Here is a 112,712-nt window from a genome sequence, read left to right as displayed (position 1 = left end):
AGTGTACTCCAGCTGCCCTGTGTTTTTGCTTCAAAGACAGTACTACATTTTATACAGTATAGTGTAACCATGGGGTCAGCAATTCAAGCTATATAGATAGGACACACAATTACTTAGCAGAAATTAGATAAACTGGGTAGAATACAATGGTTTTACACACTTGTGGTTGTAGATTATACCAACAGATTACTTTATGGGAATGATTTTAAATATACTTTTATATGACAGTTAGGGGCACATTTACTAACTCACGAACGGGCCGAATGCGTCCGATTGCGTTTTTTTCGTAATGATCGGTATTTTGCGATTTTTTTCGGAAATTATCGCGACTTTTTCGTTACCAATACGATTTGGGCGAAAAAACGCGAGTTTTTCGTAGCCATTCCGAAAGTTGCGCAAAATCTGGCGATTCGCCAGATTTTGCGCGACTTTCGGAATGGCTACGAAAAACTCGCGTTTTTTCGCGCAAGCCGTAATGGCTACGAAAAACTCGCGTTTTTTCGCGCAAATCGTATTGGTAACGAAAAAGTCGCGATAATTTCAGAAAAGTCGTAAAGGCGCCGAAAAAATCGCAAAAAATACGAAAAAGTCGCAAAATGTTCGTTTTCCAATCGGAATTTTTCCAATTCGAATTCGTGTCTTAGTAAATCAGCCCCTTAGTCTCTATGTTTGGGTAAGCTATTTTTGGTGATTTTTATTGCATACAGGAAAACTAATGCCTGCTATGTATTTTCACTTCCCCAGGAAAATAATGAAAGAACTATGAAACAGTTTTAGTTTTTGTATTAGGTGAGTGTATTATGCCTAGCAACAGTCTGTTATGTGTGCTATGTTATCAGAGGGGCCTTTGGGTTTGTATTACTTTTATTTTCATTTATGTCAAAAATAATGCATGTTTAGCTAAGTGGATCTGTGCTCAGGAGAAAAACATGTTTTACATTAATGCTTGACTATACTTTAATAGACATGGTCTGAGTGGTGATTTTCAACCAATATACCTAGTATGGTAATGGCTATGCAAAAAGTGACGGTGACAAAAAAATCACAAAAGATACGAAAAAGTCGCAAAATGTTCGTTTCCAATCCGATTTTTTCCCATTTGGGATTCGGATTCGTGGATTAGTAAATCGGCCCCCTAGTGTGTTGGTTCCTTTGGTGACAGTTGTGTGGAGAAAAAACTTTTCTCCTAATTCAGTTTTCATGTGATCAACAATAAAAAAGTTTTTCTGAATTTAATTCAACCTTGAATTGAATTTCGTCCATAAGATTTCACATGATAATCCTTTTTCTCACTAAACTGCATCTGGCCCACCTATGAAGATCAAATTTTATAGGTGTTGCATGGTGGATCGCATTAAATCTGACCCTCATGGAGTTTAGCCTTTATATTGCTTTCTGAGACTAAGAATATGGACCAGACCATTTCTTACTACCAGGGTCAGATTGGGCCGCCTGGACATCGGGAAAAAACCCTGTTGTCGCTCCCCTGGGCGCTGTTGTCCCTCCCCTGACGCATTTCACATATGCACGCTCAGTGGGCCATGCACCCTCAGTCTGACCCTGTTTATCACCCTTAACTCCACCAAAAAAGGCTGATTTACCTGTACAGAATCATGCATGGCTTCTGTTGCGGTGTTTTCAAGAACAAACGGACAATCAAACGGACAATCAAATGGACAATCAAATGCTGCTGTTGCTTGCAAATACATATATAAATACATTTCAAACCATTTACTTAATGTGAAGTGGAAAGTTGCTTCGACTGATAGTTTCTTTTATTATGCAAAGTTATAAAAATTTGTTAAACAAGGTTTTTTGCTGCAATACCTCTCTAATGCCAGAAAAGTGGCATTATTGCCACATATAAATTGCATGTGTTCTAACTTGCAAAATTGCAAGTTTAATTGGTTCATTTGAATGACTTGAACAAAATCCTACCAAATCTTGCAAGATTCCCCAGTAAATCTTACAATATACCGCTATGTTTATTAATAATTGTTGGGGTATGTGACATTGATCAAGAAGCTATACTTTTCTTTTTAAGGTAAGAGAAAATTGTACTAAGGTTTTATTCCTAGGTTGCTTTGCTAAGTTTTAATTACTTGCTTTTTTTAAGCAATTTTATCACTGTTATGATGTTATTGATGTGAGGCTAACAGGTCTGTAGTTACTATGATCCTCCCTGCTGCACTTACTGGCACTAAGGCAATGTTGGCAATATTCCATGACTCATTTCCGATTCTCAGATTCTGCTCTAATATTCTGCAAGTGTCACTGTATCAAATGTTTCCACCCACATCCTATTTTAGTAAATCTCAGTATCACATGGTTAATGCGACTTCCCCTTCCATTCTAGGGTATTGGCTAAAAAAGGTTACAGAAAAAAATACAATAGGGTGAAGATTACAGCAAATTATCTTTCTCATGTTTCCCTATGCCATCAACTACTTTATTGATTACAGGACCTGTAAGTTTGCTATAATTATGTATAGGACTAATAATAATAATCACCATATGTAGTAAAAGTCACAAAGGTTGCTCAGGTGCAGTAACCCCTGGAAACTAATAAAATGTTCGCTTTTAAACAGGTTACCAGTAAATGCTACCTGCTGATTGTGTGATTTATTTAACATTTTTTAAAACCTAACCCTCATAGAGATGGATGTATAATTTAGAGAGAGATGGAGAGATGGATGTATAATTTTATTCCTAGTTTCTATAAAGAAAAGAGCATGCAAGGAAATAGTTAATAATTGTAGCTGGCTTTAATACATTTTACTGTTATTTGTGCAGCCATTCATGCAGGTAATATATTTCTGCTACTTTTCTCCTTGAGGCCAGGGAATGGCATACACATAAAAGTACAGTCCGAAATAGCAGTGTATACTATCTTCCTATTTAATTGCTGATGGGTACATGATACCTACCACCAGGGTTATTGCAGAAGTTGTAATATAACTGTACTGGGCTCAGGCCTGCTGCTCCATCTCTCCTGTGCCAGCGACATAGCAGGATGACTGAGGGCACCACCCTATACAGGCAGGCTTCTGAATGGAAATGGTTCCTAATTTGGAAAATGCAGCTGTTGTTATAAAAAAAATAGGCTTCATATTACTTATCCCTTAAAAATTATGTCATTTGTTCTCAAATTGCTTTGTAACTTGTTAAACTTATTTTTATTTCAGTTGCCATGCTAATTAATACTATTAAAGACTAGAAAGTAGAGGAAGCCCATTTAAGTTGTAAAAATATGGCATAGTTAGATAGATATACATGTAAGGTAACTGATATATCGTCAGAGGGGAGGAGATAGGGATAGTTTGAAAGAGTGCTTGAATATATGTTATAAATATTAATGTATGTTAAAGGTATTGGCTTAATCGAGGCAGATTACATATGACAATAAACAAAGATCCGGCTTCAATTTCGTTACTGCTGTACACCTGGTATTTACTACCTCTATTCCAATGAACCTACAGAATTTCATTTGGTGCCTTTAGCTAATAAAAAATAACTTTTAATTTCAACAGTTTAAAATAGGAGATAGTCACTCCTTCATAAAATAGGATCCATAATTACTAGGAAAAATCAATGATTCATTAAAAACAATTCATTATGAGTGCGGAATTTATATTCATATTATTCTCGTTAGAAAATTGTCCCAATATTCCCAACAAATTGTCTCATACTCTGGCCAATTTTCTATTAATTTCAACAATTTTAAATAGGTTCATTCCACCACTCAAGGATGCCTGTATTTAATTTATAAGTTTGTGGCTGCTCACAATGTAGGGGAAAACCAATTCTTTTAGGTCAATAAGCGCAATCAACAGTAAGTCACAGGTTGGGGGTCGGTCAGGTGTTAAGGAAGTTAGTAGTTATTCAAAATTAAAGGTATCAGAATTACCTACACAGCCTGGTCCCTATCCCCCAATTCGCTGCCCTATAGCTTTCTCCCACCCCCAGGCTGTGTACCCAACTCAGATTGGTATTAACGATTTAAGGCACAATTCCTTGCTGCTGGGTAATGGCGATGCTAGTTCTATTCCGAACAAACTCGCATCAACGTGGCATCTCAATCACGCCACAACCGTTATAGTGTGCACAACAGTCAATCCCTTAATCGGCATTTGCTAGCCGCATTGCTGTGATAGCCACATATCACAGCAGAATGAGAAGAGACTGAACAACAGAAACTGAAGGATTCTGGAAAGTACATAGTGGGCACACAGAGGAAGAACACAGCTACTCAAGGTCAAGATCAAACTAGAAAAAATGCTAAAAATGGACAGAACAGGCAGAAATTATTGGTCTAGTGGATGCTGGGAAAGAACAGAATGGGCAGAAGTCAGAGGAGGTTGCAAGAAAAGATAGAATGAACAGAGATCAGAAGAGATTGCTGAGAAGAGGGAGAGATCAGAGAGAGATGCAGAGAAGAATTTCAGAATCTAAGAGAGAGCTAGGAGTCAGAATACTTAATACTCATAGACCTTTTGACAGGTAAGGAAAAAAAAAAGTTTTCCTAGGAAAGGTATCAAAAAAGCAGTCCTTAATGCCAATAATTATGGATTTGCTGCTCTAGTGCTAAGTCTTATCCTGAGTGGTGTGCAAGTTCGTTATTCATGAGCTGGTACCCAAACGTACACCTGCCAAGCTACAATTCTATAGTAATACACTCTAACAGTTACAGTGTTTGGAAATGGAAATATCAGGTAAACATTGTCAGTTGTATCCTAAGCAGTTAATGGATTACTTTTGTGTTAAGATATAGAAGCTTTTATGGACCCTCATTCTTCTACGTCTCCAGTATTTATGACCTATAACTGTGAGTGGTTAAGGTTCAATAACTGCCGGTTAAACACTGGTTTCTCTCTGTTCTAACTTTTTATTTTTTGCATATTGATTGGGTCAATTAACAATGAAATGTTATGTTTTATACAGTGGCGTAGCTAGGCAGACATAGGGGCTCATCTATGGAACATTGTATTCTGATTTCTGATAAGGGGGCATGGGGTCATAGCAATAAAAACAAAATTATGATACAAATGAAACCTAATGCTAATAACTCCTAATGGTTCCATTAGCAAAATTACAAAACAAATTTGCCTGTGGCTCTGCAAAAAATGATATTAATTATTGTTTACATTGTGTTGCTTTGCTGCCCCCAATGCAGCCAGACCAGGACTACAGGCTCCTGAAGGTTTATAGTGCTCAGTGCACATACACACTAATAACCTGCACACACTGCACATGTGGTTTGCATAGCACCTGTGGTACGCAGATGGGAGTTTCAACTATAAGGGGAATGGTGGAAAGATTACAATTTTAATAGAGTATTCCTTTAATTTAATGTAGATAAGTAAATGATATTATGTATATGCATACATACATGTGTACTGCTTAGAGTCACCTACTATGAGCTTGAGAGAAAGCCTGAAGCTGCAATTGCAGTTAAGGGAATTTTATTTTTATTTTCAGCCTACTGCTTACTGTTATATCTTTCTTTTTTTAATATAACTGCAGCTTTTTCTAAAATTAAACCCCAAGCATAAAAAAGATATATAAGAGGATTCAGTACAATGCTTGAATTATATGGGATAATGTACCCCCTACTGAAAATAATTAAGGGTAATAGTAGTCACTTCAGAGTTCCAAGAGTGTGCATGTCTTTGTCTTTACAAAGTGCTATATGATTTATAATATGCTTAGAAATTACTTTTGAAGAGTGAATTATCTGCTGTGTAATGCTGACACTTTAATGATATATGTGCACTCCCACCAATATGAGTAAAAGGTATTATTAGCAAAGGCATACTTCATGAACAGAAATGACAGCACTGATATGAACAATGTATATGGAATCAGATATACAGGAACTGAAACTACAGTCACGCTAATACGTATAACACAGAGGTCATAACTAAAAGACTTCCCATTTCCTTGCTATTCCTTGCAGAAACAATGTTCATTGGTCAATTCTGTTAGCATCATGATTAAAAAATAAAATGTACTGCTTTCTAAACATAAATATCATTTAAAGGGTCCATTTTTTACAAAAACTTTGCAAACCAAGGGTCCAGGGTTTGACCCCTTGTACCAAATATGTGGATGCTTACACTAAAACTGATTTCATTGTTGTATTTGTAGCCCCATTCATTTGTGTAGGACAATATAGACCTCACTGAATATTAATCAGAGGAGTTATGTACTAGAGAGAAGGATAGGATTCACTCTAATTCATATATTACAGTTTCCCTCAGACAAACACACATACGTTTAGTGGATAGAGTTAGGGGAATGTCTCAATTTCTCTATCTACAGCAAATACTAGTTTGGGCACACAGAGGCAATGATTATTGCCAGTTGTTTTACTTAATTGGATAATTAAGTAAAATTGGGGGGGGGGGGGGCGCAGACAGACGTCAAAGAGACTAGCACCTCAACTGACACAAAGGACAAATGCTCCCTGGATGCCATTGTCCATTGGTCATCATGAAGAACAGAATCTGTTTTTGTATTGTGTGTAGTCAATGATCTGCCCATGGGTACGCAATTTTCCTCTCCCCTTGGGGAAGGACACCTAAATTCAAATACAGTGTATCTATTTTTATCTAGAAAAAGAATGGCAAAGGTGGAGCTGCTTAGTTAAATTGAGCCAATTATGAAATTGCAATGCGCTATATTGTTACATAGTTAATGCACTTAATAGATGTGTTGGCTGTGAGCTTCACTGCAGGGTCAGAACATGTTATTGTAGATCTTGCTCAATGTGTTTTGTCATGTGTTGTGTAAGAGGTTGTCTCTAAGAACTTCTCTTTTCTTCATAAAAAAGGAACAGTTCAGCATGATTTTCCACTTTGCAGGAAGCAATGAGTATCTGCGCACAGACAGAACAATCAGTAAACCGCACATGATGCATTCCACATGCATTAACCTGCAGTAATCCAAATATAAGGTAAGGATTATATTTCTTTATTCTTAATTCTCTGAAAATAATACATCTAAACATAAATCTAAAATAATAATAATAAGTCTAAGCTTACATATAAACTGCCTCCAATCTTCTGACTACTTGCATAAAGTATAAACTGGGGTTCAATTGTGTCTGCTCTTGGATTCACGTTACATTTTTCTTATTTTACTCAACTAAAGAAACCTCTCTCGTATAGAATGGTCATTAGATAGGTGCAAACAGGGGTGAGTGCTTAGGGGCCCCACACTCTCTTGTCGCTGCACATGTATTTAAAGGGAAAGCAAGGAATCTTTGGGCTCTCCTGCCCCTAGCTGTTACTGAATTAAACCTGCAGAATTTAGCTGAAGCCCTTAAGCAAAATAAACGTCACTCACAGGTATTAGCATAAAAAAGAAGGTACTTTTTATTCAGTCACATAAAGTGACCTTTCTCAGGTGTTACTAATTTCATTTTTTTTAAAGCTAAAACCTGTGAGTGTAGTATAATTTGTTGATTTTTGTTAACATTTTCTAACCAACACCATGTTACATATTAGATTAGATGCTAGAATATTATTATTCTAGCTAGAAGATTATTATATATAACAAAATATGTCTCACATAATCTGACAAGTTGCATTGTGTTACTGTAGTATGGTCAACATTTATGCATTATTGGTGCATTCCTGCCTTTTTTCTCATATCAATTTTATCAAGAAAGGTGGTCTCATAATAAGACAGAACTTCTGAAGGCAGAATTACTTGGTTTAAAATGTGACTCCTAAGTATGGTATGTTTGTGAGTCCAACGAAGCAAAGAATGGGGAACATCAGTTCCTATTTAAGAAAGAGCAACAAAAGTTAGAATACTAGAGCACATGATATTTGGGGAAGTAAAGATTTCATAGCTGGGACTCTTTGTAAAAGGTAGGCATTGAGTAATTCAGGAGACTTGCTACACTCGTAATCACAGAATATTATATTCAGTTACTGATCTGGTCCATGGCTTTTTCCCAAAATAGGTAAACTAACTCTGATTTATAGTCTATAATGCAGCCTACAGGCCAGAGTGAATATTATTTGTACAGTACATGACATTAGACAGCTATACAGCTATACACAGTGCTGGGCCAAGCTCTAAGGTCTAGTGTCCACTATCCTGCCCTCACACTGCTGCTGGCTCAAAAGCCACCCTCCTCATGGCCTAATGGACCACCACAACTGCTGATTGCTTGCAACTCCACACTTTCACACTAACTGCCCAACCATGCCCTGTTCCAATGTTTAGCTTGCTACCTCCTCCAAGCTGTGCCCCCAGCCGTTTCCATCCCAGGCATCCGCCTACTCTGCCTCAACCCCTAGTTCTGTCCCTGGCTATACAAAAGGGATTTTGCCACTAGGGTATTGACTGTAACATATGTATCTTACAGCCCTTATAATTTAATTTTGAAAGTTTAAATTTTAGAAAGTAAGACTTTGGAGCATATTCATGGAATAGCTTACTAACACCACCTTCAAACACATGTTGCTTGTACTTATGGAAGTAGAGAATTATTGTTGAAATACTTCACACTGTATCTAAATCATATTTATCTTGACAGAGAGCAAAATATTCTGCCATCAGAATGTTGGCCGAAGCCTTTATCAGTACAATTATGTATCAAGAAGCAAAAAAAGGACATGAATATAATAGGTCGCTGGTGGGTCACTTTGAAAATTCGTATGGGAGTCTATCAAAAAGAAGAACTTCAAAAGTGCCAAAGGCAAGTAGAGAGGTGCTGAACTTTGTACAAGACAATCATAATTTTAGGTCTGCTGAACAGCTCTCCCCACAGCTATATGGTGATCTTACTGGTGATGCTTCACAATCAATGAGTATTCCGGGGTCTGATCAGAGAAGTTCAAACCATCTGGACTTATATACCTCATGGTCAAGCATGTATGGAAGCATTTATAAAAACTACCCTGATCTGCACATTGGAGGAGACCATTTCCTCAACAAAATGGATTCAGGTTGTATTTTGGACCTTGACACTGAATATTCAGATGGTCCTGTTTTACTTTCTAAAGATATTGCCTCTGGCTCTACAACATCCCTTGAGATTTTAAAAAAGAAGTCTATAATAAGCACAGTGCAAAATGAAGAAAGTAAAGAAAAGAGCATCACTCTACAAAGCGCTCCATTTTCTAACTCTCTCCTTAATGGCTACATGGAGAGCAAGATACAGGAGGTCTACAAACAGTTCCTTGAAGAAAATCCAATGGTTGATAGTTCTCTATATACTGTGATGTTTTCTGGATTTTTAATAAACAATGTAAATCAAATCAGTAAGCAGATTTCACAGGAACAAAACCTGGACCATGCTAAGGCAAGAGAAGCTCTTCTACATTGTTTGCGAAGTTCCTCTAGTAAGATCAGTTCAGAGTTTGCCACTCCTGTTCTACATATCTCCACTTTAGATGGCAAAAAGAACAGATACATTGCCAAAGACAACATCTAATTACTGGAAATGTCGATAAATACAATAACAGAAGAAAAGAACATGGGAAATAAAGTGTAAAGTCTAAATTGGAAATCATATTCATCAAGCAATCCTGAAGGATAAACTGGCAAATAATGTTACATTACAATCTGTAATTATATAAGGAGAGTAAAAAATCAGAATGTATTTGCAGCATTAGATGAAATTGTACTATAAAATGTTCTCTGTATTTTAAGTTTGTAATATAGAACTTTCAAAATTAGACATTAGGTCATTAGGTTTATTATATCTATATTATACAAAAAAATATTGTGTCTAGTGTTCTCTATAAACACTAGATTTTATTTAGTGTTTAATTCATGTAGGTATTTTTTATTTATATAGCACTACTGGTGTACTACTGTACAGTAGAACAATAACTTAAAAGAACAAGCAGGGGTCATTACAATATTAAATTCAAACTAGAAAGGGAAGTTTGAGAACAAACTTCATGTTGGGTTGAAAAACGTGAAATCTGATCTGTTGTTGGCTTCACCAACTTTTTCTAACCTTTGACCACAGTTATACAGTAAAAACCACTGTGAAAAGTTTGGGGACCCTGGTTTTAATAATGTCTGAATAGCAGCAATTTAAATTTCCCCACTAAAGTCAATGAGTGACATCTGATTGGCGGTCGGTGGCTCAGGCTTTGGGAACCCTGACATAAATAGTGTGAGAAAGGATGCAATTTAAATTTAAACCAAAAAAATTCAATAGGTGAAGTCTGAGAGAAGTCTGTGAGAAGGTTGAATTTCCCCATTGAAAATCAATAGTTAAAATCTGATTGGCTGTTGGTGGCTCCACCCACTTTTTCTACCACTGAACCGCAGTTACCTGGTGACTAGCTCTGCAAAGTTTGGGAACCTTAGTATTAATATTTAAAGAATGGCAGCAATTTAAATTTAAACATAAGAAGTCTATAGGTGAAATCTGATTGGCTGTTGTTGGCCCTGCCCACTTTTCTAAACTTGAAACATAGTCACCCAGTGACAAACTGTGCAAAGTTTTGGGACCCTGACATTAAACATGTGAGAATGGCAGCAGTTAAAATTTCCCCACTGAAAACAATGAAAGAAATATGATTGGTTTTTGGCGGCCCCGCCCACTTTTTCTAACCTTGATATGTAGTCACCCAGTGACTGACCGTGCAAAGTACGTGCAGGGTAACCCTGGCATCAAACCAATAAAATTCAATAAGTAAAATCTGATTGGCTGTTGGTGGCTCCGCCCACTTTTTCAAAACTAAAACTGCAGTCCCCTTGTGACCAACTGTGAAAAGTTTGTGGACCCTGGGGTCAATACTGTGAGAATGGCAGCAAGTTGAATTTCCCCATTGAAAGTCATTATGTAAAAACTGATTGGCTGTTAGTGGCTCCGCCCACTTTTTCTAACCTTGAACCGCAGTTACCTGGTGCCTAACTGTGCAAAGTTGGGGGACCCCGGCATTATTACTGTGAGAATGGCAGCAGGTTGGATTTCCGTTAAGTCAATAGGTAAAATCTGATTGGCTGTTCACAGCTCCGCCCACTTTTGGGCATCCAACATTCATCATATTTTCATTCAGGCTGTCCCCATGACTATGTGATTCAAGTTTGGGGAGTGTAGCCTCAAAGCTGTAAGTTTGGCAGCAGTTTCAATTTCCCCATTAAAGTCAATGGATGAAATTTGATTGGCTGTTGTTGGCCACTCCTACTTTGGGTCCATCCAACAAATGTTGCTGTTTCATTCGGGGTGACCCAATTGTTATGTTACTCAAGTTTGGGTGGTGTAGCTTCAAAGCTGTAAGTGCGGCAGCAGTTTGAAATTCTCCCTGTCAAAGTCAATGGGAAAATTGGGGTGTTCGGAGCGGCGCCACAAAAAGACGGGGGGTCGGATCGCTTAGAAAAGCGCAAGCAACCTGCTCTGCTATAGGGCGAAGAAGTGTGAGGAGTTTGCGTGTTGTACCCCTAAAACTGTAGGAGGAGTAGCTTTTAGAAAATGGGGGGCGCTAAGAATAAGAATAAGCCAAAGTGGAAGAACAGTATGTTGGGGTTTTCAACCCAACACAATAAATACAAAGTACAGTTACACTAAACATTGTGTTAAAAAGACACCCACTATGTTCTAAGTGGGTGGGTAACTTACAGACACAAAAATAAATATTTTAAGTGCTGCAGTCTATAGTGGTTGTCGTTACAGTGCCAGAACTGGGTCAGGTATTATGCTAGTGCTCCAAGAGGTATTTTAATTTATTTTCTAAGAGGATGAGGGAAGACTCTCTCTGCAGAAAGTCAAGGAGCAGCAAAACCATTCCAAAACATAGGAGCTGGCCAGGAATGTATGGAGACTCACGAGAAGAGGATGTAATGAGGTGCAGAGTAATGAAGGACTTTGAAGGTTATGAGAAGGTGTTTAAAAGTTACTCTTTGAGTTATAGGAGCAAGTTGCAGTAGTCTGAGTGGAATAGGATGAGAGCATGCATGAGCATCTTAGCAAAAGAAAAGTTGCTAGCAAAATAAAGAGACAAATTTTGGCAACATTGCCAAGAGACAGGTTTCCCCATTAGTGTTAATATGATCAGAGAATGAGGATTTAAAGACTACCCCGAGACAAGATGCTGAGTTGATAATGGGCCATCAGTAGCAATGTTAAAGGAGGGAGAAGAACCAGGTTTAGGTGGAAAGTTGATCAGCTCAGTTTTTTTTGAAGTTGAGTTTGAGATGGCTTTAATTCATCCAGGTGAAAAGGCCTGCTGTGGCCATCTTCTTTTTTTGCACACAATCCTCATAAACATATAAACAGTTTGCAACTATTATATCATTACCCCAAAACCCAGCCATTTGACAAAGATCAAGTGTAATAGCGTTACTTACTGTACACCTCTAGGGTGCCCTAACTCATGGGGTTGCACACTTTTATTGTGTGGTTTAAAACTCAATGGGCTTCAGAACTCATTCTGCCATTGCTTCCTCTTCCTGAGTCTCTCAAAAACGACACAGTCACTCAAAACCGCCTTTGAACATACTTCCTAACTTATCTATTGACTTCCCTCACTCTTCCCCTCAGAAAAAGGATTCTGTTTTATCCCTTTGTCTGATCATCTTTCTTGGCTGTAAGTGTGAAGAAGTAGATAAGGTATGGACAGGAAACACAGTAGACAGTGGAGCTCCAATACTGAGAGGGGTTAGGTTCAGCAGGCAGAATGGCACCAGTGTCTCTAAGGGCTATAACAAGGTTACTATTTAAATTACAGAATATTTTAAAATGATATATCCTGTAACACATGTAAATTTGATTTTTATCTAATCAATAAAACTCCCATACCTTAAAAAAGATTTTGTTTTTTTTCCTATTGGAGTGAGGCCTTTAGCCAGCCCATATGAAACACCTGGAAGGTTAAATAACACCTCAAAGCTCCAATCAACACCTCACTTTCATGCAATCCCTGATCCTATGCTGGTTATGATAAACAGATTATGCTGATTGGAGCAACATTCCAGGGTATTTACTCCAGGAAGATCTTTGTACAAGTTATTCTGAATTGAGAAACCAGTTGGATGACTGGTGAAACGTCTTCAAGAAAAACACAGCAAGTCCAGTTGATTTGACTTATTACTACAGTTATACAGTAGCCTTAAGCCATGTTGGAGTGTCAGGCTTGGTAAGAATCTCTAGGCCAGGGACAACTTTGGGGGACTTTTGGCCCTAAACATTCTAAACAATACTGACACATTCCTATGGATTTTCATAGGAACATGTCAGTATCACTTTAAAAAGGCAAGTAAATTACTAAAAAGCACTAAGTAGTTTTAATTTTGTCTGTACAAATGTTATTGTTTTTTTGTGTCATTTTTGAGGTTTCATAGTCCCATACTGTGTATCAACGGGTTGTATAGTATCTACCTATTTTTAGAAAACTGTCTCTAAGAAATAATAAATACACAACAATAATTACACCTCCTAACACTTTGACCAGGCTTAGGTTGCCTGAGCACAGAGAACCAGCTCTTCCACTGCCTCTTTAACAACAGTGGAGGTATATTCTTATGTTCCTCTGGTTCCTTAGTTGTTTCAACAAGTTATTTTCTGTGTCAGCAGGTATTTCTTCCAGGCTCTCAAAAGTTTAACAGCTGTAGGGACTGTCACACCCCAGTTTTCAGCTTCTTCACTTCTTTTTTGCTAGGTGGAAGATTAATGTAAGGGTCACTGAGGTTATTAATCACCAAGCTATGGCTGCAACATTAACTTAAGTTGGTTAATTGAGGTGTAAAAAAGATGCACCATTTGAGCCATTTACATTGGAGAGGCTTAGATTTAGCCTGATCCATCTCTAACTCCACCAGAGGTTTTATACTGCAGCCTAGAAGTACCAGAAGACCTGGACTTTCCCTCTCATCCAGGCATTCCTAATGAAAGAGCAACACCCCGGCCCAAGGTGATATGTGAGTCACTGTCCCTTCCTGAGTAAGTTCATCAGTTACTGCAAAGGCTTCCATTCCTCTAATGCAGGGGTACTGCTGCCATGAGTTGAGAAACTCGCTCCCAAAGTTACCAGGGGTGGCAAAAAGACACTCCTGGTAACTTAAAGAACTAAACTTATGTTTTTTAAAGTGGAAATTTGGCTCTGCTAGTGCAGAGAGCACTAGACAAGGTAAATGCTGGGATGCAAGGGGGTGTGGCATGGCAGAAGCTGCCTCAGGGCAGAAACGCCCCAACTCCAGAGCAAGAAACACCCCTGCTTTAGTGAATACATTCAGACACAGCACATTAGCACACTAACATAGGTATAGCAAGGAAATTGGGATTCTCTTGGGCCCATAATGGAGGTATGGCAGCCCCTTCTATCTCCTTTTTCTATCATACAGTGGGAGTCCCTTTAGATTATGGGAGAGTGCATACACATTCTGGTGAGATTTACTTGGATTATAATAGATGTTGTAGTCAAATGGTCCTAGTATGATGGAATTTAGATAAGCCAAGGTAGTATTATCAATAAATATCTAAATGTTTTTAGTTACTGCCCCCACTATGGGCAGTCAGAAGTGTTTCTGGCTCAGGAGCTGCCCTGAGGTGGCCCTTGCAATCCTGCCAACCCTCGCCCTTAGTGCTTACCTTTACTTGTGCCAGAGGGGCTACAGGGGGGGCTGCATTGCTACTGCAATAGCTGAGACAAATATTAGGTTTAAAAACAGAAATTCGGCTCCTAAAGGTAATTTTGGGGGTGCTGCTGCCTGAGGCGAGTCTCTCAACTCATCTCATAGCATCAGCGCCCCTGTGGGCAATAGTTCTAGTTTCAATGAGATAAAGTTCCCAGAGTTCTGTTCCATGGGGCACAGTCTGTAGCTAGAACATGCTACCAGCATGCTAGTACTTTTGGTACTTTTAACAATGAATGACACTCAGGCCCTTCAAGTTACTGTTGGTTTATAGGCAAAACAGCAGGATCTTGTATTGCACTTTTGGGTCCATGTCTAAGGTACCATGTATAATTTTGATGCGGTCTTGGAATTGCTTCCCACCAGGAGACTGAAATTCAAGCAGTTTTTTTACATACTATAACCAGGAAAAAAACAAGGTAATTGTTGTAAAAAAAAACAATTTTATTTACGGTGGAAGTCTTTTTTGCAAGCAATCAGACAATTGTATGAATTGAGTATAGGGTATCTGTAAAATTATCTGATTTTCTTCAACTAAACTGTAAATCTGTGATTAGAGGTGCTTGCCAGGCTCATTTATAAACACTGGGCAAATTGCACCTGGGCAGTAACTATGGCAAACAAGCAAGTTTTTAATTCATTGTTCAACCTGCAGCTGGCTTAAAGAAGTCAGTCACTGATTGGTTGCTATGGGTTACTGAGTATGTGCAAATTTGTCCATTTATGCTTTGGACAAAGCCCTGTATCAAGTGTCATGATCAAGGGCATTGCAAGGAACCTGTTGTGTCTCCACTGCTCAGTAGAGTTTATGCATACATATCTGTATTTTGGGCAATTCTAACTGAAGTTCAGCACAAAGCACTTACAGGAACAATTTTGGTACATCTATTAATTGCATACAATCCATTTAATAATTTACTTGGACCTTAGAGATGCAAAGCCACATGGGCAGAGATGATCAGCACAGCTAATATTTCTCTGCATTCCAGGCCACTCTCAATATATTAAAGAGAGGCCGTAACACAGCATTAAACCTCTCACTTGAGATACTCAGTATCCACACAGCTATATTTTTGATGAGTTGCACATGTAAAAGAAGTATTCTTCCTCTTCTCATTTAATTATGATAGATCTTTTCTCAATAAAGTAATACAAAGTAACCCTTACATTTCTTACATAAGGATAATTAATTATTTTTATTAGGCTGATTATTTTGGCTTATTCTGCTTTATAAAATTTCTTGAAAGAAATGCACTTAGAAAAAAGAAGCTATAGAATTAATGTATCACTTGACTATATTTCTAAGTGCAAAAGGACTTTCTGGGTAAAACTTCTGCTTTGGTGCATATTATTTTAACACTGATATCCATGTCTATAATACATTATATTGTGTTTGGTAATTTTACTGAATGTATAGTAAAAATGTCTAATACAGCAATAGTTGGCTCTTCAAAGATGCTGAACCTTGGAGCTGCTATAGTAAACTAGAGTGACAAGTTATTTTTTAAAGAAAAAGCACCAGATCAGTGAAAAATCAAAATGCATATGTATTGTTACATTATAAATGTATAATTATTACTTTCTGGCATCAGCTTTGAGTGTTTCAAAGCATCTGGCTATTGTATGTCTAAATATGTAGACAGTGTATCAGAGACTACAGCAGCCTCAGACACAATGAAGCTGTCAGGCATTGAATGGCTTTTAATAAAATCTAAATTAACATATAGATAGTGTACAAACTTGCTTAGCGTTAACTGATTATACTTTAAATGCCGTATCTTTATTTAAAAAGTGATATGAAGATAAAAATAACAGGGTCACATCGTGGGAGCATCTGGCCACAAGCTTTAATAGAGCACTTTATTCCTATATTGGCGGTTTTACAGTATTTCTTTAGGCAGAGGCTTGGCGCCACCTACTGGTGCCATCAGTAATATGAATATCCGAAATCATACATGTAATAAGTTAAATGCTCAAAGAGAAATAATATTTTAATTATCAGGATAATGATTTATATTATCATTACCGCCATCTTTAACCACTAAGCTGACACACAAGTCAATTAAATTAAACACGACTGCTAAATGAGACATAAAAAAATCTAAAATAGATTATGTTATTATATGTAATGTTTAGTGCGAGTGTAATTGACCTTAAGAGTGTTTCACATTCTTAATGAGCCTATAATGGATGTTTGCTGAATTGCTAAGTAGATTTCTTGACCATTGCAGCATTACATTAGCCTTGTTTCTTCAACTTAACACTTCCTCCATATTCCAAATTCCAGTAATTATCCCAGAGGAGATAACTGAGCTTCTCTGTCTCTTCATAACAGAAAGCTTGATATCTCAGCATAGCCCAGACCTCACCCTAGCACTGCAGCAGCAACATGAAGATGGTACCATACCTGTGGATTCTGGGCATTTACTACTTGCAACTTCAATGCATCTGTGCATCCTTTGTCACAGGAAATCAAAAACAAGTCCAAATTCCTAAAAACATCAGTATATTAATCCCAAATGACTTTGGGTTGGAGCTGGCCTCTGGAGATCAGCGTGAAAGCAATGTATCATCTAGGCTGAAAATATTCTCAATGGGTTATTATCATGTCAGAATTCCATTTGAAATCACATTGTGGATAATGCTAGCTTCATTAGCTAAAATAGGTAAGCGGCTGTAGTAAAATATTCTTTTTTTCTGGTTTTCTAGGGGTTAAAATGAGTAAAATAATAGAGGGCTTTTATTAAAATTAATAGTAGTTAATGGTTTAGCCATTTGAAAATGTAATTTTTCTAGCACAGTTTATTTATAATCAGTTGTTTTTATGGTTTATAACCATTTTGTCATGGTTTGCTAATACTATTGGGCCGAATATTGGTTAAATAGACTAGGAGTGAACATGGAATAATTTACAGAAAATGGCATATGTACTGGTAAACTTTATTGTATTTTTATTGTATAGGATCTGTTATCTGGAATGATTGGAACCTGGATAAGGGATTATTTCTGTAATTTAGATCTCCTAATTACAAAAATCAAAAATCAAAAGTACTGTTTTATTATTACAGTAAGGAAGAAAATAAATTGTAACAATTTAAATGATATGGTTATTGACTCTAAAGAAGGGAAGGCAGCTTTTGTGCAATTATTCTGCATTCAAACAAATATAGCCAAGTGTTGCAGAGTCCAAGTGGCACTGATAGGCAAAACATCATTAAAGGAACAATAACAAATAAAAGTGTTTTAAAGTAATGAAAATATAATGCAGTGTTGCCCTGCACTGGTAGAACTGGTCTGTTTCCTTCAGGAACACTACTATTGTTTATATAAATAAGCTGGTGTTTAGCTATGGGAGCAGCAATTCAAAGGAGAAAAGGCTCTGTAGAATATAATGGTGTTATCTGTTATCCTCTATTTAACATGTGCCATTTAGCCCTTGCGATTTCAATTGCCTCCGTGTCTACACAGTGGCTTGTTTATATAAACTACAAGTATAGGATCCATTATTCGGAAACCTCTTATCCAGAAAATGTCGAATTACGAGAAGGCCATCTCCCGTAGAAGCCATTTTAATCAAAAAAATTCTAAATTTTAAAAATAATTTCCCTGTAATAATAAAACAGTACCTTGTACATGATCTTAACTGAGATACAATAAATCCTTATTAGAAGAAAAATAATCCTTTTGGGTTTAATTAATATTATACATTTTTCAAGTAGACTTAAAGTATAGAGATTGAAATTATGGAAAAAGACCCTTATCTGGAAAACCCCAGGTCCCAAACATTATGGATAACAGGTCCCATACAGTAGTCCCATACAGTAGTACAGTAGTCCCATAGTAGTGTTTCTGAATCAAACATATTGGTTTTACCAGTACAGGGCAACAGTATAGTATATTAAAATTACTTTAAAACACTATTATTTTTTTTGGTGTTACTGTTCCTTTAATGAATAATATTTTTTTCAAAAGTTGGTTATAAAAATAAAATCTTTACAATTACGGTTAGAATGCATGGGTTAAGCAAAGGGAAAGTTGAAAGAACTACAAATAAGATTATTAGAAGCACCAATTTACAGTTCCTTAAAAAAAGAGGTAATATAAATAAATAAATATGGTAACAATCACAGCCGCTAAAAAATGTGTTGTTTTCAGCAGGGAGACAGATTTGGGCAGCTTAAAGTTCCTGATACAATAATGAATGCTATGTACACTTGCCATCACACAATGTACTTTGTCATGAATTATTGATTATACAATAGAAACACATTGGAAACTTGCTTTTCTGTTTTTCATTAGATATAAGTGCATATCTCAAAAAGAGAAGAATTTAATATCAGTATAAATAATTCATAACACAGACATGAACAAGAGAATTACAACATCGCCCAGCAATAAAAACAAAATATTGATTGGATTAAGTACTGCAATATACAGCTCTCTCCTGATGGAGATCAGGACACAGGTCCCAGATGAATTTGCCTCTCGTGATTATGACAGCACCACGCTAGATAGATGTGGGCTTCCACAGGGGTTTCATGTTGTTCTTACCATTTATATATTTATTTTCCCATTGTGTTTGTCTAATGGAAATATTAAGAAGTGAATTAATCATAATTTCCTTCTTGCTTTTTCCCAAAGCTACTCTGAGGGTTTTACTGGCTCATCTTGCAGTTTTAGCTTTGTCATCTCCCATAGCCCTAATATATTGCTGGAATCTACTAACATGGGGCCAAACAAGCCATTGTAGCAGCTCCAAGCAAACAGGGGGGATAGTTAGCCAAACAGGGCTGTAAAATAATCTATCCATAGCAGGGCCAACTTCCTAGGTTTTCATAATCAGAAAAGAAGGTTGAGGGTACAGTGGCTCTTAAAGAATGGAATGGCACATAAATCCACCTCTAGGTTATGTAAGCAAACTCAACTGGCTCTTAGAAGACTAGGGAATATGGAGTCTTTACTAAAATATATTAAAAACAAGCAACAGTGTCCACTGCCTGATGCGGTCAGTCACATCCTGCTATAGGCACATTCCAAAGCGGCATAAACCTTTATGAATCAGTGCAAGCTTTTGATTCGATGAGATCAGGTGTAGTACTGGACTGAGGATAGCCTTCTTATTTCTCTTTGGCTATGCTGAGATTCTATACATATAACATGTTGACCATATTACATATGTATACGAGGGAAAATGGGCAACTATTGCTCATAATTTTTCTGCACATATGCATAGTTATAAAACCAAAAATGTGGTTATAAAGAACTATTGTCAAAATAATCTCTTTTCCCCAACTAGGCTTTCATCTCTCCTACAAGTTACCATCAGTGATACCGGAGAGTTGTATCTTGATAATTGTGGGACTCATCATGGGGGCAATTATTTATGGTGTGAAGGATAAATATGTTCCAGTGATGAACAGTGATATTTTTTTCCTCTATTTACTGCCCCCAATTGTTCTTGATGCAGGATATTTTATGCCAAGTAGGCCATTTTTTGAGAATATTGGTCCTATTCTCTGGTATGCCATAGTAGGTACCCTATGGAATGTATTGGGAATTGGTATCTCTCTTTATGGCATTTGTCAGGTGAATGTTTTTGGACTTCAGAATATTTCACTTCTTCACAACCTTTGGTTTGGAAGTCTAATTGCAGCTGTGGACCCAGTGGCAGTTTTATCAGTGTTTGAAGAAATCCATGTAAATGAAAGGCTTTATATCCTGGTGTTTGGAGAATCCCTTTTAAATGATGCTGTTACTGTGGTAAGGCCAATAATATTTTTGTTCAGAAATGTTTCTATCATTATTTTATTAGGTTTATTTGTCTATGTTTTATTAATTCATGATTAATTTTAATAACCTTGAAAGGCACTATTCCGCTCTCTCCTCTGTCTCAGCTTAGAGACACATTTCATTAAGCATGCTAATACAGACTTTAATTTACAGTGCAGAACCTGTATCGAACCTGAGTTTAATTGCAATGCCAATTGAATTAACATTAGGAGTGGAAGGTCAATACAGAGTCCCAGGGGCGGGCCGATGCGACCGGGCGCCCTAGGCAACTTGTTTGGCTACCTCGCCCCTGCACCGCTACATTGGAACCCCCCCCCGTGTGTTTTAACACACATGTGCAGTTCGAGCACAGGGGGGGCGCTGCGAGGTGTGTGATGCACGATACGAAGCGGCGCAACGCAAACTGTACTAGGGGTAGGCAGGAGAGGCTGCTACCTGGCGCCCCCCAATCGTTGCGCCCTAGGCAGCGGCCTCTTCTGCCTACCCCTAGTTCCGGCCCTGCAGAGTCCTTTAGTTTTACATCTTAAAGTTCAGCATAATAAGAGTGAACAGCACTGATGGGAGTTGTGCAGAGAGGAGCCTGATGGCAGGATTGTGTATACACTTTCTCTTTCTATTTTCATGCATACAGGCTTTTATTGATTAGGCCTATATGAATTATTAATTATGTTTTCAACATATTCTATCCATAATATCCATAAATATGCTATTGTTAAATGAATTTCCAATACCATTTCAATAGGGGGGTCATTTATGACTGCAAGCACAGTTGTACTCCTGCAAATTTTATACATTATACCCCCTGTCATCTGCAATTGCACCTTGCAATTTGAGGTTGTAAATGAGCCTAATGACCCTAATGTATGATAGATGATAGAAATTAAACAAGCAAGATAGATTAAAGAAGTTTAAAAGCAGCTGAGGTATGTAGTTAAGCAAATGAATATATAAAAATGTAATCAGAATTGTTTCATAGCTTCTACAGATTGCCCCGCAAAGTGTAGCACCTTTCATTAAAACAACAAATATATATGTGTATCTCTGGGGGCAGTAGATATGCATTTGGAAGATCTTAGCACTACAATGCAAGACAAATGGTAAAATAAAATGAGCATAGTGTGAGCAGAAACAGAATAAAGTTGTGTCAGTAATTGTTAATTCTGTAATTGTCTATACTGCTAGAACTAAAATATATATTTTTAGACATTATAGCATTTATATAACCAATGCCATTCTGAAAGCATTTAGAGCGTGGCTACAGTACAGATTTCTGTGTCCAGCCATAATCCCAGCCATTGATTGAGAGGCTCATTGAGATCTCTTTAAACAAATCTCTTCTTTGATTTGTGAACTGTTTGGCAGCATAACACTAGTATTTATATATTACCTTATATAAGGGAGTTCCCAAATTGTGAAAAACAGATACATATATACCCAGTTGCTATGTGTTATGGAATGTTACTGCTCAGAAGTGATTAACCTTCCACACAATGGACTGCACTCAACAAAATTTCAGAGGCACTATCCCCAAATCACATTCATCAATATTTTCCAATGCATATTAGTCCAATGTATTTCACCAATCCTATGTTTCCCATATATCCCCTAAAACTATCAATAGTGACTTTCTGTGATAAACACCCTACCCAAGGTGTCAAGGTGGCACTAAGGTGTACCTAATCCCCACCTTAGGCAGGGGTGATATGCTGCTAAATGCAAGCATTAACCTATAAGATAAGGGGCCAAAGAGTGTTTTGCCCCACCCTTTTTTTTGCACTTTACACCTTACCACTTTGTTTAGGAAATTAACCTTTTTGTAAATCAAAGTGTAGAGCAGCTTTGGACAAGGTTGCCTTGGCACATCTAATGCTATAAAAAACCTCATGTGCTGGTTAAGTGCTTTATAATGGTTAGATCATTTATTGACTGAATTCAGTGAAATATACCTCTGTACACTGCTAGATTCCCTTCAGGCTTGATTGGATGAATGCTTATCAGTAGTGATGAGTGAATCTGTCCCATTTTAGCTTGCTGTAAAATTCTCAAAACGGCAAAAAATCTGCGGAACGTGTTTGTCGTGTGACTTTTTTGTCGCCTGCATGGTTTTTTATTGTTTGACGTGACCATGGGTATTTTGACGCGGGCACGCCTATTTTGATGCGATTGCGGCCAATTTGACGCAACCGCGACTTTTTTTGATGCGTGACAAATTTTTCCATGGTGAATTTTTGCAGAAGTCTCTCAAAAAAACTCGCCAATGCCAAAATGTCAGCAAAGCTTCTATGTAAAAAACAGTACAGTTTATAATGTCACAGAAAGATAGGGATAAATACAGACAAGGCCCAGAAAAAGTTAGAAACATCCCCTGTTAGGGGGCATTTATCAACTTGCTCTTGGGCAGTAACCCATGGCAACAATCAAATTTTTGCATCCATTATTTTACCTGCAGCTAGCTTAAAAAAGTCAATCACTCATTGGTTGCTATGGGTTACTGCCTACCTCCTAATTTGCCCAGTCTTCATAAATGAGCCCTGAGTAGCAAGTGTAACGGCACTATTTATCATTAATCTGCCTTTATTTGGAACTTGTAATATGAAGGATTATTATTATCTTGCAATATACATATAGTGTTACAGAGGACAGGCAACAGTCTGTTAAAGTGTTCCACCAAGACTAATAAGAGGGCGCACACAATAATTTGCAAATTCTCAAGGAACCGGTTGAATTCTAATATAGGAAAATGGCTTATATTTAAAGTAACCAGGCGAACCAGGCAGAACTTATTTTGTGTAATAAAATGGCCTTGCATGTGAAACTTTCATTAAGGTTAATATTCAGAACGAGCACTTTGTCAAAGTTAATATGATACTGATTTACTGGACGATATAATGTATTTTTGTATGTACAATTTGATTTTTATAGAGCAAATAGCAAGTGCAGTAAATGTTGTGCCATCTCATGTACCAAAATGATGAGCTGTAAAAGGTCACTGAGCAGCTGAATGTATTCTAAGCAAATGCTCTTTCCTTCAGGTGTTGTATAAGCTCTTTGAAGCCTTTGATAAAATGGCAGAGATTCAGCTTATGGACATCCTTGTTGGTATTGGGGCTTTTTTCATAGTTGGCATTGGAGGAGTGCTGTTTGGTCTGGCATTTGGATTTGTGGCTGCCTTAACCACAAGATTTACAGAGAATATCCGCGTCATTGAGCCACTGTTTGTTTTCTTATACAGTTACCTCTGCTATCTTACTGCGGAGATGTTCCATTTGTCCGGTATTGTGGCGTAAGTATTTTAAGAAGGACATGCCAAGACATACTTTTCATTTCCTGGTAAAAAAATAATATAAAGTGAAAAGAAAAAGTCATAATACCATTTCCATTGTTAAGAAAAATAGAAATTAAGAAGAACTGCTGCTGAGTGTGTCAAGCACCAACCAAAACAGGAATAGCTCTACAGAAAGCTAGTGCATTTTTTGGAGGCTTTTATTTGCCTTTCCCAAAAGTGTAAAGGTTAAAGCTGGAGCCAAATCTATGGATTTCTTGGCTTTCATTGGGAATATTAGTTTGTAGCTTCAGACAGAGAAACCAATAATTACCAAAGTGTTTCAGTTCTTTCACATTGAAACTACTCACCTATCTTGTGTAAAGCACTTCACCCTTAAAAGCGTATGCATTACACAATTAGGCAGAAGTAGAAAGACTCTATAAACAGATTGGATGTCACGTTATTTATCCATAATCTACAAATCTCAATTCCTGAATCTTGTGAACTACTAACTTAATATTTGGGAACACTATGCCAAACAAAAAAACAGCTGTTATTGTGTTTTTTGGAATATAAGCATCAACCCATTTCAGCCCTTTAATGTAGTAATTAACATCACATTAGAGGGAGGAACTAATAAATATCAGTTGTGATGCATTTATAACCCCCATTTACAGTGGGGCTCCTGGCAAGCTAGTCTTACCCCATTGCATGAAAATGGCTCTAACCATACACATAAAACCATATTATTGAATAAATCATTTTAAAATAGTTTGGTGTCTAAAAAGCCTTTAATTTGCCCACTATGCCAAAGTATTAACCATGGTGACCCTCTTATCTTAAAATCAAAGTGCCCTCACAAAGAGATAGGTAATATTATATAATGTATAATGGAAACATTGGAGTAATAGGTATACATAAGCCATAACTTTGATGCTTGTTCCCACAACCAGTCTAAAACAGATAATACATTTTCCAGCCTTGCAATGCAACTTGCCATTTTTGTATTATTGTATTATTATCCCAGGTCATATATTTTGGTTTGTGAAGTAATGTGCACATCGGAGGTGGATGCATGCATTCAGTCATCTCTTTTTTGATGTGTTTGATACGTAACTGAAATAGACAGACAGAGTTATACAGAGCAATACAGATGGTAGTTGTAGAAACAGGACTTTTCTAGATATTGTTCAATTAACTACATTTTAAAGAAAATTGTGCTATTGTCATGTAATCCAATTTTTTTATTTCTTACTTAAAGTTATTAACTCTATTTTATTAACAGCTGTGACCGTTTTAATTTTCAGCATTATAGCATGTTCTATGAGCATGAAACGCTATGTAGAATCCAATATCTCCCAGAAGTCCTATACTACTGTTAAATACTTCATGAAGATGTGGAGCAGCGTAAGTGAAACTCTGATCTTCATTTTCCTTGGAGTGTCCACTATAGGAGACAACCATGAATGGAATTGGCCTTTCATTTCCCTAACTCTAGTCTTCTGTATATCGTGGAGAGCTTTTGGTAATTATACTCATTTTATTCTGTCTCAGTGCCCCTACATCTTTTTACTGTCATGACTTTTCCTGTTGCAAATTCTAGAAATAAAATAAATTTTTGAACTTTTTAAAAAATCACTGAATAGTAGCATAAAAGAGTGCCAACAACTGTCTAGGGGTGTGCAACGTCATTAACTATGGCAAGTGTCCATTGGTAATATATTTATCATAAATGATTTTTCAATAAAAAGTCTCACTGTATCTGATGAGAAGTTCATACTCTGTTTGAGAAAGAAAAGTTATAATTAAAATAGAAACCTTGCTCATCCCTTAAAACAGCTAATCAGAGTGAAACATGTATATTATAGTATCTAGAAGTGCAACAAGTTTCTACAATGTCTATAGACATGGGCATAGACAAACAGGCATTTAGATGGAAAGATAGGTGCCAATGAATATATATAAACTTATTTCATGTGCTTTCGGAGTTTCAGTAAGTGTTTTACATACTCGGTTGAAGTTAAAAAATCATAACTCAGTTCACAGGGAGCATTTCATGAAAAAAATGATCTGATTAATAAATTGTATTTGAATCAAGCACTGCATAATACATTCCACTAAGTGCATTATTTTCTAGTGGATTTGTCTTCAGAAAATGATAGTGATTGCAGGAAACATGCCCCCTGCGGCCAGTGTTACAATTAAGGAACCGTTTTTTTTATTAATAAATGATAACATATTTCATTTACAATTTATAAATGCTAAAATAATGATCTGATATAAATTTAGAGGGCTTAATAATAAGTTTTGAAAGCGGGTAAACTGTAAAATCAAGCTTGTCTATAATTTAAACGATGAAAAGAATCAGTGTCATGTTGTGTCGTACACTTGTAAAAAGTGGCGTTCCCTGCTGAAACAGGGCCGGGTGCATTTTAATAAGAGCTCTGCTTGCTGGATTCACAGAAGTATTAAGGTTTATAAATATTCACAAACAGACTTCATGTGGAGTAAAAAGAATGAATGAAATACATATTATGGTGACACATATTAACTGATTATTACAGTGCCTGTTCACCTTTGTCTGCACAAATATTTGCGTGAATTAAGAGGGTAGTGATGCCTTAAGTAGCTTTTACTGTTTTGCTTAGAGGAAAGTATGAGCTCTGGCAAGGTCAGACCGGACCACCGGGACACCGGGAAAATACCAACGGCCCAGACCCGACCCTGTTGCAGCTCCCCCAGCCACTGGTGTCCTACCCGGACGCATTTCACTTACTGTACATGTGCTCAGGGGAGGACATTGGGCTGGGGCCCCTGCGGGGCTTTAGGGGTGCGCAGCGGGGGTTGCAGCCGGTGGGGGCACCTTGAGGGTGTGGGGCCCCTGGAGCGGCAGCCCCGGTGGGCCCTGAACCCCCAGTCCCACCCTGAGCTCTGGTCTACAAAACCCTGGTACAAGAATAGGGGGGACCAAGTAAGCTTGGTCCAGTTTGGAATTGTATGTATCTACCCAGTGGCCAATTTACCCCCCAGTTTATATGATATGATGGCTAGTGACATTACCTAATGAACAGCTGATTACATTAACTACATCATTTGGCTCATAACCTGCCACTGGACATGCACGAACCATTGTATTCCTGTGCAATGATTAAACATTTCCCTTTAACTTAATCCATAAGAGTCGTTCTGTGGTCAAACCTGCCCAAAGATTCTGCAGAGCCAAGTACCATAACGCTTAGATCTATCTATGAGTGAATCTCATCCTTATTATAAGTATTAGTATTTTCAAAAATACTAATACATAATATTACTAATATATAAATGTAGTATAAGTAAATAATATTAGTAAATTAAAATTGTATTCAAGTATTTGAGTTCTCTTTTAACTTTGACAGCCACTGTAATATAAGCTGTCTTTTTAGGGGTCATCGTCCTGACATTTGTTTTAAACAAGTTCTGCTTAAACTCTATCACCAAAAAGGACCAGTTCATTATTGCCTACGGAGGTCTTAGAGGTGCTATATGCTTCTCCCTTGTGTTTTTACTTCCTGAATTTCCCAAAAAGCAACTCTTTATCACAGCAACTACAGTTGTGATCCTCTTTACAGTGTTTGTCCAGGTCAGTAGATTTTATTGTATTGCTACACATGGTGTTTTTTAACTAGAAAAACAGTTATCTATTATTTATTGAGTTTTTGGTTTGGCCTGTTGCTTGCATTGTTACTCACAAATGGGGTAAGTGACAAGTGGGGGAAACACTTATTGCCTCTGGATCTCCCTCAGAGTAGGTGCCCGTTTATCACCAAGGGGCATAATTATTATAGTGCAATGTGTAGTAAGCTGGGAGAAGTACCTGCTCTTTAAGAAGAATGACTTTGAATCTGGAAAGAAGAACTAGCTGGACTGTGTTATTTCTATCAGATAATGATAGAGATGCACAAAATTCAGAATTTCATTCACTGTTCAGTACTTTTTGCAGGATTTCAGTTTAGAAAGTTGCGTGGCATAAAAAAGACTTCAAATTTTGGGGGGGGGGGGTCCTCATTTAAAATAAGAGTTTGTATTCAGTTATTGGATTGGGTTGTTATTCAAGCAAATCTTTTGTGGGTATTCTGCTGAGTAAAACATTATATAAATCCCTAGTCCATGAGAACACATTACAAATAAGTGCACACATTGTACAGATCATTTAAAGGAGAACAGTTTCAGCAGTACATGGAACTTTAGCATTTAGAAAATTACATGGTCTAATCCACATGTATATTTTCAGGGTAATGGGTATGATTCTAAGTTCAAGACAATAATTGAGCAAATACTGCATCTTTGGCTGAGTCAGAGAGGCTTTTGGGCACTGGAAAGGTTTCAGACTGGCATGTTTTAAGATGCAAATATAGTGTGGAATTGAAAAGACCAGTCCACATGGCAGGTGTGGTCATGCTGAGCCAGAATACTTTCAACAAAAGTTTCTGTGAGCGAGTGGCTGCCTTCTGTTTCAGCTTCATAAAGGGCATTTTTAGGAATAAAGCAGGCTTTTTGTGCAGCTCCACATCTAAATGGTGAGGTAATTCACAATCTACATGTACTGCGTCAAGGGAAAAATCCTGTGGGCATGTATCTTAACCAACCATTTGCATTGGGACATTTCAATAAAACAATTGCACTGAAAGGGAGTTTGTTGGAAATATACAATTAAGTGTTTGAATTTAGTTTCTAACTAGAAAAATCTTCTTTAAGCTAAGGTAATCGAATGTTTTCTGCCCATCATTTTTTTATTCAACAAATTTAAAAAAATGAATTTATTTGGTCTAAGATTCTATGTCTGTCTGTCTGTCTATCTATCTATCTATCTATCTATCTATCTATCTATCTATCTATCTATCTATCTATCTATCTATATATCTATCATCTATCTATCATCTATCTATAATCTATCTATCTACCTATCTATAATCTATCTATCTATCTATCTATCTATCTATCTATCTATCTATCTATCTATCTATCTATCAATCTATCTACCTATCTATCTACCTATCTATCTATCTATCTATCTATCTATCTATCTGTCTGTCTGTCTGTCTGTCTGTCTGTCTCTCTCTATCTATCTATCTATCTATCTTTTTTTCTGTTTATCTATCTCTCTCTCTCTTTCTGTCTGCTTCTCTTTTACACTTTAAACTCGCAAGCTTTTAGATGCCAAAGTTTTATATTTGAGTTTTTGGGGTTTTTTGCACTTAATAATGGGCATATTTATCAATTTTCTAGTTTGTGAATTTGAAATTGGTTTTATAATTCGAAAAAACCTGCACTTCAAATGCTTGATTATTTATTAATAAGGAAAACTTGTTTGAATAAAAAAATCGAATATATCAAATTTGAACGTTTACAAACTTGACTTTGCTTAGGACAACTTTTATTGGCTTCTGCATGAACTCTCAAGCTTTTAGAGCCGATGTTTTACATTTGAGTTTTCCGATGTTTTACCTTAATAAAGAAATTCGAGTTTTTAGACCATAATCCAAATTGTGAGAGTTGTAGCACTAAAAAAATCTCAAATAAAAAAGCCCCCCAAATTTGAACATTGATAAATCACCCCCTAAATATCAGACATTCAAGTTTTTAAACCATAATTCAAATTTTCAGAGTTTTAATGCTAAAAAACCTGAATTGAGAAAAAAATCTCGAACGTTTATAAAGCTCTCCCTATATGTAGCAGCCTGTAAAGTTTTCTTAAGTGGATGTAAGCAAAATCAATCAATTTGCATTAATTAGCATTATGCCATAATGATACAAGAACAAAAGTAGAACATCATGCAAAAACATAGCCATTACTGCTTCAGTTAGATATGCAGTAATCCTTGAGCTGAAAAAGGCAAAATGTCACTTATATACATATATATCTTGCTAATGTTTTTATATAAAAGTCGCACTTTGTATCCTACACATGTTAACTGCAATTTTGTTTAAAAAAATAGTCATTTTATTTTGACATAATATATGTTTTTATCTTTCTTATCCTTTTTTTCTAGTTTCATTCTATTTTTGTAGCTTTTTCTTTTATAACAATACATTTCAGAATGGTGAACACAGTATTGTATAAGCAGAAGTTTTCTATATAGAGAATTCTCTCCTATAAAAAGAGTAATTAACATTTATTGAATGTAAGTTCTACATTTCCATGAAAACCACTTTTTCAAACAATAAAGATGATGTCTAAAAGTAAATCTCCTACCCTCATACTGGGCTAGTTTTCCTTTGTTTGCTCAGGGAATGACAATACGCCCATTGGTAGAATTACTGGATGTAAAGAAGAGCAACAGAAATATCTCTACTGTGAGTGAGCAGGTTCACATAAGGGTAAGTTGCAATGAAATGTATTGCATGTGAGTGTGTGAGCTACATTTTCATTTTGATCAGATCTACAGCACATCACTATAAGATCTCCCTGCCACCTATTAGGGTATATTTCATTCTGTGGCAATGACATGGGTATGGTTGCTACACCTCACAAAGCAGAAATACTCCCTTCCTATGTTGCAGCTGTGCATGGTTCCATGTCTGATAAATAAAAAAGGCAAATTTTTCAGGTGTGAAATTCCAGCCATTAAACTACTGACCCACGGCTTGTGTCTAATTGGAATAGTTCATTTATTATATTTCACACTTTCAAGCTTGTCATGTCCAGTAATCTGAAAAGATTAGAAAGGTTTATACACATGTGTACAACATTGAATGAATTCATATGTATGTTTGTGGGTGGTGTAGAGTATTATGAACAGGACATAAAAAGTGCTTTGGGGTGTACATATATTCAAGGACAAAACTGGCAATTGGGGTTAAAAAGAATAAAATGACTCCAAAGAGCTTAAGCACATAGACATGCTATTTAACATAACTTCAACTGACCAACTGCCCTTGTGAGACCCTTCTGTTCATGTGATAGTGGCTGTGTAAGCCATTCATTCTGACAAAACTATGAGTGACAGGAGCTTTTGAAAGCAATCTGATGCTGTTTAGAGGCCATAAACATGGGCTGAATCAGATTATAAACAGTGGTAACTTGAACATGTCTGTTTAGGGTACATTGGAAATAACCTAAGAACATTTTATACATTCAGTGACCACTGGATTCCCAGTATAACACCTCGTTCAACTCATGAGTTCAGTTAATAGGACTTAGGATGACCATACATTTTTCCTTGAGCTAAATGGGAACTACTTTACGTTTCCAACTTTCTTTGGTTCTTATATTGTAAAATATAAGGATAATGCATGGAGGGGGTGCATTATTTATGTATTTATTACAATACACAATTTTCAGTGAGTCATGTGACAAAAATTACATCACAAAGCACTGATTATAACTGATGACATCACTTTATAAGGGTATCATTTATTATTTATTCATAACTCTTGAGTATTATAGGTATATACTGCACCTTTTAATGAATTAAGAAACCCTTTAAGTGGTTCTCCCTACACGTAAACTGTGCTTAAAAATAAACAAAAGCAAAATGATAAAAGACAAACAATTTAAAGAAAATTCTGATATACTTCTTGGAACTACAACCACCATTCCTCAGCTATATACTCACAGTTTACTTTCCTATTGGTGAAAGAAGAATTTAGATTTTTTTTAAGTAAATCTGTTGAGGTTGAGGATCAGTGATATGTGTAATGTTGGTAGAGGGTCTACAAATTATCTGGGCAAATGAATTAACAAATAAATAAATATACACAAAAATATTCTGCAGTATTTGGATAGTGAGTAAATTATACATAGTAAATAATTCTAAAGAACCTACTTATAGCCAATTGAAAGTATATTTTCCACAAGCCTAAACTGACATTTCCTGATATGAATTCTGCTGTTTGTCATCTTGTAGAAAGCTTAGTTAGGATTAAATTTGATGGGCTTGGGTCTTTTTTTCAAATACATGCACTTCCTGACATTGTTTGGATTGTTATAATTAGCAGCAGAACAAGAGCTTTGGAACCTCCAGTTTCTTACCCTTTTACATGACCGCTAATGTCCCTTAATATCGTTTAAAAGAGGAGTATACCCCCATTTCAACATGAATTCACTGAGTACAGCTTGCTGAACATCCCCTTTTCCTATTGCTTTAAACACAAAAAATCTTAAGTTGTTGTTTTTTCTTAAGTTAAACAGGGCAAACAGGGAAACTAAAGCTACTTCATGTTTGTAAAAGAGGGGTATACAGCCCCTTTAAGTGTAGCTGTACATTTGTAGTTAGCAACCAGGATGTTGCCATATTAAACAGGTAAGAAGGGTTTAATATTTTATTTTAATATTTGGTTATTAATTGTTTAATCACTAGATGGCAGTATAAGGCAGGGGATCCCCTTTTAGTACAAGGTTATGGAAAAAGATGGTCCCTCAGTGTCAATCAGGAGGAAGGTCCATTCGGATTGGAAGTTTATATAAGGCATTGTGTAGTGCACTCTAGTCTTTTTGGCTGATAAAACGGCAATTGGGGATGCCTAAGGACCATTACCTCAGCCTACAGTTATGTTGGATAGGCCATTTAGTGGTAGCGCAGCTTCTGTTAAGTAGCTGAGGCTCCGCTAAGGAGGAAGAAAGGGGGTTAATACCCCAGTAGCACTTGCCAGTGGGCCCCCTGAGTGAAGGAGAGACCCAGAAAGGTGGACATATGATAAAGTTAGACATGCAGGGATTTTGTGGTGCTGTTTCATTTATGTTACTGACTACTCAAGAATTGGGGTGAAGCTGCACACGTGACTATGACTTGCATAATTGACTATGAAACTTGTTTCTGAGTTTATCGACAGGACCTTTGTGGACCTGCAGTTTATTCATTATTAAGATGTCAAGTCAAAGAGTCACCCTGTAATTGTGGTATAAGCTAAAGGGTTAATTTTCCCATATTGCAGTAAAATTTTCACAACCTCACTTGGCGCCCTGTTACATGTCTTTAACAGCTGCACCATTAATAGCAGACTGAACCATTTAAACAAAACAAAATTTCTCAGAACTGTATTATTCTCTGAGAAATGTACTAGCGTTCATTAAGCCCATCACTCATCCCTTTGTTGCAGTTTTTGGATCATCTTGTGACTGGTATAGAAGATGTTTGTGGTCACTGGGGGCAGTATTACTGGAAAGATAAGTATGTTTTTTCTTTCTGAAAATATATAAAAGACCCATGAGTCATCTCAGTGCTGGAACAGTGCCCTTTAAGTAGCACCAGCTGTTTCAAGGGGCTATGTGGCTTTAACTGGAGAGCAAAATCATTTTTGATCCTTGAAAAAATGATATCTTTGCCTTACCAATTATTTATTAAGCTCCAACATCACAATAAAGATAGGATATTGCAAACAGTACATGCAATGCAAAATAAATGACAGGTTTGACTTAAAATAGTAAAAGAATACAATCTACATTCTAGAAGAATAAAAAGAAAACATTTTGGGCACAATGAGCAATCTAGGAAGTGAGACACTGTATGTATAATTAAGCAGTTGGTTTCTGAGGTTTACAGAAGCTTTTGCTAAGTGGGGCACACCCATGTACCACTCTATCCCAATATTTTGCATTGCGGTTCACTGGGACCATACCGACGGTATTGCAGCATTACATGGTGCTGATAACTTTAACGAAGGTCACCAGAGTTTGTGTTCCCCCCGTAGTTATAGATAGCAATGCACAATGGAAGATCCAATATACACAGTAGTTGAGGTAAAACACACCAATATGATTGGGGGTCTGCGTGCACAAGCCCCAGGTCTACAGCTTAGGGGAGGTAGCAGACATGAATTGTTAAAGAATATTCAGCCTATTGGATCTCCAAAGAAATTCAGCTGGCCATTCATGCTAAGATTTACTTTTTAGGTTCTTATTTGGCCACTGACGTGGAGGGCCAAATGGGCTAAACCAATCATTTGGTTGTGGGACCAACTTACAGAACACATAGCAGCCCTATAAAAACTTGCTGGCAGAGAACAGCAACATTAGAATTATCTACATTTCCTGGCTAATTTGTTTTGAAGTGACCAGGGCAGCAGACAGTGTAGACCCATGGATGTCCAGGAGCAGAAAGAACAAAAAAAAAACAAAACCCAGAAAATGTACAGCCATGCAGGTGAGGATGTGGATGTGGATGAGGATGTGTGCGACAGAGCACTCTTTTTTTAATTACCATCTTCCACCATATTGTCAAACAATGAAAGTTTATGTTCTTATACTAAATCATCACAAAAACGTACTTGCCAAGTTAATTTCAAATTACTAAATAGATTCCCAGGGAGTTTTCATGTGAATTTTCATTTTTTTCAAAAAATGGAAATTAGGGTTATAGTTTTATTGTGTTATTATTATTACATATTTATATAGCACCACCGATCTGTAATCCAATCACTGTACTATTATCCTTTTGATATTCCCTTCACTGCCCACTCACTCTATGAGCTTTTCTGTTCTATTTCCCCAACTGGGTATTTTTCTTTTCTTCCTTTTTTGTTATATGGTCTATACGGAAGAGCACTAAAAATAAAAAAAAAATAAAAAAATAAAATCTGTTGAATTATGAATTTCAAAAGTCGAAATTATGATTTTTAATCTCATAATTATGATGTTAAAAAGTAGAAATTATGACTTTTATTCTCATAATTATGACTTTTAAATTTATAATTAAGACTTTTAAAAGTCATTATTCAACAGATTTTTTTTTTTTGGTGGCCCCAGTGGCTATCCGTAGGTCTATGGGCTCATTTTTGTGTTTTTTGTTGAAAAATGAAAATATGGCTTGACTTTGCCTAGGGCGACTTCTATAGAAACTCGCAAGCTTTTAGATTGCAAAGTTTTACATTCCAGTTTTCTGATTTTTTGCACTTAAATACCAAGCATTTGAGTTTTTGAACCATAAATTTGAGTTTTTTAGTGCAATTGTGAAAAAAAATCGAACTCGAATGCTGATAAATTACCCCCTTTGCTGAAAATTGTATTGCTTTTTACTGATAACGCTAGAGTAAAGCAACTTAATTGATTACCAGAAATAATATGTGGCACCCAGGAATATTACACCGAATGCAATCAGTCTCACTTCTACAGCTATTGAGTGGTTTTCCCTCTTTACATTTATAGTAATTTATTGTAATTTATCTCTAAATGGAGATATACTGTATTATCATTATATTTACCATACTGAATAGCATTCCCCGTTAGAGGGAGGTTTATAAAATATCTGTAAGTAATTTTTTGCTTTCCCCTCTCCAGGTTTGAGTACTTCAACAATAAATACCTGAGAAAGATTCTGCTTCGAGACAATCAAACAAAATCCAGCATTGTGCTCCTCTATGAAAAGCTGGAGAAAAAGCATGCCATTGAGCTAGCAGAGGCCGGGCAGCTATCGGATATCTCCCAAATCTCTGCTAAAGGGTAAGTAACACAAAATACAAAACTATATACTGTATATCTAACTGGAAAGTACAGAAAATACTAGATAATATAAAAGCTATTGGTGATCTGTATAACTCTGTTAAATTCCTGCAGTGTGACCTGACACCACACAGAAGCAAGAATAGCATTTGCACTGTGCCATTTTTTATTTGCTTACTGGTGATATTTATTGTGATTAAGAAATTGTTGCCCCAGTACTAATGAGTCAGACTTGCAACCACGTTTTTCTAAAAAATTAAGGTTAATATGATAAGTAAAAAAATGTATCCGGAAATCACATTACAATTCCGACAATTACAAAAACAATTAACAACTCCTGTTTTTACGATAAGTAAATTTCACTTTAAATATAATTCTCTTGATATGAGATTGTATTTAGTAAAGGTATTACATTAGACTGGGAAGGGATCCTTATACTTATAAATATCAGTGACTGTTTGACACTTATTTATCAACCCAATGTCACATCATGTAATTAATCTGAATGAAATAAAATACGCAAATGAATTGTACAGGTATGGAATCCCTTATCGAGGAACACATTATCCATAAAGCTCTGAGCTACAGGAAGGCCATATCCCATAGAGTCCATTAAAAGCAAATAATTTTTAAGAACAATTTCTCTATAATAATAAAACAGTACTTATATTTAATGGTAACTAAGCTGCATGAATCCACATTGGTGACAAAACAATCCTATTGGGTTTATTTAATGTGTAAATCATTTTTAGCAGACCTGAGGTACGGAGATCCAAATTATAGAAAGATCCCTTCTCCGGGAAACCCCAGATCCACGGATAATGGATCCCATGCCTATACTAAATGAAAAATGAATATAGCAGTGGGTTATTATTTATGAAACAAAACATATATAGAAATTATTCTTTAATTTGGATATTTCTGATATAGATTTAGTAACAGCAGGGAGATTCCAGAGCATATTACTCTTACTTCAGCAGAGGGAAGATTAAAAGTAAAGAACTTGTTAGTGGAAAACAAGCTAATTATTTGTTTTGTTCCATTCACAGCAGTAAACGCTATAAGTGTGCTACTGCCAAGAAACAGATTCCTGCACACCAGCTGGATGATATACAGAACATTTTAGAAAGGAATCTGTACAGCATAAGGAAGGCGGTAAGAACTGAATCTTGCTTGCCAATGGATTTATATATTGTTTCCTGTCACTATGGCAAGTATGAGACATATCAGCATATCAACATTTCATGGCCTAAAATTAACTTTTTTTTTTTTTTACAAGGGGAAAAGCGAGCTTGGGAGCTCTATGTACAGTAATCCGAAAGGGGTATAAATGTTAAATGCACACAAAGGGGCACATTTACTAATCCACGAATGTCCAAATGCGTTTTTTTCGTAATGATCGGTATTTTTGCGACTTTTTCGTTGCTGTTATGACTTTATTGTATATTTTCCGCAACTTTTTCGTCGACGAATACGATAAAGTCGCAACGGCGCCAAAAAAGTCACGACAAATACGAAACAATCGCAACGGCAACGAAAAAAATCGCAAAATTTTCGTTTCCAATCCGTTTTTTTCCCATTTGGGATTCGGATTCGAGAATTAGTAAATGTGCCTCAAAGTTTTCACTGAGAAATTCATTAATGTTTGTTAATATGTGAAGCATTAAAAAAAAAAAAGAAACCTAAAATAGAGTTTGGATAGAGCTCATTTTCTTAAGTCGTAAAGCGCAGCACTTATGTTTTGTGCCCATTGGCACACATTCCTTGTGTCTCCTGAGCAAGGTACAGCTACACTTCCAAAGGACCAGGCACAGTATTGAGAAAAGTAGTCTTTTGTGCCTGTATTTTGCAGTTTGTACCTTGCCCTCACATCCTTAAAGGTGTGCCTAATTAATTCCCAAACAGCAGAACAGCATATTAGCTTTATGTATATATATGTTGGAATTCAAGTACCAAAGCTTATCCCCCAAGACAAAAAAAATCAGAGCAAAAGTTATGACATTCTGCTTAGTGTATTAAATACAGAACACTCGATAATGTTTGGCAATATATAATCCAATCCATGTAGTATCAGTATGACAGTTACATCTTTAACACTTTTGTCTGGGAAAGTTTGGTCCTCACAGAGGTTATGATCTGAGACTTTATAAGCTGATAAAAAATAAGAAAAACTCTGACACAAAGCAAAATGCCTACTCTGTTAAAAAAATAGACATATTATCAACAGACATATTTATCAAAAGATGGCCTTTGGAGAAGTTAATAAGCTGAACTCTGTATCAATAAACCTAGGATTCTGGGATATAGCATAGTCATAGGTGACCTGAGATTTGGCACGTACTTTTTATAGATAAATGTTTCTGTTGAATAATGGTGTAGACAATCAATAACAATGTTTTACTTGCAGGGAGTATTTTGGCAGCAGAGTGAAAAGAAAACTCCCAAACAGTAAAATCATTTTTACAGATATTTTTCTGTGATACATTTCTATTTGACTTGGTCATTTCACCAACTATTGCTGTGTGAACAGCACAGAACGTGATATTGGGCTGCAACAATAGTTTTAACAAGGCCGGTATGAATAGGAAAAGGGGCACTTCCACAGACTGCACCAGTACAAGGGGGGGGCACCATACATTCTTTAAACTGTAATGACTTTTAAATGCAGCATATGCCCAAAATGACAGATCCCTTCATTTTAATCACTAGAATGACCTCTACAACACTATCCTTGCTTTTCTATATTTTAGATTTCTTTTTATATTATAGTGCAGTCTATCCTGGCAGGGTCACAACCACCACATGGCACAAACTATAAACAGGAAGCCTTTATTGAACTGCCCTCTGCCTTATTCCCCCTGAGTGCACCATGCTTGCAGGCCACATAGGGCTAAAGTATTCTCAGAAATGCACACACATGCATACACGTGTATTTTAAGAAACTATTACTGAGTAATAAAATATATACTTTAATAAAAGACCTTTGGATGTTCAGTTTGGTCTCATTATTATTGATAAAATCTGGATTTCCTAGAAGACAGGCCGTATACATGCTTATTCTACTGTAGCATTACAAATATGTGGGTTTATTAAGCAGGGATATGCCACTCACATTATTGGGGACTGCAGAAAGGAACCCACTAATGGGATCTGCCCTGGGCCCACCAATGATTACAGGGGCTCTAACGCTGTGTTATGTTTTGTTCAGACGCCAGCATACAGTAGGCACACTTTATCTGGAGATACTGGTGCAGAACAGGCCAAAGAAATTCTCATTAGGAGACATCAGAGCCTTCGTGTTAATCTGAACAAGCCGGAGGGCCCTAATGGAAACCGGGTATTTATAGTTTTCATTTTTTTCTGCCTTGACTAATGCAAACAGCTGCTCTTTACATATAACAGAAGAAATACATATATTTCAGTATATAAAATCATGTTTCTTTATTAAATGTATACAATAAAGTTAACATTATTAACTGTCAGTGTGTTTATTTGAACATCAACACTTTTACAGATAATTTGATGCCAATGAAGTCGCTGACCCACTGGAAAAGTTAAAGAAACATTGTTTTAGGCACTAGATGGCAGCACAGCAACACACTTGTCAGCTCAAAGAAAGGCAAATATCAATGATTTATACACGTTTTGTCCTATTTAAAACAGGAGAGAAAAGTCCCGGCACAATGTGTTTAGTGGGAATATATAAACTGCAGCTGAGTCCCTGGCTGGCTATTCCTGTCTTATTCAATAACTCTACAGCAGTAACAGGTCACCTCTGGCATTCCAGCTGTGTAGGACTGCAACTCCCAGCATCTTTCCAAAGCTAAACTGTCCCAAAACTTTATTGCTGCTGGGTGCATTTTTTTATCATGTTTGTATATAAAACCAAAAGTGTTTTTCTCACAATAGGGGGTTGTCTCAGTTTCATTATACAGTGGATTGCAGAGGAGGCCGAAACTGCTCCGTTCACTGACCGGTAAGTTATAACAGTATATCTGCATGTTCATTATTGCAGTGAGATTGTGCAGGTCATAAGAGACATTTGAACATACAGCACATTTATCAAATTGTAAGTTTAAAGCTTAGTACATAAAAACTCACCCACATTCTATTTATTCCTATGGGATTTTTAGAAGCATATTTATCAAATGGTGAGTTTTAACTTTTATCCATTGATAAATATGCTTCTAAAAAAGTGTTTTTTCCCCATATTATTTTATCTCTTCTTTCGTTAATTCTTTTTTTTGGGCGGGGGGGAAGGAAGAATGATTGGAGGTGTGAGGCAAGTGCCACTGTTTAACATGCACATTATCTGCCTCGCACACCAGCACTTGTTGCATTGATTTGTCAACATATTTGTACTAATGGAAAACAATTATAAAAATACCATGACACAAAAACATGCAGTGCATTATCAGTTATGAAAAGTGCCTTTATCCATCTCATACGGAGAATACTATCTTGCCCACATCTAAAGTGCTGGAATCCTTATAGAGACTGCATATTACTCAGTGGAATAAAGTCAATATTAAAGTAGTGATCTAACAATACTGTAGCCCCTTCAAATTGAGAAATGGAAGTTTGATTAGTTTGCTCATTTAATTGTAATAATCTTTCATCTTAATAATGTGCATTGAAGTTATACTATAGCTCACTAAAAGATCTACCGTACCCCTAAGAGAGAAATACACTTTACAGACATTCACAGACATGCACGGTACATGGGCAGCTGTTAGTAGAAACACTGTTCCCTGAAATATCTATTTTTTTCAATTTGCTGCAATGTCAGTCATCAGACTGCCCAGAAAGGTACTTTATTACGGGCATTGTTTCACTTTGACACATCAGTGTTTTTATGAGTCAGTGTATATAACATCTTATAAAGTCAGAGACTTAAACAGTGTGCAGGAGTTCAACACTGTCACAGCAAATTACATAGAGATAATAATGATGTTTGTAAAGGAATGTTAAAAAAGGGTGCAGATTTGGATTATGGTAAAAGCACAAGATGCTGTGGCATATGAATTCTGCCAAATAAAATGTTAAGTTTGAGCAGGATTCTGGTTTAACTAATAAATAACAAATGACAATAACCCTTACTATTGCCCACTGACCACTTATGCCCTTTCCTACTGTAATTGCTTAGTCCTTGCACCATCTCCCTACGTGATTCTTACTTTTCCAGCATCTTATGCTATTTCTCAACATTTGGAATGGATGCTATCATCAAAATATGCGTGGATTAGGATTTCCCGTAAGGCTTGAGGCTGTATGACCTTGTTCTGAGTCAAGTTATGTTTTAAAGATGAATATCCCACTGGTAATCACTACAACCTAATAACTGATTTGTAAAATAAAGCAAGGAAAGGAAGAGAAAACCAAACCGCAGACGTTTTCAAATGTATAATTTATGAAAACAGGATAACAAGGAAGTTCCCCCAAAATAGTTTGTGTGGCTTAGGAAGGCAAAACAAGGACGGACACCCCTAACCATTGTCCAGATTAATGCTGGGTTTTGCAGATTTGTATTGGAGTTTGTTTTCTGATTAGGAGGCTGATTTATTATTACAAAATAACATTTTACAGATTTTTTAGAAATGTAAAAAGAATCAAGAACTCTCACATCTGGGCACACAGAAGCAAGTGCATTATTATTTTATTTGCATTATTTATATATCAGAGGCTAGATATTGCAAAGCTTTGTTTCAAAGTTTGTGTAATGATCAATTGGTATTGCTAAGCTGCTGTGTTGGTGCAATGAATTAGTTGTATTACATTTTGTATAGAACAGGCCAGAGCAGTTATGTTGCTGGTTATGGCTTCCAGATCATTACTGTATGTCTTTTTCTTTGAAACTGCAGCTGACTGTCCTGAAACACCAGAAAAATATAAGAGAGAGAAGACCTTGAGCTCAGGCCCAGCTCTGCAACAGCGTAACAGCACCGATCTGACAATTGAAGAAGAAGATCTCATACCACATCTCAGGGATGTCTAGACATTTAGTAGATATGGGGAATTTCAACTTTTACAATCTATTATTATTATTTATGATACTGTATTATGTTTTATCTAACATATACATTGTTTGTTAATTGCAATTCATTTTCAGTTTAGCAAAAAAAAAATATATATAACAATATAGTATGCGCTGTCATGATAAGGATTATTTATTGGCTTTTACAGGCTTAGAAACTTGCAGCACTGTTATAGCCTACTTTGCCTTCCTTTGGTTATGTAATGCCTCTCAAGGATTGTAAGCAGGGGTAGTAGCCCAAATGGCCTCATAATGGTTGGTCATTAGCAAACCATTCAGTATAGCAGCTGTAGGGTAAAAGAATGGATAAAACCTCAGTCTTATACCACAGATATACTTCTTTTTGGGTGGCAGAAGAGCAGCAATTATAGTAGTGAGGAGCATAGGGATGTTTAAACTGTTGCCCTTTTGTCCCTGGTTGGTATTATACAGTAGCTCGTCATGTACTGTTAATCTTTTCTGTATCTAGCAGAGAACCCCATGGACATGGGGTCTTGTCAGAGGAGCAAAAGCTCAGTCAGGAATAAGCTTAAAGTAACCAGATTTCCAAAGTGAAATCCAAGAACAGGAATGGGCCTGTAGCGCAAACAGCATGCTGCCCAATTTTTATGCCATGCCCACCTTTTGGCCACTCCCCTGTTGCTGTATACCTGCTCATCACAGCTACATATTTTAATTTTAATATATTTTCTTAGAAAAGCTGAAAAATTATTTTATACAAAATCCTTCCTTTGGCAACAGAATAGCTGGTGCGGGAAGTTTCATGGGCGTAGAAAGAGGGAAGGGGGTCAGGTGACAAGATCTCTCATTTGTTGCAATGGAGACAGCCAGAAGCAGCTTTCAGGGATGGAGATGCTGGCTGGGGTTAGTTTTCTATGGAGACAGGGAATCTGAAATGGGGTCAGACCCCTTGAAATGGGGGGGCTGGACAAAATAAATTCCATGCCAAATGTTTCTCTCTTTTGTGGTCAGTCAACTGTGGCTGTGTGGTTTCACTGTTAATATTGGGAACCATGGGAATAAAACAATAATCCTACAGTTTAGTTGGAAATTACTTAAACAGCAGGGCCATTTCCAATATATTTAAGGATCAAATATACAGGATACTGGAAGCATTAATATATAGAATTTTAAGAGAAGAGCCATTGGTAAAAGGAGTAGTGTTTGTATAGAGCAGGAAAGTACAACAGCAGGTGTAATATTCCTTTGGTAAGAAAGTATAAACAGACAAATGTCCCAAGACATCTTAATTGTCAACTTTGAAATAATTTCACAGGTTAATTGTTCAAACAGGCATCTTTTCCCATTAGCCAAAGAATGTCAAATAACGTCATATTTAACAGATTATACTGCATAGCTGATACTGTCATATCGAAATACCAATTTCCTCCAAATTTTATTCTGTAATGACAAGTTGAATGATTTTCAAAACAGATTGTATTGGAAAAAACATTTACATTCCAAGCATTGTGGAACAAGAAATGGATTTTCCATTGAAGAGAACTTTCAAGCCATTTACAAAATCGGATTTTGATTTTATGATTGCTGTCTTGCCGACAACAGCTTCATGAAGCTTTACCAAAAATAGACTACTTCTGACATGCTGCATCGGAGAAACCCTACTTGGTTCCGTTGGATTGTTAGAGGTGAACGACTCACTGGGGGGAAATATTTTAAAAAAATGCACAATTCGCATTCAGAAGTGTTGTTAAAATTGGATCATCATGTTGCCTCGTATGTTCTTGCTAATGGTAACATATTTTTTTGTTGGCAGCAATGAAACAAAAGAGGAAACTAATCAATTCAGGGCATAAAGAATGCTTTATCTTTGACTTTTGAATGGAAAACATTTAAATCCTGCGTTCCACTGGTCACTGGGGAATGTACTCTACTAATGAAGTACATGTGAATAATAGGAAATAGTAAGGGGAAATATGGACCCTGTCTACCATTACCCACCCAGGTTGTGTGTAATTTTTAGCATTGCATCTTTTTTCAAATTTTTAAACAAATCTATTTCAAAGCAGCTTTCAGATAAGAACCAAGTCAAATATTATGGTGTGCACATGCAAAAGTATGAATTCAGCTTTGATTGTTAAATGAGACCTGTCACCCACACATAAAAAAACTGTATAATAATAGTCCTTTTCAAATTAAAATGAAACTTTTTTTATTAAAACATCCATACCTGTTATAACTGTATTTAAAAATATGAGCTGTCAATCATATGTTGCCTGTTCAGCCTCAGTCATAGAGGTGGGGCAGTCATTCTTTTTACTTTCCATTCAGCCCTTTCTAGATATCACTGCCCTCCTTCCTTCCCCCACATTTCCTCTACATCCTTACCACCTATAACTGAATAGCCAATGCATAGACATGGGCATTAGGTCCCCCATTCTCATTCATAAACAAGATTTTGGGATGATGCAAAGCTTGCCTTAAAGAAGAAGGAAAAGTAAAAACTAAGTAAGCTTTATCAGAAAGGTCTATGTAAATACAGCCGTAGGCACTCACAGAAATGCTCCACTGAGTTCTCTATCAAAAGAAACACAGGATTTCTTGTCTCCTTTTTTGTAAACATGTTCTTAGGGTTTCTGACTTCCTCTCCCAAGACTGAAGGAAACAAAACTTAAACAATTTAAATAGTGAAAGTAAGGTTTATTTTGGACTACTCACATCAAAGAAAAGGGTTTTAAATTATTACTTAAGGTGACAGGTCCCTTTAAGTTATACTATTTGTTATAACTATACGCAAATGTATTCTGTACCAGCCACAAATATTTATAAAAAAAACAAAAAACCTTCTGCTTTTATAGATGCTCAAAATTGATTTGTTGTTTTTAGTCAGTCTTCTTAAGTTGTAACTTTGAGTTTTTAAGTTGCTTTTTATGTATATATGATTTTAATAATTGAAAATAGTAATTGCCTGTGTTGTTTTGTATTTTTTCTTTTAGTTGGAGACCACAGGCAACTTCCCGTCCAAAAAGTGAAAAGAATAAAGATAATAAAAAATATAAAATACAATTTAAAATAGCAACGTGGCTTTATGAAGCTATAATGTGTACATGTGTGTGTATTACAAAACTGAAATTGCTTGTAGTTTTAGCTCCTTTCAAGTCATTAAGCTCTGACACTGAACTCTACGATGGGGGATTCTTCAGCCAGCAAGGTTAATCAGTATTAGGAATCAAGGGAAAAAAGCTCTCTAACAGAGATTAAAAAGCAGGTAGATATAGGCTGGGGATGGGGAAATGATCACATATTTGGTTAGAAGGTGGATATTTTGCATAAAAAGCTAGTTACTTTGCTACAAGAGAAACATTCTCCCTCTGAATATTGATTTAGCCTCCTGTGATATAACTGTGCTCAGATAAGTTGTAAGTGATGACAGAAGCTCCTCTTTAGTATGACTTTCACCCTGATACATCTGTATATTTGAATTTTATTTTTATATTCAGATCACTTTCTTACCTTCAAGGTGGTGTTAGCTCCAGGGTTCCCTTGCATTACTAGGTGCATGATTTACAAGAGAAAACAAGATGGAGCAAGTAGCACCAAGTGCAAATTTGTGGAAGTGCAAGGGGTGGCTTTAGACTAGAGTAACTTTAACGAGTGCCACATATTTGCTATATTAGTTTTATAAATGACTATAAAAGAGGTATTATAGAGGAGATGCTAATGCATTTGTTTTTTTATTCCCTGAGAAAATAAAGTCTTTCAATTGTGTTTATTAACCTTGTACCCATGTAGACAGTAAAGAAAAAAGGTCTGTTCTATATTCATCTAATGCCTATTGCTCTGGACCTCTTGCTCATAATAATGCATTAAGATTTGATTGAAACATGATGCTATTGTTGGCAATCATACCCAATGAACAGTCACATGTTGCAAACCAGCACAAAAAAAGTCAAGATGTACAAGATGTATTATATGTATATAATATACAGTTTAGTTCCGTATGGGACCAAACTGTTAATTATTTCCTTATAAAAGATGCTTAGTGATGTCATCAGATATAATTGTAACTTAGTGATGTAATTTCTGTCACATGATTCACTAAAACTATTATAACAAATAATGTACCCCCTGTTGTAAAAAATTAGGATATTAGAAGTCACCTGGTGTTCCATGACCTGTATAATATGGTCATGGAACTCCTTGGTGACTTATAATATCCCTATATTTTACAACAGGGGTACATTATTCAATGTATAATTGTACAGAAGCCAGTACCTGTGTAGATATCAGTGTAGATCTTAACAACAGAGAAAATTGGCTCAGCCAAAAGGCCAGTATGTATTACTCAATGTGTAAAATGTTCTGTAATTGATATTTCCCCTCTAGGAATTTTCTTTTAATTTGAACACAATTGTTATATTTATATTAGGATATTAAGCTACTGTATGTGTCCTTAGCTCAAAATGTGGCAGAATTACAAAAGCTGAAATCCTACATAAATTGTGCTAGAAATGGTGGAGCATGGCAACATCTTGTGTAAGGCCCTTTTCTGGATTAAGAACTTCCCAAGCAGTTTGCTGGTTTAAACTTTCATTATTCTATGCACTAGTCCTGTCTGACAAATTCTCTGCAACCACTTTCCTAAATCAGATCAAGGCACCTTGGCTGTTTTGTTGCACTTTGCTGCCATGTGGACCTGTTCTGGACATTCTGTTTGCATTAAGGGGAACAGATAGGGCCACATCTGTGGCAGCATAATACGTAAGAGGACAATATCTGGAAAACTTAAAAGCAGATTTTCGGTCATTCATATTCTCTTGGTGCTATTGCTATTGCTATGCTGTGCATTCCAGAATTTCCTGTCATGCATTTACCTGTAGCTCAGCAACAGCTGGAGAGGATTATGTTATTTATCACTGATTTAGGGTTTTATTGTGACAGCAAGACTTCAGGAACAGGCACTGAAACAGACCTGTACAGTGTATGGGGCAACTGCATTCTGGGAAAGCATCTATGATCTTCTGTAGTAAGAACAACAGTAAAAAGAGAAGAACTTGGTGCAATGGTATTTCTGATACCCAAACATTTGTAATATAACATCAGAAAACTAAGCAATGTGCTTAGAAAGTAAATTCGAAGACAAGTAGCTCATTATCTTCCCTGAAAGCTCTCCTCTCAATGTCTGATAATCCTGGAAGGCAATGAAAAGTAAGGAGAATAAACATGCACTAATCATAATGCAGGAAAGCCCAGGGCTGGGTCAGTAACAACTGACACGACACCAAGTCCTTAAAAGACAGAATCCCCTTGTAGTTTGGTCACAGCATGTACAAAATGGATACAACTATACCATACTGTATGCATTCTTCTGCACTAGCCCAAAATATAAAAATATATTTTGGTACAGTTACATTTAGCAATTGCTAAAACTAAAACAATATAGGCAAATCAGCCCAAAAAAGGCACACACATTATTGACTATAAATGGTGCAAGCAGGCTGCTCTTTCACACACACACACACACACACGCGCGCGCGCGCGTATAATATATACTATATATATATATTTAAGAACTTAGTACAACACAGAAAAAGGCTTTGCACTTTCCATTACTCCAAAATATGCCACGCGATTCAAAGCACAAATATATCTGCTTTTATTGTTTGGATAATTATAGCTTCAAACATAGCCAGTCGGCAGTGGTTTCACTTTATAATTGTATATTACAGTTCTGTGGATAAAAGATGCACTCTATTTAAAGGATTCGAAGATTACTTAAACAGTTTCCAGTTCAGAATCAATTTTAGATGATGTGCTTTTCTGTAACGTTTTATAAATAAACACAAATACTACAGAACTAAATATATTCCCAGCAAATTACTCATGGATTTACAAATATGAGTGGAATATTTCCTAATCCACTATAGTCACAAAAAGATAATTAGAAGAGATTTTGGGGGCTGGAATGAAGGAATTAATAAATGGAATGGTAGCACATAGACAAGAAACCCCTGTCTATGTCATATTGAATATATATAAGAATTATACCCTATGAGAAGATTTTTTTCTTATTCTGTGATTTCATATTCATAGCTTTTATTACATTTTCCCATTTGGGGATAATTTACTAAGGCGCTTAATGTGCAAACAACTATGATTCCCTGTTTCCCCAGTTTGTTTCTAGTTTTTCTCACCTTTTTGTGTGTATATGTCAGATTGAAAATATTCTGCATCTGTGTCCTGATTCATCTGCACAGTGCGTAGACATCAGAGAGAAAATTCTATTGATGGATCAAAGCTGAACCCTGCCTTAGAGAGCAAAGTGCAAGAACAAAAGAATGCAAAACACTGTTAGATCCATTTACGTAGCACCTGGCTAGCCACAACCTTACATTTCACAACCTATACCCTTCCTGTTGGGTTCTAAGCAGGGTGTAAAAGCAAGTATCCGATTGGCTGCTATGGATATTCCCCTATACCATGTACAATTCTGAAAGGAAAATTTACTGGGCCTATTTATAAAACCATGTAAATGATCTATGCGAAAAAAGTGTAAAAAAAAGGCGTATTTTTAAAAGTGTAAATTTTTTATGTGTGATTTTAAGTTGTAAGTCTCAATCTCTCATATCATCTATTAAAACAAAAACTAGTTGTAGTATTTATTTATTTTACGCCATCTCAACACCATGAATACAACTTTATTTTACTCTAAAAGACCTGGTATAACCTATTGAAATCCATGGAATAAATTCAAAGTAAAAGAAAATTCCAGATATCGGAAAAGTGTTGATGGCAAACACCATTTTTATTTTAAAATAAAATAAATTCTAGGGTACACCTAGAATGAATACACAGATTCTGGAGTCCACGTACAAAGAGAAGTGTATTTATTTGCTGTTTTTTAGCCTAGCTTTATAAATGAGCCCCTAAGTGTATATTGCCCTTTATGCAATAGCTATATCTGAATATCTGAAAGAAATATGTTTGGTATTAAAGTATGTGCTAGGTTTTCATCGCAATTTATTTCAATCATACTAACTAAACAAGCACATTTACAGGTATTGAATCCCTTATCTGGAAACCTGTTATCCAGAAAGCTTGGAAAGATGTCCATCTCCCATGCAAATAATACTAAGGTAAAAAATTATTTCTTTTTAATTCATTTACTATTGCAAGTGTTGGCATGTCAAAATGCATGCAAAAAGCTGCACATATTGACGCCATTCTTTAAAGTTACTTGTGTCCTATGTGAGCCCTTGTGTAGTAAGCACCATTGTGTCCATCCAGTCTGCTCTAATGAACCATGCGCAAGTGTGCCCAATGACACTGGCGAACCCTGGAGCTACCACCACCCTGAATTGTGGTAATTCAAATGGTTCGAACAGCGGTTTGTGTGCAACAGACCTTGCCAAAAGAATTACACAGTAATAGCATTTTAATGGGGAACTCTGGCTTCTGAACCAAAATTTGTTAAAGAGACCCACACAACACAGAAACCCTTAATATTCATATCACTGTAATCTGTTCCTTCAAAAAGTAGAATAAATACCATTTTTTATATGCTAAAATCCAGCTGCAAAACAGTTCTCTTCCTGCATCATTTAAAAACTTGGCGGGGAGGAGGGACTAAAACATTACAAATTGTAATAACTTCTCCACAGCTTACAGACAGCGTGCAGGAACTTCATAACCCACAATGCATGGCACTGTAATGTTCCTTTCCTTATTGACATCACATGTGCAGGGAATTGTGGGATTTGGAGTTTGTAGGCTGAGGGCAGGCTGAGGACTGTAGACTGTTGTTACATTTTTTAAAAATATAGGTTTCCTGCTGAACTCAAATCTAAGTAAAGGCAGCTCTCAGTAGTTTAGAATCTTCAGCTTCATACACACCAACCAGGAAGTGCTTAAATAGAAAATGAAAGAGCACACAAGGGAAAACTCCCATAGTGTATCACCTATGCTATAATTACAAGGTTTTGAAATTACAATTAGCCAATTAGCAAGAGATGTGAGCAAAATGTATCAGGTAAGGGTCCCCCACAGTGCTCCCCCTTCAGGCTATATACTCACAAACACAATGTTGAGGATTGCTTTTCAAAAGACAACTTGATCTCTCCACATTTCAGCAATGGCAATCCATTCAATCAACATGTGAAAAGACAATAGAAGATACCATCGTGCATTAAAATTTTCATTGATGTATAAATAATTAAGACAGGTATCTACTCCCAAAGTTGATAAAAGTGCAAGAGGTAAAAATATCAAAAGAGGAGATGCTGACTGCTCCTGGCTTTCAACGTATTTTATGAGGTTCCACCCCACTTCATCAGGGAATGAGGTTGCATTATATTCGAGCCAGATCAACAGGAGAACAGGGTCCAGGCTTAGGTTCCAAATCACATTATTACATTAAAAATTGGGAAAAGGCTGCATATTTTTTAATTTGATGTATATTGCAAAGTTGATTGCAATGATGTTTACTTTTTCAAAAAGCTCAAGTTGTGTTTGGGTGGAGTTCCCCTTTAACATCTTACACTAAAAGTGACTCAATCCTTTGCTGCAACTTGTGTCCGATTTGCAAAAATGCAAAGGTGCCTCAAAGTTTGTTTTAAAGCATAGGGCCCAGATCAGCATAGAGCTGCAGTGTCAATTTGCATCTGAAAATTGTCCTGCAATTATAAATGCCCCTTATTTGTATTGTTGTTTTTGTCCATACAGTAATTATCAGAGCCTTGGCTTGTTTACTACAGGTATAAGTAACGCAGTAGCCTCACTCTACTGATACATATCCACAGATTTAAATACCTTTATGTGCATAGGGCACTGACTATATCTAAGTCAATAGTATTTTTGGCAAGACTTATAGGTTTAACATTTCTGCAGTATAAACTGTATGCTGTTTTTACTATTAGCTATCATCTAAAATGTTGTTTTTTGCTGAAGGAATGCACTAAAATGTTAATGAGATGCCTTTGTACTCAGGCCATCATTTAAAAATAACATCTTGTGAATCTAATGTTACATGCAAATAGCTATAATACCTATTCACTATTACAGGCAAAGCCCTTCTGCCATAGCAATCCAGATCACTTTTGTACAGAAGTGCAGAATGTGGAGAAACGCTGCTCTGCCATGCAAAACATGTGGTTCTGTTCTCATATGGATAGGTTACTCTTATTTTTGTAAATATTCATTGTGGATCTGTTATCCAGAAACCTTTTATTCAGGTACAGGTATGGGATCCCTAATCTGGGGACCCATTAGCCAAAAAGCTCCATATTGCAGGAAAGCCATCTCCCATTGACTCAATTTTAAGCAAATCATTTACCTTTTACTTGATAGTAACTAAGCTGCATGAATCTATATTGGAGGCAAAATAATCCTATTAGGGTTATTTCATGTTTAAATTATTTTTAGCAGACTTTACATATGGAACCCCAAACTACGTAAAATGCCACGTGCCAAGCATTTTGGATAACTGATCCCATACCTGTACTATTCTTATGTTTTTGCATATATAATGCACAATGATGTATTTATGTTCCTCACTTTCTCTTCTCAAGTACAATTTTTCACTTCTTGCCCTTTTTTTCCTATAAAACAAGTTCTGTTAAACAGTGCTATGGAAAAGAAGACAGTGCAAAGCCCAAACTGTGAGTGAATTTTATGAGAACATTATTCATTGCAAGTTAAGGAATACTAACGGAATACACCAGGGTGCCAATTAATGATTAGCAACGCTCCCTTGTTTAATGCAGAGGCCCTTTCAGCCGTACAATAATATTATTTGTTATTTTCTTTTATAGGCTTCTTTATTTAGAGACCTCAAGGGCACTGGGAAGACTAACAAAAAGGAAAAATAAAAAATGATATTATCAAGGTAATAAAAGAAACAATAAAGTAGGCAATAAAACACTGGAATTAGGAACCACACACAGTGCAATGTATAGAAAACCATGTATGGATGAATACCTTACTGTAAAATGATATTGCCTTGACACATAAACATAATTTATTTCATTTTGGCATACCCAAATATATTTTACCACAATTCACATTTTCCAACATTTTTTCACAACCCCAAAAAATAATTTTTTGCCTAATAAAAGAAAACATAATTCCAAGCAACTTTACAATGTGAATGTCAAAGTTATTTGTAAATATAATTGCTATATAATTGCTATTGAAAGCAGCATTTGCTGAGCTCCTGGTTGTTACTTTTTAAACATTGTTGCAAAAGCCAGCCTCCTCCAGCAAGACAGGTCTGTCAGTCTGCTGGCTTGTGTTACATTGTTTCAAATGTAATTATATATACAATTAAGTCAAAAACCATTACACATTTGAAATTAATGTATATTGCAAAGTTGCTTAGAATTATTTTCTCTTTTATTAGGCAAAACATATTTTGGGTTGACTTGTCCTTCAATGGGTGTGGTTTCCGGTCATGTTTTCCTACATTGTACTCCACCTTTATGCTGAATATTACTATCAGGAAACATTCTAATTCCCCAATTTGAGTAAAATTGGGGTTCTGCTGTAAATGATATACATTTAGGGGCTGATTTACTAAGACACGAATTCCGACCAAATTGGAAAAATTCCGATTGGAAAACGAACATTTTGCGACTTTTTCGTATTTTTTTCGATTTTTTCGGCGCCTTTACGACTTTTCGGAAATTATCGCGACTTTTTCATTACCAATACGAGTTTTTCGTAGCCATTCCGAAAGTTGCGATTTTTTCGTAGTGTTAAAACTTAAAAGGCGCGACGTTTTGCGCAAGTTTTAACACCACGAAAAAATCGCAACTTTTTGCTCAAGTTTTAACGCTACGAAAAAATCGCAACTTTCGGAATGGCTACTAAAAACTTGCGTTTTTCCGCAAAAATCGTATTGGTAACGAAAGAGTCGTGATAATTTTCCGAAAAAATCGCAAAATACCGATCATTACGAAAAAAACGCAATGGGCCGCATTCGGCCCGTTCGTGAGTAAGTAAATGGGCCCCTTAGTATTTTTAAAAAAAATACAGAACTATAACATACCCAAGGTGGTTTGAAATATAGAAGTACTAAATGAATTCTAGGTGCATTCTATTAAGCACAATGACAACAACTGAACTCATTTAGTAAGTGGGAAGGAATGGTGCCATTTTTTGTGTAGTTTTCTAGTTAAGTTGTATGGTACAAATCTGTATTGCTGTGGATCTCTATGCTGCTTTACAGAACACAGAGACCTGCAAACACCCCCATGAGTATTCATAACAGAATAACAGGCTGAGGCATGTAGACCTATTCCTTCCAGCTCCCTTTCATGAAGTGTAAAGCACAGCCAGACCCTTACAGAGGTGCTCCCCAAACAATATTATTTAACAAAATAGCCTATATCCTGTCCAGCATTTGGTGCACTACAGCTAACAAATATACTATTATTCACTTTTTTTTGCTGTTAAAGGTAAAAAACAGGATTAAACAATCCTACAGGAAATATTAGTGTTATGTAGTATATATACGATTTATTTTGCATAAACCAGCAGAATCTGCTGGTTTTGCAGAAATCCAGCAATCTATTGCCCTTTACATAGCAAAAAGCTATGCCCCATACCAAAACAAATGAGTTCATATTGTTTAGATGATATTTTAGTAGTTTTAAGGCTTGGTACTCCCACTTACAAAAATATCCCTTATCCAAAAATCTCCAGATATTAGATCCTATACTGTAATATAGTCATGTATTTTAACTTATACTAAGTATGGATTTGTGGGGTATAGTATTTGGCTGAATCCTAGCACTTTTTGCAGAACTGAGATTAGATTGAAACCTTAGCATTTAGCCTAACCAAACCTGAACCCTAAAGTCATGTAACCTTTAAGCTCTAAATAATTTATAGTAAACAAATTTAAATGGATTGTGCTCTAATTTGAATACATGAATTTGGCTTCAGTATTCAGCTGATTCTTTTGTTGAGGATTTGGTGACTAATAACAACCATTCTGTTGTTTGCTTATTGGTCCATACGATTAATGTACTGTGGCAAACTTTTGCACATGTTATTGAATTACTGACCACTTGCATTGCTCTGACTGTGTGTTGCTCTGACAGCTGTTTGGAAATCTCCAAGCAAACATACACTGATATAGACAAATACTTGTGGCTTATACCAAGGGTAGTGCTGCTAATTATCCACTATTTCATATAGCTGGGACAAGGTTTGTTATAAAACAAACAAACAAACAAACAAAAACAATGTCATGCAAATAAGTCACATCCTGGTCACACCCGAGCCAAATTCTTGGAGGGACATATTCAGAAAGTGTGGCTTTTGTTAGACAACCCTGACATAGGGAGTTATTATCGTCATTATTATTATTATTATTGATCTCTTAACATATAATATGAACTAAGCAAAAGAGAACGTATACAAGGGGGATTTTGTTCATTTCTGCTGCCTTCTGTTCAGTTTTACACTACAATAAATAAGGCATCAGAACTTTCTAAGCTCATGCAGGAAAACAGGCAGATTAGCACAACCATGGCTTTCTAATACATTCCATATCTGTATCACTAGAAAAGGGCCATCATGGCCAGACCTACAAAGTAGTTTTGCACCAACACAATTGGTAAGATTTAATTTACGTGACTAATGCCTTCTCGTGCACAGTAATTGTCTCAGATATTTGATTGGAAATAGACAGAGAAGCAAAGTCTCAGAAATGGAGGAAATTCCAGAAGCAGAAAATCATGTTATCTACATATATTCATGGAGCCCAGCAGACCAGGGCTGTAATCATCCACACAATCCATAATAATCTGCATATGTTTACTTTGCATTTGCCTCACAAGTTGTGGTGATTTTTTTTTTCATACCACAACTGTTCAGAGGCAGAAGGTCATCTGCTTTTTATAGTTCTCTTCCAGCACTCCTCCGAGAATCCTACACCAGCTATTAAAGCTCTCTCCCAAAATAGCACCCTTCCTTCCATTTACCAAGCCCTGCCACTCTGTTTTTGTCTTTTTCTTTCTGAACAGAGCCTACCAAGATGAAAGTTGGAATCGCTGCTTTGGCTGCAGGTATTATTGGTGGGATTGGAGTCCTCTTATTCCTCATTGCATTTGGAACAGACTACTGGCTGTTGGCAACAGAAAACTGTACTGTTTCCAGTGAACTCTCTCCTGCTGCCGAGGTAATCAAATGATCACAAGCACTGCTGGCATGTGTGTGATGGAATTTGATCAAAATTGAGGCTGGACAATATGGTTTCCTCCTAGTGATTTCCATATTCCATGTACTGAGGACATTTGTTGACTTTTAATATAGACTAGTGATAATCAGTCTTCACTTGTGTGCTTTCTGTCAATGCCTGCCAGATGGTATATGTTATAGATGCAACCCAATACTGAGGCATGTTGTTTTGTCATATAATTAAGTCACTTATAAAAAATAGTTTTATTTTCGAAATGTCTAATACTGTAAAGTAATGACTTATTAAATTATGCAATTTAGTAGCTAGTAACTAACTTAGTTAACTGTAGTTATTGTACATGATAGCCAACATATACACCCTGAAAAGTGCCATGCTTTGTGATTAGTAGGATTTTAGAAGGTTACAAATCTTCTTTTTCTTTAACTTTAGAATACAACTGATTCTCCAAAAACCACCTTGTTTTTTCACCACGAGGGTTTCTTTTGGAGGTGCTGGTTTAATGGGGATACATTCCAAGAGACGATTTGGAACTTCTGGTTTAGTGAGTATCATTAACTGACTGGCACATATTCTGTGTTTTATATATATATACCATAATGTCAGCCTTAAACCTGTTTAAAGTATTTACTATATTTTGCATGTTTTATATACTGTATTTACATGCACATTCAATCAGATGCAAATCTTGGTATGCTGTTGCTCCTTCCAATAGAAACAGTCAAAATTCCAGTTAAAAATTGAAATGTTTGGCTCTTATGGTTTAAACTCCAGGAGAAACTTTAATAAGTAGCATCCAGCAAATGAATATAGAAAAATATAGGTTTTTTCGATATTAAGGACCCTAACTAGTATTGCACATGGATATAGATATTTGCAGTATGCCCATTGAGAATAAAATCACCTCACCAAACTAATTTACTTGTCAGTACAGTGCTAGTTTTATTCTGCACTTTCCATAAAATGCATGTTTTATGTACGTTATATAAAGTTTTATGTTAGGTTTAAAAAACATTATTACAGATACAAAAAAGACAGCGTGAAAAAAACAACCATTTTAAAAGTTACAATAAACATAATTCTAAGGTCATTTTCACTTCTTTGGTAAAATATATTATATATTTTATTTTCTTTTATGATGCACACCAGCTTTGTCACCATAAGATAATATCTAGTAAGATGGACAAAATAATGCCATACAGGGCAGACTTAATTTACAAATAGGTTTTACCTTTAATAACTCTATTAAATAAATTAATTGCTGTTACCCTCTTCTGATCCATATTCCCCCCCAAAGTATTATTGCAATAATGTTAATAGTATTTTTATGGCTAAGTTTCTCTGACTTATTTATGACTGTTTAGTCCAGCTCTACATAGAAGCCCACTGCAGACTGTATGTGAAAAATGGCAGTTGCAAAGGAAATCATATATTTTATCATGCATGATGTAACACCGTCTGATCTCTCCTTAAACTAGATACATTTGATGAGTTGATAATCTGTTTAATCTGTTCCTCATTGGTTTTTGTTCTTACTCTGCTCTGATATAGGGCCTTGGTCACTGTATGTTTCCTGTCTGCAGTCTAGCCTCTTATATTTGTAGTCCAGTATGTTTCTCTGGTTCCTAGGAATTCATGCCTGGGTTCTAAGGCAGAAGGTTTATCGGCTGCTTACAAAATGACGCGTCTCTTGCATAGGCTCCTATTGCAAAAGCAACACCTGTTGGCCTGGTTTTACACAGAAATTGGCCTAATGCTTATTCTTAATTTTAAGTCTTTTACCCTGATTTCCATGCCAGAGATCCTTGGTCCTTACCCAGGGTCAGAAATCATGGCTACTAAACTGTCTCTGAGGCCAGATATTTTTGTTCATGAAGCATTTAATGGATGCTTTGACCTTTTGACTTGTTTGAGCTTTCTAGCAGCAGCTTCTGGCGGGTGAAAGTTTTTTTAATGGGCCTCATAAAGATATTTCCATTCATATAATGTTTAAATTACTTTTAGACCTTTAGGACTAATTTGAACATCTGTTGTGGTGGTTGTGTAATGTGTTTGGGCAATACTCATGCTTTACACTGCAACACCCCAATATTTGCCTTTTATGTATATTAAATGATGTGAATGACAACCTCTGCATATTAATATACTGAATTGTGTTGCTGCACCTGAAGGTATGCTGTGGGATGGAAAAAATGCCAAAAATGCAATTGTGAGCTTTCCTTTTTCTAAACACATTTAATCTGTCCCATGTATGCTCCTGCATACACCTGATGAATGATTTTTTTCGGCAGGTATGGCTTTGTAGTGAATTTCCGCATTTGCCATTGGTGAAGTGTTTGCGAATCTTCCACAAAAATTGGCTGCATAAAAATTCATTGCATGGCAAAAAAAGTCACTGTCATGTCAAATTGGGCATGGTCGCGGCAAAATGGGCACGGATGTGGCAAAAATATGCTCTCTTTGATTCCTAACTTATTGCAACTGTACCTTGTATTTATTTTTATTTATTGCTATACTTTGTATTTATCTATTTTTATTTTAGTAACCCCCTGTTGTATTAATCTATTCTACTGTACAGCGCTGTGTACATAAGTAGCACTTTATATAACCAGATTGAAAATGATTCTCTTTTTGAAGTGGAGAATTATGTTATAGAATATAGAAAGTAAGATAAGGTAACACATTTTCCCTAAACAGTAGGTAGATAAAAGACACGTTTTTGCTCATACTCAACATTTTCAAATAAATTATAAATTTAAATGAATTGAAAATGAATTCATATTCTCAACTGGCAATCAAGTAAAATATTTGGATGGAACAAAGGGGTGTACATTAATAATGAGCAATATTTTTTTCATCACAGTACTATTATGCCTTATAGGACCATATGTCCAAGAGAAGTTCTTAATAATAAAAGGAACATTGGTTATCTGATGTGTCATGCATTGCCTGTGCTTTTATGCTACAGATGCTGTGGACAGTTGTTAACATTATTATTTACTATACTTACTCTTTTATTATTTTTTAGCTAGCCAAGCACATCCCAAGCACTGCATCCATGGGTATCTGTTTCCCATGCCCATTGCTCTAGGACCTGTCCCTCATCCATCTTATGATCCCACTGCAGGTATGGCATATTTACTTTGTAATGCCCTTAAGGCACTGTACATCATTTGCACTTTATTAACCTTGTTGTACATGATGGAATTAAACATATAACCATGTTCTGTAATTATGCTTTTACTTTAGTTCTGTATGTTCTGTAAGTTCTTGAATAAAGATAACAGAGACAAAAGCAGTTCTACAATTGCCTTTGTAAACTAAAAGATATGTAGGTATAATTCCATAGTACTAATCATTAAGAACCATCACTTGCATTGTTCAGTGGCACATACTGTACATGTTCACAAACATGCACATTGCAATACAGAAATACACAGATGTCTTTATAAGAAGCTTTTTTTTAGACTGCTCGATCATAATCTTCCCTGTGAGAGCTGGAGAATAAGTCTTTTCTACATTGCAACAAAGTCTGCTCTCTTGCTGACTTGTTCATAAAATCCAGAAGTTTAATAAATAAGGAGCTTGTTGAAAATTCCCCCTGGTAGTAGAACTGAAAGCATGGTCTTTTAGGGTATTCAATTTAAGTATTCAATTAGAGAATTTACTTACCAGGGTCCCAGTGGTTACCATGTCCTTACCCTTTTATTTCATAATTATGAACAAACCCTGCATATGCAGGAAAATAACTGAATGTACACTGCATGTTTTGTGTAATACATTGAATACACAGATGTGCAGACATTAATGGGCTTATCAGTTTCAGAGTTTGTCAATTGGAGAGTTTTATTTCTAATTCTAATTTTAGAATAACTCACATTAAAAACTCTGGAAAACTCATTTGAATTAAAAAAAGCTAGAATGTTTGTGAACTTACAAACCAAAAAAAAAACTTGAAAATATGGCTTGACATGGCTTAGGACAACTCCCATTGACTTTGCCTAGGACAACACCTATTGACTTCTTCATAAACTTGCAAGCTTTTAGATGTCAAAGTTTTAGATTTGAGTTTTCGAGGTTTTTGCAGTTAATAAATATAAATGAACATTTAAGTTTTTAAACCACAATTTGAATTTTGGGAGTTTTAGTGCAAAAAAACTTGAATTGTTGAAAAAAATTTAATTTGAAAATTGCTAAATCGCCCTCAAAAGGTGTATCTTATTTATTAAAATTTACCATTGTTCCTGTATTTACTATTTAATTAATTATAGTGGTTAGAATGCCGAAAAGCACAATATATTGAAATGTATCAAGTTGCTAATATACAACAAGTTTTTCTTTTTGTCCTGGTAAAATGACTCAGCAATTCAGTTTGTTGAGATTGGGTTCAGGGTGTTTTCCACCCAAGTGTAACAGTTAATAAGGGAAATTCTCATGTTAATATTTAATTATTTGCTGCGCTGAAAAGTTGTAGCAGGTGTACAAGAAGAAAAAAATATCAAGTATGTTACTAATATACCAGTACACACTAGGGCCCATTTATGATGTGCAGGGCAGGGTGCAAAGTGCAAAAAAGGCAAAAGGCACACCACCATGTTTTTTGCACCCTGCACAGCACTTTGCACTAAGGGTGAAGGCAAACCCAGAGTGGGATTCAAAAAAGGCATTCAAGTGCAGGGACACTCAAACAGTCCCCACCCCCATAGGGAATGACCCCTCAGACTGCAAGTTCTGGGACCCAATGACCCATAATGCAGCAAAGGGAAGCAGGGCTTGACTGGGCTAGAAGAGGCTGTGATTGGCTGGCTTGAATTTCCCAGGCTTGGCTGGGAGGGACAGAGCTAAGCAGCACAACGTGCACTTACCTTCCAGTCTGTGCAGGACATCGGGAGGAGCAGCATCTTGCAGCATCCCCCTAGGAGACGGGGGGTGTTTGTTGAACACAGTTGGTGGAGGGTACCTTTACATGGAGCCCCAGGGGAAGTTAACATGGGGTATTTGACAAGGAGTAGAAGTAGTTTGGCAGGCCTGCAGTACTGATGGGAAGGGCAGACTGGTTTAAGGTTGGGGAGAAAGGAGGCAGGAACCAGGCTTTATGGTAGGGAGCAGGACAGCCCTTGGGCCGAGTAAGGCAAGGTTGCCAGTTTGTTATACAAACGGTTTGGTTACAAGTTGACAGTGTTATACATGTTAATTTATGTTTACTTTTATGACATAAATAAACAACTGTGGCCATCTCTTTCCAACCAAGGTGTCTGAAATGTATTAGGGATAGGAGGTACAGGGTTGGGTCAAATAGAGAGGGGTGCAGTCTCGACGCTGCACCTGTTAAGGCCCGGGTGGAGGCCCTTGCACTCCAGAATGCATGCATGTCATGAATACAGGAATGCCTGTGTTTGGCATCATTATATTCATGAGGTACATAAGCATTTTCTTTTCCTTATTGCCTTCCATAGATGATAATAAAGGTTATAATAATAGGGCTGGCTTGCACCTTCTGGCACTGTGATGTGTTCTTTTTTCTGGATTTTTAATGTGCAGGTATGCAAGTACTTTCAGAATAAACACTTCTATGTCCCTTAGTGCTCTAGAACCTGTGTCCTGTGCACATGTAAATAAGGCCAACTCTCTGTTACTAAGCACTAAGCTCATACCAATATAACAATGATATATTTTAAATGTAATAGGTACTTCTGAGACCTCATTTTCTGATGGAAATTGCTATTTTTATCATGTGTTTACGTCAAATAGAAACTATATAACAGTAAGCAATATTTAGGTATATATAAAGCTGTTTCATTTTTTTATGTTGCTGCCCCCCTTAAGCCTAGGTTAATCTTTTTGTAAATACCTATCCAGATTTATTAACCCCTTAGTTTTAGGCAGGCTTGCTACTGATCTCGCTTGCTTTTGTTGCATTTTGAAATATCTGCTCGCTGGGGATAAAGGACTATTCTTATCCAGCGCTCACATAGAGAACATGTACCATCTGCCTCCGTACATCAATCTTTGGTATGTGACAGATCTCTCTGCCTGTCAGGACTTCTTCCAATACTGACGACACTGAGCTTTTATTCAAAGGCTTCTTTTTTCTTTCTTGAAGAAACATTATCTTTATGGGTAACAAAATAATGATAAAAGGCTTTGTGGTTTGACATATAATTAAATACAATTACACAAATCTTCAACGTTTTTGGTTTTTTATCAAGTACAGGATGGTGCTACCTCTGTTTTGCATTAGTCATAAGTTGTTCTTATCTCCGAAACATGCACAAAAGCCTCTCATAGATTTAAACCTGATAGAGTATTGTCACAATTTTGACATTATATTAATAAGCATATTGCACCAGTTATCAAAGAGCTTTAAAAAAAGCCTTCCCCCGACCTGGCTTGTTTTGCAAAGATACCATGTAGATGACATAAACAGAAGATACTTGCTGAAGGACTATTTGATTTACTTTGTGTAACTGCCATGCTTGGAAATATTTAAGCAAGAAAAGGCTCCTCAGCAGACATTGCATAATAAGTAACACAATTTGCTGAAGGAATGAATACATGATCTTATCAGGGAAAGATCTAAAACCAACCCTTTATTTCCTGTTTGGTGCCATTTTTTAAGTGGATTTTTGTATAGCCCCTTTTCTGGCATATTGACCACATTCACATATTTGCCTATACCTTCATACAAATTTGCTTTGTCCGTATGTAAATCTCTGCCTCATCTGTGTATCCTTTTTTCTGGATATTACGCCATCTGCTCCTATTCCTTCTGTGGCTCCGCTCTGACCTTGGGTTAACCCTGTTTGCTACACAGACTGGCCCTTTTATTTACCCGCTGGGAATATCTGGTTGTATATTGCCAGCTTGTTTTATAATTGAACTGTTAAGTGTACTACTTTGCTGTGGGGATATTTTTTGCTGGCGATCATGTATGCAAAAAAAGAGTCCAAACACCATGAAAATATTCTAAACAAACACTGAGATGTTTTTATTCATGGACCCAGGCCAACAAATATATTTAGCTTAAACTTCTATCGGTGAATAGTTATGAGAAGTATTCAGTGAGTTGTGGTTAGATGAGAAAATAACTTGGAAAATGTTTATAACATGTTTAGATATAAATAATACTTTTGTAATAACCCTGCAGGTAGGGATGGATTAACCCTTTATGCCACCAGGCCTCATCTGTTTTGATGGTGCTCCCTCTGACACAATCTACTTACTCTGACACAATGTTTAAGCTTGCCATAAACAGGCCAATAAAAGCTTCTGACTCCAGAATGAGCTGGCAGTTTTTGTGAGCCTGTAGATTGGAAATTCTGGAAAAACTTCTGAATCAATATTGGCAAAAATCAGACAGAGATGATATAGCTTTGAAAATTAAGTTTGAAAATTGGGACATATAAGCCCGTAGTTGCTGTTCTTTCCAAAGAGGTCTTTGTGGGTCTCAATTAACTGGTCACTGGCCCTCGGACCAACTGATTGGAAAAGAGCCACTCATTTCAGGCCCTTACCAAATAAGTGGATCTTACCATTTATGCCCAGGTTTATACAATGATCTCTCATGAACACACTTTTTTCTTACATAGTCTGCAGCCATGTGCTTTAAATGTTACAACTTAAGGGCAGCCATTCTCTCCATTAAACTTTTGTTACCCTTGGTCTGGGCCTTTGCACAGACTAGTCCCTAACTTTGTTACATTTGGCCTTACTTGTGTTTAAGGTTTATCAGAAGATGTGGGCCTCACAATACAGGTATGCGATCCTAATCCGGATACCCATTATCTAGAGAGCTCCAAATTACAGAATGGCCATCTCCCGTAGACCCCATTATAAGCAAATAATTCTAGTACCTATTTGTAGCAAAACAATCCTATTGGGTTTATTTAAGTTTAAAAGTTTTTTTTGCAGACGTAGGTTATGGAGATCCAAATTGTGCAAAGATCCCTTATCTGGAAAACCCCACACCCTGAGCAATCTGGATAACAGATTCTACACCTGTATAATATGTCAAATGTGGAAGTTGTTTGCAGTGGTGTATTAATGAGATGTGAGGCCCCTAGGCTACATATTTCACAGCACAGTCAGCAGGTAAGGCAAGCGTAGAAAGCAGGCAAGGCATATGTCACTTGTGTGCCTAGGGGTTGAGGGTGATCAGGGGCCCATTTGACTTTTTTTTTCAATTATTATTTCTATTTTATCTTTACAGATCTTTTAATATTTATTTTAATTTGAGGTGGATCCGGTTAGGAGCACCTGGGAGAAGAAGATAGGCAAAGCTTGCAGATCCAGGCATGCATGCTCTCTACGCTGGGTTGGGTTAAGGGTGCGCCAGTGATGCCAGTACTGGGACTCATTTATAAACAATGGGCAAATTTGCACCAGGACAGTTACCCATAGCAATCAATCAATGATAAGCATCTGACCCAGTGAGTATTTGTCACTGCAACTTGTACCACACACTGTTAAGGTTATTAGTCCAAAATGTGTGGCTATTATGCAATAATGGTGGTATGCAGATCCTCAGCAGCAAAGTACAAGTTGTTTCAATAGCTTAAGCTATATAATATAAGGTGCTTAGCATTGATTTCAAAGGGAAATCTACTCTCTAATAGCCCTAAAACTAGGTTTACTAGCTATAATCTGCTGCTGGCCAGTGTCATGTTGCTGTGCTCCTTTTATTATATCATATATGTTCTGTCTCAACCTGCTCACAGCACCAGTTTGGCCAATGCTGGGACAGGTAGTATAAAGGTGGAAGTCTACATACTCATTTTTACTTAAGTTGACCATACTCGTAATTCAGATGAAATAATAAGGTTTCCCACTTATAAATCATTTGGAACCACTGTTCCCTCTAAGCTGTGTGCTCGTGCACGTGTACACATATTTTTAGACCAGCCCACACAATAAATTGTGCGTGCAAAGAATTTTGTGTGAAAACACTTAGTAACACTAAGTTTTTTGAAAGTATGTCCCCAATTTTAACAAAAATAGATTTTTATTGGTCATATTTAATATTGTAGCTTACTAATTGAACATATATTCCAGTCAATCATGCTCCCAGCCCTATCATTTACCTTAAATGCTATATGGTCAGATATGTGATTTTTGCCCAATTTGGACACCATGGGATTAAACAAAATGTATAGATGATCTAATTTGTTGATGTTTAAATTAAGGAAGGATCCAAATAGTGTTTACCACAGACAGACAGCACACCCTACTTATTCATTTACCAGAGGACCATTTATCAAAGCTTCTACATTAACTACAAATGGCATTTTTCCCAAAGATTTTTTGAAGGTTGATTTTTTTTTTAATGAAATGTCATGTTTAATGGTTTTTTTTCCCAACAAAAGTTTTTTTTAAAAAAAAAACAATTCTGATGTTTCATTTTGTCATTGGTTTCCTTACCAAAATATTTCTTTAGGTCTAAGGTGGTGACACCATTACAGCCTATTAGGGATGCACCAAATTCACTTTTTTTCAGATTCGGCAGAACCCCAGATCCTTCGTTAAAGATTCAGCCGAATACTGAACTGAATCCTAATTAGCATATACTAATTAGGTTACAGAGGGGTTAGGGGTCAGTTGAGAAAACCAAAGGGCATGTAAAAGACTGCAGCTGGTGCTTCATATTCTTGCTGTGGACACCTATGAGAAATTCAGACTTAACCTGCAAAAAAACATGAAAACATGAAACATATGGGAAAACATTGTTACATTTTCTTGGTGATAAAAAGTCAATATGCTTTATGTTTTTTTATATATAAATCTGAATGAAAACAAACAGGAGGGTCATTTAATGAAATTGCTTGTTGACGGTGCTCTGGTCTTGAGACTGGACTAAGCACCAGCTGAGGATTTACTGTTCATGTTCTGGGCACTCCTGGCATAAAACAGAACCAGCTGGGATGTTGTTGGGATGTGTCAGCTGACATTTTATTGTCTTCCAAAGATATTATAGTCTTGCAATCCATCATTTCCACTTGTAAGCCTGTATGCTAGATAGGCCTACGTGGATTTCAGTAAATGGGTGGGAGATGTAAGACTGGTTAGCAGCGCAAACAAAACCACCGTGCATTTAAAATAACAAGTATGAAAAAGAGATATCCTTTATATAAAAAAAATCAACAACACAGTTCTAAGCATTCCAAAAACCATAATGGCAATAGGAGGAAACATAATGCTGTAATGACATGTCTCTTTATCAGAAAACCAAACCCAACTCTTAACGCTTGAATTAAAAGCAAATAGCATTTTAAAGATATGTAACATAAGATATGAGAGTTTTAAGTGTTTGACAGCAAAAGTCTAACTCGAGAAGATACATCTCAAGTAAACATCAGCCTGTGCAAGCACAGATTTGCTCTGCTCAAACAACTCGTCAATATATTTCTATTTTAATTGCCAGTGTACAGAGGATTCTGGACTGCGTTCATCATACTAGCTGTTGCTGCCAGTCTTGTGGGAGGATTGCTGTTGGTGTGTGCTGTTCCCTTTGTGGCTGCTCGGCTCTATAAAGTAGGAGGCGGATTCCTGATCACTGCTGGTAAGATGCCAAGACTCAGTAATTAGATACACTGATGCTCTGAATGCCATGTCTTGTGTGAGTATCTGAAGGGGAAGAACAAATCTGATTTATGAAAATCACTTCAGCATACTCTGTAAAGCAAAGAGTTATTTATGTATATGTGTCTGTTTATTTATGCTTATTTTTGTTTCACTATCAGGTTGTACATAATACAGAAGTTGTTTATACTAGAACCATTAAAACCAACTACTAACATAATGTAAATAATTGCCCATCCTTTCAATCAACCTGGTACAGTCACTGAATTGAGGATTTCTTTTTTTTTTTTTTACAACAATAACAAATAAAAACACATATTTAATAATAATTTAGACCTGCTGTAGAACCTATAGGGTCAATATAAAATGACTATTGTGCAGACACTGTAAACTCCATGGTTCTGGGAGGCCTTTTGATCTATCGCATGTTTACTAGCAAAAAATAGCATAGCAAGATGAAAATGTTCCAACAGCTCATATATATGCGTGCAGATAAACCCAGAGATGGAGCTCCCATACATGTGCACAATGAGACAATGCCGCAGCTCTCTTGTTATGTCAATGCGCACCCCCCCCAAACCTATGTCATATACTCATAATGTGCAAGCTCTTTTAGCCTGCAGCTGGTGGAAAGGCCTTTTAAAAACAAGTAAATTTGTCTAAACCCTATTCACTGAACTCATGTGGAAAAGTGGTGTGTACTGCCTCTTTAAACATAGGTAAAAAGAAAACAGGATTTATTAATCAATAGGCACAGAATGGAGGGAGCAGATATCACTCGCGCACTGAATATAGGAAATGTTGCCAGGCAGCCTTCCACACCACTGCATCCTATTTGTAATAAAATGTGCACACAGTTGCATTAATTTTGGCAAATTAGACACAATTGCATCAGACAAATTGCCCTTTTGCCACCACAATGATGCTGGAATAAAGGGGAAAAACACTGCATAATGGGAAAAAACATGGTGATTGCACTCAAAATTTTACCTTGCAACATAAATGAACCATATGAACCAAATGTAAATTTACCATTCCATTCCATTTATAATAGAAGTTACCTACTTAATTGATCTGGCCAATGTATTTAGGCCAAATTAATAAAGTAAGCAGGGCACTTGCCTTCCATCTGGAAAAAAATCCAGTGGATCTCCAGCAGCTGTTTATTAAAGGGGAACAGTCAGGTTTTATTTCATGCATAACAAATGAATGTTATAGACTAATACCTCTTGTGATGCTTTATAAAGCAATGAGGTATTTTTTTGCAATCTTCATTCACTGTATATTTACACAAAATGAACATAAAAATAAGGCAATGATCAATTTTGTGGCTGGCAAACTGCAAAGCAAATTTGTACCCAGTGCATGGCAATGTACAAAGTAATCTTCCCTCAGTTTGTATTCTGTTTGATCTGCCCGGTATAGAAATGGCCAGTTCATTTGTGCAACAGATAAACAGGAAAAGCCCCAGAGGAGCCTGGAACATGTTCTTGAAGTAAAATCTTGGCAGTATAGTCATTAACCCATTCTTGGTTGAATTCAAATGCAGAGAATCCTACTGCATTAAAAGCCCCTTAACACAGAAGGACATTATTTCATTTGGCAGTGTCCTGCTGGATTTAGGCCAAGCTTGATCACTGGCTAATTTTCCGCTCAGCAGACAATGCATTTATTAAAAGAAGATAGATGCACATACTCTGTGTAGCCCATCTAGTTAAAAGGAAATAGTGCAATGCCATCATGGCTGGAAGAATTTAGGCACTAATAATTAAGTACCAACATTGGCATACATTATTTTGAACTGTAAAATTAACCATAACATAAAAGATCCAGCAAGAATGCTTGGGACCATACCTTAAGTCTGCTAAAAATATAAAATATTAAGGAATCCCAATAGGATTGTTTCACCACCAATATGAATTAATGCAGCTTAATTAGGATCAAGAACAAGGTACTGTTTTATTTTTAGGGAAATCATTAAAACCATTTTTTTGTTAAAATGGACTCTGTGGGAATCCATTTCACAGCTTTCTGGATAATGTGTTTCCGGTTAATAAATCCCGTGTATTATGCAAATGTACTATGAAGTTACATTTTCTATCAAATATCAGTCTTCAAACAGATTGAAATTGATTTCAATCAGATATCAGTTTGGTCCTCAATTAACCCTTTTCATACCATGCAACTTAGCATCTGAATTACTGACATGAAAGTAACAGTGCAGGACTGCCATAGAGTCTACTTTTTTGTTTTCTCTTTAATCTATGCCAGATCAGGCAGAGCTGGCACAGGAATGGTTAATCTAGTACATCCAGAATTCTCTGTGCAAAATAGCAAGACCTTGCTCAAAGTTTCCTTACTGCCACATGTGCACTTAGGCCACAAGAACGTTCTAAATTACAGAGCACAGTGATGCTGAAATAGAGCAATTCCATCATCCCATTTAGTCATCCTATTTGACGAAACAAAAACAAGGAAGATGAATTAAATGTGTCTCAAAAATAGTCCCCAGCGTTAGCATTATAAACAATGGGCTGCTATTGTCCTCTCTCTCTCTCTCTCTGGTCCTGCTGACAGATGAATGTTATTTCATGTTACAGGTTATGTCGTACCACATTCTGTAAATGTATTCTCTGACAATAACTTTCTGCTGTATGTAAAGTATAGGAATGTTTGCTGTAAACTAAACTACATATGACTTTGTTGTTTCCAGGAGTGTTACTTTCATTGCTGATTGTGCTCTTCGTTATGTGGAAGGAGTTCGCTGCCGACCTTCAGAGGTACATTCTTCTTGAAAGGAGCCAGGCATGTTTGCCCGATACACACATTCATGTCTTTTATGGATGGTCATTTATGTTTGCTGCTGCTGGTACACCCCTTGTCCTACTCTCTGGTCTACTGTTCCTTTGTATTGGAAGAAGCCTTGGTGTAGCAGAGAAATAAATGATAAAGAACTGCAGTCATATTAAAGACTATTCCTTATTGTAGATGTGGGCACAAAGCAATCAAGTTAAAGAACTTTTTATGTTTATATTCTAAGCAACCAAATGCGAAGTTTCTAACTACAATATTAAGTAAACTCTTGCTATTAATGAACAATATAGCAAAATCAAATAAATATTCTATAAGATGGTTGAAAAATTGTAGAGATATATGCAGTTTGTTCCGCATTCATAGTGTATAAATATTTTACATGTATGGGGCCTTCAAAACGTACTTTTCTTTTGCGAACCAGATAGGAAATTTCACATCTGCAAGCTGAGACTTCAGGTAACATTGAATTACAAAATCCAGAATTCTTTGGCCTAGAGGGATTGCGCTTTCTCAACAACCATCATTTTTCTGCAAAAATATTTTAAGGGCTCCCAAGAAGAGCAAAATGGTAATTTAAGTAGTGCCTAGAGTAGAGTTCTTGTAAGAAATTTCTGTATGGTGCCACCAAATTGCTAATGTACTAAATTGAGGTGCCACTACAGATTAGGTTATGATTTTACACTATTATCACATTTTGTTACATTTGTGTTACATTTGTGTTTATGAATAGATAAGGTGCTGCTACTCAATATATAAACATACTGTATATAGGGAAAATAACAGAGAGAGAGGCCTTTACTCTGACACATCATAATTGTTTAATTTACCCCTAAATCATTATGAGAAACCCAACAAATAAAGAAGTGGAAGTATTGAAATAATACCTTTCCCCTGTGGGATTGCTTATCACTGACTTTCCATGGTTATCAATGGGATTTAAATCATGGTCTTGACGGTGAAGCCCAGTATAAGAAGTATATTTTGTACTCTCTAGATTGGCTGATCCTCCTAAATGCGCACACAATATCCTATATAGCATTGTTTGTTCCAATGGGTACTTTTAGATACTTTTAAAAGGATTGAGTATATTTAATGTTCACACAAGTAGCAGAGAGCTTTTTCACAGAAAAATATGTCTTGGGGGATAATACTCAATTATAAGAATTTATATTATTTTAGGAAAATTACAGACCCATGCATACTCACAGCATTTTTGCTGGTATAAGCAATAGATAAACAACACTAATACATCAGGAGTGGCTTCTTGGTTAAAACATGCATGCCTTACAGATTGTATTTTTTGCATACAGGTAAATAAAGTTGGAATCTTGATTAAGGAAAAGTCATTTGTTTTTAAGCAACAAAAACAAACCAAAAATAAAGATACAAAAAAGCTATGGTGCATGCTTAAAAAATACTTTCTAGTGATATGATTGGATGAACTGTTTTAGCCAATGAGGTAAGGCAGAAATGTCCCTGATTCACTAAGGTATCACATTGTTCCTTTCCATGACACACATGCATGCATAGCAAAATTATTATTAACCATTAGTAACAATTCTAAGATCTACACTGTAAGGACTTTAAATCTGATCACTGCTCTTGGTTTCCCACATTATGTTCTTCTTTTAAAATGTATGTTTTAAATGTACTTAATCGTTAACCAGACATGCTGGGGTGAGGGGCACATTGTTCCACATGCAAAAAAGTATAAATTAAACTCTGCATCCTGTAGAGCCCTAAATATTATAGTGTTAAAAGTCGGTCAATACCTTCACCTCCCAGAAAGCTGAGAACTTTACACTTTCCTACGCTGGAAAAATGTTCAGCTTTGCTAAGGAAAGAGTTTTGTCAATTAAGCTTTACAACATCAGCATATCGCTGGTTTAAAATAGTTTACAAATGATGAGTTATTTGCGCTGTTCTTTGGCTCTTTCTTTTACATACTGTATAAATATGGCCAATGTAATTTTATGGTTAAAAAATACATAATAATGGAATCATTCATCTTTTCTATATTAGCTGATGGATACCTTCAGGAAAATGGCACAGTGAGCAACTTTAAGTGCTGGCCAAAATGTCCACTACCCATTATATTTATTGGCATGATTGTGAAGCATTGTGTGTCATATGGTATGGATGATATTGTCCAAAAATGTAGGTGCACATTTTTAGCTGGTAATTACCTGTGCAGGGTTACCCAGAGTGCTTCCCATTCATGTCAACTGGAAAGCGGCATTGTGTTTGCTCCTAGGGGTAGTGAAGTGCTCCTAGGGCAAAATGTTTAAATAGGATGTTCACTAAATTTTACATATTAGTGGCAAAACAACCCTGTTGGGTTTATCTAATGTTTAAATGATTTTAGCAGACTTAAGGTGTGGAGATGTAAATTATGGAAAGATCCCTTATCCAGAAAAACCCAGTCTCAAGTATTCTGGATAATATATCCTATACCTGTGTAATTATAGATGAAATGGTGTACTGACTAGATTATTATTTCCAAGTGCATAAAAAAGAAAATGAAGTAATATGTATTGCCAGCTGCAAAGAATACGTCAAGTTCTAGATCAAATATATCACATAATAATAGCTAATTAAAGCAGATATTTCTCCTATCAAATTACATACATTTTTTATAAAACTTTGTCACAACTTAGTGCTTCAAATAACCCAGCGATAAAATATTATGACTTAAAACTCACTCTTTGTTCAATAAATACATCATATATAAGAACTGATGAAAAAAACATGATGATACATTTTATTCTAGCCAGACCTAGAAAAATATATAAGAAGGAAACATATAATTTCATGCTGGGGAGACTTGCTTTTATTGATATTCAGCAAGATAATCAATTATAAAACAATTGCAAAGCTCATAGGGGGCATAGCCATTAAAATGATAAACAATGAATAACTGGTCCATGCCATTTACTACCTAAAATGGATGCATATTATCTAAAGTTTTATACTGTTATATATGAAGCTCAACAAAAACAATGGGAGTAGTGATTTGTTAACTGTCAAATTTAATAATATAAGGTTTTCATTTACCATAACTTTTACAATTGTTTATTTTATTTGAATGCATTATTTTATTTATACCCTTGTTATCCTTTTGACTGTTGTGGGACATTAGTTGTTAACAAGCTATATGGGGCAATATATTCAAAAGTTTGTTTTCAAATAGCAGACTAGTAGATGCTACTTGCTAATCGGTTGCTATGGGTTACAAGACAAGCAGTAAACTTAAGACCATGTATTACATTACCCCTAATATGTATAAAGAATTTGGTGTATCCAGGTTTCCACCCATTGAAACACAGAGAAACTGCTGCCTGATGGTTTTGCTTACAGGAGGAACAGAAGATGGTTTTTGTAAAGGGCATCATTCATGGTATTTGTAATGTATTATTTTAGTTACCACAAACAGGTGGTTAATCTTCAACACTAGGAGCACTGTTTAAAAGTGCATTAGCATTTGCTGAAACTGAATAAAGGTTTTTTATTCTTTATAGAAGAGGAAAAATAGTGGATACAAATTTAAAGAAATGTGGAAATTTTCTGCTAATAACAAGTGATTACTTGGGACGTTTTTTTCTGGGAAGTGTCTTGGGACATCTGCTTTTCTTTGCTGCTCAAAAGCTCTCCAGTCCCAAACTGTTGCTATATTTCAGATACAGAGTAAATCTCACTATAAAAGGGGTAATTAATATTTTTTTTGTGTAAAAAATAAAATATCATCAGGAAGGAGGAGCGATCAGAAGAGATGCACAAGTGACCCATGCAACACTATTTAGGTGCCAGAAGGATGTGCCTGGAAAACCAAATACACTGTGGTCTTTACATTGTGTTTTTTGAGGTAACATAACATTGGATAGTTGGATATGGAAAGCATAACATAAAATAATCGATCACAAGAATATTAAAGAGGTGTGGGTAATTGAGAAATGTGCCCATAAATTATGGAGTTATGTAATAAAAGATGCAAAGTTTGCTACAGGTCTAGTCACCTATCGTAACCAATCTTTACAGAGTATTTACTGGTTACCTGTTCAAAGCTAAACATCTAATTGGTTGCTATGGGTTACTGAAACTGGGCACACATTGTTCTAAAAAGTTCTTATACTCTTATAATCTTTGACTTATCTGAGCCACCACATTTGCAGAGTTTCATTGATCTAGTACTATATTTACAATTTATTAATACACCTGAATGCTAAGAGCGACTGGCGACTGGCCTTGCCATAATGTGGCCATTTCTTCTCTGCTCTCCTTTGACTTTTACATGTGTTGCAGGATACTTGCAATTAAATGACCTAGCTATGAAAAGCTGAACTAATGAGTCATGGAATTTCTAAATGTTGTAGTGCTTCATCAAAGTCATTGTAAGTATCGATGGATATAATGGATTTGTATAAATCTGAGGAATTTGATTTCTTGGGCTGAGATCAGTCTAATTGTCTTAATTATATTTTAAAAGATTTATCCAAAGTCTTTTTCTTGTAATAGTCAAAGAATGTTTCTGTCACTATATAGTGAGCCTTTTCGGCTCTCCATTTAAGACTGAAGTGAGACATTATAAGACTTGATATCCCTACATTCCTAAGTAAGACGTTGAAAAAGTAACATATAAGTGAATTAGTAGTTTAAATAACATTTGGTTCACCAATCATTCAAGTACACATGTAATTGTACAGCTGTTTAATCTATAAACTTATACACAAGTAACCTGCTCTAGGTATATATTCAATTTGATTTTATTGCTCATGTCTTGGGGTCACTATTGCACTATAACACTTTTATAGTGGTTGCTGAGGCAAGCTCCTAGCAACCACTTGCACTTTCATGCACTTATGCACCTTTATTAATGCAGCTATATATATCTAGTGGATGTCAGGGTCAATTCATGGTAACTGTTCATGCTTTAAAGACACTGTACACGCTGACACTCCCATTCCCTGATGAAGTGGGATGGAGCATCACGAAAGCCATGAGCAGTCAGTGTCTTAATATTTTTATTAATTTGGTGAGTAGAGTTTTAACTATTTATATATTCTTAAAAACTTTATTTGCACAATGGTATTTTTTATTGTTTTTCCACACAACGATTGAATGGAGTGCCACTGCTGAAATGCTAAGGGATCAAGTTGTCTTTTGTAAAATCCTGCTTCATCTAAATAAACCATTTTCATAAAAATATACTTTTTTAATAGTATGTGCCATTTGGTACTCCTAAATAGAAAATTTCCATTTTAAGAATTAAGAGCCAACTCCTGGGATCATAGGATTCACAGTGCACACAAACAAGCCAAGGCACACATACATGCTAGGCCCCATCAGCCAATTAATGGACAGAGTTCTGCCTTTTGCTCCCACACTTCCTCCTGTTACAGTTAGGGTTGCATTATATCTGGTCATGTGATCTCTGGGGAAGCACTCAGCCCCATCACTAAATGGTGGGGCTCACGGGAAAGGATGGGAAAGGATGTAAAAGGGCAATATTTACTGATATAGATATTCCAGTTTGGCGAGATTCTTTAATAGGTCACTTAACATACTATAAACTGTTGGTTAAGTATTCATTCTGGGGTTATAGTTTTCCTTTAACATTGTGTTTGTGAGTATATACAGTAGGTGGGAGGGGGAGCACTGTGGTGGACCCTTCCCTGATACATTTTACTCACATCCCCTGCTAATTGATGACAGGATTTTGAAACCTTGTAATAAGATAAGATCTGCCTTTATATGATTAGGCCTCTGTTTTTGTGCTTCTGTTTATTTTTAATATTTTTCTTTTCAATATTTTGATTTTCTTTTTACATTTTTTTATTGATCTATGTCTGATATATATGATTGCTGTTTTGTTGGACTGTTAAATCTGATTTATGAATGGTCTGCTTATACCTTTCTGACATCACAGCATGAGAAATATATATGGATATAACTATTCCAGTAGATATTTGACATTGCTGCTGGCGCACTAGTTTGTTATTAACATACCTGCATATCTAAGATGTTCTGCCCATTTTGCATACACCCATGCATAGTGAGAAGTAGTTGTGGTCATGAAGCATGTTTCTCACAGTGATCACTCTGGGGTTAAATAGCTTGGAATCCATGCTCCAACTGCATCATTCTCCATCCTCTGTTAGGCACTGGTCCTGCAGCTAATGTGCAGTACATATGATAAGAAGGCAATATGCGGAGAATGCCATCGTAGCTACCTAAAAGCGAATGAAAGTAGCATAAATAATTGTGGTGTAGAAAGGCTTTCTGTTGCACCTTGCCTATCACTGACAATTTACATATCTTAAGGAAACCTTTGTCAGCTTCTGTCATTTCTGCACTATTATGTGCCTTTCTGGATAATTACCAGTTAATGTGCAAAAGCAGATGGAAAAAAAAACCTTGAAATTTCTGATAGAGAATCCTCAAACCTCTCCCCTTATCTGTGCACAGCAGCTTCCAGATTTCAAAAGAAGTTTCAAAACCTTTGTTAAAAATGTCCCTGATTCCCAGTTTGAATGAACCAAATGACATTCAGCTGGAATTATTCAGCTTTTTTCACAATTAAATTCTATTATCGTGAACTGTCAAAGTAAAATGGTAGGTCTCTTAACTAATGGGCCTGATGTTTGCTAGCATTTTTCGCCAAGCAGGTTGTACAAAGCAGGGTGCAGTCTAAGTACGAGCAACGACTAGAATTTTGCAATGGCGCTTTGACAGCTTGGGATATAATGAGTGTATTTTGGTATTTCCTGAAACAATAGCGATTAGCTGATGGTTTTACAAAAGTTATACACGTTACTGAATGAAATCCGTTCTGCTCCTAAAGAGAATTCATATGAACGCCCTACGATGCATTCTAATACATGCAGGACTCATTGTGAAGCAGTATGCCTGAGGAATAAGGGAAGTATTTATCAACATTTGTAAACACAGGACAGGAAGTAGAGTTTCTTACTTGGACAGTACTATTCCTTTTGTTTAATTTATTAATAAAATAATGCATTGGGTGGATTCCTTTTTTTTCACTATGCTGCCTTTTTGTGAAGTTTAGGAAATTATTAAAGAATTAGGAAATGTTTTTCTCAATTGTGGTGACTGCAGTAGTGTTATAACCCATTGATTTTATTGTATGGTTAGCACAAGTGTCAAAGTGCACAAAGTTGTGCAATCTGAATGACTTAGAAAGGTCATATAAAGTGAGTGCGCTTCTCTGAACATTCTAGGGGTCATTTACAAAGGTAAGGGCAGTGTGCAAAGTGCAAAGATTTGCCAAGTTTATACCCGTAATGCAGGTATAGGACCTGTTATCCAGAATGCTCGGGACCAAGGGTATTCTGGATAAGGGGTCTTTCCGTAATTTGGAATTTTGCATACCTTAAGTCTACTAAGAAATCAATAAAATATTAATTAAACCCAATAGGATTATTTTCCATTCATTATATCTTAGTTGGGATCAAATACAAAGTACTGTTTTATTATTACAGAGGAAAAGGAAATCTGAATTAGTTGATTAAAATGGAGTCTATGGGAGACGAGCTTTCGGATATCGGGTTTCCAGATAAGGGATCCCATACCTGTACAGAGATTTTTTCCCCAAATTAAAGTGTAATTGCAGCCTTAAAAGGATGTAACTGTGTTTGAATTTTGATGCAAATTGGAGACTAGTTGCAGGTAGCATTTTTACAGGGGTTGCTTCACTGTCAGAGTGCATGGCATCTGTTTCACTTTTTGCAAGTCTGGTGCACCTGTTGATGAAGCCGCTGTGGGAACCCTTGTGCTAATGCAAGGTTCAGGGGGGTGGTAACTTTAGGGTTACCCAGCGTCAATAGGCACAGATGCACATCTTTAATTTAAAGAGACTGGAGGACACATTGGCAAACAATAGCTTACATCTCTTACATCAGACTAGGCAGGGCACTTTTGGATATGGCCTTTCAAGAAATACTAGTTTTACATGGATAACATTTTCTGTTTTGATCAGATAAATGGAAAACATGTCCTGTTTTGGTTTCACTTCACCGTAAAATTAACAAAACTGCTAAAAAATTTGCAAAACAGTGAAAAATTAGCAAAATGCTACAGCATGACTTTTTTTTTTCTTGGGCAACCTTTTTTCTCACTTATAATGCTTATAAAGTTAGGGTTTTTTTTCTCACTCCTACCACGCAACTTTTTCTTTACATACACAACTTTTTTTTTTTACATGCACAGCTTCTTCTGTGAATTTTTTTGTGCCAAATTTTTGCTGCAGTTTTGCAAAAACATTTGCAGATGGTGAAATGCTGAATTTCACTGTGAATCTATGTCTGGCAAAAAGATTCACTCATCACTATTCATTAAACCCTTGTGAGAACTGCGATCTGTGTCCCAGCAATACAGTACATATCTCTGTGCATGCATGTATGGTAGCAAGGCCCTGTTGTTTCTGTGGAAAATTATGCGCTTGTTTAAGAGAGAAGCAAATGTGCAACATAAAGCAGTGAGTTTTATTAAATCTTAAGCCATAAAGCATTGATGGATAGAGTAGAGGTATTTATCAAGAGGCGCATCTTCTCTTTTTGATATATTCAGTCAGATAAACAAGCACACCTACTTTTGCCATAAATCCAACAATGGGAAACAAGTATTGAGACACAAAGGGTTCATTTTCATAAAATCATCTCTCCATTATGCCTGTAACCAGGCACCCGAATGCACAATGGTTGGATTTATAGCAGCAATTTAAGGCAATAATTTGTATTATGCTCATAAAATGACCATTAAAACCTATGCCTTCATGTCACACTAACATTGTCTGGTACCAGTATGTTTATAATACATAGTTATGGAGTTTCAATATACATTTCTGATTCTTGCTACTGTACTGGTTACAGGTTTAAGTATATGCAGGGAAAGGAACTCATATACTCCTGCAAAAAACTAACTTTATGATCCTTTTCTCCCTTTTATTATGTCTGTGTAATAAACCATTGCTTAAGTAACAGTAGGGGTCTCAAATCATCATGCAAAGAAATCCTATATTTAAATGGATTTTGGAAAAATATCACTGCAAACAGTGCATAAACTGCTGGGCTGGTTTATTAAAATTCTGATCTGTGGGTTGGCTGTGATTCGGAAACATGACAGCAAAAAATTGTGATCACAACTTTTCACAAAAAGTTGCACCAAAAACTATGATTGTGAAAGAAAAACAGTATAATGATTCTTTAAAGCTCAGAAGCTGTTTTGAGTAAAAGGGTAACACACAGCTAAATATCTATCTCATGATTTCATCCAGAAGTTTAAAAAGTTAAAATCAGTTTACACATTCCTTCATTACATATGTTCTAGCTTTTGCTCTTTATTTATAATCACACATGATATTGCAGTTTTTGAGATGATTAGAAAATTGTCTATACTTGATCTTTTGGATGGGCCTCTAAAAGCGGAAAAAAAGAAACTACAATTTTTTTTTTGTTTCTTCAAGACAAAATTCCGAGTGAGGTTTTTTTCTCTGCTCTGATTAGCACTTGAAGTAAGTGGTAATGAACTGATTGGCAAAGTCCTTGAATGGCAAGCAAATGTTTCAGCTCACAATGTGGACTGATTGCTACATAAACACAGAACATTCAAAACTTGGTTAAGCATAAACCAGAAAACATAAGGTCAACAAGTCTTAATGCTACGGATTGAATTGGCCTGCAAAACTGAATGGTATATGGGCTAATTATATCGTCAGGTCGTTTGAACATCATCAACAGTAAGAAAGGCCTTTACTTCCAGAAAGGAGCCACCGAATGAAATGCAATTGATTAGTGACTTTAGTCTGCTGTTATTCCAGACAAGTGATTGTTAGCAATTCAGTTCCACAAATGGTAAAACAAGAGGAGAAAATGTATAATATTTTCCACAGAAAGCCACACAACTACATTTTGTGTAATTGTCTCTGGACCAGTTTTAGAAACTTTTTATGGTTCATGAAGAATGACATACACTGGTTTTAACTGTGGCAGTATATGCTGAAATCACCATATGTGGAATTGGGAAAGAGTTTTTATACCCTTTTATACAAATAGTTCTAATATTGTAATATTACAGCCTTCTTTCCCTATTCTGGTGTTTTGAATAGCTCAAATGCCTCACACATACAAGCTGAGTAAAATGCTGGGAATCACAGTATATTCCTTCTAAATGAGATTATTTCTGAGATGTCTGGCAGGTAAATATGAGCATATGGCAGATAAGCACATGGAGTGGTTTTTGGTCTTTTGCCCACACTGGATTTTCTCTTCTAAAACGTGACTTTAAAGTACCTGGAATCACTTACAGTCACTCATCACTGGCTCCTGTTTGAATTTGAAAGAGGACCAAAATCCAGTTTCCTTACATATGAGTATTTGAATATAATACATACAAGCTATCTTGAGGGAACACTAATTAACCAGCCACTAGGGTTAAGGTCACTGTCACACTTGCATTACACGAGACACACAGACAGAGGGTTTGCATAGTATAAAATCCAGTAATATCAGCATGACCTAACATTTTGAGATAGATTTTTTTTGCTGATGTATTGAAAGCTGACTGCACCTATCAGGTTTTATAATTTAAAAGAATAATGTATTTATGTACTGCATCTGTGTCTGTAAATATTCTCCTTCTGAGTGCACTGGGTGGAGCGATATACTCCTCTGAGACTGAAAGTCTATGATATAATGTTATATTGGTATTGATGGGAAGAATGGGACCTGCCAGCACAGGATGGCTGGCCCCCAGTACATTAAATTAATCAAGCATGTAAAATATATAACCCTCCTCCCCCAGCAGTGGTTCAACTACAAATTTTCTATTGGTTATCATAGGGAGGCTGGCAGTTGCTGCTCAACAATAACTAGTACTATTCCATTATGTAAATACATGTATGGAACTATTAGCTGGAAACCCATTATGCAGAAAGCTTTGAATTATGGGAAGGCCATCTCCCATAGACTCCATTTTCGTCAAATAATGGACATTTTTAAAAATAATTTCCTTTTTCTCGGCAATAATAAAACAGTGCCTTGTACTTGATCCCAAACTAAAATCTAATTAATCCTTATTGGATGCACTAAATCCTATTGGGTTTATTTAATATTTAAATGATTTATTATAAGGGGGAGATTTATCACTCCACGAATGGTCCAATCGTTTGTACGATTGCGTTCGTGTTTTCTGCGACTTTTTCGTACCTTGCGTATTTTCACCCATTTTTTCATTATTTAACGCAACTTTTTCATACTGTGTGTAAAAAAACGCGACAAAATTGTATTGTCACAACGAGTACAAAAGTTTCGGATTCATTCAAGCTTCGGTATCGTGACTTTCCTTGGGCCAGGTTGGAGCTGCAGAGTGCCATTGAGCCCTATGGGAGACTTTCCTTGGGCCAGGTTGGAGCTGCAGAGTGCCATTGAGCCCTATGGGAGACTTTCCTTGGGCCAGGTTGGAGCTGCAGAGTGCCATTGAGCCCTATGGGAGACTTTCCTTGGGCCAGGTTGGAGCTGCAGAGTGCCATTGAGTCCTATGGGAGACTTTCCTTGGGCCAGGTTGGAGCTGCAGAGTGCCATTGAGCCCTATGGGAGACTTTCCTTGGGCCAGGTTGGAGCTGCAGAGTGCCATTGAGCCCTATGGGGGGCTTTCCTTGGGCCAGGTTGGAGCTGCAGAGTGCCATTGAGTCCTATGGGAGGCTTCCAAAATCGTGCACAGAAGGATCAAAGTCGGAAAGGTTTTCCTGCATTTTACGATCGTTCGGATACTAAAATTTCGTGACTTTCGATCGCCAATACGATATTATCGTGACATACTAATTTTTTCAGAAGCATTTTCGTGATATTTGCGATCTTCAGAAATTTTCGTTTCCGATCCGAATTTTTCCCATTCGGGATTCAAACTCGTGTTTTGATAAATCTGCCCCTTAAAGTACAGTGATCCAAATCACAGAAAGACCCTTATGTGGAAAACCCCAGGTTCTGAGTATTCTGCATAACAGGTCCCATATAGTGATGAGCGAATATGTCCCGTTTCGCCATAACAGGAAACAGCAAGATTCGCAAAACGGTGGAAGAATTTCGCATTTGTCGCGCAATTTTTTTTGTCGCCCACCTCTTGTTTTGTCGCCCGTGCTTTTTTTGGTCACCCATGCTTTCTTTGAAGCGACCGCGCCCAATTTTGGCGTAACCGCACCCTTTTTTGCACTGCCATGCCAATTTGTTGTGACCGCAGCCAATTTGATGCGTGACAACATTTTTTTACCTGTGGTGAATTTTTCCGCTACGAATTTTCGCGGAAGTTTCGCAAAACAATTCGCCAATGGTGAAATGCAGACATTTGCTGTGAATCCATGCCTGGCGAAAAAATGTGCTCATCACTAGTCCCATACCTTTACTAACAATTAAAATAAACTAAACTTAAACACATATGCAGTGATCTAGCAGCAGGGAAAGAGATCCCCTGGGATGCAAGGTTGGTAAAGTGCAGGACGGGCTGCACCAATTGCAAGTTCCCTTTATTGTGCCATAAGAGAAGGACTTCACTCTCCTAGAAGTGCTGATATACCTAATGAAAGTGCAGAGGGACTGTGGAGCCAAGTAACTGCCTTATTCCCTCCCTGCGCAATAGGGTTAACTCACCCAGCTTCTTTTCCCGCGTAAAACAGCCGCCTTGCTCACCTTCTGCCTGGCGTGTCCAGAGCTGCATCTCCCTTTCTCCCTCCCTGTTTAGGCACTCTTCTCTTACGACATTTAGGTTCTGTGTATATGTATATGAAGTTCAATAAAGTACTGTCACAGTGAATGGCGGGTGATAGTCCTTGGCCATTTAATCAGTGGTGTTTGATGTCTTCCACATGCCCACTGCATTCGGGTTATAAAACTGCTATGCAGTTTGTTAAATGTTTGGTAAAGGTGAAATACATGGCAAGAACTGTTGATGATGTATCATATAATAAAGCTGTGGCTGAACTCCACCCCACTTAATGGTGTCCGTGTGTCTTCTTTGTTAGTCAAGTGTATCGGGGCAAGGTAGGAATGGAGGGAATAAGTATCCACAGTCTTGCACTTTAGGGTCCTTAGGTTCCTGTTCCAATAGGCCTTCACTGTAGCTAGTGAAGATCTAGGGCCCAGTTAGGGACTGAGGAAATTACTTTATAAAAACCAGAAGCTATATTAGTCAGATCCCTTCTCTGTAGGATTAGTCACCCCTACTTAGTTCCGGCCCCGCTGAACCAGATCTCATTATTTGGTCACTACAATCCTTGGGAACACCAGATGGATATCCATTAACAGATTACAAATCTAATGTACAAGATCTCCTGAATGTTACTCCACAGATTTATAGATAAGTGGTGCACACCACGATAAAGTGTACACTACAGCCAGGCCTGAACTCTCAGATATATGTGATGCTTATGTGTTAATAAATTGTGCTACTGTATTGCTGTGTTCTTTAATGACATTGTTTTTATTTGTTCTTTTATAGTTCTGATTTACATATTATAGTATGTATGTATGTATGTATGTATATCTTTATTTAATAATAGAGAGTTCTGTTATTACTTTCATTATATATACAGCAAATATACATTGTACATATATATATATTTTTTTTTTCCTGCCAGAGCATGGAATTCTGCCAGCATCTCTGAAGTTAATGGTAGGCAGGCAGGTGCTGCTAATTTAGCAAGCTGCTGTGTTAAATGCTGTGTAAATCCTGCCTTCAGGTCACTGTGTTCTTTCTGATAGCAGAGCTGACTGCTCTGAACAAAGGTGAAAAAGTGTGGTTGCTAATGTGTTAAAGATCTTTTTCTTTATTGGTGTTTTAAACTGGAACCAGAATAGCTGGCAAGTGTGCTGCAAGGGTAACTAGTGTTTAGTGAGTTTCCTTATAGATATAGGATTTATTTTCTGTTTAACTTTGTTTTGTTCCTTAAGGGCGAGGGCACATAGTGCATATACTGTATCTGCTTCTCTCAGCCAGGTTGAGAGAAGAGCATAGGCGGAGGGTGACTTTTTTTGTTTGGGAAGGCTAAAGATGGGCCATACATAGACTGACTTAAAGCTAATGTGAGACCTAGGGGCAGATTCATGAAATCATGAGTTCGAATCCCGAATGGAATAAATTCGGATTGGATACAAAAATTTATGAAGATCGCAAATATCACAAAAATGCTTACAAAAAAGTCGTATTAGTCACGATAATATCGTATTGGCGATCCGAAAGTCACTAAATTTTCGTTTGAATGAACGCTCTGAGCATTTGTGTCTTAGTAAATCTGCCCCTTAGTGGATTTGCTACTGGCATAAAAAAATAACCTTCCAACTACCTTGCCACTGACTTCCAGGGATACTGTGCAAAAGTGCAGGTGGGAGTGCTTTTTTCACCCTAAAATGCTTAGGATGTAAAAGTGTTCATACATGCACTTCTGTGAGAGGTTCCCCATCCATTTGTGTTTGGTATCAGTTAGCTTAAATATGTTTTGATAGTTTTATAAAGAGAAAGGCAGTGGGTACTGACATCCCAGGGATATTATACACAGTCAAATGCAGTTTATATTTACAAAACCAGCGCATTATATGCAGTGAGATGCAATGGGTACTCATTCCAGATATTCAGGCCCCGGCACTGCAACACAGTTGATGCCAGATGACAAAAAACAATTTAATTTCAGCGAGTGATTGAGCGTGTAGAACATATAGGAATTTTACATGTGGTTATGGAAGGATATGGAAGAGGACAGAGAATAAAAGGGACAATTAAATACTCAAGACAACGATTACCATAATACATTTTCATTACACAGTGTCCCTACACTCTGCTATTTACAGCATATGTTGCTCATGTATTTAGTGTGCAATTCCTGGATGGCAGCCAAATATTCCCCTTTAGATTACAGGTAAAAGGTTCTGTGTGATGTTTTACACAACATATTATAATGGTATGAAATAAGAAATAGACATTTAGTAAGCAAATCTAATTGCTCTGTAGATTCACTATATTGGCTTTATTTCTATTCTAGCCCTATAGAAATTCAAGTTAGCTACAGCTTGGCAATGGTGACGAGTGAATCTGCCCCATTTCAATTTGATGAAAAATTCGCATTGAAGTCAATAGCCGACTTTTTTTTACATGCAACACATTTTTACGTGGGTGGCATTTTCTATGCATGACTTTTTTTCTTACTCCAAATGCATTGAAGGCAATGGGTGTTTTTTTACTTTTTTGTCCCAGCAACATTTTTGTCTTGGCAACTTTTTTGTCTCTGTAAATTTTTGTTGCAGTTTCACTTCACTGTGAATCCATGTCTGGTGAAAAAATCTGCTCATCACTACTTGGAAATCAGAATTATTTTTTACAGATAATAATTTTAAAACAATTCTGTTTAACTGTGTACAGACATTATCATTCAAACCAAAAAACAATATTTACATAGCTAAGTCTGTATAACAGTGTATCTGTCCTTGTGGATACAAGGATCAGTTTAATCAATGATATTTATATGAATGCAATTTTGGGAAAAAAACTGCTGAAAACTGACTATTTCTTCCTGGCAATTCAGCTTTAAGCTTTTTTAGGGGTAAGTCAATTCACAGAGATATTTAAGCAAATATTTTCAAACTTTTTGTCAACAGCCCCCCTTTTGTGGTCATTAGGCCACCCTATGCTCATACTTAGGGTCATAGCAAGCACTTTTGTAGTGATGCAAATAGCCACCACCTTCCTGCAAATCAAAACTTCTCCTGCTTAGTGGAACTTTTGAGAGGGGAGAAGTCCTACAAATTGGGAACATCTGTATAAAGGTGATGGTCAGTAGAGATGTAGCGAACTGTTCGCCGGCGAACTAATTTGCGCGAACATTGGGTGTTCGCAAGTCCGCAAGTCCGTGAACTTTTCACGATGTTCGCAATTTGGGTTTGCCTTAGGCGTTTTTTCCGCTGCATTTTTTCGCTGCGTTTTTTCTCGGCCTAAAAACGCCGCACAAGCCACACATGGCATTTTTCAGCCTAGTACTGGAGTAAGCAAATCCCGTTTCCATGGTGCTAATAGTGCGAAATAGCAAAAAACGCTGCGTATTTCCGCTAGGTCTGCCAGCTGCCTTTGCGTATACATAGGAATAGCTTGCGTTTTTACGCAACGCTGTGTCAACAAAGTATTTTTCAGAGAAATTTTTGCCCTTGATCCCCCTCCTGCATGCCACTGTCCAGGTCATGGCACCCTTTAAACAACTTTAAAATCAGTTTTCTGGCCAGAAATGGCTTTTCTAGGTTTTAAAGTGCGCCTTCCCATTGAAGTCTATGGGGTTCGCAAAGTTCGCGAACTTTCGCACTTTTTGGCGTAAGTTCGCGAGCTATTTTTTTGAGGTTCGCTACATCCATAAGGGTCAGTGCTTCACAATTTTCATTCCGCAACAGAGATCAAATCATTACTTTTTAATGATTGAGCATTGAGCATTATGCGGAGATATTGGGGATTCACTAAATCCAATATTTGGTTTAGGATTTGGGCTTAATCCTACCCTTAATTATTAGTAGCCCTATGTGGACTGGCTGACTACAGGTGGCTCTGGTTGGCAGTTAACATGGTCATTATAACGTCCCAAACTTGCCTCCAAGTCAGAAATTCAAAAATAAGCACCTGCTTTGAGGCCAGTGGGACCACCATCAAAGGAGTTGGTGAGCAACATGTTGCTTGCGAGCTCACTGGTATAGGACATGACTCCCACTATTTCATGGCACTGCATATTATATACCATTAACTTAATATTAGAATATGAGATTCTTGTTGCAGCAGCTATTAATGTGTGATCAGGTCACCAGCAAGGGCTGCGGCTTTTCTTAGTACATGTGTTAAAAAATCAGGTTACTTTTATAAACGAAGGGAAAATAACCATATCCAACTATATTACAGGGATGGGATCCATTATCCAGAAAGTTCTGAATAACAGAAAGTCTGTCTCCCATAGACTCCATTTAAATCAAATAATTCAGATTTTTAAAATTGATTACCTTTTACTCTGTAATAATAAAAAAGAACCTTGTATTTGATCCCACATATTATATAGTTAATTCTTATTGGATGCAAAACAATCCTATTGGGTTTATTAACACTTTATTGATTTTTTAGTAGATTACGGAAAGACCCCTTATCAGGAATACCAATGGTCCCGAGCTTTCTGGATAACGGGTCCTATACCTGTACTAAAAAGAGCTGAGTTTTCCGTATTGATTTCTATGACTGAAGCGGTTTAAATGCCTCTCATGGCTTTGCTTTGCTGTATCATGCTATTGTGCATTCTCTGCATGTTTACAGCCAGCATACAAAGCAGACAGTTGGAAAATATGTACAGCATTTAAATGTTTGCTATAAAAAAACAGAAAAAAAAACAAAAGAAAGAAATTTCCTCAACAACACTCCTGAAACACCCTTACAGATGTTTCTGTACATTACCCAAAAACATCCCTTGAGCTAGAATGAAAATTGATTTTGAAAAAAAAAAAGCTGAAGGATATGAGAGGATCATCGTAATTGAATCAACATGCTCTGAAGGCTGCAGGCTACCTCTACTTCATTTCTCAGCTGACAGATTTTTTTTGGAATTCTTCAAACCAAACACAAATGATTTGATTGCAATATGTGAAACATTTGACCATCATATCCTTGACAGTCAATCTGCTGCGGGGGAAGGTTTGATAACTGTTGTTAAATTCTTGACAGCTATTCTAATCCATAAAAACTAACAAAACAGCAAAGAGGATTCTTCAAGAAAATACATAGAAGTGGTTCCTCTCACAGGGTGGGTTTGCCACATTTTCCATAGCCATCTTAAAATGAAGTCGCAGTCAGTTATTTGGTTTATAGAATATAAGGAGCATTTATATGTGTAAAAAAGCATCATGTCATGGCCATTCAGAGTATATATTGTCAATCCAAAACCACAAAGAGTGTATAGGGGTCTTATAAGGGGATGTTTTACTCATTTGTGAAGCCACTCCATAGTCACAGAAAAGAAACAGAAGCAAACATGACACATTTCTTATAATCCACCTGTAATCCAGCCATGACTGTTGGTGCCCCCCGCAGCCGTGTCATGCTAGGTTATCTGGCACACCAGGAAACCAGCAGGCTCTCACAGATAGAGTGGCATAGAAAATGAGCTGCAGATTTTATTTATGCAAATACAAGACGCAGAATGGTCATTTTGTATCTTATATTTCCATAGATAAGCTTGCAGTTCCTGTCCATGGGATCTGTGAGCGTCTGCTGGTTTCTTCCAGGCATAACCCGTTCTTCTTGAGCTATAGCTCTGGGGCATTTACACCCGGAACCCAAGTAACTGTTAGTGAGCTGCTTTGCATTCGAGTCCACATGTCTAAAGGCCTTCCTTTTTTGGAACTTCCCTGCTAGCACACACCCTTAGATGTTAAGGAGATGGGCAAAAGAATGCTAAAAATTGAGTGAAGACTAGTGATGAGCGAATCTGTCCCATTTCGCTTCCTGTAATTTTAGGACGGCTATTTCCCTGTCCCCAGCCAAGGTGATTATAGATGGTGGACATACAACATTACTCCGCATTTCCTTTTATTTCCTCTGGCAGAATGAAGATAGCCACCATAGCTGAGGATTAAAGTGGACCTGTCACCCAGACATGAAAATCTGTATAATAAAAGTCCTGTTCAAATTAAACATGAAACCCAAATTCATTTTTATATTAACACATCCAAACCCATTATAAAGGCATTTAAAAATCCCAGCTGTCAATCATATATTGCTTGCCCCGCCTCTATGCCTTAGGCATAGAGGCGGGGCAGACAATAACTTTAGCTTTCCATTCAGCACTTCCTAGATGTCACTGCACATCTCACTTTCCCCCTCCCTCCTCCTCATCTAATTGTGTAGCCAGGGCATGGGCCTGGGCATCTGGTCCCCCATTCTGGCACATAAACAAGATTTTGGCATGATACAAAGCTTGCCTTCATAACTGTGTCCACAAAATGGTGCCTGCCTGCTTGCTTTGATTGAGTAATTCCAAGACGGAAGGAAACAAGGTTTATATTATTTATATAGAGTAAGTAAAGTTTATTTTGCTCAACTAACAATATAGAAAATAATTTGGACTTATTTCTTAGGGTGACAGGTCCGCTTTAAGGCAGGACTCCGCTTTTTAGAAGCTACAAACAAAAACCAATAGCACAATATAAAGGCAACATTTGAGGAGCTACATATTCACAGGCATTGGGGTTAGTTTAAATAGGGGATTGGGGGGCCATGAAATAAAGGAGAGTGTTTACTCAGAAGTAAAGTTGGAATATACTTTGGTTGTTAAACATTTTTTCTCATTATAACCCTCTTTAAACAGTTTATTGAAATACAATAAAAGAATACTTTTTTTTTATATATATTCTTTATAGTTACATAGTTACATAGTTACATAGGGTTGAATAAAGACCAGTGTCCATCAAGTTCAACCCATCCAAGTAAACCCAGCACACTTAACCCACACCTACCAATCTATACACTCACATACATACACTATATATACAACCACTAGTACTAACTGTAGATATTAGTATCACAATAGCCTTGGATATTCTGATTGATCAAGAACTCATCCAGGCCCCTCTTAAAGGCATTAACAGAATCTGCCATTACCACATCACTAGGAAGGGCATTCCATAACCTAACTGCCCTCACCGTGAAAAACCACCTACGCTGCTTCAAATGGAAGCTCCTTTCCTCTAATCTAAAGGGGTGACCTCTGGTGCGTTGATTGTTTTTATGGGAAAAAAGAACATCCCCCAACTGCCTATAATCCCCTCTAATGTACTTGTACAGAGTAATCATGTCCCCTCGCAAGCGCCTCTTTTCCAGAGAAAACAACCCCAACCTCGACAGTCTCACCTCATAGTTTAAATCTTCCATCCCCTTAACCAGTTTAGTTGCACGTCTCTGCACTCTCTCCAGCTCATTAATATCCTTCTTAAGGACTGGAGCCCAAAACTGCACTGCATACTCAAGGTGAGGCCTTACCAGGGACCTATAAAGGGGCAAAATTATGTTCTCATCCCTTGAGTCAATGCCCTTTTTTATACAAGACAGCACTTTATTTGCTTTAGTAGCCACAGAATGACACTGCCTGGCATTAGACAACTTGTTATCAACAAAAACCCCTAGATCCTTCTCCATTAAGGAAACCCCCAACACACTACCATTCAGTAGATAGTTTGCGTTTATATTATTTCTACCAAAGTGCATAACTTTGCACTTATCAACATTGAACCTCATTTTCCAGTTTGCTGCCCAGTTATCTAATTTTGTCAAATCGCTCTGCAAAGCGGCAGCATCCTGCATGGAACTTATAGTTTTGCACAATTTAGTGTCATCAGCAAAAATAGAAACAGTACTGTCTATGCCCACCTCCAGGTCATTAATAAACAAGTTAAAAAGCAAAGGACCAAGGACTGACCCCTGCGGTACTCCACTAACCACACTGGCCCAATTAGAAACTGTTCCATTTACAACCACTCTTTGTACTCTATCCTTCAGCCAGTTCTCTATCCAATTACAAATATTATGTTCTAGGCCAATATTCCTTAATTTGATCATTAACCTTCTGTGAGGTACTGTATCAAACGCTTTAGCAAAGTCCAAGTAGATGACATCAACTGCCATTCCAGCATCAAGGTTCCTGCTCACCTCCTCATAAAAGGCGACTAAATTAGTCTGGCAAGATCTGTTACGCATAAAACCATGCTGGCACAAACTAATAGTATTGTGAACTGCAATGTATTCAAGTACCCTATCCCTTATTACCCCTTCCAAAAGTTTTCCTACTACTGATGTCAGACTAACAGGCCTATAGTTTTCAGGCTGAGAACGGGATCCCTTTTTAAATAACGGCACCACATTAGCAATCCGCCAGTCTCTTGGCACCATGCGAGACCTCAATGAATCCTGAAAAATTAAGTGAAGAGGTTTGGCAATCACAGCGCTCAGCTCATTTAATACCCTGGGATGAATCCCATCCGGCCCTGGACCTTTGTTTACCTTTACATGTTCAAGTCTCTTTTGAATTTCCTCCCGAGTGACCCATGCGCCAGTAGCTAAATTACTAGAACTGGGCATATTACAAGGGAAGCCTTCATTATCTGGCTCCTCAGATGTATAGACAGATGAAAAATAAGAGTTCAAAATTTCAGCTTTTTCCCCATTCTCATCAACCAACTTACCCCCCCCCCCCCCCCGTGATAATAAAGTTCCCACCCCTTCTTGCTTCATTTTTTTACTATTCACATAATTAAAAAATAATTTAGGATTCTTTTTACTCCTAGCAGCAATATCCCTTTCCATTTCTATTTTAGCTTGCTTGATAGCTTTTTTGCATGCTTTATTTGCTTCCTTGTACCTGATGAAAGTTTCTGCTGTCCCAGTTAACTTGAATGCCCTAAAAGCACGTTTTTTCTTACCAACCTCGACAATAACACTTTTATTCAGCCATAAAGGTTTTGCTTTGCGATGCCTCTCCTTGCTTACAAGGGGGATATACTGTTGTGTATACCTACAAAGCAATGTTTTAAAGATGTTCCATTTTCCTTCTGTGTCTAACCCCATGAAAAGCCTTTCCCAGTTGACACATTGCAGAGATGCCCTTATACTGGCAAAGTCTGCACGTCTAAAATTGAGCGTATTAGTTACTCCCTTATAGAACTGTCTCTGCAGCATTATCTCAAAGGAGACCATGTTGTGATCACTGTTCCCCAAATGCTCACCCACACAAATGTTAGAGATTAGTTCATTATTATTAGATATTACCAGGTCCAAAATAGCGTCATTCCTAGTGGGTTCTTGAACTGCCTGAAATAAAAAGTTGTCATTTAGCATATTTACAAACCTACTAGCTTTTTCTGACTTAGCCACCCCATTACTCCAGTCAATGTCCGGATAATTAAAGTCCCCCATAACAACAACTTGACCTAGTTTTGAAGCCTCCTCCATTTGCAACAATAGCTGGGCCTCATCCCCCTCATCTATACGGGGTGGTTTATAGCATACACCAATGATCATTTTCTTTGTGACCTTCAGCCCTACAGAAATTTCTACCCAAAGAGATTCGACGTTTTCATTGGTAATGTCTTTATTACATGGCTTTAAGTCTGACTTTACGTAAAGACAAACCCCTCCACCCTTTTTAATCTCTCTGTCCCTCCTAAAAAGTGTATAACCATTTAAATTCGCAGCCCAGTCGCATTTATCATCCCACCAGGTCTCAGTGATACCTATTAAATCATAATTTTCAATACATGCAATAGCTTGCAGCTCCCCTAATTTACCCGACAAGCTACGCGCATTAGCCAGCATGCAGCGGAGATTTTTACTTCTCCCTCTGATGTTTACATTAGCTAAGGGAGAATTAGAGCTAAGGCAATTATGAGACTGCTTTCCTTGTAACGGAAGCTCCTTATCTGATAAACTATTTGCCCCCTCACTCCTCCCCACAACCCTTTGCTAGTCCCCCTACCCCGTCTACACTAATTTTCCCATGGAATTCTAGCTCACCCACCCCCCCCTTGTCTAGTTTAAACACTCCTCCAACCTCTTAACCATTCTCTCCCCTAGCACAGCAGACCCCCTTCCATTGAGGTGCAATCCGTCAGGGCTGTATAGATTGTACCCCAAGGAAAAGTCAGCCCAGTGCTCTAGGAACCCAAACCCTTCCTTCCTACACCAAGACTTTAGCCACGCATTTAGCTCCCTAAGCTCCCGCTGTCTCCCTAAACTTGCACGTGGCACCGGCAAAATTTCCGAAAAAATGACATTGGAGGACCTTTGCCCAATCTTAGAGCCTAGATCCCTGAACTCACTCTTTAAAGTCCCCCACCTACCGTTCATTTTGTCGTTTATAATGATTTTAACATTTTTAACATACAAGCAAGTCATTTTAGCTTACTCAAATTAAAGCAATATAGAAGATTTGCATCCGTAGTACATATCAATGTAGAGCCACTGGAAATCTTTACATTTAAAAAGTTATAATGTACCCATAAGCTTAGGACTTTGTGCGTAACATGTGTAGGGAGCTATAACACTATGCTATAACGCTTTACAAATGAAGAGATTCTATTAATGAGCGTATGAGTGCAAAAGTATAGTTAGGTCTCTATGGCTGCAGATAATGAGTTATAATACTATATTAATTATTATTTAATAAAAAATGGAAAATAAAACAACACTTACTCAGCTGGCCCCTTTTCTTTAATTATATGCATGTAAGAAAAAAAAGGAAGGAAAATATATATACATTAAGCTCCTAGTCCAGTTACAGTGCTTTATATTGGTCAGATTCCAGAAATACTACCCAGGCTTCGGCAAAGGCCTCCTGTTAATCATACAATGCTGATATAAGTTCTTCCATTTGCATTATGTGGCCCATTTCTGTTGCCCAGTCCACTGCACTGGGAGTTATAGTGGATTTCCAATGCCTTGGGATTACTGTTCTCGCAGCCCCTAAACAGAAACCCATTAAGGATTTCTTATAATTGTGAACTGAGCCTGAGACCATAGGTAAGAGAGCAACTGAGGGAACAAGCTTCAATTCTATCCAAAAAGAGTCCTGATCACCTTAAAAATGTGGGTCCATAAGGGTATTATTTTAATGCAGTACAACCAGATATGCAACATATCACCTTTCTCCTTCCCACATCTCCAACATTTATCCGAGGCCTCTTTATATATTTTATATAAGATTGTTGGACTTCGATACCACCTCACAATTATTTTGTAATTCGTTTCTTGTGCTTTACATGCTATTGATACTTTGTGAGTTAAGTAGAATTAAGCATCCCATTGTTCCTCTGGGAAGGAAGTATGTAGTTCTCCTTCCCATTTTTTTGTAAATTTTGATATATTTGAGATATTACTTTCTCCCATCAATTTATATAATTGTGATATTGCATGGTGCAACGGTCCCCAAAATCTTTTATATTTAAAGGACTCACCTGTAATCGTAAATAACCTTTATAAGGGACCATCCTCACCAAGTGTATGTTTTATAAATGAAATGTATGAACCATTGCAATTCATCATTGTGACTTCCTAATATAATTAGTATAGATTTAAATATTTTGGGGGCACAAATGATTAATAAAAAGAATTTCCAAAAAAATATTCATTTTGTAAGCTGTAGCCAGGAGAGGGCACTTGTGGATCTCTTCTTCAAAATTGTTATTGCAGATATCTCCTTGAACTTGGTTTGTAATATATGCCTTGTACTAGGGATAAATAATTAACTGCACAGTAGATTTTCCTTGCAGGCATTGAAGTATACTCTAGTCTTCTAATTGTGCAGGTAGAGATCTCTGTTACCCGTTTTAGTTATATAGTAAATTAAAAAAGAAATATGTAGGATTGGCCATAATCCTGTTTTAATCTCTACAAAATAAATACAATAAAATAAATAATAAATAACATGATTTTCCCTTTGGAGGTCTGTATATAATATAATGAAAATATATGGCTTGTCTCCAGAGAATATAATGCTCTTTACCTATAACATTTAATTAGATCCCATGATGAGTATATTGCATTTGGTCCTCTGAGAACATTTATTTTACAGCCTTGCCTTGCAGTTCATGCCAGTTTAAGATTTACACTGAAACAGTCAGTAAGCTTTGGCCTAGTACTCTCCACATGCAGAAAAAGAGAACACTCCAGTCCTATTTATTAAATGGTGCTCATTAGTAACAAATAGTCTCTCTAATATTAAAAATGCAATATCAACAAATACCCAGCATTATGTAATACAAAATAAGAGGGCCTATCTATCAAGTTGGTGTGTATGCCAAATATCAGTGCTATTGCCCACAATGCAACGTTCTTCCCAGCAAGACAGGGGCAGTGTCAATTTGATAGGCCCCTTCCAACCTTCCCCATTTATTAAAATGACACCCTAGACAAAATGAAATACTTTGGTGGAAAAGGCCACAACTTGTTTATTAACAAATTTACATGAAAAAGCATCCAATATATGTATATCAACATCAGAAATATGAAAGGCCAAAAATTCAAAATTTAACAAATAACTTCCCTGTAACCTCTGGTAGCTGCTGATTGCTGCAAAAAATTATAACCAAGTGTGAGAGTTGTCACTTACAGGCATGACTTTCCTCCATAACTCAAACCCCTTTCACCACTCCCCTTCCATCACTTTGTGCCAAGGCCTGCCACCTGCCACACCCTACAGTTCATACTCCTATCACTGGCTTGCCCCCCCAGAGGAACACCTCCCTCTGCAACACTATACCCTCCCCCTCCTCATAATCCCTCCTTTGGGGAGAGTGGGCAGTAGCTGTTCAAGGTTAAAAGATGACACCCCCTTCAGTTTCTCCATCTTTTAACCCATAATGTCTCTACCCCTGTCTCACACAGGCTAGCACAAACTACTACACCCATAATTCCTATCTTCTATCTGTTCCCTACTTGCTATCCCTGTCATGGCCTAGTTCTTGGCTCACTCTTTCTAGCATAACTGCATTTGCTGCATGCAACACAATCAGTCTTTCATTTGATAAGTCAACACAGGAGAAATAAACCTGTGCCTGCTTGATAACTCAGTTGCAACTTATATTGGTGTTAATGTAGGTGTGCCAGAGCACAGAGCATTTTCATTTTTTCTGGGTCAAAAGGAGAAAAGCAGATACTATGGGGCTAATTTACTAAGACACGAATTCCGACCGAATTGGAAAAATTCCGATTGGAAAACGAACATTTTGCGACTTTTTCGTATTTTTTGCGTTTTTTTCGGCGCCTTTACGACTTTTCGGAAATTATTGCGACTTTTTCGTTACCAATACGATTTGCGCGAAAAAACGCGAGTTTTTCGTAGCCATTCCGAAAGTTGCGATTTTTTCGTAGCGTTAAAACTTGCGTGAAAAGTTGCGCTTTTTTCGTAGCGTTAAAACTTAATGGATATAATACATCTTAAACAATTATGACATTATCATTTAATAATTAAAAAAAATACCTTTGATTGCACAGTAATTATTTATTGGCTTACAGAAGATACACATAGGGTTAGACTGAGTAAGTAGTTGCACGGGCAGCCGGTGCACCTGGACAGGGTGGGGGCTTAGCTGGGGAGCACCAGCAGGGTTGGGGTCTGGGTCATGATATGATTGCATTAAACATCCAGCATGGAAATAAGGACATTTTATACTGAATCCCTGTGTGGGCTGAGCCTTGTTGTACAAAGTAGCTTTCTTTCCATTCTTTAGGGATACAGTTTTGAAGTGTCTATAGAAAAGCTAGCTCTTGAGTGTTCTAGAGGTTACTTTCAGGTGAAATATTGCTAAATTTGGAATCTCAATGATTAAGATATAACCATAAATATGAATGTATGAAGGTTTGGTTACATTGCATTTTATAATTGTCAAGCCCAAAATCAATTTAGAAAACAGATCATAATGCAATAAAATAGTGTGCAGGCTATTAAACATAATAAATATTGATTCCAGTAAATCAGAAAACTTGTACAAGTTTTGAATTCAGAAGCTGACAGTGAACAAAATTGTAATAATCAGCATTTCCAATAGCACTTTTGCAATCAAGACCTTGGAGGTTAGACCATTAGTTTGAATAATATGCCAGTTTTTATCACTTTCTTTTCTCAAGGACATAGTGACCATGATTTCAATTAATATAACCTTTCACTACACACAACTTCTCCCAAGAACAGATCTGTCTGCTCCCTAGAGAGGGAGGTAAACTGTAGTCTGTGTTATCTCTTTTTAATCTCACCTCCTCTATTGTATGCTCTTTTGTGATTGGTCTGGTACTAATACTGGGCTTCAATTATTAGAATTATAGCAGGGATATTTACAGCGCACACTGACTTAGCTCAGCAAGAAGCCTTTCAAAGTGTTCATTGTAACTTAAATAACAAGCCATACCTGCAATATTACATTACATGCAAAATAACAAAGTCAGCATGACACTGTTTCCTTCAAAGCAAAATCCAAAGAAATTGTTTAAAATGAACTTTTTTTTTTCAAGCAACCAATATTAACTCTGATTGACTAAATCTAAAAAGAATCTACAATATGATTCCCACCAAGGCAATTTTCAAGATGATAATGATAAATCTCCTTTATTATTGCACATAGATAAAAGCTCATTCCAAATGCACAGAAATTGTCTTACTTACTGTTATTAGATTAAGATGAAAGCAAAGTAAATCAGGTAAAAATAGTGCATCAATGACTTAACTTCCAATTACAAGATGATTTAACAAAATGAAAGTGTGTTGCTCTTTATCACCTTCTTTGTTTTTTTTATTTTAAAAAAGTTATTAAATACATTTTATTTATTTTAAATTTTTTATGTATTTTAAAATGCATATTTTGTTAACATTCACTTAAGCATTTCTGAATGCAATTGTTATATTGGTATGAGGCCTTTTATCCAGTAGGCTCGGGACCTGGGGTTTTCCAGATAAGGGGTCTTTCCGTAATTTGCATCTCTATACCTAAAGTCTGCTAATAAATCATGTTAACATTAAATAAACCCAATAGGATTGTTTTACTTCCAATAAGACTCTATTATATCTTAGTTGGGATCAAGTACAAGGTACTGTTTTATTACTACAGAGACAAAGAAAGTCATTTTTAAAAATTTTAATTATTTGATTAAAATGAAGTGTATGTTATATTTGCCATACACAGGCAAATTTAAGTTGCCGATTTGAGTCTCCTCCTTGAGATTCCTTTCCCCCAACGGGCCTACTAGACAGATATCTGGCCAAGTGTTGATCGGGCAGGTTAGATATTTCCACTGCACCGGGGAACGCATAGGTTCATTGATGTGGTCCTTGGTCCAACTGCTCCTATACCCGTCACAAAACGAGCAGATCTTAACATGTATGGTCACCTTTAGTTCGGATCAAGTACAAGCTACTGTTTTATTACAGAGAAAAAGGAAATCATTTTTAAAATTAGAATTATTTGCTTAAAATTTAATATTTGGGAAGAGGGCCTTTCCGTAATTTGGAGCTTTCTGAATAGCGGGTTTCTGGATAAGGGATCCCATACTTGTATACAGATGAAAAATCATACAAAGGAAGGAAGGAATGGAGTAAACATTCATAGACAGAATATATAGGCACAGACCCAAGGAAGGAAAAATACTTGAATGTATAGTTACACTACAAACCATGTTAATGGAAACATTAATGGAAAAAAGGAGGGGTCTTTAACACCCAGTATATACTAAGAAGTAGTGGAGAAGAATGAGAGGGCTAAAGCATTATGGGTTGAACTTTACATAGACAGGCATTTACAATGCGACAGGAAAGTTAACTGTCAGAGTAGGAGACCCCCTCATGTAAGCGAAGAGGAGCTCCTGTAGCAAATAGTATATTAAGAGTTTAACTCTTGTAACAAAAAAAACAAACAAAAACTTCATATTTCAAGAAAGCAAACTTTAGCGCCATAAATGTTTTACTTTACCATATAGATTGGGATATTATGTAGCTGAAAACACAGAACATAAATGGTTGTCATTTAAATTAATATTACACCATTATTGTTCTAAATTTATTCCATTAGGATAGAAATCCAAAGGCACATGATATGTGGCCTAACTCAGATGTAAAGGAATAATAGGAATGAAGAGGAAATCATTCATCAGGTTTTTTTTTTATCAATGTATACAAAAGAGGAGTTAGAGTTCACTTTGCCAAAGTATGAATGGCTCACATATCTATCAGGCGGTTATTAAAATCCTGTTGGGCGAAAAATGCAGTCATGTTGATTCTGTCCAATGGGTTTACACTGCATAATCATTGGCCCCTGGGCTTAAGACCTGATTAGCCCAATCTGGCCCTGTACATAGTTGGGCAAATTAGATAGAAATCTGAGAACATGGCATGTTCAAAGTCAAACATAATAAGTTTTATGAACAGTTATGTAGCAGTATGCAGCAGGAAACATCCCCTGTGTTTGCATATTATATGAAATAACATAAACGTATGTTACAATGTAATCCCCCATGTGATCACAAGTCAATATAAGTGTATAATGCCCATAATGGCTGGAGAAAATGAAATGTTGTGGTTTCTTAATTTAAACTGTGTAGGCATCAACAAGTTTGTTGGATAGCTAGGATGACTAGAGTAAAGCAGGGATTTAGCAACTTGTGATGATTCTGAAATGTTTTGCCCTTGTGAAGGTATGTCCATGGAGAGGATATGGCAAGGCTACATTTGTAGGACCTTTTCTTTACAGCTCACATATATTTGGGGGAGGAAATACTAGGTATAGAGGTATGTTACCATCAGTATCAAAATCATTTTGGGTAAAGATTATGCCAAATACATCCAGCGAACAAGAAAGGATGAGAAATATGGCTATTTAGGCATTATGAAATCAGGACAATAGAAGCTAACTATTGGATGATGTGAGTGCTTATTCATGTTTACTACTAGAAAACAATTTGTACTCATTAACAATAAATTATACTGATTAACTAAAATGTGTCAGGCTAGTTATATAGATTTAAAACCCCATAAGCTCCACTCTTGTGTTTTAGTGCACAAGTAACATTTTGGGTAGCACATGTATTCAAGCTTATTTATCATCTAAGATATAAATACTGCATTGTAGGATTGTAATGAATGCTGGGGAACTGTTATTCAATACAACATTATGCACCTTCATTAGTGACATAATCATATATTATTCATATGATCATCATGCAAAGACTGCCGCTACATTCTATCCTCCTGATGGTTTATATATGGACTATTGACTTATCTTGAAAACCATCTTGACAAAGTTGCCAGAGAGGCACAAGTTGTGCAATCAAAAAAAGTCATAAGATGAATAAAAACATGTACAATTAAGAAAAATAAGAATTGCAAATTTTATTGCTGCTTTTTTAAGACCTGCTAGCAGCTGGCATGTTTTGTTTAGCACAAAAAAATGACTTTTCCAGTACATGCAAGCTAGAAGTCTACAATTTTCTTTTTTAGGAGTGAGACTGGTATCTGAATACCTTTGCAGTTGGCAAAACTTGCTAAAAATGCTAATACATACAATACATTCAATGGAAAAACTGGAAATGTATTCACATTGTGCATGTTTTCTCCATTTATTACATTTTTCCCAGGTGCCTTTTTTTTACAGCAGGGCCTGCAAAAAGATCTTTTGGAAGCATAAATGCATTTATATGTAGCGATTATTCACCATATTATTCACAGAATTGATTCTCTTTATTGGTCTTAAAAAAATAAAAAAAATAACCATAACTTGCTACGAACTGCATTTGAAAGTCAATAATATGTAAAGGAAATTCATACATGGCTACGTTGCTATTCCTCTCATGAGTTAAATACTCTGAATATTTTTATGTCTATTATTTGGCAGCAGGAATATGTCTGCATGTTTCCCTGAAGTGAATACAGTAACAAGATAAACATGATGGGATATCTCCTTCAATCCTCAATGCCATCCTATCTTTTTATTTATTGCTGATACAATTTTGTCAAATTTCCCTTTTCAGAAATCCCATTTCTTTTAAATCCACTCGGTGCCCTTGGGTTGTTGACCTTTATTCTGCCCATCTGGAAAATAAATGAAGCAGGAAGGATCAGTATATGAGATATAAAGCAGAACAGTTGCTTATTTTTGAAAAGATTTAGTTCAGTACTTTTCCTTAAGGAGCATGCCCGTTGCAAAGGGAAAGAGAAAGGTACATTTCCAAGCAAATGAATGGAACAAAGATAAAATATCCTTTGTGTTTTTAGCAGGTTGCTAAATATAGCTGTGTCCTTAACAAAATGTGCCACTTTGAAAGAGCTTCTGAACATTTCAATTATACAAATGCTAAACTATACTGTAACCTTCAATTGCTGATTCATTTGACAGTCTCCCCATACAGGTATGGGGTCAGTTATCCAGAAATCCATTATAGGGAAAGCTCCAAATTCCAGAAAGGCCATTTCCCATAGACTCCATTTAAAACAAATAATTCAATTATTTAAATTGATTTCTTTTTTCTTTGTTAAAATAAAACAGTATCTAGTACTTAATCCAAACTAAATAAATGGGAGTCCATTTAAACGCTCCAAATTTTTTTTTTTCTGATTTGGATTTTCTAGCCTTCAAAGTCGCAGAAAAAAAGTTGCTTTTTCAAGATTTTACTATGTGACAAAAAGGCTACAAATCCGAATCTGACAATTTGCCAACAAAACCTGTCGAGATCATGTAGAAGTCAATAGCAGATCTGTCCCTTAATGTATTCTTTTTGGAGGCAAACAATCCTGTTGGCTATATTTACTGTTTAAATAATGAAATCTTAGATATGGCTCCTACACCATTGGTTCTCACACCTTTTAAATAGAAACTTTCTATGTATATTTGGACGTGATCGACCTGTGTAGTTGCACGGGGGGCAAGGGGCAAGTAAGGCTCCGGGAGGTCCTGGGGTAGATCTCTTTTTCGTAAAGAGAAAGAGACCCCAATACTAATCCAACACTGGGGCCCAACAGTTCAATATGTTCAAAATGACAGGAATTTCCTAAATCTCACAGAGCCATAATCAGCCCCTCCTTACCCTACGTTTCAAGGAGGTTTAATGGTTAAGAATTGAGCTTTGAACCTGCACCAACTTGCATCATAAAGAGGCAGGTTTTCAGGTGGCTTAGCCAATACAAATGATAGAATGCTTGATCCAGTGGACCCCAGGTCCTATGCATTCTGCATACCAGGTCCCTTACCTGTAATATATTAATTACCATTGTTGACAGCATGTCAAGTGGTATTTTAGCTGTAGTTTGAAAAAAATATGCGACTTTGACTTTTTTCTACCCATTATCCAGAACACTCCCAATTACAAGAGGGCCCTCTTCCATAGAGTCCATTTTAAGCAAATCATTCTTATTTTTTTAAATTGTATCCTTTTACATGACACTAACTAAACTGTCTTAATCCACATTAATGCCATTCCTTTATCCGGAAAACCCCAGGTTCAAAGTGTTCCGGATAGTTGATAATTTACCTGTATTAATACAGAGGGAGCAGTGAAAATGTTAATGTTTTATGCTGGAGATTAGAATTAAAGGCGTAGTTCACCTTACATTAAGTTTTAGTATGACATAGACATTGATTTATCTTGAGACAATTTGCAGTTGGTTTTCATTTTGAATTTTTTGTGGTTTTTCAGTTATTTAACTTTTTGTTTAGCAGCTTTCCAGTTTAAAATTTCAGCAGCTATCTGGTTGCTAGGGTATTGTTTACCTTAGCAACCAGGCAGTAGTTTAATTGAGACACAGGAATATGAATAAAACTGGGACTGAATAATAAGAAAAGGAGTAAAATGTAACTATATTGCTCACAGCGATAGTTTTTTGGCTGCTGGGGTCTGTGACCCCCCACTTAAAAGCTTGCAAGATATAGAAGAAGGCAAATAATTAAAAAAAAACTATAAAAAATAAATAATGAAGACCAGTTGCAAAGTTGTTAGGAATAGTACATTCTGTAACATACTAAAAGTTAACTTAAAGGTAAACCACCCTGTTAAGAAAAGCAAAATTCTGACTGAAGGTGACCGCGCCAATTTTGTCTATTATTTGTGTTTAATTACTTACTAATGAGTCCATTATTTTAATTTTGGTGCAAAATAATTATTTTTAATGCTCCCCTACCAAACATTATTCATATTAACACTTAACAGCTAAGATGAAGGTCTCAGTCCTGGCCACTCACCCCACTGATAAATTAGGTGCTATAGGTAAAGTAGGCATAAAATAATGTTTCATTTAATTGACATTTAGTCTATTTTGGACTTCCAACCTGGATATTACATGTATAAAGGTCACAGGTAGGATAAGATTAATTTAATTAACCTTCTCAAGAGTATGTAGATCTTGCCCCCTTCCAGCAATAGGCAAGGGTGTCAGTTTTGCCCCCCACATAAAATTATTTCTCTTTCCCCAACAAGAACCCCAGTTCCTTTGGAATACAGTAGAGACCAATATTTTAGTATATTATCTATAACCAAAATTAATTCCTCAAATATAAAGAATTGGAGCACAAACAATCATTTATTTCTAGCAAACTAGCTTACTAAAATAATGTACAAAAAATATTAGAGAAATATGAATGAATACAAATGAATAAATAAAAAGCACCCATCTACATTAATACATAGCACAGTTGCTCTAAGGTCATTAAAAAAACAAATAATACTAATAACAAGAAAATGACTGCTACATCAAAAAGTCTTTAATGGCTAATTAATACAATAAGCCAAATCACAACACACTGAGGAAAATGAAAGAAATCTATGTCTCATATTTCATTGATGAATTCTGTTGTAAACAATATAATCTTATAGCTAAGGTAACAGTAAGGAGACTAATCAGAATGTGAGCGCCTGTGAGTGCTCCATCATTGGCATTTAGCAATGTTTTGTCTGAGAGCAGACGACTATTGCAGCCATAATTACAATTAAGGTGAGTATTATGCTTTAATGCTAGATAGACATTAAGACAATCAGTATTTCTTTTTAAGCTGCTGTACAGTACAAAGTAGACGACGCTTGCTTACAGAATCAAATGATTATCCAGTTTGGAATTTATTAGCCTTGCTAAATGGAGCAGGGAGCAGATATGGAAAAGCTAATATATAATAAAACTGTACCAAAATGGAAAACATTTCATGCAGTGAATCAGCGGCTTAATTTTTCACACACACAGCCAGTAAGTCATAAATAAATGCAGAATATTTGTACTTAGTATAGCTAGTCAGGGATAAAAAGCTGTGATATTCAGTTTAGGTCAGTGAAATCTGTTACACGAAGCTGACAATATACGTCACGCTATAACAACGCGCTTTGTAGCTAAGCAATCTAATATATGCAGGCAGACTTTCTGTTGCTAAACCTTGATTCATTTATTTCATTGTGTGCATTGACCTTTAGATATGATTTCACAGGATACGTGGTTTCTATAATTATTCAGATGCTTTATGCACCCAACATGTTGCTAGGGTGTCACAACCTATAGTCCTTATAAATTGGATCAGGGATAAGCTCTCCAGCTGCTGCGGAACAACGTACATTATCATCAGCATACCAGTGGCCAGATATATTAGCCAGGATTTATTACATTGGGAAATGTGCTTGTGAGCATGCCTGTCTTGAATACTACAACCAAATGGGTTATTTTATACATATACAACCTACAAAAATTACTCTGGTTTTTAAAGGGCAGCACGGTTTTCTAGAAAATAGTGATGAGTGAATCTGTCCTGAAAAGATTGTGAAATGTGGCAACTACATGACTTTTTGGACACATGTATTTTTGGAAGTGACGCAACATTTTTAATGCATGTGGCTTATTTGAAGTGACTGCAACATTTTTTACGCAACCATGACTTATTTGATGAATTTGCGGCTTTGGAATTCCACAGCAAATCCATGCTTGGTGAAAAAATGTGTTCATCACTACTAGAAAGACTTTTTCATCTGTTCTCTTTCTTCATTCTTTCTGCATTACAATCGGTGAAGAATTATTGGTGCAGCACGTGCATGTGCACTGGAGTCTGGGGTCCACTGAGCCCTAAAAGTTGAAAGATTAAGATATTTTTATTTTAAACAGGTCATACTTGGACCCTTTAGATGTTATTGAAATACAACTCCAGAATAGCACAGAAAGGGATGCTGGGAGCTGTAAGTAAATAAAGGTTTAAGGGCTGTAGATTGCCCATCACTGAACAAAATATATCCCTGCACTGGACCTCCTACTGTAGCAGTAAATGGGAAGCCCTAAGGGGATAGTAACCCCAGAATCTGAAAATGCTTTAAATGCCTTAAGGCTAGGATTTCCACATATGATCTGAGGTGGGTCAGAGAGCAGGGGAACTGTGATATAAAGGGGCAAAGTCATGACCCAAAGTTGTGGATATGTGACAATAAGGGCCTAATCTGGAGGGGATTTGGTGAGTAGTGTGGTGTCTGTGGAATCTAGTATGGGAGATTGGGGAGTTTCAGAGGTGTGCTGGGTACAAATGGACTGTGTATTACAGATTTACAGGGAAGTATATTGATGGCAAATTTTTAATACCTGCCCAGCCTTGGCTGGTATTTGTCTGGTTAAGTGAAATAACAGCTAGGTGAAACCCTAATTAAAGTAAATACTAGACCTGGTGCCCACCCCCTGCCCCACATTCAATTTCTTGGATTGTAAACCCAAAAATAAAATGTAATTCTAATCAACATTCCAATATATTAACACATTTTAATCTGTATTCAATTTAATTTTAGTTCTTTGTAAATGTAACTGCTATTAACTGTGGTATCTATCTGTCCCCTGGTTCTGACTATACAGTATATAGCAGTGAAACAATATAGCAGCAGTTTGTGTCTGAGATTCTCCTTCTTTACAGGTTTGTTAATCACAGAACATGCGGGAATGAAGTGCTGACTGGAGGGGAGCTTACTACTGTAATATTGTTTTAGTGGAACATCTCAAAACCAGCAATGCAGGTAATAGCAAGGGATAGACAGTACCACTTTCAACAGTCATTACATTTACAAATAATAGATATACAATGTATTATATAGATGCTACACTATGGTTTTCACATGCATTTTTAGATTTGCATTTGCAACCCCTTTAATTGGACCAAACAATCACTATTAGCAAGGGATTTAAGAAGTTTTAGGGCAAGGGGTAGTAGTTACAAATGTTACACTTAAATCCTTGGAGATTCACAATTTGTTATTCAGTTATACATCCTTTTATTTGCTGCAGTTGGTAATGGGCCTTTGATGAATGTATGAATACATTAAACGCAGTTTATACTAACTTTCCATTCACAGTTATGTTAAAAAGATGTTAAAAGAATTAAATTTGAATGTTTTGGAAGCGTTGATAAATTACTACAGGTATGGGATCTATTATCCAGAATGCTTGGGACCTGGGGTTTTCCTGATAAGGGATCTTTTTGTAATTTGTATCTCCATACCTTAAGTCTACTAAAAAATAATTTACACATTAAATGAACCCAATAGTATTGTTTTGCCTCCAATTAATTATATCTTAGTTGGGATCAAGTACAAAGTAATGTTTGGGGGTTTCTGGATAACAGGTCCCATACCTGAACTCCCAAATACCCATGTTGTCTGTACTGAACCAACATTTTGTTGTGACTGCTCACATTTTTTAGTCCAGGGGATATTTTTGCACCTTACAGGTAATTTTCCACTAATTCTATCTCTCAACACTGTGAAAAGAGTATGAAATGAAATCCCCTTTTGGCTATTTTTCTGCTAAAATAATAGTAGGGCATTTTAAAAAGGGTGATAGCTGTAAATCCTTGATTTGTTGTTCTGCCAGTCATGGCACACACCCTGGCTTTATGCTGAAACTGCCTGCTTTAGTGTTCAGGCATACAGCTGTATGTCTAAAGGAAATAAGTCACTTTGAACAGGGATTGCTTTGACCTGTAAATAAAATATAACTGGCCTGCAGTCTGTTCTGGAGGGGACACATATTTTTATATTTTTTAAAATCAATGTTAGTATTATGGATTTTGGTACAACCCCTATAAGTCTAGCACTACATTTGCATTTATTTATACATTCATTTGAAGAGACAGGGATGAAACAGTTATCAGATGTCACCCTATGTGGTTTAATTGGTGTTTGGTGGCAGAGGGAGTGATTGGAGAGAGAATTTAAGCTAATCAACACAATAAAACTCTGGACATGTCAACGGACCACCTTATTTCCTATTACATTGCATCTTTGGCACATAGTCAGATAATTGTTCATTGCTACAGTGACACCAGACCTTTCAGTTAAATTAAATATCTAAAGCCTGCTTTCATTGGTACAGGTTTGATAGCAATCTTTACTGCTTTTTCTGTTCATATGTTCATCACGCCTCCTAGCTCAGCCAACTCATTAATAGCTAAACTCGAAGCTTTATTCTTTCTGTATCTGTTGCAAAGTTTTCTGTTCTTGAACTCTTTCCCAAAAAAACTATTATGGAATCCAGGAAAATACTAATTCATGTTATATTATTACATAGGCAGCTCCCTAAAAAAAACAATTTAACAGCCATATTGTTGTAGATATACCTGCACCTACTGCATTCCTACAAGCATGCCTCTACCCTGGATATTCTCATCACCATTTGTGATTTACAATTGTGCATTTGTCATTGCAGCATGATGGCATCACCTCATCTTGTAGCATTTTGGTACTAATACATTTCAGCTTTATAATAATTCTAGTTCCTATAATCTGCACTAGGTTACAGGCCTAGCCATGTTATTGGTGCCTCTTTGTTGGCTGATCTCCGGTTACCTGCCTTAGGCTTTTTTCTGTATTTATTGTTGCCTATTCTGAACTCCATTACAGTGACTCTGCACAAATGCCTGCCATGACCTTGGTCTGTCTACAGGTTTAACATTTTCTGCTTTTTTACTGCTGCATCTCACCTATATTTCCACCCATAGACATCACTGTACTTATGGTGAGACACATTTCTCTATCTTTGAACTCTTCAAACCTGTCAGTGAGTCCACACACCCTTCACCTATGCACTTATGCACTCACCTATATGCACTTACGCACTTTTTGTTTCTGTTGGTTTCCTTTTTCTAATAGATTGTAAATTCTTTGGGACAGGGAGCTCTTCCTAACTGTGTATTGAAACCCATAAGCACTTAAACATACATTTGTCTTTTCACTGTATAAATTAAAATAACTATACATCTGTATTTGTTTATACCTTGTAAAGCACTGCATACAACTGTAGTGATATATAAACAAAGAAATACATAATTAAAATAATTTATGATTGTGTTATTGTTAATAATAATACTATTAATTATAACCAATACTGATAATACATTAATCAGTAAATTAAAATGCAACAAATAACAAATAATTGCATTCTGGAAAGAGCCATAATAGGAAAGAAAAATAATTACATAAAAGATATAAAAATAAAGGACAAGTAAAAGATAGGTAAGAATGTGCCAATCTATAATGTACTAAAAGCTAAAAGACAAAGAAAGCTAGAAGCTTTCCCCCTTTTGCTAAAAGTGGCCGATTATTTTTTTATTGCTGCTGTCCTATTCGGGAAGAGTGTGACACTCAATAATACGTACCATTCCTCACATTGACACATTGTGACACATTTTTACAACTTATATACCAGTACTGGACTTGAAAGCTAGCATGATTGGAGCCTGGGATGACTCTATATTAATAACACCAATGCTAATTAATTTATGAAGTGAATCAAATGGTTGTCAGGTGCAATGTTTACTTTCTCAACTCTTTATTTCCATTTAATTGAGGCAGTTTAATCCAGAAATATGAAATACTTGATTCTTTTTATATTTTTGCTGTGAGAAAATGGAATAGTGTATATGATTCAGCACAACTTATTCATTATGTGGGCAAAGAGTTTTACTCTCCACACTCTCTACAGTCAGCTCGACAACATAATATTAACAGCTAGTTACTTTTAGATTAAAAAATATGAGCAAGTTTTCAGATATCAATTGCAGTATCTCTTTAAAATATAGTCATCCTGTACCTCCTCTCTGTTAGCTTCTGTTAAACTGGCAGCTCATCTTTATTATATTATCGACAGCTGGTTAATTACATTGAATATATTTAACTTTGAAGACTAATTAATATTTAAAAAGCAATGCCAGCATCCTTTTAATATGAATGTTAAATTCAGATCAGCATATGTACTAACTTGTTATATTTTGCACCAGTACATGAACCCACAGTATATAATAACCTTTAGTATTATATTATTATTATATTATATTATATAAAATACCTTTTAGAATTTAATGTCAGAACTAAAAGGCAGATCACTGAGAAAAGGTAGGACGGGTCTTGGCCAACAGTAAAAACGTACATCACACCCTGCTGCAGATCTATTATTGGAGTATAGAGTTATAAAAATATACAGCACCATCCATTGTTTTCTTTTTAAAAAGTCTTTAGTTGGGCACATAGATTATTTTAGTCACCTGCTTCTAGTAAAGGATGGAAACAGGGTAGTACCAGTTAAAGAGTGGCAGAAGTGCCAGCAAAATGACAAAACAGAAACAGGAAGAGTATTCTAAGAAAGAGCCTATAGAACAGGGTCAAGTCAGACCAAGGTAAGGTCAGCAGCACAGAGGGTAGAACTGATAATTAGGTCGCCAACAAGCCTGAAGGCTTACAGTCATACAAGAATTAGGCGTAGTTCAAGTTCATAAAATGTAGCAAATGGTCAATAACTGGAACGTCTATAGTTTAAGCAGCATAATAAACAGGCAGGCAGAGATATTACTTCCCAAATATTGTGATTTACTTAATCACAGCAAGTTATGGTATAAAAACACCACAATGTTGAACACGGGTTTGCAACTTATTTAAAAAACACCGCAATGCATGCATGTCCATATGTTGTGATGTAACCAGACCTGCGTGCACTGACATAACATCACACTGGGATGCCTGGATTGCATAGCACTCCCTTTAGGCATCGTACACCTTTAGGGTGAAGACACACAGAACTATATACTGTAGTAGCAGCTACTTGTCACAGCTACTAAATGCCAGAAAATATCCTGCAATATATAGGCAATACTGAGAATTGCCTCTGCTAAAACACACATAGGAACAATTGTCAGTAAACATCAGCATTGCCTATTTTAGTAGCTGTGACAAGTAGCTGCTACTAGTAGTTCTGTGTGTCTTCACCCTTATTATATATAGTGGCTGCCTGTGACATTTTCCAAATTCCAAAAATTATTATTGCACATTGGTGTGGAAATGCTGGTTCTGATTCGGCTGTGTATTCTGATAGTTCTTTGTAAAATTAGGCTCTTCTTGTGTAATGCACTGTTAGAGACCTTTTTTTTTCTTTTTAAGCTGACCATAATGTCAGTGCTTTACCCATAAAATGAGTATTATCTATGCTTTAGAAAGAGCTCTTTGGAAGTTGCCAGATATTTTAAGATGTGAAGATCTGGCATCTGCTGAAAAAAATTACCGCTTTACCTTTTATAGTTTACACAGTCCCAATTCTGGTCAGAGCACTAAGAAGCCCTATTACTGAAACAACAGTGTATTCATAACCTGCGTTTACAATGAGTGCGAGGCAGACAAGGAAACACAATACTTAACCTCTATTCAGCTAAAATACATGTCCCTGAGTAAAGAAAACACGGACAGTGTCAAATGAAACACACAATTAGTTGCATTCTACCAGTGAGCCGCTTAGACTGTAGCATCATGCCAACCGTGATTAAGAATGATACAGCACATCATCATTGTCAACACTATTCAAGCAAAGTAAACCTTAGTAACAAACGTACTTGTCAGAGGAAAATGCTTCTTTGATTTCTATTACACTTTCCCAGTAATTGCTGTCATCAGTGGCAGGTTATTATTACAGCTGAATAGAGTTTTTGTAATTACTTTTGCACAGATTCTAACAGCTTTTAGATTGAAGGATATTCTGACAGTTTGAATGCTCTTGACAACAATTACCTTTCCCCCCCCCCACCCCCGGTTAACACTGATTCAGGAAAATTAAAAATTAAATCTGCTTAGAGGAAACACTTATGTATGTCACTACTCAGTGAGAGTAATACACAAATGTGGAAATTACAGAATCACTTGGAACAAAATTTTCATGCCCTTTTTGAATCTTAAAAAAAAAAAAAAAAAAGCAGAGTTTAGTTCAAAGAAAATATTAGGAACGGAAATGAAGTATAAATATACGTTGTCAGCTGGAGATCCACTGAGCAGAGAAATTCTAAATATACAGCAAAGCTTATGTATTACTGGATGAATATTTATTTTGTGGAAGATGGCAGATTTTTTTGTACAGGATTTTATGTGAATTGATAGGATTGTAAAGAGCCTCAGTTCTGGGGTTTAGTTGCATAATTACCGTGTTACATAAACTATATGTACTGAAGGGAATTCAGTATGACTTTAATAATCTTCTACAAAAAGTGTATTCTGTTGTATAGATAGGATTGAACCAGCTATAAACCAGCATTATATTTACCAATATATGTAGTCACTCCTACAAGTAGTTCCCTGATTTTGTTTTCCGTGTGGCAATGACTTATTTTAGGTGATTGGTCTAAAAAGTCCAACCTCCCATAGGAAGTAAAAAGGAACTTGGGCTCATAGATGTGCCCCAAGCAGCCCAACAGCCTGCTGAGAAGTCTCACTAGAATATGAACCAAATACAGATCTCATTGATGAGTATCCCCTCTGGGTAGTACTAGGACAGTACCTAATTATATATGTATGTTGCTGCTGAATTCATTTTGTTTTTTCTTCACATCATAGCAGTAGGTGTCAGTGAATCGCCAATCTCTTTATAAAAGTCCCCTATTATATGCACAGATAGAAATGCTGGCCTTCCACTTTTCAAGACTTTTTAAGACTTTAAACCACAAAGCCCTAAAAGGGTTAGTTTCAGAAATATATCAATTTCTTCATTATTTGCGAAACGGCAAAAATGTTGTGCGGGACAATAAAATGTCAGACAGTTTGTTGATGCGGGCGACAATAATTTGTCGTGTGGCAAATTTTTGTCGGCTGTTTCACGAAAAAATCCGCCAATGGTGAACCATGGAAATTTGCCGCAAATCCATGTCTGCCGAATTATTTCGCCCATCGCTATTCTTTATCTTTTCATCAACCCAAACACAAATTAGGGCCACTAGAAAAATGCATTTAATAAGACTTTCCATTTGAAATCTGAAATAGGATATGGGCTTGCACATAAACACATATATATGTGGTTTCCTATCAAAGTAATAGGTTGGTATTATACTCCTCTTAACATAAAATTTACCTTTTCTAAGCCAAGACATTATAAATTACATTTGGGATTATGGGTTGTGCTTAATTATATTACCTGTCTCCTAATTAGCCTGTGCCAAATCTCAGGCTGCTTTAATGTTTACTGCTACATATTACTAATACCCTTAAAATGGAAGCAACAAACTGCCATTACAGCTCAGGAACAATTGACAATATACTTTCTATTGTTCCATCTTCAAGTACGTCTTTATTTTGTACTTCTCTTGAAACCTAAATGAAAAGTTATTCATTACCACTTTGATTATTTTATACTGTATGTTGTTTTATTCTGTATGCATTTATGTTAATTTACAAATGTAGTTAAAGGTGATCCCATGTGTTTTAAAGGAACAGCAACACAAAAAAATGTACTGATAAAAGTTGTGTGCTTGCTTCAGAAACACTACTATAGTTTTTATCAATTAGCTTTTGTGTAGCCATGGGGGTAGCTTTCTATTGAAATAGGCCTACAGTAAATGACACCAAATGACACCAGTTACATAACATATAAACTCTGTAAAACACCATTGTATTCTACTTATTTGTTATCTGCTACGTAACCTGTGCCTTTTCTCATTTTTCCATCTTAAAGGACTGCTCCCATGGCGGCACAGGACCTTATTTATATAAACTATAGTAATGTTTCTAAAGCAAACACACAACTTTTACCAGTGCAGGCAACAGTACCTTATATTTTAATTTCTTAAAGCACTTTTTTTGGTGTTCAGTTATTTGGTGTTATTGTTTCTTTGTACTTTATTTTTTTTCTGAGCATGCAGTATGTTCTTTCCAGCATGAAATACAAGTGCAGCACTGTTCCTATACCTGCTGCTAAGGGAGGCAAAGTAGGAATTACTGGAATTGTTCAATGGGCAGTTACATTTCTAAATCTGTCCTGTACCTCATTTAAAAAGCTGTAGGTCAACCAACAGGCAGAGTTGGTAGCTGGTAGCTAAAGGTGACCATAAACCTTATAATTATGATCTTTCAGATCGTTCCCAACCTCCACTGATGTTCAGGGCTAAATTGTCAGATACAGAGGTAGAAACAATAGGTATTCTACCTCTATCTGAAGATTCAGCTCTAAATGCAGATTTTGCTTGGATGCCTTCAATGGTGTCCAATCAAAATATTTTGTCCCGTCCAATCGATAGCCAAAGCTTTTGTGATATCAACCATCTCGTCGATCAACCATACACGCAACGATAATAAAAGTGCATGTATAGCCAGCTATAGTGTGTGTTTCTGACCATTGCCAGTGCTTAGTAACTTGGTAAGAAAATTCTTCATTGATAAAAATCAGCCCCAGTGCTAAACAATGAAGAATACACATAAAATTAAAATAATATCAATGTGGTTAAAACACCAACAGCAGTTGGTTCTAAACACCATCATCCCATCTTGGCAGCAGGATTCTGGGGTTTGTTATTGCTAAACAAATGAAATGCTAAATATTGCCTATCCTAGGGGAATTGACAAAGATGCAAGCATTCAGAATGCTAATGTCATAATTAGACAAGCACTTATAATAAAAATACTTTAATAATTGTAAATCATTCACAAAGCTGAAAGACTGCAATGCAGTAAAATCATTTTTAAATGGTAAATTATTTTTCCCTGGACCTTTTAGCTTAAGTATTAGAGCAGATAGTTTTTCCGAGGCCTGAAATTATTAAGGTCACACTAAATACCAGACTTTTTAAACACTCTTTGCAAATCACACACAAAGCATTTCACCTTTCTCTTTGTTGGTTACTCTGACATTAGCTCTGTAGTAATTGCTCTCCTTTTATAAACACTGCCAGATCTTCAGCAAAAATGATCTTTTCAAAGCTATAAATATGACTAAAGAAACTGATCTTTTTGTCAACACTGAAAAATATTTATTAACAGCAAACTGGCCAACATGGCCTTATAAGAATACTGTCATATACTCATGACTATTACTGGTTAAAATATAACTAATCTCCATGGGTCATTATCCATTTGAGAATAATAAATTGTCACTCAAATTTGGGTGTTGGGTTTTGGGTGGTATAATACCCATTCAATTGAATACAGTTCTGCAATGACTACTCATGTTTTGAAACAATAACACCTCCCCGCAAATCCAATCACATGGTACCACAGGCCTAAGAGAAAAAGTTGCTTTAGATTTTGAGCAGTTTAGGTAATGCCACTGTGTTTGATCTTTTAAAATTTTATGGAAAAAATTTTATGGAAAATACAATACAAAATATTGCTATATTCTGCCTTCATATTTTCCATGCCAAATGAATAACCACCAATTTTTGTTCTCTGGTTTACAAAAGACTGCACTCAAATGAGAAGTTTTTAACTTGCCAGACAGACTGTTGGATGCTACAATGAAAGAAAAATATTTGTCCCCCTGTGCAATGTTTAGTTCAACTAATCTAATAAGAATTAGAATAAGATTCTAATAAGATCTAAACACTTTTCTAGTTGTGGAAAATGTATTCTACTTCCTTCCAATTATAGAATTCTAGTTTCTACACAGAAAATTAGACAAAAACAGAAACCGCTGCAATCTGGTTTTCGGCCTGCGCACTCTACTGAGACAGCAGTGCAGAGTTACAAACGATCTTCAGGTTGCCAAAGCCAATGGTCACTTTTCCATACTAATCCTCCTAGATCTATCGGCTGCGTTTGATACAGTTGACCAGTCCCTCCTGATGCAAATTCTGCATTCGATTGGTCTCCGTAGTCAGGCTGCATCCTGGATCTCTTCTTATCTCTCTAACCGCTCTTTCACTGTCTCCTATGCTAACAAAATCTAATTTCCAGTTCCTCTTAATGTGGGGGTACCCCAAGGCTCTGTACTTGGGCCGTTGTTGTTCTCCCTTTACACACTGTCCTTGGGAGATCTTATCCGTTCATTTGGCTTTAAATATCATCTGTATGCTGATGATACCCAAATTTATTTGTCGACCCTTTCGTTAACAGTCAAAACTGGGACTCAAATCTCTAGCTGCCTCCTGGCTATCTCTAACTGGATGAACCAACGCCACCTCAAACTAAACCTAACAAAAACTGAACTAATGATCTTTCTGCCTAAGCCTGGTCCTACCCCCCCCTTTTCTATCTCTATTGATGGCACCCTCATCAACCC

The 112,712-nt window shown here is 36.5% G+C and overlaps 3 protein-coding genes across 3 annotated transcripts; all 3 read left to right on the top strand.

Annotated features, from left to right (window-relative positions):
• Positions 1-6,816: 6,816 nt before the first annotated feature.
• LOC100492034 (protein CXorf21 homolog) lies at positions 6,817-9,965 on the top strand. The gene is made up of 2 exons (XM_012968952.2): positions 6,817-6,955; positions 8,552-9,965. Exon 2 carries the CDS (start codon positions 8,576-8,578, stop codon positions 9,449-9,451), a length of 876 nt encoding a protein of 291 aa, XP_012824406.1. The 5' UTR covers positions 6,817-6,955; positions 8,552-8,575; the 3' UTR covers positions 9,452-9,965.
• A 6,995-nt stretch (positions 9,966-16,960) lies between these two features.
• slc9a2l (solute carrier family 9 member A2 like) lies at positions 16,961-38,457 on the top strand. The gene is made up of 11 exons (XM_031892163.1): positions 16,961-17,273; positions 19,904-20,367; positions 23,430-23,680; positions 24,970-25,187; positions 27,085-27,281; positions 29,930-30,019; positions 32,741-32,811; positions 34,917-35,078; positions 36,059-36,083; positions 36,159-36,233; positions 38,287-38,457. The coding sequence occupies exons 1-11, from the start codon at positions 16,997-16,999 to the stop codon at positions 38,449-38,451; spliced, it is 1,995 nt and encodes a 664-aa protein (XP_031748023.1). The 5' UTR covers positions 16,961-16,996; the 3' UTR covers positions 38,452-38,457.
• A 15,491-nt stretch (positions 38,458-53,948) lies between these two features.
• LOC496989 (transmembrane protein 182) lies at positions 53,949-68,997 on the top strand. Its single transcript, XM_002938540.5, has 5 exons — positions 53,949-54,253; positions 54,704-54,815; positions 57,300-57,398; positions 64,689-64,826; positions 67,560-68,997. Exons 1-5 carry the CDS (start codon positions 54,110-54,112, stop codon positions 67,787-67,789), a joined length of 723 nt encoding a protein of 240 aa, XP_002938586.3. The 5' UTR covers positions 53,949-54,109; the 3' UTR covers positions 67,790-68,997.
• The last annotated feature ends 43,715 nt before the right edge of the window (positions 68,998-112,712 follow it).

This window comes from Xenopus tropicalis, chromosome 8, assembly GCF_000004195.4.
Source record: "Xenopus tropicalis strain Nigerian chromosome 8, UCB_Xtro_10.0, whole genome shotgun sequence".
Lineage (NCBI taxonomy): Eukaryota > Metazoa > Chordata > Amphibia > Anura > Pipidae > Xenopus > Xenopus tropicalis.
Note: the sequence above shows the minus strand (reverse complement) of the source record. Positions and strands in the feature narration are given on the sequence as shown.

Coding starts and splice junctions, on each gene's coding strand:
- LOC100492034 (XM_012968952.2), top strand. CDS start 8,576: ATGTTGGCCGAAGCCTTTATCAGTACAATTATGTATCAAGAAGCAAAA.
- slc9a2l (XM_031892163.1), top strand. CDS start 16,997: ATGAAGATGGTACCATACCTGTGGATTCTGGGCATTTACTACTTGCAA. Junction 25,188..27,084: donor TATATCGTGGAGAGCTTTTG/GTAATTATACTC, acceptor CTGTCTTTTTAG/GGGTCATCGTCCTGACATTT. Junction 27,282..29,929: donor TCTTTACAGTGTTTGTCCAG/GTCAGTAGATTT, acceptor TTGTTTGCTCAG/GGAATGACAATACGCCCATT.
- LOC496989 (XM_002938540.5), top strand. CDS start 54,110: ATGAAAGTTGGAATCGCTGCTTTGGCTGCAGGTATTATTGGTGGGATT. Junction 54,254..54,703: donor AACTCTCTCCTGCTGCCGAG/GTAATCAAATGA, acceptor CTTTAACTTTAG/AATACAACTGATTCTCCAAA. Junction 57,399..64,688: donor ATCTTATGATCCCACTGCAG/GTATGGCATATT, acceptor TTTAATTGCCAG/TGTACAGAGGATTCTGGACT.